The sequence below is a fragment of the Xiphophorus hellerii genome, chromosome 8 (genome assembly GCF_003331165.1).
Source record: "Xiphophorus hellerii strain 12219 chromosome 8, Xiphophorus_hellerii-4.1, whole genome shotgun sequence".
NCBI lineage: Eukaryota > Metazoa > Chordata > Actinopteri > Cyprinodontiformes > Poeciliidae > Xiphophorus > Xiphophorus hellerii.
In genome coordinates, this window is record NC_045679.1 from 29,369,270 (window position 1) to 29,513,448 (window position 144,179).

The following is a 144,179-nucleotide window of genomic DNA, read 5'->3' on the forward strand; positions in this document are numbered from 1 at the left end:
GGAATTTTATAATAAGATATGGGAAGTGGGTTTTTTACCTATGGCATGGAAAGAAGCAATCATAGTCCCGATCCTAAAGCCAGGTAAAGACCACTCTTTAAAATATTGGAATTGGTGGGGGTTAAAGGCCTATCACTTGCTGGATTCAAATCCAGCAAGTGATAGGCCTTTAACTTCAAAATAATGGAGAGAATGATAAATGAAAGATTGAGCTACTTTGTTGAGAAGAGGGAATATTTATCAAAGTTTCAAAGTGGATTTAGAAAAGGTAGAAGCACTATAAAATAGTTTCTATGTTTAGAACATGAAATCAGAAGTGTGGTGGCTGTTTTCTTTGATATAGAGAAAGCTAGCTAATTGAAAAAAATGGGAATTAGTGGATCAATTATTGGATAAAATATTTTTTACAAGATAGATCAATACAAGTAAGAATAGGACAACAATTGTCAGAATTTTTTTGTTGAAAATGGTACACCTCAGGGAAGTATAGTGAGTCCATTGTTTTTTTCTATTATGATTAATGATATGTTTGACTAGTTGGAGAGTGGAATGGGGTTTTCTTTATTTGCTGATGGTGGAGCAATCTGGAAGAGGGGTAAAAAATTTAATTTCATTGTTAAAAAGAAACAAGTAGCAATTAATAATATAGAAGACTGGTCTTTAAATGGGGATTTACAATTTCTATAGACAAAACAAAGACTTTATTTTTTATAAGGAAGAAAGTATCTAAAAATTTAAAACTGTAAATATATAATCATGAGTTAGAAAAGGTAAATCAATTTAAGTTTTTGGGTTTATGGCTGGATGAAACACTTACTTGGAAAATTCATATTCAAAAAGTAGTGGAGTAAGAGTTTTAAATGTAATGAAGTGTTTGGTGGGGAGTGAGTGGGGTGCTGAGAGAAAAGCACTGAAAGCAATATATACTGGTTTAATAAGGTCTGTTTTTGATTATGGCAGTATAGCTTTTGGATCAGCATCAGCAACACTACTCAAAAAATTAGATAATATTCAGTATCAAGCCTACTATGGCTATATCCAACTTTATACAGATCCTTCAAAAAACTCAAATAGCAATAATGGGGTGTCATTCATTGATCCAGAATTCAGTATTTAAAAATGTAAAAGAATTACTGATGGAGTATCAGTTTACACAGGAGAGATGATGGGACTCATTTTGGCTTTAGGATGTATTGAGGAAGTTCGTCCACTGAGAAGTAAAATGTGTTCTGATTCAAGTTCATCATTATATTCATTAAAAAAATATTCATTCTATTAGTAGACCAAACCTTTTATTAGAGATTCAGTTGTCAATTTATAGAATTCAGGCAATGGGTTTATTAGTTATTTTACATGGATACCATCACATGTAGGAATAAAAGGAAATGAGTTGGCAGATAAATATGCAAAACAAGCTACAAAAAATAGTTATATTTATATATTGGTACCATTCAGTAAAGAAGAAATCAACTCTATTATTAAACAAAAGGTTAAGGAAAGATGTCAGAAGCAGTGGGAAGAAGATAGAACTGGTAGGTGGCTTTACAGTATTTAAAGAAAAGTTGTTGTAATGAGGAGAACAAGACAAAATAGAAAAGAGGAAACCATAATATCCAGATTACGTTTTGGTCATACAGGGTTAAATAGCACATTAATTGAAATGGGAAAACATCCAACAGGAAATTGTGATTTTTGTCTTCAAGAAGAGACAGTAAAACATGTTTTGCTGTTCTGTTCTAAATATTCTGTTGAGAGAAGGGAATTAATATGTTGATTACAAGAAAATAAATTGCAGTTAAATATACAAGATATTTTGGAAAAAATTTCTACTTTTGCATATTTTTGTTATTTAATAAATTACCTTAAGTAAACAAAATTGATAGAAAGGATATACGTTTTATTTATTTATTTTATTATTCTTATTATATTTAATTTTTTTGAGGGAGAATATATATGTTGCATCCCGATCAACATTCCATTCCAGTAGATGGCGGTAATGCACATCAGTAAGTTGCTTGCAAACCGCCATAAAAAAGAGGAAGAAGAATACTGCCGCTGTAAGTCCCGCCCTTCTTCCCTGTGTCTGCAGCAATGTTCGTGTGTGCGGGAGAGATCCGACATGAGTGTGCTGGTGGTCTCCAGCTAACGGTCCGGGCGAGAGGCGGGGTCACGTTGGACAGGTCGCCACTCTGTCGCAGACATTTTGCAATAATAAGAATAAATGTGAAAAAGTACAAATCTTTCCTTTCAGAAGAAAGGAATCATAATTCCTTTACATAAAGAATACTGATAAATAGAAGGACTCTATTCTATCACAGATCCATCTGATAGAAATAAATGATCTCAGACATATTGATAATAATAATAAAAGCAACAATAATCATAATAATATATACTCCAGGGATATTTAATAAAGGTCATCTCGTGCAGGAGCCAAAGACAGGACTTGAGAGCTGGTCTTGGTTCTGAGTCTCTTTGCCTTTACTCACAATCCACCTCCTTGGTCTCTGACAAAAAACTTTCTGTGGGTGGCAGGGTGTCACAATCACAGGAGATCTGGTTGCTTTTTGCCTGGTCAATTGGCTCCTTTCCAAACTGCAGATGGGTGTCGCTAACTCCAGTGGGTTGGATGGTTTTGATACTCATCTCTGAAATCAAAAATAAATCTGCTTGCATCTTGTAATTCATAAACATAAAATGTTTAATTACTTTTGACTTATCTGATAACCTCAATTTGGCTCTTAATGCTGAACTCTATCGATGCAACCAAACCAAATAGACCCTATTTCAGGTTTCACACTCAAACAATGGCGCACATATAAGATCTAGAAGGACATAACCTATTGAAATTGCATAAGATAATCAATATATGCTGCCTAAATTTGACACAGAATTTAAACAGTAGACAAACAAGGGAATTGCAGCATGGTGTGCATTGATGAAGGATGGACAGCTTCCAAAATATGAAAAAAACTTGTAATATAGATAAGAGTTACTTCAAATGATACCTACAACTTAGAGCTTATTATATGAAAGAAATTAAAACAGCCCAATCCAGTCATCAGTTTGTCAAATATTTAACACAAAAAAAATAATCACTAATTATCGGCATCGACTGATGTGAAACCCTGACAATATACCTGAAAATACATAAAAGGATAGTTATGTAGTCTTTATATATATTTCCCCTTGGATGTTTTGCCCTTTTATAAATCAATCTTGATCAACAAAATTTTGCTTTTTTGACAAATAATTTTTTTTTAATGTTAGGTCCAGCCAAATGGTGCTAGTAGTCTCACAATGAGTAGAATGAAGATCACATTAGTGCAGTAAGTGTGTCTCAAGAGATTGTGATATAAAGCCACTGATCGGTATTCCTGGATAGCATTACAGTATGAAAAAAAAAACAATCCAAGCAACTCAGAAAAATATTTTTGAGAAGGGATGGATACAAAAAATCTTTAATGCACTGAACATCCCATGGATTTTTTCCTCTGGAAGGAATATGGCACGTGTAAATCTGTCTACTAATCAGACCACTCTTGACAAACTGAGTGAACTCTGTTGGTCTGAGAGAGACAGACTATGACTACACTGAAGAAGTTACAAGTTCCAGCTGACATACACTATATTGCCGAAAGTGTTCGCTCACCTGCTTTGACTCACATATGAGCTTGGGAACAGCCCAAGCTCACAGCCACTGTCCCATTCCATCCTATTCTTAACTCACAGGGTTCAATTTAATGTCGCTCCTCCCTTTGCAGCTAAAACAGCTTTAAAATCTTCTGGGAAGGCTGTCCACAAGGTTTAGGGTTTAGGAGTGTTTATAGGGATTTTTGACCATTCTTCCAGAAGCGCATTTGTCAGGTCACATACTGATGTTGGACAAGAAGGCCTGGTTCTCAGTCTCTGCTCTAATTCATCCTAAAGGTTTTTTATCGGATTGAAGTCAGGACTCTGTGCAGGCCAGTCAAGTTCATCCAATCCAGACTCTGCCACCCATGTCTTTAAGGACCTTGCTTTGTGCACTGGTGCACAGTCATGTTGGAAGAGAAGAGGGCCAGCTGCAAACTGTCCCCACAAAGTGTGGACCATGGAATTGTCCAAAATGTCTTGATATACTGAAGCATTCAGAGTTCCCTTCACTGGAACTAAGGCAGGGGTGGACAATCCCAGTCTTTGAGGGCCAGTGTTCTGCAGCTCTTAAATGTCTCTCAGGTCCAACACACTTTAATGAAATAACTGAATCACCTCCTAAGTGCAGTCAAGTTTTCCAGAGTCCTGCTAATGACTTCATTATTTGACTAAGGTGTGTTGAAGTGGAGACACAAAGTTGCAGGACACTGGACCTCGAGGCCTGGAGTCGTAGACCCCTGAGCTAAGGGGCCAACCCCAGGTTCTGAAAAACAACCCCACATCGTAACCCCCCATCCACCAAATTTTAGGTTGAATATTTTATTTGTCTTCTTTTTGTTGTAGAAATCAGTTATCACTTTTTCCACGGTTGTTTTTTACGTATTTATTTTTGTCAAAAGCCCATTTTTCTTTATCATGATTGATTTTAAAAGCAAAAGATGATCACTTCTTTTATAGGGAATTTATTTATATTTCTATTGGAACCCAACATAAAAAATCTGAATAATTTTGTGTTTTCACATGCTTATAATTACTCATTACACTGCAAAAAAAAAAAAAAAAAAATCAAATCTATTATTAAAATCCTTACCCGCTTTATCAACCTTCTGGTTATTAGTCAGACTGGTGTCACTAATTTCTGCATATGCTGAATCTCTCCTGGTGGGTGATTTCATTTCCATATAGCTACTTTCAGTGTTTTTGGATGTTGGCGAGGGGGGGTCCTTTATTGTGGCATATGGGTTTTCAGAGCTGACAAGAGAAGAGGAACTTGCAAGATAGTCAGCACCCTTTACCATGTCTGAGTAACAAAAATAGGATAGATAAGGTTTAGATAAATATCAATTATAAGATTTACAGTTTAAATCACACCTTGACTTAAACAAGTAGGACATACCTTGCAGTGATTTTCCAATGCAAGTCATGTCAACTCCACAGGCTCCTAGTATAAAGAAAGGTTTAAGTTAAAGTACATTGTTAAAGAGGTCATAAGTAAGAAACATTACAAACAAGATAAGGCTGCAGTTCCTTTAGCAAGTCCTCACCATGTTGATGTATTTTTAGAAAAAACGTTCTTCAAACAGCTCATTACGTTGTAGTTGCTCACACACCTGATTTGCAACTATGCAAATCAAGTGTTCCTAGTGGGGTTTGGAGGGGTGCTGGTGCCCCAGATACATTTCAGGTTCATTATGTCATCCTGATTGAGAGATTTCTTACATAAAGGTTTATCTACAACTACCTTTAAAGAATACACATCGACAGTTCAGCTGTGTGCATCTCTGACTACATTGCTTTCTGTGTGGACAATTCTATCCCCACAAAAAAGGCCAAATGTTACCCAACAACAAACCATGAGGGTTGAAAACTCTACGTAATAACAAAAAGAGAGCCTTTAATTCCGGTGATCGGTCAGAACTCAAAAGCATACAAAAAAAGCTGAAACATAAATTGTGTGAAAACAGAGCTATGTGTAAGAGAAAGTTGGAAGAAAAACAAAAAAATAACAATGCTAGAGAGGTTTGGACTGGGATGAGAGATATCACAGGACTGAAGAGGAGAGCTAACAGCCCTGCTGGGGGGATCTCAAATGGGCAAATGAGTTGAACCAGTTTTTTAACCGGTTTGACTCCCCAGTGCAAAAGAAAAGGGTTAGTTGAGACCAAAGCACCAACCTGAAAGCTTCTATCATACAATTTTTGGTAGAAAGAGAGGAAGAAAAGGAGAAAGTATAAATCATGCCACAGGAAATTATTGAATTTGTTTTAATTTATCATGCGATTAATTGATTTATTGATTATTGTGACAGGCCTGAATGTGTGCTTATCATCTCAAGGTGGCAAATTGCCCCAAAAACATTTTCCATTTCTTTTTGATCACAATGGCTTCAGTCTTTCATCAAGCAAAATGACTTCCAGGATGAACACTCACCTTATCATTTGCCCCACAAGATAAATACTCTGCCAGTACACACAAGTGACCAGGTTCTGATATATTTTATTGGTCAAAATACATTTGATTGTAGGTCAAAAATGCATTGATAAAAGTTGACTGGCAATTGAACTGGTTCTGTCTCTTTCTAAAGTAAAAAATAGCTGGTAAAATGAGACTCATCAGTTTTAAACTCAATACAGCAGTTTGACCAACAAAAATAAAATCTAAAAAATAAGCTTTGTTCTTCTTGAACAACTCTCTACACCACTGCAACTGTTTACCCTACAAATATAATTAAAAATTATGCTTTTGGTATATGATAAGTAGATATGACTAACATTTATACAAATAAATATATATATAAGAAAATAAAAATTCAAAATATATTAAAACAAATTAACTAGAGCTGCAAACAGTTGTAATGCCACATTTGGCAGGTCCCCCCGTTGCACCACCCACCAACAAAACGAATATAACAAAGGTTAAAAGTTTCACCTTTGAAAAGCTTGCAGACAGCTAACTCCCCAAATAGTGAACAATGGAAAACATCTTCTCTGACCTCTCAACAAGAGGTCATTACAATGAATGAAATTAAACTAAAACGGTTCATTACAAACTATCCCAACAACCACGAAATGTTCAGCATGTTACTACAGACACATTTAAAACGCATGCAGCAATTTTCTTTAAATGTACCAAACATGTACAATTTGTTTTCATCCTGGGCTCACATCCTGTCAGCCTCGGGGTCACCGGCACAAATGCAGGACAGTACTGAAAAAAAAAGCAGTGTGAGCCAGTGTCCTTTACTCCTCCAGCTAAACTACGTCTTGTATCGCTTCCTTCTAGGGACATGCCAGTGTTGTATTTGAAGAGGAATTAGTGCAAAAAAATGTGAAACCAAAACAACATAAAACAGAAAAAAATTTACTGAAAAGAACTATAATTAATAGTTCATCAATAGTTAATTATAATATTGTACATGCAAGCAGCAGTGCCAAATTAAATGGCTTAAATGATTTATTTAAATGTGGAATTCCAAGTAGATATTGTCAGATAGGCTTAAATATACTGACAATAAAGCATGTCAAAAGTTGTTAAACTTGTGACATTCACATTTCTAATGTTTTCATATTGTACTCATATTGGCAGTCAAAGTGATAGAAGGAGTGGACAGGAGCAAACCACCATGCTTGCTTTCCCCATATAAGAAATGGAAAACTTTTCCCTTTTTCTAATTTCAACTAAAAAGAAACTGTAAGGCTGCGCCCTCAAGTGGCCAAGATGTGCAGAACTGCATTATTTTCATATATATTTTAAAACAAATCTCCATTGTAATGACATGGAGATTCCGTAGACTCAGAAATAGTTGTCTCCCACTGGCCATCAGATTGCTCAACAATCCCATCACTAAAGTTGTCTGAGACTGCTTGAAAATACTAAGTATATTTAGCAATACATTATTATTTGTTTATTATGTAATTATAGGCACACTTGTGTTTCTGTGTGTGCTCCGGTGGCCAAGCGATGACATTTCATTGCCAATTTTACTTATGTTTCTTTGAGAAATGACAATAAAATAAGTCTAAGTCATTGTGAAGGTGTGATGGTGAGCCAATTTCAAGTACATGTGGATAAAACCGTTTAAACTTGATGGAACTTGATGTAAACACACATTGAGGTGAAATCAAGCCCAGTTTGAGTCAGATTTACACATGTTACTGGGCCAGGGAATATGGATTATGGCTACCTTGTGTGACCAAACTACATTACGGAGGCAGAGTGATTTTCTTTTGTTCTACGCATTTTTATATGGTCAAAAATTGAAAAGGTCCCTAAAATTTGCTAGTTTGTGCTAAAAATCTGAAAATAACATCAAATAACCAATCTTGCTTCTCCTTTATGCAGGATTATTTTCATCCCGTTTTGTTGAAGTATAAATGCAGAAAACAACATTAAACATTAAGAGCATTTAGTGTTAAAGTTTGTTTTGATGTTCAAACAAATAAGCATATTCTTACCAAACTGTGAACAATGACTAAGGATGATATGTTCCACTAGTGTGGGCAATTTAGTTATGCTTATGAAAGGATTCTAGAAGATACACACATTTGTGTTAAAACACAAACTTGTAAAAAAAAAAAGAAAAAAAAAAGAGTGAGGCATATAAAGCAAATGCAAAACTTTTTCTGAGTTTGAATGCAGAGTTGTTTTTTACACTGTAGAGTTCATTAGTGATTAGATACACTTGCCTTGTTGGGACAGAATCACCTATTGTCAGTAATTTTTGCAGAGTTCGTGAAGAGTTTTATGTTAAACTCACCAACTATTTTACTGTGTATACGTGACTGAGTTCTCATAGTTCACATTTTACATAGAGTGCATGACCACAAATTCTTTAATGGTGGTCCGCTGTCTTTTTGTATTGCTGGTTTCTCCTTAGAATCTGCAGTGCAGTCTTCATGTGCAGACACTTTCTTGTCACGTTCATCTGTGACCATCTAAATGGTGATGCATTGACAACACCTTGATGATTCAAGTGGTGACATTTCCTTACAGTTCAAAGAGATGATATTTTCACTATATTTATATAAAATTACATGGTTTAATTATGTTGGAATAGTGTTATATATTATTATCAAATATTTGTTGTTTCTTGTAGCTTTATAGTTTTACTTATATAATGTCTTGTCGTATATGCCTTTATTGTTTTCTTTTACTTCAGCATAAAGAATGTTTCTGTGTTGTTGAATTACTCTGTTTCCTTTCTCAAGAAGGCCTCTCTGAGTAAAAGCAGTGACAACCGTGCTCACAGGGTTTATCACTCAGCAGAAACTTCTTCTTCCTTGACCTGTTAGATAGCTATAAAACCGTCGCCATGAAGATGTACAACTTGCTCTGTTCTACCCTGTGTCTGGAACCGAATAATCTAGTGTAAGATAACATGTGTTTTTAGGTAGTGATTGTCATTAGCACTGCAACTAAGTAATGAAGTGTTTTGCCCCCACCCTTTAGAGTTGCAGTGTACTCTGTGATAGGGACTCTGAAAGTAATAAAAAGAGAGGAACGGACAAATGTGTTTTCAGAGCGGTTGGAGATCTGTAACTGGAAACACATCTCTATCCGTTCTCACGAGATCAAAAGAATCTAACTCTCTTGTCTTTTCTGTGTTTGTTTAATTTGTCTTTAATAGGTGTCAAACCTGACAAATAGTTTCTGAATGACGCCTGGCCAATCAATTTGTAGTTCAATTTTTTTTTTCAAGATTTTTTTCTTTAAGGTGCTACATGATTTTTAAATTATGTTAGGAGAGGAAATCTCATCAAAACTATTAGAACAGTGGGGAACCTCTTTGAAGCAGAAAGCCATCAAGGAAACCTACAACTGAAGAAGAGACACTAGTCTCTCCTTCAGTCTGTAAAGAATAACCTTGAAACAACGCGCTGCGAGGCTTTGTTTGTGAGACTTGCGGTCACGTGGGTCGGTTGTGGGCGGAGCTTGGTAAGGTCCGTTGGCGCCTTACCAAGGCGCCAATGGACAGCTAAAGGCAGAACTGATACAACTTCTACACCTTGAAGCCTGTCTTACGTTAGCTAAACAGATCAATATGCAATGTGTACTGTACAGGTCAAAGCAGGTCAATCCTAGCTTTGGCATTTTTAAAAATGTGCAGTATATTGGGACATTGTACTTTTATTACACTGACAAAATGTCACAAACTAAGTTGAATGATGCTTTTTTTGCACATAACCAACAAATGTCTTTGTTATAGACTTTGTGACATAATTGTCACAAGGGTAGTTATGAATAGCCTTTGTGACACTGTTTCATTTTAATCTTTCAGTGTCTGCCTGGGACAGTGTAATGTACTGTTGCCGTTAGTGTACCTCCTGCCTCTACCACCCAGGGGGAAGAAGAGAGTTGTGAAGATGATTGTTCGAGAAGCTCTGAGCCATGTTGTCCGGTTTCACAAAGCAAAGGTGTTTTCATAAATGATAGTCCAATAGATTCGGTTCGACTCTAAACCAAAATTGCAATACTTCTTACATTTTCAGCTGCTGTGGTTCACATTCTTACTTCATTGTGTCAAACAACCCAAACTGTCAGGAAAAACCTGTTCCCCTGTTCGCTGGTGGTGGCACTACACCAAGAACTAGGAATCGACACAAAACCTCTGAAGTAGACCAGAGCAACTTCCTTCTTCACAAAATGTAAACAAAAACGGAGTAGTGTCAGATTTGACCGTTTCTAGGATTTCTCAAACTAGTATATACATTACTCGTTTGGGTAGCCACTAACGCTAAAGACGCTGATGCATGTCCCATTACTACGCACTGAATCATGTTCACAAAACCATTCTGTTCCAATGTGGGATGAGCTGAAATCTCTCACAAAAATGATTATTGTGCCCTTACTTCTTCCCGATTTCTATAAATAAGGGTGCATCAATAGGTGGAGAAATAAGGCTTAAATTAAAGCTGAAACAATTGCTGATGTTTTGATATGTAAAATATGTATTCTGCCTTGATATACATCTAAACAGTTTGGTTTCTGTAAAGATGCTAGAGGACTAAGCAAATTGCTCATTTATATTGGTCTAAAATTTGATATTGCATAATTGCCATTTTTAAAATTAGTTTGTTAAAATGTAATAATTATGTACTTTAAGAAATATGTTAACCTATTTGATGATCGTTATTATAACACTATAGGGTAAAATGAAGCCTAGGCGCCAATGGACCTTACCAAGCTCCGCCCACAACTGACCCACGTGACCGCAAGTCTCACAAACAAAGCCTCGCAGCGCGTTGTTTCAATGTAAACATGACTCGATTAGTGCATCATTTCTACCGGATTTTCACAATACATCAGCTACTACAATGGACAGAGGAACTAACAAGTTCATGTCATCATCTGGGAGGAGGTTACTGGTTTCTCAGTCACAAGCTGGTTGCAAACCTGAGGCCAGCAGGTGTCAGTCAGTTATGGTAGATCTGAAATTTGGTTTGATGACCTCAATATGAGAAGCTACAGACTCATAGGAGGAATCAAAGAGCTCTGTAAAGGTAAAGGCAAATCTTCTGAAGTTGGGATATAATTAATTTAATTTCACATAATTACCATGGTAGAAGCCATTTGTTTGTTAAAATTTTATGAAATATATTTGTTCTATTTGATGTTTGTTGTGAATGACGTATACTCACAAACGAACGAGGTAATTAGTCCAACGTTTAGAAACTACAGCGGCTGTAATGCGCCACAGCAAAGGGAAACAAAGATAAAACTAGAAAATTCCTGAAGAAATTTAACCGGGGCCTGCCAAAGTGTGCCCGTCGGTTTGGACCCAGCGTTCTGATGCTAGAAATTAGCATCGATGCTAAAGAAAGCCGCAATCATATGAGGAGAATGACAAGAATGTTGACTAACATGTACTTGCACCATTCAGTATGATAAAGTAAGTGTATCAGCTAAAATTAGCAAAAATGCTAATGTTAGCATCATTGCTGTCACTAGCATGTGGGACATCACTAGGATGTTTTCTATAATGGTATTACTCCATTCAGTAGAAAAAACATGGCTAATAAGTCAAATAAATAGCTAATGGCTTATTTAAGCTAAAATGCTAATGCTAATGAACTGCCTTGCTGCGCAAGGCAGTTCCCTGACCTGAGAGAAAAAGATAATGCAGAATAATATTATTGCACCGCCTGCGGCGGTGCACTAACCTCAGGGGCATGATGAGGCTTTTATTTTGAAATTTTTGTTAAGCTTAATCTCAAAGGTCCAAACTAATCCCATGTCTAATAGTCATTGGGTTAAATCAGTTATTTATTGCTCAAAAGAGCAATTACCTAATGTAAAATTTCTCAAGGCTTTTATTTTGAAATTTTTGTTAAGCTTCATTTCAAAGTGCCAAACTAATCCCATGTGTAACAATTGCTGGGTTAAATCAGTTATATAATGCTCAAAAGAGCAATTATCTGATGTAAAAATTGTCAAGGCTTTTATTTTGAAATTTTTGTTAAGCTTAATTTTAAATTGCCACACTAATCCCATGTGTAACAGTGCTTTGGATAAAAAAGTCACATAAAGCCAAAAAGAGCAATTATCTGATGTAAAAATATTCAAGGCTTTTATTTTGAAATTTTCAGTATGCTTCATTTCAAAGAGCTAAACTAATCCCATGTATAACAGTGCTTTGGATGAAAAAGTCAAATAAAGCCAAAAAGAGCAACTACATGATGTAAAAATATTCAAGGCTTTTATTTTGAAATTTTCAGTAAGCTTCATTTTAAATTGCCACACTAATCCCATGTGTAACAGTGCTTTGGATAAAAAAGTCACATAAAGCCAAAAAGAGCAATTATCTGATGTAAAAATATTCAAGGCTTTTATTTTGAAATTTTCAGTATGCTTCATTTCAAAGAGCTAAACTAATCCCATGTGTAACAGTGCTTTGGATGAAAAAGTCAAATAAAGCCAAAAAGAGCAACTACATGATGTAAAAATATTCAAGGCTTTTATTTTGAAATTTTCAGTAAGCTTCATTTTAAATTGCCACACTAATCCCATGTGTAACAATGGTTGGATAAAATCAGTTATAAAAAGCCCAAAACACAAGTAGTTCTAAAGGCCAGCTCAGTCCTCCTCTGTAGTAACTGACAGTTCCACCATGTTGTAGTTCTGACATTCAGCTCAGACCTCTTTTGTAGGCACTCAGTGTCAGCCATGTTGTAGTTCTAACCTTCAGTCATTGTAGTTCTAAAGAGCAGTTCAGCTGTCATGTGAGTGAGACAGAGAGGGAGAGACAGAATTGTAACTGTTTGAAGCAGTTAGTTTTTCTGATCAAAGCAGGCTGAACATATCTTTCTCTAAATGCTGTCAATAGCATGTGGGATATCATTAGAATGTTGTCTGTAATTGACTTATTGCACTCAGTATATTAAACATGGCTAATAAGTAAGAAAATAGCTAATAGCTTATTTAAGGTAAAAGGCTAATGCTAATGAACTGCCTTGCTGCGCAAGGCAGTTCCCTAACCTGAGAGAAAAATATAATGCATGCTAATATTATTGCACCGCCTACGGCGGTGCATTAACCTGAGGGGAATATTGAGACTTTTATTTTGAAAAAATACATAAGCTTCATATTAAATGATCACACTAATTAAAATGTCTAACAGTGTTTGGGTTAAATCCGTTATTTACTGGCCAAAACAGCCAATTGCTCTAAATGGCAGCTCAGCCCTCTGTTTTAACTGAGTATTGATTAGAACTACAGTGATGCGTATTTGTAGTCCTAACCAGCAGCCAATCCCCTCCTGTGTTCCGTTGCTATGGTTATCAATCCTCTGCTAACTGTCATGTGTGTGTGACACAGAGAGGTGGACAAAGATTTCTATCTTTGTGAGACACCCCATTGGTTTATATGGAAAAAGCAGCCTGAACAACTCCTTGCCGTTCAGGAACCGAGAGACGTATTGGAAAACCGTTTGAAGCATATGAAACGGCTATTTGTCGTCTCCCATAGTACCGCGATTCATATTTGTAGCTCACTCACAGTAATTGCAGTGATGAGACAAAAATGGTGCATGCAGAGCTCAGAAATTTTTCAGAAATACATGGAAGTGAATCTGGGAGAGCGTCAGTTATCCTGGCGCATGATTTCGCTCTGAAGCACCTTGACAGAAAACCGTAAGCCCTAGAGAAATTTCGAAAACATTTTACCGGAGCAGGCATTCGTATCGATGTCATGACCGAGTTTGATACCAATTGGGCGATATTTGTGGGCATGAGGGCGATCTCAAAATTAATTTGGGGTCAAAAATTCTCTTCATTTCTCACTCTAAAAAAGCGGCAGTTGGTGTCAGTTAGGCTCTGCGTTTCGGCAGTTGGAAATTTGGCTCGTTTGACGCTTTTTACGTCGCCATCGTAAGTCCGATTCCTTATAAAAATAATAGCTCCCTTCTCGGCACCGAGCCGCACGTTTTGATACCACTTTTGTGGGTGGGCTCGCAGCGGTACGAGCCGCATTAACGGTGATGGAAGAAAAATAAAGCTATAAAAAAAAGAGACATTCTATTGGGTGTAGAATAATAGGTGCCTGCCATGCAATGCATGGAGGCAGTACTGACTTGCTTCGCAAGTCAGTACTGCTCTCCTTATGCATTGCTATGGGCAGGCCCCAATAACCCAAACAGGTCATCAACTCAAAACCACTCGTACCTTTTTACTCTCTCTTTGTAGTTTAAGCACACCTGTTACCGTGGCAACCGCCTGCTCCCCGCAAGACGAGCAAAGATTACGTTAAAAACATAACATTCAGTCCGTTACCATATCAAGTTTCCAGGCTTGATATTTATTTCTCGATTATTAATCAGGGCTTCCCTGAACACAGCGATGGTTGATTGACTGTACTTGGTGCTAGAGTGGCTAACACGAGTAACAGTTTAGTCCAAAGCCTTTTCTGCTAAAATAAAATCTTTAGTGTATGTCAGATACAGTACACATTGCATATTGATCTGTTTAGCTAACGTAAGACAGGCTTCAAGGTGTAGAAGTTGTATCAGTTCTGCCTTTAGCTGTACTTAGCTAACGGGAAGCGTCTGTTTGTGAGACGGCCACGCACGTGACCACGTAGAATGGGCATCAGCCAATGAAAAGCGGCCCCTCTGGTAAGGTCCATTCAAACTGGAAGGCTTTCTCTAGCCCCACCTGCATCATCCAACCGGTGCATCCCGCTCATCACCGTCGACCAATCAACGCTGGTCCAAGATACGTCACCTCCAATCACCGTCCAAGTCCCAGCTGATAAGGACGTACATCCATCGCGTCTTCCGCTTTCCAGCAGAGCTCAAACCGCTCATCCGTATGCCTCAGCTCCTCAGCCAGCTATCTCATCAGATCCTTTTCTCTGTGATTTCTCGTCCTCCCACCTCTAACTTCCGTCATAAAAGTCACTTATCCGCGTGCTGGGCCCCTTCTTTTCCCTCAGTCGCTCCTCCAATGGAAGAAAATTTCTCCGGTCCCGGCCTTGTTCATTCCAACCAGCTTCTCCCGCCGTTCTCTCGCCTGACTGGGATCCATTGTCTCCTTCTCCACGGTCCGTCTCTGGCAAGCTGTCATATAACTTCACCATCTACATCTGCGGGCAGCCTTTCTTCGCCCCAGGCTCTGGCCGGGCCTGTCTCGCTGCACCGATCTACGTTGCCGTTCCCTCCCAGCTCATCGTTCATCATCTCTCCATTTCACCACCGCCGTTCATCCCATCGCCTTTCCTCCGGTTCCCCGCTCTGGTTCAGCCACGCCAACAGCTTCTCTCACTTCGCTTGGCCGCTGTCAGCCCACTCATCGGCTCCTCCCATTGGATTCTCACGCTACGCCCGCATCGGGCTTTCGGGGTAAGACGTAGCCTTCACATGTCTCATTCATGTTTCGCAACGCTAGGAAACGTAGGAACTTTATTAGTCTACCCTCTTCCTGAACTTGCAAGCCGTATTCGTATGCACCACTCAGGCTGCGTTTCAAATGCTTCGGTGCTTATCCAAACGATGCATAAATAAAATAATACTCGCATCTCTCCCACGGTCAGATAAGGTGGATCGCCAACCTCTCGTCTACCGCGAATCGCACTCAGTAGTAGCCTCCGTTACTTACTGTTGCCTTGCCCCATGTAGGGGAGACCGGGTATGGTTGTAACACTTTTTGCTCCAGCACCTTTAACTCACAGAATTTTTGAGCTAGAGTTTTCAAACTTTTATACAAAATACCCACATTTGTTTACTACAAATGGCACCAATTCAAACCTCTGCAAGAATATCACAGACCGCATGAGTTCATGTCAAATACATGGTGTTCCTTTGTTACAACCTACCCCACTACCGAGGTAGGTTGTAACACCTGCTGGGGTAAGTTGTAACAATTAGACAAAAGAAGCAAAAATAGAGGCCACACCATGTGATATGCTTCAAAAAGAGGTTTACTGAATTAAAAGAACAATACAAGAACAATGTCTCTTTCTCTCTCTCTCTCTCTGTGACTGACCATAACTCAAATATACTCCGTTTGTGTGTGTGTGCATGTGTGTAAATTATTCTACTAGAACAAACTTCCTTAACATGTATAATGTATGCTTAATGAACACTGAACAAACATGTAGGTCTAACAAAAACCAATGTCAATGTGTGTGTGTGTTTGTGTCTATGTCTGTGTATCCTTAATCAGAGTCACAGTGGTGACAAATGAATGATGGTAGCCCAGGAGTGCAGGCTTGGTGGGCCCAGAGACTGCATAGGGCACATTTTACCCACACTTCCTGTGGCTTTGAGTTGCCAAATGGCTCCATACAGACAACACAAAAATATTCATCATCTGAGGTCTCAGAATCCTCAGCATTGGCTTTTAACATTTTCTTGGCAGGCTTTCTCTCCTTCCTCTTTTGCTTGCCTTTATTATTTGCAAAGAAACTCTTCCTTACATTTTTGCTTCCTCTTCTCTGTTCCTCTTCCATCAGTGCTTGTTTCACTGGTGTGTCAGTGAGTATTTCAGATTTCCTTTTCTTCCTGATCCTGCCAGTTGTTTTCCTTGGCCCTGCTTTTGGAAATGGCCGCATAGCCAAAGGATTGAATGCCTGACCAGGAGACACCCCCGAGGTGCTTGGCTCATCTGGAGCACAGGACATGGTCACATCATTAACTGCAGAGGAGCCAGAAGTAGTAGTCTCCAGGTAAGTTGGAGGAGAGGAGGCCGTCCCCAGGTGAGTTGGTGGAGACTGCGGCTGGAAAGCTCCAGATGTCAGTGATGTACCTGGGTCGGGACGGTCAGTGACTTGTGAGGGTGCATAGTCACACTCCTCAAAAATGTCAGGATTGAAGGGCCAAATACCTGTGGATTGGAAACCGACTTGAATGTTTTTCGGTGTTGCAGCTGCAGGCAGAGCAGTCTTCACAATACTTGGAATATCATATATCGTCATCGTCTTGGCAGGATTCATCTTCATCCAGGCATCACTTGCGGCGTTCACCATTTTCTTAAATGGGCCGTAGACACTGCGATCCACTGGCTGAAGTTTATGGCTACAGTGGGGGGGGGGGGAAGGTAAGGTCTGCTGCCTGAGTCAAATAGTCAGCCAACACTTCCTCCTGCACCTTAGAGAAGACTTTGTTGCTGCTCCAATAACCTACACTGGGAAGATCACTGGACCCCTGTTCTATCAGCTTCTGCAGTGAATTGCAGTATCTGCTCAGTGTTACATGGCAGATCCCATGCGCCTTCGCAACTGATCTGACTGACTTGCTCTTCTTTGTGACCTCATCAGATGCCTTTTTTAAAACATCTGCAGACACACCTCTATCAGTCTTTCGTATCCACTGCCTAGGCATTCTGTAAAATTATTAAAATCAAAATGTTCTTAGTTGTATGTAAGGGGATGGTTGTAACACTTTTTAAAGATGTGTTACAAACCACCCCAACCCTGTCAGCCATGTTTAGCTAGCTGTAGTAGCATAGCGGTTTGAAATTAGCACGGGAAAATGCATCACATTTTGCCTGAGAAATTACACTTTCATCTAATGTAAGTCATATGGTTTTATCTGCAACAGTATAAGTACTAAACAAAATATAGTCATGGTCAAAAAATTTACTTTCTTACCTCAAAATCAGATTTTTCTCCTTAGTATCTGCATGTGCCTGTTTCCAGCCTTGACAATCACAATATGGGATTGGGGAGGAAGCGGGTAAACACTGAAAGGATCATGTGACTCCTATCTTATCCCTGTTTGGTGGAACTGGTGGTGTTACAACTCTCCCTATGTTATAACCATACCCGGTCTCCCCTATTCCTTCTTGAATTTTATTAAGCCCTGCACCGGACTTCCTGCTCCTTTTCCCGGTCCCTCTCAGTCAGCGGTTGTGTCGGGTCACGCTTATTCGCACAGAGGGATCATTCATCATAAAACAGCAGACGTATACTCACTCAGCTACAGTAGAGCCGTTCACGGGCTACTGCATTCATTTCCCCGCTTCTACATGGACTCTCCTCGTCAGTTAGTGCACCTGCTGTCTTCAACTGCGTGATAACACGTTACGCTTCCACTTACATTACTGAACGGGACGTTAGTTTAAAATAAATAAATAAAAAATTTTAGTATACCGCTAAGCTGTTCCCAATCGTGCACCGGCCCAAGAGAGGCGGTACAAGTCGGCTCAGTGCTTTCATTAAACACGTTTGTTAAGGGCTATCATCCAATCATTGTTTCCCATCAAATTGTGTTTAGTATCCTATTCTCTACTTATCAAGGCAACTTTAAATAGAAGGTGGTTTAGCCTCAATTTAGAAGGATGCGTGTTTTGGTGTTTGACTTGTAGGAATTTTTCCCAGTTCATAATGCATAGCGGCAGATCGCTGTTTCACGTTTCTCCCCGTTCTACAGTACGAGCAAACCAGAAGACCTAAATGGTCTGGCGGTTGCTATTTCATCAGGTCTTTAACAAAGCTTCCCCTTTTCTTAGCTTAAGCTTAAGGCTCGTCTAAGTCGTTTGAGCTCGGGTACATCATTGATCTCAGAAGCCTTTTCTGCTACTCCGCTGGCACGGGCGGGCATTGAGAGGCATCGCCCACCCACAGAGTCAACTGTGCCCTCCCTCCCCCCGGACTGGAAGCTGTTCGTCGTTTTTACCTTAGAACAGTCAACTCTCCATTATTCCTATTTGATTTCCGCCCTTCCATGTCGTGTCATCTGTCTCTCTTCTGCAGTTCAACAGTTTAATCCGTTAAAACGTCGTCACCCGTTTTTCCGAGCTGCCTCTAAATGCAACATGAGCGCCACAAGGCTCGTGCTGGGTTACGCCGTGCGGCAGCTTAGGAGACCTGCTGCTGCGAGCAGCTCAGGCATGTGTTAGAAGTTTGGACACCTGAGTGTTAGTGAAAAGTTAATATATTTCAGTAACTCAGCTCTCAGATAAACCCTTTATAGAGTAATTATTACACAGACCACTCAAAGCTTTTATTTAAGTTAATGATGATTTCTTAGTTGGTTAATGAAAACAAAGCATTGAGGATTAGAATACTACAACAGCAGTGAAAAATGTTTATTACCTGCTTTAATGTTATTTTCAAAAATTACTTTTAATCTAATAAGCCTCTTTGGAGCTCATTGTCATTTATTAAATATGACTACTATGAAACCTTTGTTGTGACATGACAGCTAAACAGTGAATGGAGTATGTACTACAAGGTAGAAATGAACAAACAATGGGAAAATAGGGAAATGGGGAAAAAAAGGCCATGCAGAAATAAATCTGGGAATAAATGTATAAATGAATAAATATAAATGGGAATAAAGATGCCAATTACTCATTTATTTATTTATTTTACCCATTTATTTATTTTACTCATTTATTTATTTTCCTTATATATTTATTTATTTCATTTTTGCTGAAATGGCTCAATTGATGATGATCAAATGTTACAAGTCATACAAATGAAACAGATACAGAGTGGGCCAAGCACTGGGCCCCACTTATCTCATCTTAGGTATGCAACCAAGTGAAGCAAAGATTGTAGCGGAAGGTCTGGTTTTATCTTCTCCTCATTCTGCACACTTTCTAAGGGATGTTGCCGGCCTTAATCAGTTTTTGTTTATGTGTTACTGTTGCTAGAAAGACACAGAGTCATTTATCCAGAACACAATTGTGGATAGACAGTTGTCCCTCTTTAAATGACCTGCTACTCACATGTAGGATCATCAGTTGCACATTCTTTGGATTATATTATGCTATTTTAGGCAACTGTACAATATTATACGTTATAATCTTGCCCATGCTGTTATTGAACTTATTAAGCTTACCAGCCAACAGAAGCAAGCAGACGGTCAATGCAAGGCCTGGCCGGTCGCCTGCTCCCAGCAGATAAGGGAATCCTATTGTTTTTAATTCCATTTTTCTATTCTTATTACATTTTTTCTTCAGAAACTCCTACTGCAGCCTCCCCGTGAAACTTTTTATAACTTTTATTTGGTTTCCAAGTTTATTTCCCACACCGCTACTCAAATACAACTATCGAGGCAGGTTTACCTATAGGTGGCACTATGGTAGAAAATATGCATTTTAGATTATAACTCCAAAACTGGAAGTCTCATTAATAAAACTGATGTGGGCACAGTTTCTTGGAAAGATTCCCCAACTGATGAGCCACTGTGCAAAAATTTTTGGCCTGAAATTTCTTTCAGCAAAGAGCCATTAAGATTGCCAAAACCAATCTCACTCCCAAGCATCAACTCAGTCTGAGCCAAATAAAACTTAGCATTTAAGAAACAACAAAAAGTTATTGCAGAGGATTTCTTTTCCAAATTAGAGCATACCTCATTAAACGTCACTAAGCATCTAGTAATTAAATTGCCCATCATTTTGTAACTGTAAAAAATTCACAATTTCCTTTTTTTTTTTAAGATACGAAAGCAAAGTGTGATCCACGGAAATAGGAGGATGGAGATACCCACGTTTGGGTGATGTGTCTGTGGTTTGAAGGCAGAGTGAATGTTCCAAAAGCAGAAAGCTAACCAACAATAGAGCTTTAGAACGTGACGTCACTGCTCTACGCGTAGGGATATGAGCGCCATCTCACACGACCGAAACGGTAAAAAGATGGAAAACGGACTTTCGTTTCACTGTTTGCCTGACTGTAAACAACGCGAGGAGGCTAGCTATCGGAGCTAAGCTATCGGACCTAACGAAAAAGAGACGAATGTCCTGGGTATCACCGGTGAGACGTCCTGATATTTACGTTCTCCAACATCCCAAGATATCTACAAGTTTGTCTATCCACATGTCCATTCTGGTGAGTGTTTAAATTCGCTTTGTTGGTGTTGTGTCATAATGTTTTGCTATGATTTTGTCCGGGTTTACTCATGTTCAGTTACGTTAATGTTAAATGTCACTTGCATTACATTTAAGTGGGTCGACCTTGTTTAGGTCGGGCTTATATTTTTTAATGTAGGATCGTCCGAGTTTTGTCAGTGGACATCGAGGTTATTCCATTATTGTGAAGTGAACTATTTTACTAGTGTTATCAAATTTACAGCATTAATACCGATATATGTTCTGATATGTCCTCTTACAGGCAAACCGACGTATGAAATTGATTAGCTCAATCCAGACTGGGTTCCAGCGCTGAATCTGGGTCACTGCGAGGTAAACGCCACAACATCGGACCGACATGCGCGTCAATTAAAGAGGCGATACAGCAAAACCATGGTGGATCAACAAGTGGGGGAGCAAGTTACGAAGATTGTGTTTTCATTATTTACCCCAGAAGAGGTAAATAATGAAAACACCGTAGCGGAGGCTGAGGAGGAAACCCCAGGAGAGGAGCTCAGCAAGGCTGCACACTCTGAAGAGGAACATGAACCATTTGTGTTGAAATATGTGTTCAGTTGGAAGTGGCTGTTTTCTCTCATTTCATAATTTAATGTGGTAAACATTGATGAAACGTTTGATTCAAGCACTTCAAGTTGCATGGAAACAGGTGATGAAATTAATCACATTTCAAGTAAAAATGTGATATCTAAAATGTTTCAAGTAATAAACATACATGTAATGAAAGATTATATTTTAAATAAACATTTTATATGATTAAAGTAAACAATTATATTCAATTTTGCAGTAAACATTTAATGTAACAAGCAAACCAGATGAAAGAGCCCATCTTTAAACACTTAATGTGTAATTAAACAGGTCAGAGTAAACAATAAAGGTAAATATTATGAAATAGATCACACTTTAAGTAAATATTTGTTGTATTTAACATATTTAAGGTAAGAAGTGAACATGTAATGAACTATATCCTGTCCTAGAATTTTATGTAATTGAACATTACAGGTAACAAATGTGATGATCATCTGAGGTAATACATTTCTCCAAGAACTGCTCCCAGAAAGCTGTATACACTCCACTGTTGTCCACAGCCATTTCATTATTAAATTCCATTTTTAATTCTGATTCCCCTCTCCATGGGCTGCCACCTTATCGTGGTGGAGGGGTTTGAGTGTCCCAATGATCCTAGGAGCTATGCTGTCTGGGGCTTCATGCCCCTGGTAGGGTCACCCAAGGCAGACAGGTCCTAGGTGAGGGACCAGACAAAGAGCAGCCTGAAGACCCCAATGATGAAGGAAAACTTTGGACTTGGTGTTCCCTCGCCCGGACGCGGGTCACCGGGGCCCCACTCTGGAGCCAGGCCTGGAGGGGGGGCACGATGGCGAGCGTCTGGTGGCCGGGCTTTTACCCATGGAGCCCGGCCGGGCTCAGCCCGAAGAGGAAACATGGGCCCCCCCTCCCATGGGCCCACCACCCGTGGGAGGGGCCAAAGGGGTCGGGTGCAGTGTGGGATGGGTGGCAGCAGAGGGAGGGGACCCTGGCGGTCCGATCCTCGGTTGCAGAAACTGGCTCTTGGGACGTGGAATGTCACCTCTCTGGTGGGGAAGGAGCCGGAGCTAGTGCGTGAGGTCGAGAGGTTCCGGCTAGAAATAGTCGGTCTCACCTCGACGCACGGCTCTGGTTCTGGAACCAGTCTCCTTGAGAGGGGCTGGACATACTTCCACTCTGGAGTTGCCCAAGGTGAGAGGCGTCGGGCAGGAGTGGGCATACTTGTTGCTCCCCATCTCGGCGCCTGTACGTTGGGGTTTACCCCGGTGAACGAGAGGGTAGCATCCCTCTGCCTACGGGTGGGGGGACGGGTTCTGACTGTCGTTTGTGCTTACGGGCCGAACGACAGTTCAGATTACCCACCCTTTTTGGAGTCCTTAGAGGGGGTACTGGAGAGTGCTCCTCCTGGGGACTCCCTTGTTCTGCTGGGGGACTTCAACGCTCACGTGGGCAATGACAGTGAGACCTGGAAGGGCGTGGTTGGGAGGAACGGCCCGCCCGACCTGAACTCGAGCGGTGTTCTGTTGCTGGACTTCTGTGCTCGCCATGGATTGTCCATAACGAACACCATGTTCAAGCATAAGGGTGTCCATATGTGCACTTGGCACCAGGACACCCTAGGCCGCAGTTCGATGATCGACTTTGTCATCGTTTCATCGGATCTGCGGCCGTATGTCTTGGACACTCGGGTGAAGAGAGGTGCGGAGCTGTCCACTGACCACTACCTGGTGGTGAGTTGGCTCCGATGGTGGGGGCGAAAGCCGGTCAGACCTGGCAGGCCCAAACGTGTTGTGAGGGTCTGCTGGGAACGTCTGGCGGAATCCCCTGTGAGACGGAGCTTTAACTCCCATCTCCGGCAAAACTTCGAACACGTCCTGGGGGAGGTGGGGGACATGGAGTCTGAGTGGACCGTGTTCCGTGCCTCCATTGTCGAGGCGGCCGATCGGAGCTGTGGCCGCAAGGTTGTCGGTGCCTGTCGCGGCGGCAACCCTCGAACCCGCTGGTGGACACCTTCGGTGAGGGATGCCGTCAGGCTGAAGAAGGAGTCCTATCGGGCCTTTTTGGCCTGTGGGACTCCGGAAGCAGCTGATGGGTACCGGCGGGCAAAGCGGCATGCGGCTCGGGCGGTTGCTGAGGCAAAAACTCGGGCGTGGGAGGAGTTTGGAGAGGCCATGGAGAAAGACTTCCGTACGGCTTCGAGGCGATTCTGGTCCACCATCCGGCGTCTCAGGGGGGGGAAGCGGTGCAGCACCAACACTGTTTATAGTGGGGATGGTGTGCTGCTGACCTCTACTCGGGACGTTGTGGGCCGGTGGGCAGAGTACTTCGAAGACCTCCTCAATCCCACCAACATGCCTTCCACTGAGGAAGCGGAGCCTGGGGACTCTGGGTTGGGCTCTCCAATCTCTGGGGGCGAGGTCGCCGAGGTGGTTAAAAAGCTCCTCGGTGGCAGGGCCCCGGGGGTGGATGAGATCCGCCCGGAGTTCCTTAAGGCTCTGGATGTTGTAGGGTTTTGTTGGTTGACGCGACTCTGCAATGTCGCATGGACATCGGGGGCAGTTCCCCTGGATTGGCAGACTGGGGTGGTGGTCCCCCTGTTCAAAAAGGGGGACCGGAGGGTGTGCTCCAATTATAGAGGGGTCACACTCTTAAGCCTCCCTGGCAAGGTCTATTCAGGGGTCCTGGAGAGGAGGGTCCGTCGGATAGTCGAACCTCGGATTCAGGAAGAGCAGTGTGGTTTTCGTCCTGGTCGTGGAACACTGGACCAGCTCTACACCCTCGGCAGGGTCCTGGAGGGTGCATGGGAGTTCGCCCAACCAGTCTACATGTGTTTTGTGGACTTGGAGAAGGCGTTCGACCGTGTCCCTCGGGGAGCCCTGTGGGGGGTTCTCCGGGAGTATGGGGTACCGGGCCCTTTGATACGGGCTGTCAGGTCCCTGTATGACCGGTGTCAGAGTCTGGTCCGCATTGCCGGCAGTAAGTCGGGCTCGTTTCCGGTGAGAGTTGGACTCCGCCAGGGCTGCCCTTTGTCACCGATTCTGTTCATCACTTTCATGGACAGAATTTCTAGGCGCAGCCAAGGTGTTGAGGGGATCCGATTTGGTGGCCTTAGGATCTCATCTTTGCTTTTCGCAGACGATGTGGTCCTTTTGGCTTCATCAGATCGTGATCTGCAGCTCTCGCTGGAGCGGTTCGCAGCCGAGTGTGAAGCGGCCGGGATGGGGATCAGTGCCTCCAAATCCGAGGCCATGGTCTTGAGCCGGAAAAGGGTAGAGTGCCTTCTCCGGGTCAGGGGGGGTGTCCTGCCCCAAGTGGAGGAGTTTAAGTATCTCGGGATCTTGTTCACGAATGGGGGAAGAAGGGAGCGGGAGATCGACAGGCGGATTGGCGCAGCGTCTGCTGTCAAGCGGACGCTGTACCGGTCCGTCGTGGTGAAGAGAGAGCTGAGCCAAAAAGCGAAGCTCTCGATTTACCGGTCGATCTACGTTCCCACCCTCATCTATGGTCATGAGCTTTGGGTAATGACCGAAAGAACGAGATCGCGGATACAAGCGGCCGAAATGGGTTTTCTCCGTAGGGTGGCTGGGCTCTCCCTTAGAGATAGGGTGAGAAGCTCAGTCATCCGGGAGGGACTCAGAGTAGAGCCGCTGCTCCTTCACATCGAGAGGAGCCAGTTGAGGTGGCTCGGGCATCTGGTCAGGATGCCTCCTGGACGCCTCCCTGGTGAGGTGTTCCGGGCACGTCCCACCGGGAGGAGGCCCCGGGGAAGACCCAGGACACGCTGGAGGGACTATGTCTCTCGGCTGGCCTGGGAACGCCTCGGGATTCCCCCGGAGGAGCTAGAAGAAGTGGCTGGGGAGAGGGAAGTCTGGGCCTCCCTTCTGAGGCTGCTGCCCCCGCGACCCGACCTCGGATAAGCGGAAGAAGATGGATGGATGGATGGATAAATGAAAAAGGGATAAATTGATAAATGAAAAAGGGATACATGAAAGATGGATAAATAAAAAACAGATCAATTAAAAATTGATAAATGAATAAGGGATAAATTGATAAATAAAAGAGATAAATGAAAAGGAAATAATGGAAAAGGATAAATGAAAAAGGAAAATAGGGAAATGAAAAAAGGGCAGGCAGAAATAAATTTGGGAATAAATAAATGTATAAATGATTAAATATAAATGGAAATAAAGATGCCAATTACTCATTTATTTATTTATTTTACACATTTATTTATTTTCCCTATTTATTTAATTTTGGCTGACATGGCTCTCCATAGTAAGTGAACTATGGAGTTTAAATCTGTTTAAACAATCTGTTCTTTCTGTGTTGCACAGAAAGAAAAATGGGTGCACTACAACAATAAGAAGGGCTAGAATTTTTATATGCTGAATTTAAAAAAGTGCTGTATACTGTAGATTAACAAAGGATTTTCTCATATTGCTAAACTTAGACATATACCCTACATAAATAATAACAAAACAGACATCTATCAGGCTGCTCAATAGTAAAATAAAAAGAACAAAACATGTTAAATACTTAGTCCCCTGAAAAGACGTGTGTTCATTTAAAGTCCTGTCAGTGAGGAGAAGACTTCTTTGCCACTTTGTGACCACGAAGTGGACAGAAACTGTTGTTGTTGTAGCTGGAATGGAAGGATATTACAATGTCCTCCTCTCGGACATTGGAGGAATGATAAAACTTTGCTATATTTAGCAACTGTTCAGAGGAGCGAGAGCTGCCGTGAGCCTCTCCCACTTCCTAAGCACGGCAGTTAGTCTGACACAGTTGTCCATTCAACACCATGGATAACTGTACAGTAGTCAGAGCAGAGGAAACCCATCCCACTGTGTATCCACACTGCAAATAAATCATATATTTGCAAAACTGCATAATGTTACCAATAAACGCTCGCTTCAATCACGCTCAGCTCGCTATTCCAACTCCTGACTCGCTACCAGATGGGCTCTGTCTGAATGAGATGGTTTTATACCCAAACACATAACTGTAACAAAGTTGTACCAACTGAGACGTTGTACCAATAGGTACAATATTACAGAACTATCCTAAATTTAAACAAAAATATCACAATTAGAGAGGGAACCCCAAGTTACTTTTTTAGACAATTTATCAGCACAAACGATTCGATTTAGGGGTTAGTTACACGTTAATGAACTGGAACTAATTTTAATCCAATAATAATTGACAATTAATTGTAAGTCAAATAATTTTTTGCAAACTGTAAGGAGATTTATAATTAAATTATGAAACACCACCAACATGTGACACTGAACAATCTGTTTAAACTGTCTGCACTCTGTAACTCACCCAGTTCATTGAAGTGGACCCCTTGTTTCCAGTTGCTAAGCCTGGTTGCAGTATGAGCACCAAGAGCCACATTCTCCATGTTAGGAAACAGATTGCTACCAGCCTATGTGTAACATAACAGTACAAAAACAGATTGTTTAGGGATTTGTTTTCATCCCTCTGTACAGAATGCATATATGTGCTCTTACCTTTGCACATTGACCACTCTTGACATGAGGCAGACTGATGCATTGGGTAAGAGTATGGTAACTGGGGTTGGAAAAGTAGTTGCTGGGGTGGGCTTCATATGAAGGAGTGTAAGTATCTAAAAGGTAAAATAGGGCATAAGTATTAGCAGAGCTTTCTGCATAATTCTTTTGAGTTGGCTTCAAAAGACATATTTTGACTGTCTGTAGAGTTATGAGGGCACAGTTTCATGGACAGAAATAGCACAGAAATGCTGGCCCAGGAGTAGTTTCTGCATTGAAAAAGCTATGGCATGTTGTGACTACTGCCACAGTTGTGACATGTCACAACATGTCACGCATCATGTATCATGTTGTGATACATGATACGGCATGTATCACATGTTGTATCAAAGCAACATGTTGTGATACATATGTAAGGGGTATGGTAACTGGAGTGATGGCATGTTGTATAGCAACATGCCATTAGATGCCTGAAGTTTGTAGGTATCAAAAAGTAACTGAGCACTTATTAGACATATGTTTGATTATGGGGGACATACAATTACATTTTAATCAATATCCAACTTTAATTCACCTGCCATAGTATAATTAGATGTGACCCTGATAGCAGGAGTGTAGATTACAGCTGGCATGGTTGCCTCTTTACTCTTCTGTTTATTTCGGTAGATGATGAATAGGGGCAGGGCAAGAAGTACCAAAAACACTAGAACTATGATTCCTGCAATGACTCCTATCTGGTAGTTGTCTACATGTAAGGATGCGCTGGTCAAATTGTTGAAGTTTCCAAACAGCACTACACCACCTGCAAAGAGAAGAAGAAACAGTTTCATTCTATTTTTCAACCAAATAAGTCAGATGGAAACTGCAGTGTGAAGTGACCCAATTCCGATTTTTTGTCAAATCAGATTTTTTTGCCGTGGCCATTCACACTTCCAAATAAATGAGACCTGTATGTGTTCTGAAGTGTGAAACGACCTGAAAGTGTCCCGTATGCACAGTAGAGGGCTCAATAGCGTCAGCGTTCTCAGTGTTCTGCCAACCACCGTAAAAAGAAGTGCTCAGTGTTTGCAGTAGTAAATATGGATGCTCATCATAGTTGTTGTTATTCGTCCTGCTTGTTCGCATCAGGACGCAGAATAGTGGCATTTGTCGAATATCAGTGACGTTTAGGTCGGATGAATGCGACCTGGATGTAGGGCTGGACGATGTATCAAGTACACTCGATGTATCGCAATATTTTCCATTTACGATTGTTAAAATGGCTATTTCGCAACCATCGAATATAAATTATCGTTCAAATAATAAACTTTCGCCGGCAAATTCACTGCGAGTATGGTTTATCCGACACCCTATGAATGCATCACTAGTCCCTCCCCAGTCCCAACCTGAAAATTTTCTTCACCCAAACGTGGGAAAACAAACAACATGGTGACAGCGAGAGTTTGAGGCGAGCTGTGAATGAGACGGTAACTGAAGACGAATCAGATGAACTAGTTTAGTTCCGAAGAGAAACAGTGCTGGATCAATAATTTGGCAGTGGTTTGTATTTTATATGGAGGATGTCGAACAAAATGAGGTAATTTGCGAAACATGTTATAAAACTGTTGCCACAATGGATGTACCACAAATTTATTTCACGACATAATCAGACTATTCAGACTATTCTTTTACTTTTCTATCGAGAGAGAGAGAGACAGAGATAGATAGATAAGTTTTCTGTTAATAGTCAGCTATCGATCTTTGTATATCTCTATATAGATATGTAAATTGATATATCTATATCAATCTATATAAATATCAATCTATAGGAACAATCTATGTAGACAGATTTTAATAGAAAACCAAACTAATAAAATCAACAGCCATTCTTTTGAAAGCATGTTGTGACCAACCTCTGAAAGCTACACCCCGCCCATGGCAAATTTGGGAATATTGCAGCAAAGGTGGCGGAGCCAAGAGACACCCCCGAGTGAAGGGATAAGCAGAGGGGGTGGGTGGGGATGTGTTCTGGACGAAAGAAGCACTGTGGTCAACTTATCTCCTTTGTCTCTAAGCTTCGAGTTATTTATTTATTTTTTGGGACTATGTTTATGGATTTTTAACTCTCTTAGTGAGTTTTTTTCTTCAAAACAACAACTAGTGATAAATCTACCAATTAATTTTTTCTGCCACTCGTCTGCAGCCTGTCTGTCCTGAGTGAGCAGCAAGATCGGTCATTAGACGCCATTAGTTTCTCTCGTTTCCTCAGCACTACAGCCAGTCTCACACAGAAATGCGTTCAACACAATACCTTCACCAACAATCAGAGTAGAGGAGACCCATTTCACTCTGTCCACATTGCAGCCTGGAGGGAGGCAAGGAGTGAAGTGTCTCATTCACATTTAAAAAGACCGCAGCAAAATGAGTTGCTCTAAAACGCCTCAGAACAGAGGTAAACCAGGGATCTGTGGAGCTACAATAACCAGGAATTCAGACCAAAGCATTGCAGGTCTACTTTATACATTGACTTAAGGAAGGATTTCAAAACATGTTTTGGTTTTTTTTAAAACAAAAAAACTGTCCAGTGTTTTATGATGATCTTGTGGTGTTAAGAGATGCTAATTATGTCCTTACTTTTCTGACAGAAGATGCCCTCGTATCCAGGTGCACACTCACAGGTTCCTTTGTCTGGAGAACAGGAGGTCCCATTCTTACAATTACATGGCAGCGAACAGTTTGGCCCCCACCATCCTTCTGCACACACACTGTCACAGTGACCTGCCCACACAGTTACATTTCTGTTACTTCAGAGGACACATTTCAGATCAGTTAAGTTTATTTACTATGTGCAGATTCATCTCAAATGAAAAGGTGCTTTACAAATCAATCCAATCATCTAAACATATTTAAAAGGAACTAGAACTGCAAGTAGTTATTATTGGGTTTGGAATTTGCAGGAAAGCACTCACTCTTGAAAAGTATTGTTTTTACAAAGCATTTTGCCTATGGGTTTTGACACATATAAAGACAAAATATTTAAAACACAATCCATCATAAAATTTCCATTCCTTGACACCAAACCTGCCCATCACTTTATCATCTCCTCTGTTTCCTTTACAAACATGTCCATTCAGATCAGATCCGAACACCACTCTTTCTTCCCTAGGAATACTCCATCATTTCATCAATGTCCTTCTAGAATTTCTCTCTCTTCTATATACATCACATCCAAGCATAACTGACAATATTAAATTAACTATTATCATTAATTTTTACCTTCAGACAAATCACTCTATCTACTCTTTTCATCTCATTTCACATTACTGGCCAAGGGGCTCCTTTAGAAATACTACTCAATTTCTCTTCCTATCAACACCACAATAAAACAGCTTAAATCCTGCCGAAGTGTTAGGAGCAGGGTTTCCCTCAGTGTATTATAAGTCTGGTGGGCCACCAGTCTTTACCTGTGCCCCCACCAGGCTAAGCATTGCTTATTTATTTCAGTCTTTTTAAAATATTTACATTTTTTAAGACTTTATAATTGGTGTTCAGGTTTTAATCTTTCAATAACACAATCATCAAGTGATATTTTCAAATTTCCTGTCAACTTTAAACATTATTTAACTCAAAAACACGAGGGGCTGCTGGATGAATGATTGCCCAGGCGCCTGAAGCACCGAAATTAGCAAATTTTCTGGAGGAAACCTTGAGGAGCTCTTGGGAATCATCTCAGCCAGCTCTCTACTTTTCCTGTCACTGTCCCTACATGTCTCCAGACAGAAGGAGAGTATGATAATGATGACTTTTGGCATCATTACCAATTAAAACAAGTGCAATAGAGAGATCCATGCACATGCAGAATTGCACTTTTCTAAATTTGTCTGTACGCCAAGTTTTAGAGTGAAAACTGCACAGTCTTTTATGCATGAGGCCCCTGATCCTCAGCTACAGAAGTTGGCTCTTGGGACATGGAATGTCACCTCTCTAGTGGGGAAGGAACCTGAGCTAGTGCATGAGGTTGAGAGGTTCCGGCTAATAGTTGGTCTCACCTCAACGTATGGCTCAGGCTGTGGAACCAGCCCCTTCAGAGGGGTTGGATACTCTTTCTCTCTGGAGTTACCCCCTGCTGAGAGGGGCCTGGCAGGAGTGGGCAAATTTGGGGTTCACCCCAGTGAATGTGAAGGTAGCCTTCCTCTGCTTATGACTGGAGGGACAGGTTCTGACTGTTTGTGCTTACGTGACCAAACAATAGTTCAGACTTTATGTAATCCTTAGAGGGGGTACTGGAGAATGCTCCTCCTGGGGACTCCTTTCTTCTGCTGGAGGACTTGAATGCTCACGTGGACAATGACAGTGAGACCTTGAGGGGGGTGGTTGGGAGCAATATCCCTCTTGATCTGAACTTAAGTGGTTCGTCTGCTGAACCTAAGCTGAAAAAGGAGCCCTGTGGGACACCAGAAGCCACTGATGGGTACCAGCAGTGCAAATAACATGCGGGTGGTTGCTGAGGCAAAAACTCAGGCATGGGAGGAGTTTGAAGAGGCCATAGAGAAAGATTTTTGCCCAGATTCACAGCGAAGCATTAGAGCACCAACATTGTTTATATTGGGGATGATGCGCTGCTGACCTCAATTCGGGATGTTGTGAGCCGGTGGGCAGAATACTTTGAAGACCTCCTCAATCCCACCAACATGCCTTCTATTTAGGAAGTGGAGCCTGGGGACTTTGAGTTGAGCTCACCAATCTCTGGTGTTGAGGTTGCCAAATGGCAAGGCCCCGGGGGTGGATGAGATTCGCCCAGAGTTTCTTAAAATTCTGGATGTTGTAGGGTTGTGTTGGTTGATGCTGCTCTGCAGTATTGCATGGACATTAGGGACAGTTCCCCTGGATTGGCAGAATGGAGTGGTGGTCTCCTTATTCAAAAAGGACCACCACCCCCTCCAACTACAGATGGGTAACTCTCTTAAGCCTCCATGGCAAGGTCTATTCAGGGGTTCTGGAAAGGAGGGTCCATCAGATAGTCAAACCTCAGCTTCAGGAAGAACAGTGTGAGGGTTTTTTTCAGTTGTGGAACACTGGACCCTCAGCAGGGACCTGGAGTTCGCCTAAGGTCTATATGTGTGTGTGAACTTGGAGAATGCACTTGACCATGTTCCTCGGGGAACCCTGTAGGAGGTGCTCCTGGAGTCTGCAGTACTGAGCTCTTTGATACAAACTGTTAGTTCCCTGTATGACATGTGTCAGAGTCTGGTCCGCATTGCCAGGAGTAAGACAGGCTTGTTTCCGCTGAGAGTTGGACTCAACCAAGATTGCCCTTTGTCACTGATTCTGTTCATTAGTTTTATGGACAGAATTTCTAGGTGGAGACAAGGTGTTCAGGGGATCCATTTTGGTGGCCTTAGGATTGCATCTCTGCTTTTTGTGAATGATGTGGTCCTATTGGCTTCATCAGGTCATGATCTACAGCTTTCGCTGGAGCGATTCGCAGCCGAGTGTGAAGCATCTGGGATGAAGATCCGTTCCTCCAAATCCAAGGCCAAGGTCTTGAGCCGGAAAAGGGTAGACTGCCTTCTCCAGGTTGGGTAGGATGTCCTGTCCCAAGAGGAGGAGTTCTTGTTCAAGCGGGATCTTGCTCATGACTGAGGAAAAATTTTGAGGGAGATTGATAGGCAAATTGACGCAGTGTCTGCAGTCAATTTGCTCTGTCGTGGTTAAGAGAGAGCTGAGTCAAAAAGCAAAGCTCTCAATTTACCAGTTGATCTATGTTCCTACCTTCATCTATGGTCATGAGTTTTGGATCAAAGAACAAGGTCGTGGAAACAAGCAGCCAAAATTAGTTTACTCCATAGGGTGTCTGGGTTCACCTTTAGAGAGTCGGTGAGAAGCTCAGTCATCCTGGAGGGCCTCAGAGTAGAGCTCTTTCATGTCAAGTAGAGCTAGTTGAGGTGGCTCATGCACCTGGTTAGGATGCCTCCCTGGTGAGGTGTTCCAGGGAGATCCCACTTGGGAGGAGATCCAGGGGAAGAACCAGGATACTCTGGAGGGACTATGTTTCTCTGCTGGCCTGGGAACACCGTGGGATTCCCCTGGAGGAGCTAGCCCAAGTGGCTGGAGAGAGGGAAGTCTGGGTCTCCTTATTTAGGCTGCTACCCCCACAACCCAACTCTAGATAAGCAAAAGAAATTGATGGATATGTGGAAGTTTGCTGGGATCCAGAAAAAAGTAAGCCATTGTGCACATCACTGAAATGGGAGGGGTGGTCCTAATCTGGGGAGAAGTGTGCTTACAATTTAAATTGGATCATTGTGTCATCTAACCACTGACTTTTAATTCCTTGCCATTCCATTTTTAAATATGCTAATTTTCTCTCCATTCAAATTGTCACAGTTACCTGAAAAATAAGCTTTCCCATGAATATAAAATGAGAATGTTTAAATATTACAAACTTCACTTGCAAAGATTGGTCCTGCAATATATTTACTAATTAAGTGATTGAGCTGCGATCCAAAACATATGGTGTGTTGAATGTGCTGTGATCCAACACACAATGGGCAAAGGCGGGGTACACATTGAACAGCTTGGCAATCCATCGCAGAGCAACACAGAAATAAACACACCATGCATGTATTCACTGGTCACTGTTCCATAAGCCTTTCTTTCTTTTTTATCTTTACCATCATCTCTTCTGTCTCTTTCTCCTCACCTGGTGTACAGGAACAGGATCCATCAACAGGGGAGCAATGCACTCCATTCTTACATTTGCAGGTTGCAGAACAGTTTACTCCATATGCCCCAGCTGGGCATGGGACTGCACACTTGGAACCCTGGAGAATCGGATGGATAAACAGAGGCTCTGAGTGCAAAAACTCTCAATACCTATTTTACTTAGTTACTTTTAAAGTAACAGATCATTTAGTCAAGGTTTGACTGTTCAATGCAGCCAGTGCTTTCTCCAACTACAACAGTTGGTTGCTGTTGCTCTTTATGAGTGCTCACACACTGCTGTGGGATGGCATCCATTATGCTTCGAGCTGGCAAATTGCATCTTTATATGTCTGGATAGATTTAGCCTCTAATGATGACAAACTTTATTTTTTAAATTCATTTAATTTCAGTTTAATTATATAGCATCAAGTCACAACAAATATCACAAATCACTTTACAAAGAAGTCACTTCCATTCAATCACACCTACTGTATATTCCTATTGATTATCAATTGCTATGGCGGCGCACAGAGGTGCAGCGGCTTCTCGAGTTCCCCAGATTATGCCCTATTTTAACATCTATGAGGCTGCTTTGGGTAAGAGTTTAGTGACAACTTTACGGCTGAAGTATAGCTCGGCCGAACTGATGGCTATTGGAGACAGTTCGGCTGTTAATATATCACCATGGCTGAAATCCACACTTGGGAGTCAGAGGCTCCTCAGATCAACGGACTGACGCAGCAGGGTGCAAGGAGCAAGAAAATATGCCCGAAAACCAAAGAGGGGGAAGGGGGCAGGTGCGTTGGTTCAGCTGGAGGCTAGGAAGCCACCTGTTCCGACTCTGTTTCTGGTCAATGTCCGCTCACTGGATAACAAAGTGTATTTGTTACATCTGAGGCTGAGAGTTTCTGCAGAGATGAAGAACAGTGCCATTCTTTGCCTAACGGAAACCTGACTTAACAGCAACATTCCAGACTCAGCCTTCCAGCTCAACGGTCTTCAGTTATTCCAAGCAGGCCGCGACCAATGGTTGGGAAAAACACAGGGGGAGGACTCTGTATGTACGCGAATGAAGGTTGGTGTATGAACTGTGGACTGATTAAAATCTGCTGCTCTGAGGAGATAGAACTTATGACAGTGAAATGCTGGCTGTACTATCTGCCTCAGGAGTTTACTGCGGTGTTCATCACCATTGTTTACATCTCACCGGGTGCTAATGGCAACGAAGCATGTAGCATGCAGCAACGAGCTACATGACACCATTAGCTCACTGCAGGTAAAACACTCAGAGGTGTTTTACGTGGTTGCGGGAGACTTTACCCACGTGAAACTGATGGACACTCTGCCCAGATTTTACTGACACGACACCTTTCCTACATGGGGAGACAACACTCTGCAATGTGTGTAATCTAACATTAATGATGTGTACAGAGCTCTTCCTCGACCCCATCTTGGCCCCTCCGACCACATCTCCATCCTACTGGTTCCAGCATATCATCTGCTGATGAGACAGATAAAGCCAACGAAGAAGACAGTCACTGTGTGGCCCAGGGATGCAGCTTATGTGTACCAGGACTGTTTTCAGTACACAGACTGGCAGGTCTTCAGAGAGGTGGCTACTTATGAAGGAGAGGTGGACCTCGAGGAATACACCTCCTCTGTTCTTGGCTTCACTTCCAAGTGTGCTGATGATGTCACCACCACCACCAGGATAGTCACCCGTAACCCAAACCAGAAACCCTGGCTGAATGCTAAGGAGGGAGCTCTGCTGAAAGCTAGGGACGCTGATCCAGGACAGGCGAGGCATCAATACTCCGAAAAGCGAGAAAAGAACTGTAAATGAATATGCTTTAGGAGTATACAGTGAACCCTCGTTTTTCGAGGGGGTTGCGTTCCGAAAAGAACTTGTGATAGGCAAACTGCCTAGTTACCTTTATTTTTTACAATTATTATACGGCATAATTAAATACTCTACATTGAAACCAAAGAACAAAACCTGTTTTCAGGCCCAAGCATTTTTTAAACAAATAGAACGCTTTCTTACAAATAACTACAGTAAAATGATCATTTTAATCATCAATACGAAGTACAGTAGGACAAACTGTGACTTGCGTATTTCACTGTGCCTCTAACTGTGACGCTGCGGCCTGACTCCGCTCTCTAGTGTCTTTTTCCAAGCTGTGTTATGCATATTTAAATACTGTAACGTTATTGGCACACAGGTAGAGAAGAAACGTGGACACTGTTTAGCCAATCAGGTCGCAGAATACAATGCACTGTGGGAAAAGAACTGCACAAAAAAATCCGCGAAGCAGCGAGGCCGTGAAAGGTGAACCGCATTATAGCGAGGGTTCACTGTATTTGAAATTTTCAACAGACTATTGCGTAATCTATTTTTTTTAATCTCTTAGTATCATATGTCTTAACTGTAAAGTTCGCTTGTATGTATCTGTGTCTACACATACATATAATTCAGGATGCACTTAAATTAATACATGTGCATGCAACAAATTAATTTACCATAAAGCCAGGAGCACAGATACATTCTCCAGTCACACTGTGGCAGTCAGCTCCATTCTGGCACTGGCACAAGTCACTGCAAGATTTGCCATAAAATCCTGGTGTGCACGTCTCATTGCAAAAGAGTCCTGACCAACCAGCCTGACATGTGCACTCCCCTGACACTGGGTGACATCTAGTGAAAAAGAAAACATGACATAATCACAAAAATTTACTTTACTATGTCAGAGTACTACATTGAACTGCTTTGCACAGTTTTATCACAGAAAAAATGGTTAATGGTACAGTTAAGTCCCATGTTTTCTATACTCCTAACAAGTTTAAAGTAATCTTTAATCTTAGTAACATGTCTTTCCTGAATAGAAGTCAATGGCCTACACACTAAGTTCTTAAAATATAGAAAAACAAATTTTATACAGTGTAATTTCATCACTTAACACAGGGTGTTATCACTTCAAAGTTCTCCCACTTCTTTTAATATAAAACCTAATTTCCAGAAAAGTTTGTTTTCTAAACTGACAAAACCAAAATTTGTAAGCTTTACAAATTGACATAGCTGACAGGCAGTCTATGTCAATTACGTAATTAATAATTATCAACGTATCCCTCCTTGCCAATGAATGATGAGGTAGGTACCATCCTCCCTGATACCCTGCGAGTATTAACTGCATATGTGAGTGGTTTGATAATGCTTCATGTTTCTTACTAACTCGGGGTGGACTTTAAAATTCTTAGCAAATTTAGAATTCAGTACCAGCAATGTTCAAAAAATGGAAGAGAGGCCTTACATAAGACTTCTATTTACTGACACTTTTAAACCTGGGGAAAAATATTGACCAGGGTAAGTTTTAAAGTAATCTGTATATCTTGTTGATGGGGATTCTCTGCTTGTTTTTTATTTAATACATAGACTTTGACTAAAAATCTAGAATGTTTGTTAAATAAATTGTTATTTTTAATTGCTTAGTGGGCAGAATATTCTAACTTTTCTCTTTTCAAAAGATATTAGTTGTTTAAATTAAATCAAATTTTCTGTGGACATTGTTGAGACGCTTATCAAGGACACGCACACACAGTTTGTTACATACAGAAAAGCGACGTATGGACAAAAACGTCTGCTCGGCGGCAGAGTCGGACACACACAGCTGACAAAGACACAGCTGACATAAAAGACACAGCTTTACATAAAACACGGAAATGGATCCACGCTCTTCAAAGCTCCTATTTTAGTCCTCGATGGCAACGCTTTTTTACTTATACTTTATACTTATACTTCATCTGAGGATCAGATCGCGATCAACCTTTACCTAATATCTACGTTGTCCTATGATGGCCAGCTCTCACCGCTTTTAGCATTTCTCGAGCTGACCCAGATTGGCTAGCGCATTATTTGTCGAGGGCAGTACTCCTCGGGGACACAACCGACAAAACCCAGCCTGTACCTTCGCCGCGTCCGACGCAAGGGGGAGACGGCCAATTCTCAATGCGTGCCAATCGACCAAAACACTTTTTTTGTTTTTTTTGTTTGTTTTTATATTGCTCCTATAAATAATAAAAGACTTCGACCAACCAACGGAAAGCAGTACGAACACGACTGGATATATGGAATTTAGACAGCCCAAAGAAAGAGTACAAGGGTGTATGTTTAAGGAAAAAGCTTCCTTACCTGGTTATTGGGGCCCCAACGCCCTTGTACTGTCCCGGCAGGCTGTTGCCTTAAACGGCCCGTCCAATCTCTGCTCGCGTCTCAACACGGAACCATCCTCTGCTACCAATTGTTGTGATTTAAACTCGACGGACCAAAAACGTATGAGCACACGAACAGGAAATCAGCCACACAGAATAATCAGAGTTTACTTTTTTTATTCTTTTTTAGCGCTAGAAAAGAGCTTACCCTCACAGGCTAATTTGTTGTGAAGTGAATACTGTATAACCGAAATTATACAGCATCTGATCAAAAACGGAAGAATCATTGCTTACATCTTGCCTGATGTCGTACGTCAGCTAAGTCATGCCCAGTGATCACCCGATGTGTTACGTCAGTTTAAGTTTCTATTTCTACAAAGGCCTTTGTGTAAAAGTGAAGAATTCCATGTGTGTAACAAACTGTGTGTGCGTGTCCTTGATAAGCTTCTCAACAACATCCAGCATATAACTGGCCAGTCAATTTAAGACTTTTATACGCCATTCCTGTCTTTGCTTTCTATTACATATTCCTAAAAAAATCTTCTTTTCTTCTTTCTTTTAAGTGATAGACAACTTAAGGACTTTAAGACAGCTGACCTGCAGTGTGCAAATACAAGTGGAGAAGGGGAAGATAGAAGAGTTTTGCCATTTTAAAACAGCATTTTTTTTAAACTACAGCATACCTTTATGTACAACAAGCTGTAACAAGCCCATATATATTTCTTACTCCACCATTTAAATATTTTGTGTATAACTGTGCATGACTTTTCTTGTTCACTGTGGTTTTCAGCAAACCACACAGCTTGAATCTTGTTCTCGACAATATATTGTTACTAGCCATGCCAGTAACAATTTTATCAAGACATTCCTCTTTTCCTTTTGATTCTTGGACTAACTGTGATACTAAGAAATAAAATCTAAGATAATTTCACTTTGTTGAAACTGCTACAATCTTCATTTAATGAAATACATTAAGGTTTGAAATCAAATCACTATGGGCCTTACCAAGCTCCGCCCACAACCGACCCACATGACCGCAAGTCTCACAAACAAAGCCTGCGGCGCGTTGTTTCTATGTAAACATGACTCAATTAGTGCATCATTTCTACCTGATTTTCACAATATATCGCTATTACAATGGACAGAGGAACTAACAAGTTCATGTCATCATCTGGGAGGGGGTTACTGGTTTCTCAGTCACAAGCTGGTTGCAAACCTGAGGCCAGCAGGTGTCAGTCAGTTATGGTAGATCTGAAATTTGGTTTGATGACCTCAATATGAGAAGCTACAGACTCATAGGAGGAACCAAAGAGCTCTGTAAAGGTAAAGGCAAATCTTCTGAAGTTGGGATATAATTAATTTAATTTCACATAATTACCATGGTAGAAGCCATTTGTTTGTTAAAATTTTATGAAATATATTTGTTCTATTTGATGTTTGTTGTGAATGATGTATACTCACAAAGGAACGAGGTAATTAGTCCAACGTTTAGAAACTACAGCGGCTGTAATGCGCCACAGCAAAGGGAAACAAAGATAAAATAACCCGAACAGGTCATCAACTCAAAACCACTCGTACCTTTTTACTCTCTCTCTTTGTAGTTTAAGCACATCCGTTACCGTGGCAATTCCTTGCGCCCCGCAAGACGAGCAAAGATTACGTTAAAAACATAACATTCAGTCCGTTACGATATCAAGTTTCCAGGCTCGATATTTATTTCTCGATTTTTTATTTATTTATTTTTTTCTCCGAAGAGTTTTTGCGGCGCTAGTGGCTCGTATTTTTTCCACAGTAGGCAGACAGGAAGGAGGGTGAGGAGAGGGGGGAAGACATGCGGCAAAGGTCGTCGGGACCGGGAGTCGAACCCGCGACGTCCGCGTCGAGGACTAAGGCCTCCAAACATGGGGCGTGCTAACCCCCTGCACCACCACAGCACACCCCTATTTCTCGATTATTAATCAGCGCTTCCCTGAACACAGCGATGGTTGATTGACTAGCTGTACTTGGTGCTAGAGTGGCTAACACGAGTAACAGTTTAGTCCAAAGCCTTTTCTGCTAAAATAAAATCTTTAGTGTATGTCAAATACAGTACACATTGCATATTGATCTGTTTAGCTAACGTAAGACTGTGTAGCAGACAGGCTTCAAGGTGTAGAAGTTGTATCAGTTCTGCCATTATGCTGTACTTGGCTAACGGGAAGCGTGTGTTTGTGAGACGGCCACGCACGTGACCACTTAGAATGGGCATCAGCCAATGAAAAGCGGCCCCTGTGGTAAGGTCCATTGTCCAGTTTATTTTAAAAAAATTTTTTAAGCTTACAGAAATGTAATTTTTCTTGGAATTAACTTGTGTGGTAAATCCAAGTGTGTGTGTTGGAGTAGAACTTTAAGCTACATAAAGGAGAAATTGTGGCAAACAAAATTAAAACAGTGATAGTCAATATTAGACTGCTGTCATAAGAATTAAAAAAGCCAGTCTGCTTAATTTTTTGAATTAAGCAGACTGAACTTAAAAAACTAATCTCCTGGTACTTTCTTGGAAGATTGTCTTCAAAGTTGGAACACATGCATTTACAGGAAGTTTTGGGGGGTTTTTTGCTTCCCAGTATAATAGATCAAGCTTTATCTTAAGTAACACTTGCAGAACCTTTGTAAGTTCAGAAGAAATCCTGACCCATTAACTAACAGCCACCTGTGCTTGTGTTACTGCCTTACATATTACAGCCACACTAGTTAAGTACTAGACCTGGAAACTTGCTTTTCCCCCTAAATATTAAAACTCTACACTGATTCATACACATATAAAGTACTAGTGAGTATTCAGGAAAGTAGAAAACCAATCATTTAAATGTGTTTCTTCTTGCACAATAAAGTTTGTTAAAGTCAGTTAAATCAATTGCAGCATACCTTAGAGTTCTTGGGGGATGACATGGACAATTCTTTTTGCATCTTAAACCATAACGGTCTTCAGGGCACAAGCGGATATCACATTTTTCTCCTGTGTAGCCCGCATCACACAGGCACGTTCCGTTGATATGAACGCATTTACTGTCGTTTATACAGTGACAGGTCTTTGCACAGCCAGCACCAAAAGTACCAACTGGACACTCATCCTGGCACCTGTTATCAGTAAGACAGAAATATGCATGGTCATAGATTTGGCAAAGCAGTGTGCTGGTATGAAAAGTGTCAATAAAACTACATTTAGAAATTCAGTACAAACGTTCTGAGTATAGGTCCCCAACCTTGTGAAGGAATCTGGTTCTTTCAGTCTTATTGAAAAAAACTAATCTCATCTCTGCTATGCAAAGGCCGCTCACCTTTACACTTCAGGAGATTTGAAGGAGGGAAACTCAGCACGCTCCAAGAAGGGTTGGGCTTCATATATCATTCGCGATAATACAGGTAAAAAAAAAAAAAAACTTGCACAGGAAAATAAATTTTATCGTGACAAGCTTATTTCATGGCATAAATACATCATCCCACCACACGTGCAGGGATATTGAAGTTGTGATAACAGATAACTGCATGTGGTTTACACTCTGTATTGAACTGAATTTGACAGAATTAGCTGACATCTGGGGTGCTGTGGTGGCACAGGGGCAAAGCACAACCCATATATTGAGGCCTTGGTGCCGGTGGTCACGGGCTCGATTCCCGGCTTCGATTCCTGGCCTGGCGACATTTGCCGCATGTCTTCCCCCTCTTTTCTGTCGAACTACTTTCAAATAAAGGCCACTAGAGCCAACAAAACCTTTAAAAAAAAAAAGAATTAGCTGATATCTGCGCCTCTCTCCTCTCCACATGGAAAGAACAAACCGATCAGCCACAGCGCAAAACTTTCTGAAACACTGACGTCTTCCCAAAAAATAAATAAGTAACTCAAATCTTTGCACAAAGTTCAGGGCCACTGAGCAGTCTGAAACAGGAGAAATGTCTCCTGGTTGTTTTGTCCACACCCGGTTGACGGAAGGTGCAAGGATACAATGCTTCACAGAAATGTAGAGAAGAAACTACCTAATTGCAGCCAGTTACACCTGCTAACTCGTAAAGAATTAAATAAATTAGTGGAAGTGAGGGTTAAATGTGCTAATTGCTCTGTGACCCGAATCAGATATTCCTTTAGAAAACCTATGAAACAAACTTCGCACATTATTGGTAATGTAATAAAAATGGCACTGAAGGGCAAGGGGAATGAAAGGATGAGAGCCAAAACCCTAACACTGAGATGTCTGCGACAGTTGGAAAATTTGAAAATGAAAAAAGTTGATTATTAAGAAATGTGCTCAAACTTTTACTGTTTGCAGTTTTTATGATGTATTTTGGTGTTCAACATTTTTAAAAGGAGTATTTCCTTTTAAAAATATTAAAAGATTCTCACTTTTGCACACAATGTTTTTCTTAAAACATGAGGGAAACACTTTTTAACACCTTGTAAAACTAGTGTTCTGCTGAACCACAACAGATTGCTAAATTTGTGTATTTTAATATTTTTATTTCCATTTGGTAGTTGATTTCAGGGAGTTTTCTGTTAGCAAAATTACCTTACATTTCTATTTGTCTATGTTACCCTCCCCTCACCCTTCGTGTGGAGAAGGGGGATAACATGACAACCACAAAAATTTGACATAGTCCAGGTGAATGTGACAAAAAATGAGATTTATTTTCAACAAAAATCTCAAAAGGCTTGTACAAACTGTGGGGGAGAAAGGGACAGTTAGGTGGTGCCAAATCAAAGAAATTAATAAAACAAAACAGGGACTAACTACAGTCTATGCTAAATAAAACAAATAGAAAAAAACCCTGCTAACCTGATCTAACAAAAGTTTCACCAAATCTTTACATGAGTGACACCAACCTACTTACCTAATGTACTGTATTTAACAGAAAAACACCTTTGTGATGGGAATGTACAGGGTACCCCAAACATACCTATTCCTCTAACTCCCACCACAAACCTTTACACATAGAGCACCAACAACAGCACTAGTCAGCTAGCCAGCCAGGTGGAACAGGCCTCAGTTCCCCAGATGGGCTGCTTATATAAGGCCTGCTTGAACGCTGATTGGCTCTTGGGTGGAAAGGATCTAATCAGGGGAAATTGACACCAGCTTCCCTGCTACCTGTGAAGAGACAAACAAAAGGAGGGAGAGGGGGAAGAAAACAAATAGCCTAGCAGACATGTAACACCCCCACCCTTATAAGTCCAAACAAAATGTTTGGAACGCTCAAAGTCAGAAAAAAAAAGAGATTAAAGTGCAAGTGACAAAGCATCTGCCAACACATTCTCAGACCTTTTTATGGCAGATATTGAGGTTGTACTCCTGAAAACCTAAAGCCCACTGCATAAGTCTCTGATTTTGATTGTACATCCACAAGTGGGTCTTCCTTTCCAAAAAGTTATGTGGAACCCATAACCGTGAAGATGGCTATGGGTTCCACAATCAAGCCAAGATAAGCTTCGAAATGCTGTAATGCCAAGAGTAACTCAAGAGTTTCCTTTTCAATAGTAGAATATCTACTTTGATGAAGATTAAACTTCCTCGAGAAATAACTCGCAGGATGCTCTATACCACAGGTGTCAAACTCCAGTCCTCAAGGGCCGCTGTCCTGCAACTTTTAGTTGTGCCTTTGCTGCACCACACCTGAATGGAATAATTAGGTCATTAGCAAGGCTCTGGAGAACTGATCTACATAAGGAGGAGGTCATTAAGCCATTTCATTCCAGTGTTTTGTACCTGTGGCACTTATAAAAACTGCAGGACACCGGCCCTTGAGGACTGGAGTTTGACACCCCTGCTCTATACCATCTTTATCGTCCTGCAGAAGGACAGCTCCCCAACAGCACTGGCATCTATGTAAAGTTTGAAAGGTAGATTGAAGTTTGGGGCAGAAAGAACAGAACAAGAGAGCAATCCATTAAGATGTTCAAAAGCATGCTGACATTCATCAGACCAAGTAAAAGGTGTAGAAGGACTGGTCAAAGCTGTTAAAGGAGCAGCTACCGTGAAAAAGTTCTTGCAAAAGCCATGGTAGAATCCACAAGGAGGGAAAATGTCAGGAGACACTGGTTCAAACTCCAGGCTTGTGTCTGGTGTGTCCAACACCTCGGGTACAGGTAATACCTTTCCACCGGCCAAGTCGTTCCCCAGAATGAGATCAATCCCTCTTATGGGCAAAGTGGGAAGAACTGCAACCCTGCAAAAACCACTCACAAGACATAAGGTAAGGTGGATATTATGCAATGGTGCAGATACAAAAGTCATTCCAATACCTTGGACAACAACACTTGACTGACAAGATGATGTGACAGGCAGACAAAATACCCTCTCGAATGATCAACTGGGAACTGCCTGTGTCCCTAAGTATTTTGACTTGTCAGACATCCTTTGGATCCCCTGTTAAGGAAACAAGACCCTGGGTAACAAAGGGTTTGAAACAAGGATCTACTTCATTCTCATCATTAGTGGACTGATTGTTAAGCAACACCTTTTGTCTGTGTTGCTAAAGCCTTGTTCTTTAATGAAAAACTTTATCTGGACAACGTACAGATACAAACACATTGTTGTGCGTCAACATAAACTCGTCAGCCACAATAGCCGCTTTAGACAAAGAGGCCAAAGATCCTTCAACCATTCTCTCAGGCAGCGTGTCCACTCAGAGAAACTATTGAAGATTATTGGATCATTAGTACTGCCTCATCTGGTATGACATGATTGAAACTTCATTCAAAACTGTCGATAACCACACATGAGATGTATCAAACCCGAAAGGAAGTCCTCGCCAATCCGTCGCCACAAAACAGAAAGCGACAATAACTCCCTCCTAGAAGGCCATGTTTCAGCCAAGCTTTTAAGACATGCTGCTGGACTCTTACTGAATTGGACATAAGGCTATCTGGAAGATTTGCAAAATTCTCCCCCCCTCGTGGATGGGTGAGGGAAAGGCACGATGGCGATAAGGTGGTGATACTGAGCAGCCCTGAGCATTGAGGGCCTTACAAGGCTGCTTGCAGCTCTAATTGGACTTGCAATGCCAGACCTAGACCTCTATTCCCAAATTGCCTGCTGAATGAAAACCTTGTCTCCTCAGAACTTACTGCTTCTGTGATGATTGAAATTTGGTTATTTCAGAGGCTGGCTAGTCTGATTTGGCTGAAGCTGGATTGAAATTTGGTTATTTCAGAGGCTGGCTAGTCTGATTTGGCTGAAGCAGTGGTCAAATTCAACCAGCAGGGGGAGTCTAGCACTTGCGCTAGCTATAGTGAAGAGCACCGGAACTTCCTCCTTAGTTAATAATAACCGTTGGAGCAGAAGCACTGTGTCCAGCTCTTTTATTAAAATACTCCCCTTCTTGTATGAGTATATATACAGTATATACAGGCCTGTATATTGTAAATGAGTTTATTAACTTTCAGAAAGCTGAGAGTTTTTTTGGCACTCCGAATGTTAAATTCTGTTGTTAGCTCCGTTGTTAGCGCTGTTGCTAACATACTGCTGTTTCAACGTTGATATCTCTGTGAATGTTTGTAAGCTAAATCGAGTTAATAATAACCGTTGGAGCAGAAGCACCAGCTCTTTTATTAAAATACTCCCCTTCTTCAGGGCATTTACACTTCCTCTCTAGCAGCTGCACTAGGAGATTGTTTTCCAATCTCTTTTAACCTTTCCTTCTGCTAAAAGGATAATTATGTGCTAAAAAAAATTATTCAGCATTCTCAAGCAGATAAAAGACTGTTCTGATTCTTCCTAGTGTCTCCAGCTATGCTTCATTTTTGAGAACACAGCATTTAAAGAAGGCACAATGGATGTTGTCTTTGAGAACTGGTTAAACAAGGGCACAGCTGTTACTAAGGCTCTATACATTACTAATCACTTTGACTCCTTCATGCAACTTCAAACAAAGTTTAGTGTCCCTTCTAGTCACTTTTTCAGATACTTGCAAGTTCATAATTTTGTCAGATAGCACTTACCCCACATTGAAACCCTACCTGAGCTGAATAGCTTCTATAAGCTTATAAAAAAGCCCCCTACCTCTAAAAAGTTATTTTCTCATTTTGTCAAGTTTTTCAAGTTTGACCCCATCTTCAGCCCTCCTCTGTAGTCTGGAGGGCTACTACAGTTCCGCCATCTCTGTAGTTCTCTACATTTCTGCCCTCCTCAGTGTTCTATTTTACTATTAATCCTCTCTGAAAACTGTCATGTGTGAGTGAGACACAGAGGAGCAGACAGAAGCCGTGTCTGAATTCAGGGTCTGCATCCTTCGAAGAACCTGATCTACATAGGACAGGTCCTTCGAAGGCCACAAATAAATGACAACCTGTGAATTCGGACAGGTCTATTCTTCAGTTAGCTGTCTAGCCTTCACCTTAGTGTAACTCATATTGCCTAGCAACTGTGACAGTGTGAAGCACAGCTGACGAGGGGAGCTGGCTGTTAATGCAGCAGGAGCAATATTGCAATTAGGTGATGTATTGGTTAACCAAGCAGACATTTGAGACTTACAGAGCTACATTCTTGCTTAAAAACATTGTAAAAAATCATGTTGTGTCACTTAAGTGTAATGTAGCAAAAATAATTAGCTGCTCTTCACTGCCATTGCTGCTTTTCTTTTTGTGTGTGTGTGTTAAACTATATTTAAACAAGGTCAGCACAAACAAGGAAGGCAATTACAACAGTGCAACTCTGTAGAGGGCATAGTAGAGGCAGATTCCGAAATAGAAATACAAAGTAATATTGATAAGGAAAAAAACAATTAATAATAATGAAACAATAACTAAAATAGCAACAAGGGGATTCATATGTTAGGATTGATATACATTGGTGGGCAATTCCATTAATATTTCAGTCAGGTATTCATGTGATTCAATACATTTCAGAGATTTCAAATATAACTGGAATTCAGATTAAAAAATTTTAAAAACTGGGGCATGATCTCAGCACTCTTTGTTTATGAATAAAAATTTTGCCAAACAAAATATTAGGTTACAACAGAGTTCTATTGTTTTGTTTTTCAATAACATTCCAAAACTTACCATATCTTAGACTTAGACTTAGACTGACTTTATTATCATTTTGCATGCACAGGGTGTGTACAGAACGAGATTTCGTTGCATACGGCTCAGAACAATGTTTTGAGGTTCCAATGTTATGAGGTTACTCCAGAATATAAATATAAATATAAAATATAAAGTGCAGGAATGACAGTAAAATAGAAGTTATTTAGTTATGTACATGTGCAAGGTATGAAGTGGAGACCAGTTTTTGAGTGCAGTCCAGTTAAGAGTTCAGCAGTCTGATGGCAAGTGGGAAAAAGCTGTTTCGGAACCTGGTGGACCTGCACCGGATGCTGCGGAACCTCTTTCCAGAGGGCAGCAGGGAGAACAGTCCATGGTGGGGGTGTGAGGGGTCACTGACGATGTTTCGGCCTCGGGACACGCAGCGCTGGGATGAAATGTCCTGAATGGAGGGAAGGGGGGTCCCGATGATCCTCTCTGCTGTCCGCACCACTCTCCTCACGTTCTTCCAGTCGGAGGCGCTGCAGCCTCCACACCACACAGAGAGGCAGCTGGTCAGAATGCTCTCTATGGTGCTTCTGTAGAACGTCTTGAGGATGGGCGGGGGCAGGTGTGCTCTTCTCATCCTCCGCAGGAAATACAAGCGTTTCTGTGCCCTCTTGACCAGAGACGTGGTGTTCATAGTCCAGGTGAGGTCGTTTGTGATGTGCACCCCCAGGAATTTGGTGCTGCTGACCACCTCCACAGCCGAGCTGTTGATGAGCAGTGGAGCGTGGTTGGGCCGGTTCTTCCTGAAGTCGACGATCATCTCCTTCGTCTTGTCAACGTTCAGGATCAGGCTGTTGTCTCTGCACCAGTCCACCAGCTGCTCCACCTCCTCTCTGTAGTCCAGGTCGTTGTCGTCTCTGATGAGGCCCACCACCGTTGTGTCGTCCGCGAACTTCATGATGTGATTTGTGGCGAACCTGGGGACGCAGTCGTGTGTCATCAGAGTGAACAGCAGAGGGCTCAGGACACAGCCCTGAGGGGAGCCTGTGCTGAGGGTGATGACATCGGAGGTGTGTTGTCCAATCCGGACTGACTGAGGTCTGTCGGTGAGGAAGTCTAGCAGCCAGTTTCGCAGGGGGGTGCTGAAGCCCAGGTGTCCCAGTTTTTCTGCCAGATGCTGTGGGATGATTGTGTTGAACGCTGAGCTGAAGTCCAGGAACAACATCCGCACATGAGTGTTCTTCTCTTCCAGGGGAGCCAGGCTCAGGTGTAGGGCGGAGGAGATGGCGTCCTCAGTGGAGCGGTTTCGGCGGTAGGCAAACTGGAACGGGTCGAATGTGGAGGGGAGTCTGGAGACGATGTGTTCTTTTACCAGCCTTTCAAAGCACTTCATCATGATGGGAGTCAGTGCCACAGGCCGGTAATCGTTGAAAGAGGTGACTTGAGGTTTCTTTGGCACCGGAATGATAGAGGCAGTTTTGAGACAGGCTGGCACTGTGGCTTGGTCCAGTGAGGTGTTAAAAATGTCTGTTAGGACACCAGCCAGCTGACCTGCGCATTCCCTGAACACCGGCCCAGGTATATTGTCTGGGCCTGGGACCTTCCGTGGGTTGACTCTTTTCAGAGTCTTCAACACATCGGCTGTGTCCAGGCAGAGTGCCTCCTCTTCCTGGTGGGGAACAGTTTTCTTTGCCGGAGTACTGTTCAGCGCCTCGAACCTCCCAAAGAAGTTATTGAGTCCATTGAGAAAGTCAGCATCAACTTCGCCCACTGGGGGGGAGGATGGATTGTAATCTGTGATCGCCCGTATGCCTTGCCACATACTCCTGGTGTTGCTGGTGTCGTGGAAGAACTCCTGTATTTTCTGACTGTGGGTTCGCTTTGCTAACCTGATAGCACGGTTCAAGTTGGCTCTCGCTGTCCTCAGTGCCTCCTTGTCGCCAGATTTGAAGGCTGAGTTCCGTGCTTTTAGCATTTCCCGTACCTCCTTAGTCATCCAGGGTTTTTGGTTGGCCTGGGTGATAATGTTCTTAGTGATGCTGACGTCCTCTGTGCACTTGTTGATGTAGGCTGACACAGTCATGGCGTACTCCTCGATGTTGATCTGGTCGTTGTAAGTGGCTGCTGCCTTGAACATCTCCCAGTCAGAGCACTCAAAACAGTCCTGGAGTGCCTCCATGGCCCCCTCAGTCCACATTCTTACCTGCTTCACTGTAGGTTTTGTTCTGATCAGCAGGGGCTTGTATGCAGGAATTAGCATGACAGATAGGTGGTCTGAAGAGCCAAGGTGGGGGTGGGGGGGCTGCTCTGAATGCTTCTTTGATGTTGGTGTAGGCCAAGTCTAGAGTATTCACTCCCCTGGTTGGAAAATTCACATACTGGTTGAAGTGAGGGAGAGCAGTCTTCATGTTGGCCTGGTTAAAATCCCCAGCAATGATGAAAACGCCCTCTGTGTGTGAGGATTGCAACTCACTGATGGTCCGGTAGAGAACACTCATAGCCTCTTTAGTGTTAGCACTGGGGGGCACATACACAGAAGTGATGCTAACAACAGTAAACTCTCTGGGCAGGTAGAATGGTCTGCAGTTAACAGTCAGAAGCTCGATGTCCGGGGAGCAGTAACTGGCGACAGTCATGGCATTTTTACACCAGTTGTTGTTGATGTAAATACACAGCCCCCCCTCCTCAGGTTTTACCGCTGAGAGCGCTGCTCCTGTCTGCGCGGAATGTAGCGAGCCCCTCCAGGCTAACAACGTTGTCCGGTATGGACGAGTTGAGCCATGTCTCCGTCAGAATGAGAGCGCAGCAGGTCCTCAACTCTCTCTTTGAAGACAGTTCCAGTTGCAGATGGTCTATTTTGTTGTCCAGAGAGCAGATGTTGGAGAGGAAGATGGACAGAAGCAGCGATCTGTGGGGGTTAGCGTTTAGCCTAGCTGTTAGTCCACTTCGACAGCCGCGCTTCCGCTGCCGGTCGCACCGCTTTCGCTTGCTCCTCCTCCGGCTAGTGCTGCTAGGCGAGTCCGCTGCGCTGTGGGCCGTAGGGTCTTGCCTCTGTAGCACTCCGAGGTCACGTAAACACTCCAGAGTACTCGTATTTATGAGTCCAAAATCACTTGATGATCGTAATTCCAGCAGATGCTGGCGATCATATTCTAACATACTGAGTGGATGCAAAGTTTGTAGCATTTTAGGCGGCGTATTTTGCTCAAATACTCACAAGTTGTCGAGAGCCCATGCAGCCGCAGCCAGACAGGGCGCCGCCATTTTAGAATCCCGCCATTTTAGAATCAGATCTCTAGAAACAGATTCAGGAAGTGCAATTTTTGATTTGATCCACCTTTCTAAGCAATTCCAAAATGTTTTGGTTTGATTGCATTCATAGAACACATGGTCTATCGTTTTACATCACTTTCACAGAGTGAGCACTTATTGTCATCTATATTAAAACGATTTCTTAGTAGTTCTTTTGAGGGGTAAATTGCATTTAAAATTTTAAAGTGTTTTTCTTTAGCTTTTGGTTTTATGGGGAGTTTTAAATAAAGAGTTCTTAACCTTTCAATTAATTTTTTTAAAACTTGCTAAGAATGTTATTTTTATTTATTTTCCCATGGATAAAGTTTCGTTTAGACAGTTTCTAATTGTGTGGTTATTGAATTTTTGGTCAGTGAATGATATTCCATTAATAGATAAATTGGATAATCGTGGCGTCATCGGATGATATGTTATTATATTTTTAAACTGATTAATAAATTGTTTTGGTAAGGCATTAAATAATCTGGTAAATTCAGCTTTGGGGGGAAAGAATTGATATTTTGCACAGAATTGTTCATAGTTTAACATGCAACCATTAACATACATTGAGTGTATAACAGACCAAATATTCTTCTCCATCTAATCTTTGTAAAATAAGGATTTATTGTGATGTAGTATGAATCTGTTATTCCATATGATAGAGGTGTGTGGCAAGTAGTTATATACATAGAGCATTTTCCAGTATAGTAACACTTGTTTATGGAACTCTGATAGTTAAATGGGCAATTTATGTATATTTAAATCAGCTAGAAGTACAAGTTTTAGACCACCTATTTTGTTAAATATATAATTAGGGACACAATACCAAAATAACTGAGAATTTTTAATCCAGGATTTCAACCAATTAATTTTAAGGGTTCCGTTAAGACATTCAATGTCAATTACTTTCAGACCGCCATCTTTGATTTCTTTAACCATATGACTTTTCCGTAGGTAGTGTGAGCTGTTTCTCCAAATAAAGTTCATGTTCATTTGGTTAATAGTTTTAGTTAAACTATTTGGGACATCAGTGCTACAAGTTGAATAAATTAATCTCGACAAACTTTCCATTTTTGATAAGTAAATTCGTCCTAAAATAGAAAGGTCTCTTGGAGCCATGAGTTAAGTTTGGATTTACATTCTTTATTTAATCTTGTTTTCAATAGTCAAGTTTTGATTCTTGGTTTTCGGTTATAACAGTTCCCAAGTATTTAATTTCAGATTTATTGGAATGCTAGATATTTCTTTTAGGGGAGTGTCATGAATGGCTATAAGCTCACGTTTTTTTAAATTTAGCATTAGTCCTGAAGCCTCTGAAAAAAGATAAATTTTATCAATTACAATTGGAAGTTGCTTGTGATTTTTTTAAGAAAACGGTGGTGTCATCTGCTAACTGGCTAATGACTAATTCTGTACCGAAAACGTCAAATTTCTCAATGTCTGCACAGTTTTTAAGATAGATTGCTAACATTTCTGCAACTAAATTAAAGAGATATGGGGAAATGGGGAATTCCAACATCAATGTTAAATCTAGCTGTGGTGCCCTTAGGTAGTATTACGCAACTATTAATGTGTTGATATAGACCTCTAATTAAGTTAATAAAGTTTGATCCAAAACTTAAATGTTCAAGAACTGAGAATAAGACTTGGTGTTCCACTGAGTCAAAATCTTTATAAAAGTCAAGGAAAAGAATAAAGCCGTCATCTTTGATCATGTCAATATATTCAATCAGGTCCTTTACCAGTCTAATATTGTTGTGGATTGACCTCCCTTTTAAGAAGCCAGACTGCGATTCAGCAATAATGTTTGAGATTCCCGATTGGAGACGCATGGTAAATATATATGTTAGTAATTTATAATCTGAATTTCTGAGTGTAATAGGTCTTTTATTCTCAATCAATCTTGGGTCCTTGTCTGGTTTGGGGATACATATAATAATTCCTTGTTTCATTGTAGTAGGCATAGAATAATTTTTTAAAATTTCTGTAAAAACTTGATGCAGTAATATTTTTATGTCTTACCAAAAGTGTTTATAAAAGTTTCCAGTCAGTCCATCTGGACCCGGTGCTTTGTTTAATGATAAGAGATTAATAGCCTTATCAAGTTCATCTATTATAATATTGTTGTCATAAGTTTTTTTTGTAATTATCCTCTATTTTAGGGATAAATGTTTCAATTTGTTTAAAAAAGGTGCAAGATTTTTGTTCTGAGAATTTGGAGGTATACAAGTTGTTATAGAATTTAAAAACCTCTGTTGATATTAATTTTTTCATTTTTGGTTTCTACATTATTTATTATTAAGGATTTGATAGAATTTTGTTGTCTTCTTCTTTCCAGAATACAAAAGTAGGCCGTGTTTTTTTTCTCCTTTCCCGATCCAGCTCTCTCTTGATCTAATAAAAGCCCCTTTCGGTTGGAGGATTGGTATTTTTTGTTTGTCTTCAATTGAGGGTTTGGGTTTATTGCAATATATATTTAGTTATTGTACAATATCTAGTATCTTTTCTTTGGAGTTCTTTTTTAATTTGTTTACTGAATGAGATAGAAAATTGTCTGATCTTGTACTTTAGGAATTCCCATTTTTGAACAGGGTTATTTAAATCTTCAAAGTTCTTTATATTTTAGATTAATTCTTTGATTTTTTGGCAGTAGGTGCCATTTTTATGAAAACTGTAGTTAAATTTCCAATATTTACTTGCGCCTGATTTCCAGTTTTGAAGTTTCATTTGTAAGGAAATAAGGCTATGGTCAGTCAACGGTGCAGCAGAAATATCTGAGTTGATTTCATTGGTCAATAATTCATTTGTCATAAGCCAGTGATCAAGTCTTGCTTTGCTATTTGAACCAAACCATGAAAATTTTATACAATTGGGATTAAGATGATGCCACACGTCAACTAGGTTTTGTTCATTGCAAAAATTGTTAAATATTTTGTTTGGGTAACATGAGTTATGTTTAGAAGGCCATTTACCATAAAATTCATCTTGAACATCCCCACCAATTACAACATTGTTTGTTGAGTAAAATGATTTTAGGTGATCTAAATTTAAGGTTATTTCTTCTAGCAATAATTTGTTCTGGTTTAGATTATTATAACCATATATATTTAACAAAATAAGTATTAAGTTATCCAAACAGACAGTGAGGAATAACCAGTGACCATTTTTATCCATTTTACTTGAACTTATTTGACCCTGGAAGTTTTTTAGAAGAATAGCGACCCCTGCTGATCTTGAAGAACCATGACAAAAATAAGCTTCATCTGCCCATTGTTTAGACCAAAACATGCTATCTTCATGTTTTGAATGAGTTTCCTGTAAGAATATTATATTTGCATTGTTCTCTTTACAAAATAAAAATAAACTTTTCCTTTCAGTCAAATCTCTTAGGCCCCTTGCATTAACACAAATTAGAGGAAGTTCACTTTTCAAGTTAAACATAAAAAATTAATGTAATGAAATATAATAAAAGGCTGAACAGTATTTGAATGGGTTTTACCTGAGAATGAAATGCTTGCTTTTGTTACGACTGCAGTGGGTCTCTGCCCTTTTTCCTTGTAGGGTTCTGGAGACAGGCCTTCTGCAGGTGTTATGTTTTTCCCTGATTGGTGCTCTGCTGCTTTAAAAGCTGCCATGCTGCAACAGACATTAGGTTTTTCCCCTCTCCCTCCTCAGAACCCCATTTGGTTTGGTTTGTATCTTATGGTTGAGTTTTGTTAGGTTTGTTTTGCATTTGCTTATTTCTGGTTGGTTATGGGTTTTGCATAAATTTATTTTGGTTTCTCATTTCAGGTAATTCCCTTTTCAGGTTTTATTTCTTTAGTATAATTTAATAAATTTAATTTTCATTTAATCAGAAAATCCTTGTGGGGTCTCCTTTAATGTTACCCCACCAAACGAGCCTGGTGGACGTAACACTTTACTTTGGGCCGCAAAGCCAGTAGGTCTTCTTTGGTGAGGTCCTCAGAGAAACGGATGTTTAGTAGCCAGAGTTCATCCCTGAAGATCCGACTTTTAAACTGTACAATAATCTGTCGTGGGAGGTTGGTGTTGTTCGGGCCAAGAACAACACCAACAAGAATGATGTCCATCTTCTCTTTCCAGTGTGGCATAATCTGCTTAATGAGATATGCGACTTTCTCTCTTGTGTCTTCCTCTTTTTACTCTTTTAATCCATTAATGCGCAGATTGCATCGTCTTTTTTATATATTACATCTTCTCTGATTCTGCCGCTTTTCTTTCAAAATCTTGGACCTTCTTTGTCAGCTCGGCGTTTGTGGTTTTAAGTTGTGCAATCTCATTTTCCATCTTTTTGTTTTTCTTTTTACAATCATTTTAGCATTTTTAGTCCCTTTGGCATCGGTGTCCATACAGTAGTCGTGACTTAGCAGAGTCTTTGCTGTTAACTTTATTGTTAGCCATTATCTTCGTTGTTTTAGTTAACCCAAAGATAACTAAGCGGACGTTTAAAGCCAAGAAAATATTGCTAGCATTTCGGCTAATGTTAACCGCTATTCATCTGGACCTCTGCTTTGAAGAAGTACGGCTGCACCTTTGGACTTAAGCTGAGCAACCAACAGTGGTAATATGGCTGAATGATAGACAGTGTTGCAGGAATTAAGAGGCTTCCGGCAGGAAAATAATGCGCATTGGGGAGAAATCAAAGAAGAAATTCAAAAGATGAGCCAGACTAGACGAGGCGGAGGGTCAGATTGAAAAAGCGGAGGAGAGGATTTTAACCACGGAGGACATAGACACTGAAACAATAAAGCTACAGATAAAGCTGGAGGATAAACTAATGGACCTAGAGAGCCGTACACGAAAAGAGAACATACGCATTTATGACTTATACGAGGCCGCAGAACGTGACTCGGCATGAATGGGTGACTTTGTGGAGAAGTTACTCCGTGATGGCTTATCGCTGTCCCAAGACGAGCTCAACATACACATTGAACGGGCGCACCGCTCTCTAGGTCCTCCACTCCCAAGCGAAGCTCCACCGCGATCTATTATTGTGAAATTCCTTCGTTTTAAAACCAAAGAATTCCTCCTTCGCAAGGCATGGCAGAAAAAAGGTTTTACCTGGAGCAGCAAGCGAGTTTGGACCATGACTATCCCCCTCTAATTTTGAAAAAACGAAAATGTTTTTGATATATCAAAACAGTGACATGTGGTCAGACTGCGTCAGGTGTGTTAACTGTTTGGCTCTATAACCCAGTTTGATGTTAGCGTAGATCTTATCCAACGTATTGATTCCTACCAGATGGAATTGATGTTGATGAAGTTTGGGGAGCACTGCATGATTAAAATATTTGGTAATAATGAAAATTGCATCTGGATATCGGCTATGTTGATTATTAACAACAGAGCTGCTTTGAGCATTCTCAAAGCCGAATTTGCATTAGCAGAGGGTGGCATGTCAACAACCGTGATCATTATTCTAGTGAACTCACTAGGTAGGTAGAAGGGTCTGCATTTCAGAGTTATATACTCCAAGTCAGGGGAGCACTGGCTGTCCACAGTCACAGTGTCTGTACACCAGGTGTTGTTGATATGCACAGACTCCGCCCCCTCTGCTCTTACCAGAGTCTGCAGTTTCCATCAAAATGCCGTGTTGTGCAGCCTATTAGGTTGCCGCTTTAAATCTGGAATCTCCGCGGAGAACCTTGCTATGTTCTCCGGGATGTTATAAGAGTGTAAAAAATCAGCTGTAACACTCCGTTCGCAGGAAAAACTGATCTTCAGAAGAACATGTTTACTGTAGTGGTGGTTCATGTTTAGGCAAGAGGTGGTTTGCCCAACATAAAGTGAAACGATCCAATTTAATACCACCAAAACACAGGAAAAGTGCCGACCCCCTGCCATGGCAAAGAAGAAACATAAGCATCAAATCTCTGGTAGTACCGATTAGAATGAACAAGGATATTAAAGACATTGGAGACAAAAATACTATGGAACACAAGATTTCACTTTTTGCTGATGATATTTTGACTTATATAAGTGATCCGGTGATATCTGTTCCCTCACTATGGGGACTATAGAGAAATATGGTAAATTTTCAGGTTACCAAATCAACAAATCCAAATCTGAAGCGATGGTAATACATGGTCATTTACCAATTTAACAGACCGATTCAAATTTAAAATATCCAACCAGGGATTCAGATAAAAAATTTTCTTGAATGAGTCCTTGTCATTCATTTTTCTCACTTCTTTTTTATAAAGGGTTTACTGGCTCTATTGGCCTTTATTTGAGAGTGGCCAGACAAGACAGTGTTTAATAAGAAAAGGGGAAGTCATCTGGCCCAGACTCGAACCTGTAACAGCTGCGTCAAGGACTACGGCCTCCATAGGTGGGCTGTGCTTTACCCCCTGTCTCACCTGTCTAGTGGGAGAGAGAGGTGGGAGAACATCTCTTTCTCCCACTAATTACATCAAATATTTGAAATACATAATACAGTGAACCCTCGTTTTTCAAGGGGGTTACATTCCAAAAAGAGCCCGTGATAGGCGAAATCCGTGAAGTAGTAACCTTTACTTTTTTTACAATTATTATACAATGAAATACTCCATAATACATTGAAACCAAAGAACAAAACCTTTTTACAGGCCCAAGTATTTGTTTAACAAATAAAAGTACTGTATAGACGTTTGGTTTTTTTTTACAAATAACTACTGAACTGTAAAATAATAATTTTAATCATCAATACGAACTGAAGGCTTCAAATTGCAGAGATCAGCACCGCCCCACCGCGACCGAGTCATTGGATTAGAACGGGAGAAAATGAAAAATGATTATGAAAAAAAATACAAAGTACAGTAGGACAAATAGTGACCTGTGTATTTCACTGCTCTTCTGACTGAGCCACTGCATCCTGACTCTGCAGCGTTTTTTCTTCTAAAGCCCGCGGTGCAGGTATGCTTTTTTGAGAGAAGAACATAGTTATCTGTAGATGTTGTCGCTCTTTTTTCTTCTGGGCAAAACGATTCTTGCAAGAGAATTTGCAAACTTAAATTTGGCAAGCTGTTTTACGTACGTATACATACTAAACCGCAACGTTATTGACACACAGGTAGAGAAGAAGCAAAGAGACTGTTTAGCCAATCAGAATGCAGAACACAATGCACGATGCAAATCCGTGTAGCAGCGAGACCGTGAAAGGTGAACAGCGATATAGCGAGGGTTCACTGTATACACAAAAAATATTCTATTAAAATATACAATAAAGATGAAATCACTCTCACTCTCGACCACTATGGTTTGCAGGTGTCACTTATGCATCAGATTTACAGGAATATCACAATACTACTCCCACTCACCAATATCATGCAAACAGATATCGTATTTTCCGCACTATAAGGCGCACCTAAAATCTTCAATTTTCTCAAAAGCCGAGAGTGCGCCTTATAATCCGGTGCGCCTTATATATGGACCAATATTGAGCCACAACATGTCTCGCAACTACGGTAAGCAGCCGCCGACTTCATTTTCCCCCGTAGAAGAAGAAGCGCGCGGTGCACGCTGGGTTTTGTGTAAAGACCCCAAAATGGCTCCTATTAAGAAACACGCTTACAACGCAGAGTTTAAGCTCAAGGCGATCAGTCACGCAGTAGAACACGGGAATAGAGCAGCAGCGAGAGAATTTAACATGAACGAATCAATGGTGCAGAAGTGTATATATAATGTGATTGCACTAACGTTTGATTTACTGTAACAGTATCAGACTGTTTTTTACGTGTTTATTGAATCGAGGAAAAGTTCCCCTCCATTATATGTTACACCTTGCTGTTGTTAAAGATAAATTGTGTCATGAAAATACCACGTCACTTACTTTACCTCGGGGAAAATAGTAAAACAGCTGTTTATTCATTTTGGGAATGAACGGAGTTTTCAGAACGCTGGTTTGTAATCTATTAATAAAGTTTGACTGACCTATCTGACTATTTTGTTGACATTCCCTTTAGCGCAGTTCCATCTAATGGATGCATAACGTAACCCCAGCCTCTACTGTAGTGTCTATTCTATGCGCCTTAGAATGCGGTGCGCCTTATATATGAAAAAAGTTTTTAAATAGGCCATTCATTGAAGGTGCGCCTTATACTGCGGTGCGCCTTATAGTGCGGAAAATACGGTACACGATGCTATTTCTGTAGCTTTCCACTCAGCACTATGTCAATGTCAATGTCAAATTTATTTATACAGCACTTTAAAAACAGGCATAAAACTGCACCAAAGTGCTGTACAAGAACGACAATAACACAAATTGATAAAAACAGAGTATCAAAACACTACTTCAAATAAATGCCAAAGGATAAAAATTAGTTTTGAGAAGCGATTTAAAATGATCCAGGCTGTGGGCAGATCTAATTTAGAAAGGTAGATTGTTCAATAGAATAGGAGCAACAACAGAAAAAGCCTGATCTTCGTTCCTCTTAAGTCGGGTCCGAGGAACTGTCAATAAAAGCTGATTATTTGAACGTAGGGTTCTGGACACAGACTGAAATTTTAAAAGGTCCCGAAGATAAGGTGGAGCTAATCCATTTAAAACTTTATATGTTAATAAAAGAATCTTAAAATCTATTCGATAAAAAACGGGCAGCCAGTGTAAAGAGGCGAGTATGGGCCTTATATAGTCATGCTTCCTGGTTCCTGTAAGAAGCCTTGTTGCTGCATTCTTTTTTTTTTTATAATTATGTTTATTAGGTATTTTTGAACATTTATACAAAAACAGAAAAAGAAAGAACAATAACAGGGCAAAACTTATACAGCACTGATACAAAAAACAAGACAAAGTCAAAATCGGAGGCATGTACATAAATTACAGCATCATATGAGAAACATAACCAATTTATACATACACGTCATTCGGATTCACATTACTGGTTTTTTAATTTTGGAATTTTGAAGTATTCAAGAATACGTTCCCATCTTTTTTTAAAAGCATTAAATTTCCCATTCATACAATATCTCAATCTTTCTAATACAATAACTTCAGAAAGTAAATTTTTCCATAGCTGGATCGAAGGGGCATCACAACCAACCCATTTAAGCATTATTGATTTTCTGGCCAACATCAATAGAAATTGCACAATTTCTTTGTGAGTATCCAGATGACTGGGTATGAACCCAAGGAGACACAGGACTGGGCTAGGGAGAAGTGTTTGTCCTATAGCGGAGCTAATTTCTCGACATACTGCTCGCCAGAATGCCTCTATAGTTTTACACTCCCATAAACAGTGAATTCTAGTCCCTGTAATTATTTTACATTTGGGACAATTCGGAGAGCTTCCTGGTGTGTACTTGCTATATATATATGGAGATATGTATACGTTATGTAAAATATTATATTGCATTTCTTTGTAACGGTTACATACTGAGATTCTAGAAGGCAAAGTCAAAATGTCTTCCCATGCTTCTGAATCAATTGTACTTTTCAGAGTTATGTTCCAGGTTGATCTCAAATTCTCCATATTATCTTTCTTTAGGGCTTGTAATTTAGCATAGAATCTTGACACAAATCTCCCACGTTTATGACAATCGAGAATACTGTTTTCAAGTAAATAATAATCCCCTTGGAACTCAAGTGAGTCCATTTTTGCCTTAACGTAATGCCTTATTTGAAGATATTTATAAAAGTCCCTGGAGACAATGTTATATTGTGTTCTTAAGTCCTCAAATGTCTTGAATTTCCCATTGTTCCATAGATCGTGTATTCTAGTGATGCCAGCCTCTTGCCAAGACCTGAGATCAGGTCCAGCGCCCTCTACTGTCAGATCCGGATTATCTACCAGTGTTGTCAGAGATGAAAAATATTTGTTCTGACCAAACATTTTCCTCAAAATGCCCCATGCCTTAATAGTATTAGTAATTAAAAAATTATCTTTGACCATAAGTGGCAGTTCTATGTTTTGTTTATTTAACATATTTATAGGGCGACAAGGTTTACAAACACTTTCCTCAATCTCAAGCCATGGATCAGCGTGTTTTTGGGTAGCCCACAGTGAAATAATTCTTGCTTGTATAGCCAGTACATAGTTCTCAACCTTGGGCAGACCTAGGCCTGTCACGATAGCAAATTTTGCTGAGCGATTAATTGTCTCAAAAATTATTGCGATAAACGATAATATTGTTTGAAGACCTTTTTACACTGATTTAATGGAAATGATGTAATAATGCATGCGATTTCTTGACAAAGATAGATACACTTTATTTTCAAAAGAACACTAAACACTGGAACTGATAAATAAAATAAACAAAACAACCAAAAACGAAAATAAAATGGTCTCCATTAACAAAAAACGCACTTGAAAAAAAAAACTAAACAACATAAAGTAAAAGTGGAAATAAATACTGCATTCAACCAAAAGAGTGCAGATTATGAAGTCTGTATATTATGTTGCCCTTCAGTAATCATTAGATTTAAATAGAGAAAATGGGCACATCGACTACCTGATGCAATAGTTCACACTACATGATTTTTTGCTCCTATTTTTCCCCTTACAACAATCTTAAAACGTTGATCTTTCTAAGATTATGTGGTGTGTTACGGTAGATCGTCGTTGCCGCTCCTATCCAAATCAGGGTTTTCCCCGACTGGGAGCTTTAACGCAGCCTGTTGAAAGTGACAAGCAGCCAATCAGAAAGCGCGGATTCTCCTCTGCACTTTCTGAGGGGAAATTACGTCGGGGAATCCCAAACAGCTGACACGGCGCAACCCGAAGTCCAGCGGACATTGGAGATGATACGTGGAAACAACATTAATGTTTATTCAACATGCAAAGAATATAGAAATGACAAGAGGAGGAGTTGGAGCGAAATTGCTACCGCAGTTGATAAACCCGGTAACTTTTCAGCTGTTCTTCGTTAACGTGACGTAAATAGGTTATAATGATTTTCATTCGGTCAGGACTTTACGCTGACACTAGCCACACGCATTGCAGGTAGATTGTAGTAAAGCATTGATTAATGGCTGGTTTTAAAATTAGTTAACTGAACTTGTAGCCATTATTTTGTGCCCATTGTTGGACACCACACGGCAGGAACGAACCTGATCGAACCGTTATACCTAGGATTTCTGTCGGCTAATGTGTGGTCCGTCAGGTTTTGAAAATGGGCCGACAATCGGCTGACAGCTCTAAGATCGTGTAGTGTGCGCTGGGCTTTACACTAAGAAAATGAGGAAGGGAGGATCAGTGGAGAGCACCGGAGTTGAGCCTTTTTTTCATTCAGTGTCATTAACAGAAAGAGAAAAAGGCCGGAAGAGACAATAATGCCGATAATTAAAATGACGTCGATAGTTTTAATTTATCGTACGATTAATCGATTTATCGTTTATCACGACAGGCCTAGGCAGACCCCATCCACCCAAAGTTCTGGGAAGTTGTAAAACCTCCATTTTAATTTTAGGTTTCCTGCCTGCCCAAATAAATTCTGATATTGCTTTATTGATTCCAGCTAAATCTTTAGAGTCAATAAACAAAAACAGCATAGACACTGGATAAATTAACTTAGGGAGAATTATCATCTTAATGAGGTTAACTCTCCCCAAAAAAGATATGGGGAGCTTCTTCCATCTCAGCAACTTATCTTTAATATGAATAATGATAGAATTGATGTTTTCAGAGTACAGCTGGTTAGTTCTAGGTGTAATGTGTATCCCTAGATATTTTAATCTTGTAGGAGCCCATCGAAATGGCTTGATGAAAGTTGGTTCTCCCTGGTCAATAGTGTTTAAAGGCATTATTTCTGATTTTCCGTAATTTACCTTGTACCCAGATATCTTACCAAATTTGTTGACACAGTCAATCAGAGCCGGGATAGATTTCACAGGGTCTGTCAAAGTTAACAGTATATCATCAGCGTATAATAATATTTTATACACTTTTTTTCCTATTAATATACCTTTAATATCATTGCTTTGTCTAATTGCAATTGCAAGTGGCTCTATAGCCAAGGAGAAAAGTAGCGGGGAGAGAGGGCTTCCCTGCGCCGTCCCCCTACTCAGTCCAAAAGGTGCAGATAAGAGGCCATTTGTCAACACCGATGCCGTGGGTTTTTTATAAAGAATTTTTACCCAATTTATAAAGTTTTCTCCCAGTCCAAATCTTCTCAACACTTCAAACATATACTCCAGTTCGACACGGTCGAAGGCCTTTTCAGCATCCATTGAAACAATGATGCCTGGTATTTGTGTCTGGTTAAGGTGTTGAATGATATTGATAAGTCGTCTAGTATTATTTGATGACAGGCGCTCCTTTATAAAGCCAGCTTGGTCTATATTGACTATGTTGGAAACTACATTTTCCAGTCTAGTGGCCAAAATTTTGGATAAAATTTTCATGTCTACACCAAGTAGGCTAATTGGTCGATATGACGAACATTGTTCTGGGTCTTTATCTTTTTTTGGGATTACAATAATATTTGCCATATACATGGTATCAGGTAATTTCGATTTTTCAAGTGATGTATTAAAGACTCGTTGTAATAATGAGCTAATTTTGCCTTTTAAGGTTTTAAAAAATTCAACAGGATATCCATCAGCACCTGGACATTTACCAGATTGTAGTGAAGAAATGGCCTTTTCAATTTCTAGAGTTGTTATAGGTCCTGCTAATATGTTTGCCTGTTCTGGTGCCAATTGTGGTATATTTAATTTATCCAGCAGTTCATGTTCTAGTGCACCTTTTTTTACTTCGGAACAATACAATTTTTCATAAAACTGTTTGAAGCATTCATTTATGCGTCTATTATCCATATAACGACGACCGTTTTCGTCCTGAATTGAGGATATAAAGTTTGTGCCAGGGGATTTGTTTACTAATCTTGACAAATATTTATTTGGTTTGTTACCGTGTTCGAAGAACTTTTGCTGCGCAAATAATATATCCTTTTCAGCTTTCTTTGTTGTTATATCAGATAGTGAGGCACGGGCTGTTTTGAGTTCCCCTAGAATTTTATCTGATTTGGATAAAATATATTCCTCTTCCAATTTTTTAATTTTGTTTTCAATTTTATTTTGTTCTGCTAATTGTTCTTTCCTCTTACGACTGGAATATGATATTATTATACCCCGCATATATGCCTTATAAGCATCCCATACTAATCTGGGGTCAGTATTACTATTGTCATTGAGTTCTAAAAAGAAGTCTGTCTGCTCTTCTAGCAATTTTGTAAAATCTTCATTTAGCAGCAGCAATCTATTTAACCTCCAGGAAGCTGTGCGATCCAGTGGTCTGGGTGGCTGCATGGCCAGCCTAACAGGAGCATGGTCAGAGAGGGAAATAATTCCTATCTCTGTTTCTTCCACGAGGTGGACCAAATGATTCGAGATAAACAAATAATCGATGCGTGTCAACGTTGAATGTGGCAACGAGTGAAAAGTAAAACTTTTTATTGAGGGGTTAAAATGCCTCCATATGTCCATTAAATCCAGTTCCTCTAGGACATTTTTTACAGCCCTAGAATTTTTAGACTGGGTGTTTTGGGGGGGGCACCTATCCATATGAGGGCATAAAGAACAATTAAAGTCACCGCCGATAAGTATGTTTGGGCAATCCATCTCAGCAATTTGACTGAGGAGGACCGCAAAGAAATCCTCATCATTTATATTTGGGCCATATACACTGCCAAGCAAAAACCTCTCTCCATATAAAATACCCTTAATCAAGATGATTCGTCCCTCTGTGTCTTTGAATGTGTCTGAAACTGTGAAAGGGAGATTTTTATGTATTAAGATTATGACCCCCCTTTTATTTGTTGAGTATGATGAGAAATAGACTTGTCCTACCCATTCTCTTAAATATTTTTTATGTTCCTCATCCGTGAGATGAGTTTCTTGTAGAAACGCTACTTGGTTCCTGTCCTTTTTTAAACTATTTAGGATAGCCTTCCTTTTTATTGCATTATTAGAACCTTTTACATTCCATGTGCAAACCTTAATGCTCATCTATATTAGTGTTACTTAATGCTGTCTTTTAAAAAGACATCAATAAAATAAAATACAAAATTACACTGCAACATGCCTGCCTCAAATTGTGTTCTGTGCTGACAAACCAACAAAAAAGTTCCAAGCAAAAACTCAAACATTACACAAAGCTTGGACCAGATTCTAAAGAAATAGTAACCATAACAAACTACATAAAAAAATAACAATAACGAACTTGTCATACCCTAACTCTAAGGTACAGCAGGTGTGGGGATCCTATGAAGAACCAAGATCAGAAGAAAAAACAAAAAAAGAATGAAGCATCCTGCCCTCTCTGGGTCTGAATATTAAGCCCCCGTGGATATACGAATGTGAAATATAATGAAGATGTTTCATCTCAACACACCGTTCTTATTTGTAAAACAGTATAAGCAGATCTGATTTAAACTTACAAATAATGTTATTAAGGTACCTATCTTACGAGTGTTCAGTGTTTACCTCTCATCATTACTCAGTCTTTTATGCCCACTCGAACGTGTGGAAAGATCCATGTGAAGTCATTTATGAAGTGTCTTGATGAATTCGTTAATTTCTTTCATATCAGATAGGGATGTGGTCGTCCCATTCTGGTTGAAGATCTTAATAACCGCAGGGAACAGGAACGCGTACCTGACACCGGCCTCTCGCAGCTGTCGCCGAGCGCCTGAGGACTCCTGTCTCTTTCTGACAATTTCCGCAGAAAAATCCTGGTAAAAGGAGACTCTGCGATCTTCTACTTGAATTATTCCTTTATTCCTTGCAGCGTTGAGAATCTTTTGTTTATCGATGTAGTTGTGGAGTCTCACCAGGACTGCCCGTGGATGGTCTCGGTCACTTCGCCCGGCCGGGGGTCCTGTGCGGTGGGCTCTTTCGATTTTTATCTGTGTCTGCTGCAGTCCCAGGACTTTAGGAATCCACTCCTCGAAAAAAGCCGCCGGTTCTCTGCCTTCGATGCCTTCTTTTAGTCCCATAATCTTAATGTTCTGGCGCCTGCTTTGGTTTTCGAGGCTGTCCAGCCTTTCCAGTGCTCTTTCAATAGTTTTCTCCATGCCGTCCATTCTAGGTGCGCTTCTTGTTGTTACGTCTTCCAGATCAGAAATGCGCTGTTCAGCAGCAGCCATTCGCAGCTAACCCTGCTGTCGAATTTTTCTGCGAGTTCAGAGACTGGTTTAAGAATTGCAGCTACTTTTCTGTCCAGTATTTCTTCAATATTCTTGGTAACTCGCTCTACTATGATGTCTTCTTTTGTGTGTTAGCTTCTTCCACGTCACTCACAATGCTCCCCTGCTCCATGTCTTCAGCCACATCGTCTTGGTCGTTTTGGCTAGCTGCGGGTATGCTAGCATTAGCCCCACCTTTCCGACCTCCTTTCTTCTTTTTGCTCGATGCAGCGGGTACAAAAAAATTATCTAGAGACATGTCGAATCTTACCACGACTATTGTTTTAGTTCACGCGGTGGGTTGTTGTCTTAAATTATATATTTACTTCGACCCAAAGAGGAGACGAAAAACACACGACTAAGCCGCAGCGTGCATCACGTGATCCCCCCTGTTGCTGCATTCTGGATCATTTGAAGTCGCTGCATCTGTGATTTATCCAGGCCTCTATATAATGAATTGCAATACAGTGAACCCTCGTTTTTCGCGGGGGTTGCGTTCCGAAAGAACCCGTGATAGGCGAAATCCGTGAAGTAGTTACCTTTATTTTTTACAATTATTATACAGCATAATTAAATACCTTGAAATTCATTGAAACCAAAGAACAAAACCTGTTTTCAGGCCCAAGCATTTTTTAAACAAATGGAACGCTTTCTTACAAATAACTACAGTAAAATAATCATTTTAATCATCAATACAAAGTACACCAGGACTAATTGTGACTCAGGTATTTCACTGTGCCTCTGACTGACGCTGCGGCCTCACTCCGCTCTCTAGTGTCCTTTTCTTCTGAAGTCTGTGGTGCAGGTGTGTTTTTTCAGAGAGAACATAGTTAACGGTAGTTGTTGTCGCTCTTTTTTTCTTCTGGGCAAAAACATTTACCAAAATTTGCCAAGCTGTATTACGTATATTTAAATACCATAACGTTGTTGGCACACAGGTAGAGAAGAAGCGTGGAGACTATTTAGCCAATCAGTACGCAGAATACAATGCACTGTGAAAAAAACTGCACAAAAAAATCCGCAAAGCAGCGAGGCCGTGAAAGGTGAACCGTGTTATAGCGAGGGTTCACTGTAATCCAAACGAGATGTAATGAAGGCATGAATAAGTCTTTCAAAGTCCTTAAAACAAAAATAAGATTTAACTTTTTCTAAAATCCGCAGGTGAAAAAAACTTGATTTAACGACAGAGCTAACTTGTTTATCTACCTTTAAACAGCTATCAAAAGTAAAACCAAGATTCTTAGCAGAGGTCTGACAAAACCCGAGCTAAAGAACCAAGAATCAGGTCTGGATTTGTAGTGTGAGGACTTTGACCAAATAATATAACTTGAGTTTTACTTTGATTGGGATGAAGAAAGTTTTGTTCCATCCAAGATTTAACTTCAGCTAAACAATCTATCAATAGCTGAAGAGATTCATTTTTACCATTTTGCAGTTTAAGGGGCATATAAATCTGGATGTCATCTGCAAAGCAATGAAATGAAACGTTAAATTTATGGAAAATCTGACCAAGAGGCAATAAATATAAACATAATGGGACCTAAAATTGAGCTTTGGGGAACACCGTACTTTAAAGGTTTGGCCCCAGAACAGCATTGGTCAAGATGAACTGAGAAAGTTCTGTTTTCTACATATGATTTAAACCATTCAAATACTGGACCTCTCAGGCCAACACAATGTTTTAATCTATATAAGAGAATCTGATGATCTACAGTGTTTGAGCTCTGTTTGTTCACCTATACAAAAGTTTTGGCACATAGCATGTCCTTTGATCGTAGAACAAAATACTTCACAAATTGGTGTCAAACGTTTGTGCAGCAAAAATTTTCGCTTGTGCCGCTATCATTTTAAAAATATAAAGAAATGTTTCTAGAAATCAAAGGTCAACCAGCCCCCCCACCTTCATCAAATCAGACGAAATGGGTGTCAATTAACTCGACTACGTTTGTGCTGGTTTGTGAAGCAAAATTGTTGTTTGTGCTGCTTTGGCTTTGAAGATATTAATTAATTAAAGGTTAAAGGTCAAAAGGTCATCCAGCCCCCCCTCCCCCTTTTATGAAATCAGACAAAATTGGTGTCAAACGTTTTGCACAAACCAGCACAAACGTAGCACAAACATTTGACACCAATTTTGTCTGATTTGAAGAAGGTGGGGGTGCCAACTTCACTCAGGTTTATTTTTGTTCTGTGTACTGTGGATAAAAGCAAAAAATATATATGTTTCTGGCATTTTTTCCATTTCATCTTACTTACAAAGTTCCTGTGTATCCTGGTGAACAATTGCATTCTCCAGTCACATGATGACAGATGGCCCCATTCTGGCACTGACATGTCCATTGACACCCATTTCCATAAGAGCCAGTTTCACATTGGACCTCACATCGCCAGCCTCTGTATCCAGGAGTGCAGATACAGGATCCAGTGATAGGGTTACATAGTGCTCCATTCTTACATTGACATCTATTGCTGCAGTGGGGGCCCCAGTGGTCACTGTCACAAGCTGCAGAGAAGATAAAAATAAGCAGGATTTAGGCCTTCCTCTAATATGTATGCTGGCTGTCCATTAACATCTCTAATTTGCTGCCAAGTGTCAAGAGGAACAAAAAGATAACTTAAGAAATTATGAATATTTCTTAAAGTAATGCCTAGCTACAGTACATTTAACGAATTGAAATGAATAACCAACTGGCCTTTTGCAGAACTTCTTCTAATTAAGTATAAAACTTAAACCCTGTAGTTGGAATTAATGTGGAAGGAAACTGTATAAACAACATTAAGTGGGGGAGTAAGTTTTAAAAGATATGACTACTGAGTGCTACTACTTGCAACAGATGATGATGGAAATAGATACTAGAGAACTAAGGTAACATTTACAAAACATCAACAGGTATTCAGCTTGATTATCAGATCAAGCTAAATACATGTAACTTTTTCTGTGCAGTGACAATATTGAAATTAGGTAACATTTCACCAACTGAAGAGATCATAGTTGGCAAGACTCTGAATGTTATCTGATCCTGGGGAAAAAAACCCTTAGTGGGAGGATAATCCCACATAAGTGGTTCATCTTTGCTAGATGATTTCAAAGTCTCTTATCCATAACTCTTCAAGGAACCGCCATCAATTCAGATAGCATCCAGATCAGAGTTTATACTCAGATGTAAAGTGTTCTATTGATAGATTTATTGACCTTTGCCATGTTCTCTGTGTAGAGTTGAAACTATCTGCACCAAATGGTTAGGTGTGTGTAATATGTCAAAATAACAGGTTGTTATCAGATTTTCTGTCACAGTTTAAAAAGAATGTCAAAGAAGAAAAATATTTGGCAGGATCCCAGATTTGGAGATAATTTAAGGTAAATACGGAGGACTCTAAACATACTTCCCTCAGAATAAGGGGAGTTGAGGAAAGACAGCAGGCGTACCATCTGTGAGTGAAGTTCAAAAACTGATAGCATTTGGCAGAATGTAGTAGAATTTGGTAAGAACAAGAATTATTGAGACAACAGAAATAACATTCAACCACAAACATAATGTAAAAACGTGAACTGATACACTATGCACAGCATGAACATAACTGAAACCAAACTCTAGTGGTTTTCATATTTGAACTATTCAGTATCAAAGTTTATTTACATTTGCATGTCAATTGTCAAGCACTAAAAGAGGGGACTCATTTGGTAGGAATTACAAATTCCAAGCTTTGTGGGAAGGCCAAAGGTACAGGTATGTGAATTTCAACTTTAGCACAAGAAAAAGAAAAAGAGTATTGATATTTCTAATTTTTAAGATTCAGTAACTGAGTGATGAACAGGCTCCAGCTTGTGAAGAACAAACTGTAGCTTGTGGGTAAGTAGTGCATAGTTTTGTGTCTTTTGCAGTCTGGCCCTGTATTACAAACAGTGGTGGAGTTGATAGCGGAGATGTGAGGTACAAAGAGAAGGCAGAAATTATAGATAATAAAATGCATGTAATATCCTGATGCATTCAAGCATATCCTCTTGGTAACTTTGCGAAACCTGACCTAGATTAGAGAAAGACCAGACTAAAAGAGCTTCAGGCGTCTCATTCATTTCCTGAAGAACAAATTGTAACAATTGTTGTCGCTAGCATAATACATAAACAGCACTGAGCTATGTGTCCATAGGTTTGCTGTTTATTCTATATACCTTGCTGTTCCCACACAGCTTAAAACCATCAGATATTTTAGATCTTCTAGACCTGAAGGAACCTCAAAATAATGTCTTCTACATCACTGTCATTCCCACAGTTGAACCCCTCCCCTATTCCACCGACTCAAAAGTCGATCCTATCCACAAAGTCTGGCCTATGCACTGAATGATGACTACAAGATAACGCCACACCTGAATCTAGTTTAGGACAGAACCAAGGTGTCGTTCTTGGTCTGGTAGAACAGGGAGAATTTCCTCCCCGATGCAGATTTGTTCATACTAATATTTTCACCTGACTTTGTCTCATTGATGAAATGACCAAATGAGGTCAAAGGTCACTTGGCACATTGAAACTGATATCTGCAGGATGTGGCACTGAATCTGTATGCATCTCAAATATTTCTGAACACTCTTGTAATCATTTTTTGTTATAATAGGTTATGCATGTCATTTTTTTTCTTATTTTTTAATATCTATAAATAGGCCAAATTTGTGTAATTCAGACTATGCTGTTTCACTAACATAACCAACATAAAATGTAGTAATTCATAAATATCATGTGTTAGGGAGATTCATGGATTGAAATTCATGCATTTATTTTGCAGGAAAAAATTTGGGATTAAAAGGGTTAAGGACCAAGATGGAACTTTACTGACAGATGCAAAAAGTGTAATATGAAGATGGAAGGAATACTTTGAAAAGTTGATGAATGAAGAAAACGAGAGAGAACAAAGAGAAGAAGCTGCTCCTGTGGATTAGGAAGTAGCAAAGATTAGTAAGGATGAAGTAAGGAAGGCATTGAAAAGGATGAAGAGTGGAAAGGCAGTTGGTCCAGATGACATACCTGTGGAGGTATGGAAGTTTCTAGGAGAGCCAGCAGTAGAGTTTTTGACAAGGTTGTTCAATGAGATCCTAGAGAGTGAGAGGATGTCTGAGGAATGGAGGAGATGGGTCCTGGTGCCAATTTTCAAGAACAAGGGAGATGTCCAAAATTGTGGAAACTACAGAGGTATAAAGTTGATGAGTCATTCAATGAAGTTATGGGAAAAAGTTGTTGAAGTCAGACTGAGGTCAGAAGTGGACATCTGTGAGCAGCAGTATGGTTTCATGCCAAGAAAATATGCTACAGATGCAATTTTTGCATAGTGGATGTTGACAGAAAAGTACAGAGAATGTCAGAGGGAGCTGCATTGTGTTTTTGTAGACCTAGAGAAAGCATATGACAGGATTCCAAGGGAGGGGCTGTGGTACTGCATGATGAAGTCTGGAGTAACAGAGAAATATGTTAGAATGGTGAAGGACATGTATTATAGCTGTAAGACTGTGGTGAGGTGTGCTGTAGGAGTGACAGAGCAGTTCAAGGTGGAAGTGGGACTTCACTAAGGATCGGCTCTGAGTCCTTTCCTATTTGCTGTGGGGATGGACAGGTTGACAGATGAGGTTGGACAGAAATCTCCATGGACTATGATGTTTCCAGATGATATTGTGATTTGTGGTGAGAGCAGAGAACAGGTGGAGGAAAATCTTGAGAAGGGGGCTTGCCCTGGAAAGGAGAGGAATGAAGGTTAGCTGCAGCCAGACAGAATACATGTGTGTGAACGAGAGAGATCCAAGTGGAGACAGAAGGTTACAGGGAACAGAAATAAAGAAAGTGAAAGATTTTAAGTACTTAGGGTCAACAGTAAAGAACAACAGCGAGTGTGGAAAAGAAGTGAAGAAACGTGTCCAAGCAGGGTGAACCGGGTGGAGAAAAGTGTCAGGTGTGATGTTTGATAAACGAGTATCAGCAAGAATGAAGGGAAAGGTGTACAAGACCGTAGTGAGACCAGCAATTCTGTTTGGTTTAGAGACAGTGGCAATGACGAAGAGGCAGGAGGCAGAGCTGGAGGTAGCAGAGATGGAGATGTTGAGGTTCTCTTTGGGAGTGACAAGGATGGATAAAATCTGAAATGAATACATCAGAGGAACAGCTCATGTCAGATGTGTAGGAGATAGAGTCTGGGTAGCCAGATTGAGATGGTTTGGACATGTACCTCTGTCCAAACCATACAGAGGTACATGTATGGTTTGGACCATCCTTCTACCGATGAATACATCGGTAGAAGGATGCTGAGGATGGACCTGCCAGGAAAGAGACCAAGAGGAAGATCAAAGAGCAGATTTATGGATGGAGTGAAAGAGGACATGAAGGTAGTTGGTGTGAGAGAAGAAGATGCGGAAAAAAGGGTTACATGGAGACCAATGACTCGCTGAGGCGACCCTTATGTGGGAAAAAGCTGAAAGGAAAAGAAGAAATGTCTTTTGCTAATATTCAGTGGAGGATTTTTTTTACCTTCATAATTTCACTTCAACAATGAATTTAAAATTATGATACTGCACTTTTAGCTGTTGCATCAAGATAGGATCGCATTTTCCATCTGCTAGCTCAGGGGTCTGCAACATGTTTCTCTGGAGACGCAAATGGCTCTTTGGCTCACTTAATACATCAAATGATGAAATATTAGTCTGTTTTTTGCTTCATTCTTTTTTAAGTGTTCCCCATGAAAGAACGCTGACTATTCTGGCCCCTGTGGTAAATTTGGTCTAGAACCAGCCTCCAAACCTAACTCCTTATTTGTATAAATATTTTGGTAACAATTTTTAAAAATACCAGAATTTGCACCTAACTTTATATTTTTGGCTGTCTGAGGCAGGGGCGCTGCCAGGAATCTTGGGCTCCATGATAAAAAATTTAATTGGGACCCCCTTTCGCAGCAGAAATGCACCGTTCTGACCAAAAACAACCAATCAGAACCAGGAGGACAGTCTTGGCTTTTCACTGTCAATCAACCTCATTCACTTACTTCTAGAGAGGCTAATGGAAGATTTTATAAATATTGTTTGAATTTCTGTGAGTAATAAATACATAGTTTTTGTTGTGTAATTGTAAAGAGAGTAGTAGAGAAATGAGAAAATTCCCTGTAATGATGCTAACTACATTGTCACTGGACACAGTGACAATGCTCACCTTTTACACTGGGACAGGGGGGAGGGATTATGCTGATATTGGGGTTAGAGCTGCTGCTGACTGACTCGTCTGTTGTTAAGTGTGGTAAGAGACACAGGGACATGTTAAATTTATGAATATGATGTTAAATTATTTCCTTCATTTAGTAAATGCTAGTGAAATGGAGGCAAACAGTAGTGTGTAGCTAAGCTAAATATGTAAATGGTTGAGAATCTCACAGTCTACTCACTTCTCTTGGAGAAAAACTGGGTTATAAATTGACACTCTTGTCTTTTTCTCTCTCTCTCTCCTTTTGAAAACCTGATTTTAGTATTTTTCTAGGCAGCACAGTAACTGCCACAGTAGCTCTTGTCTTCCACTGACTGCTGCTGGACACCGTCAAGTGCGCTAAGTAGGAATGAACCATTTCAGGTGATACAGGGGGTTCAGTGAAAATATAGATGTGTGGTTTTTGGTCTGGGAGGAGGTAACATACATTTTTTTACTGATAAAACTATTTTAAAAAACACTATATGATTAATTATGTAATTGACAGGGCCCCTATTTATTTCTATTTCAATAAGAAAAATAAAACAATTTTTTGTGGGCTGGCCCCGTCGGTCAAGGGCCCTTGGAATTGACTTGACACCGGCTCTGCCCCCATGCTGACATAGAGCAGTCCTCCCCCAATCATTCCAGGGCATTTGTCAGCAACTGAGCAATCAGTGTTCCAAGTACAGCACTCCGACAATATTGACAGTATCTATCATAGAAAACACGCTGCAGTCAGAGAGATTTTGAGGAAAATAATAGATAATCATGATCTAAGTTGTCAGCGAAGGTAACTGGTAGTAAACATCCCAGTTTTTATCATAACGATACTTACTGATAGCTCCATGCTAACGACTTAGGGCTCCTAACGACTCACAACTCAGTTAAATTAAAATAACAATCCTAAACATCTAATCATTTCCAGATCAATAAGTGAAGGTAGTTATGCTGGATTTTATGCGTGTAGATTGTAACTGTAGCTCTATGGCAGCCTGAAAACAGATTGCGCTAACTGCTATATTGGCATTTAAACTATTTTAGATACCGGCAGATTTTCACAAGCCAGTAATATTTAAGTAATTACTCACCCATTTTGTCCCGCAGCATTCACACTTACATCCAATCAGACTTTTTTGTCCCTCATTTTTCCTCTTGGGCTTTATCGTTGATTTCTTATTTCCCGCTAATAACCTTACAGACCTGACGTAGGACTAGTTACAGAATTTTCTTGCCGGCCGCCTTTGCCTCAGTGTTGGTTTATAAGGCAAAAATGACTCAAAAAAATGTCTAGGGTAACACATTGAGGTCTGTTAGTCTGCCTTAATAACTGTGGTTGTCGGAGGACTGCTCTACTTCCGCATGGGGGCCGGCATCATGTCAATTGTCCTAACTTCCCCTCCTATTGCTGGGTTTCAGATGACATAGTGCCGACGTCACCCAATGCAGATGGAGGGCCGGAACTAAAAACACCCCATTTAGTTCTGTTGCTCCAGCATCAAAATGCCTAAAGTCTGTGTCCTGCACGATTGTTCCAACCGTTCCACAGTTTACCCCAAAAAACTTGCTAAGCCTGGTGGTTGGGGCACTGAGGCGGACCACAGGTGGTCCACCGTGTTTTTGTATTAAAAGATGTTAAGTAGACAGGAAAAGTAAAAATATTACTGGGTTATTATATGTAACGGGAAAACATCACCAGTGAAATGCTATTTAAACTAACTAGTCTTAAGAACAACTAATAAAAAAATACAATTAAAATGAATATAAATTATTTGAACTTCCGTTTAATCCAAATTAAGTCAGTGGCTCCATAAGGCCCCCCATAGACCACAGATGCATAAATGTAACATTTGTTTATTTAAATTATAAATGCTGCTGAATTTGATTTAATGGTTTCAGCATAAATAAATTAAATTATTTAAATTGGTTGGCTTTAAAATGTAAGATTTTAAGGAGCTGGCAAGTTTACTTTGTAAAAGTTCAAAGAACAATCTTCAGAGTTAGATTGTTTTGTTACCATAGCAACAATCTGATGCTGTGAGTTTAATCTTTGAGTTTGAGATCTGTTTGTTCACAAATACAAATTAAAAAACTGCAATTAAAACTTATTGCTTTTTAGGTTGACCAATTAAACTACTCCCCCTGTCCTAGATTTCACTAAAACACAGAAGCTGTTAGAGGTGCTGATGTTTTTAGCAGCAAGATGGGCTTCTAAAGTCAAATTCTGCACAAGGCCTCATACAGCCTTGGACCGGTGTTATGCCGAGAAACTCATGCCTGCCGAGAATTGAAAGCCCTGTCGCGGGAGCGCGCATCGCTTTAAAATCTCGCATATTGATGAGAAAACGGACTGAAATATGACTAAAGAGGAACATTTTAAAGATATTCGTAACATTATCATGTTTCTTAACCATGTAAGCCATAAAACGGTGGGTTTTATTTCGCGGATTAATTGAAATAAATACGGTTTTTATACCTTTATTGAGACATATGAGTCGAACGTTTTTCAGTGTCGGATGAAAATGTTCTCCGCAGATGGTTTGAATTTCCCCGATTTTTCTTTTAACACCATAATGGCTTAAAGCATTACAAAACAGAAGCCCATTATGTAGAACGGCGGTTTTCAAAGTGTGAGGCGCGCCTCCCCTAGGGGGTGCCAGAGCACTTTAGGGGAGGCGCTGTGCGAGGGAAAAAATAAACCGGAAAAGAAGCTATCTGCTTGCTGTCTACTGATGTGAGAGAAAGAATGGACAAATTTTTAGTAAAGAAAAAGGCAGGGGAGGCAAGCTCTGGCGTAAGTAGAAAAAAGAGGAAGTATGACCACGACTACTTAAAGTTTGGATTTTCCTGGACTGCTCCCGATGATGCTCCAAGGCCGCAATGTGTAATCTGCAAGGAGGTTCTGGCTAATGATAGCATGAGACCCTGTAAGCTCCGGCGTCACATTGAAACAAAGCACCCAAGTTTAGTGACCAAGCCGCGGGAGTTTTTTGAGAGGAAGCTGAAGGAGCTGTGCACACAGAAAAAAACAAATGAAAAAAATGAGTTTGGGGTTGTTCTTATCATTAGAAAAATGAAAAAAGGGCGTATTTGCCATACAAAGGCCCTGATAAAATAATTAAAATGGGAGGAAATGTTTTAAAATGTTCATGTGTTAAATTTCATTCAGATAAAGTGTCATTTTAAAAGATGAGATGGTTCTAAAATAAAAGCAATTAGAAGGTGTTTTGTAGTGGCATTTGTTTGTGTGTGGGTTGATTATTGGGGGGGGGGGGGGGGGGGGGGCGCAGCAGGCATTGTGCTCCTTGGAGGGGGGCTCACACTTTCATACTTTGAAAACCCCTGATGTAGAACATTTTATATCATCCTCAACAGTCTACTCTATTAATGTAAGGGGCATGCATTTTAATTTCTGAGCCTGCCGATATTTGTATCCCCTGTCTATTTTCCTCAAATATTATCCCATTGATATAGAACTCATACCAGCAATTGATAGAACAAGTGTGATTATGTAGAAAAAGTTATTTCACTCTTAACTCTTTATTTCTCCATGTTAGCAGGGGGATGCATTTTTTGGCAATATGGATTTTGTTCCTGCCGATATCTGCATGCCCTCTCTATTTCCCTCAAATATTATCCTATTGATATAAAACTCATCCCAGCAGTTGATAGAACAAGTGTGATTACGTAGAAAAAGTTATTTCACTCTTAATCCTTTATTTCTCCATTTTAGCAGGGGATGCATTTTTTGGCAATATGGAGTTTGAGCCTGCCGATATTTGCATGCCATACCTATTTTCCCCAAATATCATCCTATTGATATAAAACTCATACCAGCCGTTATAGAACTACTCTGATTATGTAGAAAAGGTAAAATCCCTCTTAACTATTTCTTTCTCCATGTTAGCAGGGGGATACATTTTTTGGCAATATGGATTTTGTTCCTGCCAATATTTGCATGCCCTCTCTATTTTCTTCAAATGTTATCCTGTTGATATAAAACTTATACCAGCAATAACAACATAAAGAATATTTAACATAAAGAACATTTTTAGTTCCTTATCTGTTTACTGAAGGTGATATTGGGTTTTGTCAACATAAAGCTTCTTCTTAATCATCAATATATGATTGGTAGAACTTTATTTGAGGAGATGACAGCATGTTCCTGACATGTATGGAGGTAAAAAAAATTCTAGCACCATGTTTTACGACCGTACTTAAAAAAACACTTCCCACTTACCTGCCTTGGGTGTTTATTTATTTTATTATGATTTATTTTTGTATATCTAAATACTTTGCAACTATTTTAAGGATGGTATATGGTTTGCTTGAATTGATTTTTCGCTGCATTACATTGTTGTCTTACCCACATATGATCTTATGTGTCCTCACTTCCACAGTCTGTAGAGTCTCCACTGACTCTACAGAAAAACAAACCACATCTTTAAATCAATGTTATAAAATAAACTTAATGGTATTTTTTTGCGTTTTTTTTCTTTTAAATAATTCCATTTGTTAGTGTTCTTTTAAAAGTGGAACAACAATAATCCTCTGTGTAGATCTCAGTCGTCTAATCATCCCTTTTTGATAATGTCTGGTCTCATAAATAGATACAATTAATAGAAACTGCACATCATATTGGCATATTAGGCAGGCTCACATGGTGTCTGTCTATTCATGAATTGAAACACATATGTATTTAAGGATTTCTGGGATTTATGGTAAAAGAAAGTATCATTTAGTGTTTACTTTTTTTGTAATTTTCTCCAACTTGAGCCACTGAAAGTATAAAAATGGCATTCAGAAAATTTTAATATGTCTACATGTATGTCTACATGTATACTGTAGAGGTCATGACATTTATGAATAATTTAACATTTTTGCTATACTTATTTCAGATTCTTTCCATTGTCATTAAGATAAATCAACCATGTAATAAAGCAATAGAATTCATAAACTACATTATATTTTAAATGCACAGTTTAAGTTGTTAAGCCAAAGCTGTTCATCATCTTAAAAGTTCTACTCCTACAAAATAGCATTAGATTAATGGCAATGTGATTATTAGACCACCACTTTCATATTAATCTTTTTTCACAACATCAAAAACGTAAACTAGCATGTATACCAATATATTGATATATAATTCTATCTATCTTCAGACAGAGATATAGATAGATATACATATATGTATAAGAGACAGAACAGTACACATAAAGGTTATATAAATTGATTTGTAAACAGACAATGTTCTACATTACATAGGAAATATAAGTAATCATAGTCAAGTAATATATATATATATATATATATATTTTTTTTTTTTTTAACAGCAATTACTTTAAGCGCAAATACACCACATGAAACCATATCTTGCTGGATGGCATGTTATACTGTTTCACATTTCCACATTGATACTTTCATCCCTTTGCTTCTCATAAATGCCCTTGTTGAGAGGATAAAATGTTAAATTAACATTCCAGTTATCCAATTATGACATTTTTTATTATAATAAACAATAATTGTTCTTGCTTTTCTCACCTTGTTGCTTCCAAGCACCTCTTCACATCTTTTTGGGACTCTCCAAGTGAGTTAAGAAAAAATATTGTTATGAATATTCTTTTGTTGAAATTAATAAAAAAGTGATTTAATTTTTATGTTAAACCAAAATTGTTTGTGCATGCTTTACATTTAGCAAGGTTGCATTGTCAGATTTATTTCCTTCAGTATCCTTGCAATAGCGATAATAAAAAAATAAAATTTTCTACATAATCACATTTGTTCCCATAACTGCTGGTATAAGTTTTATATCAACAGATAACATTTGAAGAAAATAGAGAGGGCATGCAAATATCGGCAGGCTCAAACTCCATATTGCCAAAAAATGCATCCCCCTCCTAGCTTGAAAAAATAAAGAGTTAAGAGGGATTTCACCTTTTCTACATAATCACACTGGTACTATGAATTGCTGGTATAAGTTTTATATCAATAGGATAATATTTGAGGGAAATAGAGAGGGCATGCAGATATCGGCAGGAACAAAATCCATATTGCCAAAAAATGCATCCCCTGCTAACATGGAGAAATAAAGAGTTAAGAGTGAAATAACTTTTTCTACATAATCACACTTGTTCTATGAACTCCTGGGATGAGTTTTATATCAATAGGAGCCCCCTAGGGGACATGGGGATTTTTTTTTCTTTTGCGTTACCTTGCAATACTTTTGCGTTCCCTCGCAATACTTTTGCGTTCCCTCGCAATACTGACCAGTAGGTCAGTTATGCAGCATAATTGAATACTGTTAGCCTTTCTTACGGTGGGCGCCGTACTTTATGCTTTAATATGAGGTTATGTGAGGTTTTTCCATGAATGTTAGTATCTTTTTGTGAAATAGCTGAAGTTTTATATCTTTCTTTAGGATAGAAAGGCACCACAAACCTACGATATAAACAGAAACTTTCCGTAAGTAGGAAAGAAATAAAAATACATCCTAATTTGGACTATTTCTGACCCAGGTCTGTTTCTTCTTGGCCTCCCTTCAAAATCAGTCACTCAGTCGCACTTCAAACTTTGTGACAAATTATTGCTTTTGGCTAGAAAATGCATTTTAATTAATTGGATTAAGGATAAACCACCAACTATCACACAATGGTATAGAGAAATATTTAGGGTCCTCCCTCATGAAAGAATTAGTGCAGTCCTTAAGGGTAATGAGAAACATTTCATTGATATGTGGTCTCCTGTGCTAAACTATTTACCTAAAGAGCTGACAAGACTTGTGATGAGAGGTCAGAATCCTATAAAGTGGAAGGTCTCACCAGATCTTAACTAATGGACATCCTCCTTTTGCATTCCTATGCATCTTTCCTCTTTCTCTGATCACCAGGCTAGATATGATTGTGTTGATGTCAGGCTGTAAACATGTCTGTTAATGTTTGCCGACCACTGAAGGCATGATTTAACGTGAATGTTACATTGTACGGCAGCTTCCTTTTATTTTATGTTTTTTTTTTAAATTATTTTTTCATGTTTGTTTTTTTTGTTTTGTTTTGTTGTTGTTTTTGTTTCTGTTTCGTATCTCATACTCATGTAAGGTGACTGGCAGCACAGTGTACAATTTTCTATTTTTTCTGTTTGTGAAAACACAAAACTAATAAAAATGTTAAAAAAAATTGTTTGGTGCAAAACACTGATTGAAAATCGATTTTTTTACTGCATGTTTATGTCTGTTAAGGCTAAGATGGAGCGGCACTGAAAGCAGCTCTTTAAACCATTCAGACTACGAACACAACAGAGACACAATCAAAACTGTCATGACTTATTACCCGCGATAATAACTCAGAAATAGTCCAAATTAGGATGTATTTTTATTTCTTTCCTACTTACGGAAGGTTTCTGTTTATATCGTAGGTTTGTGGTGCCTTTCTATCCTAAAGAAAGATATAAAACTTCAGATATTTCACAAAAAGATTCTAACATTCATGGAAAAACCTCACATAACCTTATATTAAAGCAGAAAGCAAAAGGTTTTGCGAGGGAACGCAAAAGAAAAAAAATTCCCCATATCCCCTAGGGGGCTCCGTGTATTTCAGTCCGTTTTCTTATCAATATGCGAGATTTTAAAGCGATGCGCGCTCCCGCGACAGGGCATGTAATTCTCGGCAGGCATGCGTTTCTCGGCATAACACCGGCCCTGCAAGATGAGTAAAATCCGCTGCACTGCGCGCAGAGATAAGCAACAAACAGGAGATTTAATTCAATGATGCTAATGTGGTTTTAATAGCTCTTCCATTTCGTTTATTTTGAGTTTTTAATAAGAATTACAGAAACTGTTGTGGTTGCTCAAGTTTGAGGGACGAGTTTTTCAGATCTCAGTGCGGCCGCGCGCATTAACTCTGTCTGACCAAGTGTACAAAGCATTTGATAAGCTTTGGTAGCTGAGTGAAGCTGACACCCCACCCACGTCAAAAAATTCAGCAAATAGTCTGAGTGGTTAGTGCTCCGTTAGTGCAGGTTTGTGCCGTTAAAATTTTCGTTTGTGCAGCTTTGGTTTCTGAGATATTAAAAATTATATTTTAGGTCATCCAGAGTTCACCATCCCCCCATGTTGCTCCAAAACAAACCAAACTGGGCTACTTCGTTAGTGCTTCGTTAGTGCAGGTTTGTGCCGTTAAAACGGTCGTTTGTGCAGCTTTGGTTTCTGAAATATTAAAAGTTATAATATTGGCCGATGACGTCAACATCCCCCCATGTTGCACCAAAACAAAACAAACTGGGCTACTGCTCATTATGAGATATTACATAATTTTCTTTCATACGCCAACTGACTTCACCTAAATTGATGACTGTGGCCTGCTCTGGACATAACCACAAAGCAAACAGTTATTAATTTCGTATGTTATTGTGTAAGTTAAATTCTGCAGATTTTCAGCTGTTGTACAATGTGTACCTTCTTTTGTTTTGAACTTCAATAAAGATTTAGAACAAGAAGAAATTTGTCTCATTTCAAGAAATTCTTTTAGATAGTAATGTTTTCTCACCAATATAACTTTCTCCACAATAATTGAATCCTGTCAATACATAATTTCAAATCTTTTCTCTCCTGCTTGGCTTTTCATAAGGTTGCCAGGTTTGGAAGGTGACTTAGCTCGGGATCTCCAATATCCATCAACTCTGATGCCTTTGCTGACCTCCATACAGCTGGTTCCATCCTACCCTCACACAACTCTTTTGAAACCTGTGCACGAAGGGTTCCTGACATGAATCCTTTGGACTGGCCAGTGTGCAGGGAGATGTCGGCACCTTGGATGGAGCACCATTGGGCTGTTGACCGTTGGCTCTCTGTCACATGTCATTTTAACATGGCCTTGACACTCTTTACAGAAGCCTTTGATATCAATGTACTTACTAGTGACAGTTGGATAAACTTTTGCTCTTTGCAATACAAATGTACATGTGCTTTTCAACTTTTTCCAAACCAGATCATTAATTATGTGACTCCAAGTGCCAGGTTTTAAAATTGTGTATTCCCTTTTGCCAGATGATGGAAACTTGTCATTGTATTCAACTCTTTCTGGTATAAATTTAATCCATTCTTCAAATGGAACTTCAAGCTGAAAATCTGTAAATTGTTCAGAAGAAGTTGTGCCTGAGTCAAACTCTGTGTCCACGGGGCTTTCAGGATCACTTTCTTGATCATTTATTTCCAAGCTTGACCATATGTTTTGTCTGTTTAGCTTTACAAATGTGTACAGGGCTTTTGCAGACATTTTATTTCCCAACTGCTGACTTAGCTCTGTCCAGACAGCGGCAGCTGGAGTGGCTATATTGCCGTTTTCTAGGATAGCCTCTTTTGACTTGCAGAGAACTGCAAAAAGAGACTCTCTGTCCACTGCTGGCTGTCGAGGCATCTAGTTAAAAAATAAAAAGGCTTTGATTAGCATTGCTCAAAATAATAATTCTGGTCTACATAATTTCAAAGAAGCCACAAAACATTGACATTCTAGCAGAGGCTGCACAATTACAATAGTCTTGAACTAAAAAAAGTTAAGTTGGCTTTCCCAGTTTCTCATTTCTACTATTTAAGCAATTTTTTTTTTTTACAAGATAATTTTCAATAATGCATTGTTACTAGTCTTGTGAATTGGCAATTTAAGTACCTGTTAAATTTTTATTTCCCTTTGGAATAAATTATCTATGTTTCAACAGGTTTAAAAATTCTGGACTTCAAATATAAGTTGTGAATTTAAACAAATGGATATGTAAGCTATCCATGCATACATCCTCTCTGCTTTTATGGGGATGGATTGCATCGAGTCAACATTTTATATGAAACCTGAGCATTAATTTACTTACCTTGTTCAAAAATCAAAATCAGGGTTGGAAAAATTCCAAAGATGACTCTTTCAAAACGATTTCTTTCAGACTGCTAGAATAATTTCAACGAGAGGTTGAAATTACACTTGCTCTGCCGCAAAAACAACACTTGCTACAGTGTGGGTGGAGCCAATCACAGTTGACGTTGTGTGAGAACTTTGTCAAAGTTGGCAAAACATTTTACGTGCTTTTAAAAATCTTTGAAGCCCACGCATATACATTTAATGTCAGAAATTGGATGAAATGAAACTCGTTGCATTTAAAATATATTTACTAAATATTAAGTACATTACTTGGATGAACTTTGTTGAACCAATGACGCTGCCGTGCACTTCCGGTTTTACTCTGCAAAAACTTTATTTGCTCAAGCAACTAGCATGTTAGCTATGGATTTTTTGTTGTTGTCGTTTTTTACCATTTTGCTGCATAATCAACAGAAAGTAAGTCAACAATGTGAATGTAATTGTTGAAACCACCTCCGAAACCAAAGACTTAGACTTAGACTTGTACTTTATTGATCCTTTGGGAAAACTCCCTCAGGAAATTGAAATTGAATACAAATACACACATTACGTTATGGTCACGGCCGCATGTCCTGTATTGACAGGATTCAATTATTGTGGAGAAAGTTATATTGGTGAGAAAACATTACTATCTAAAAGAATTTCTTGAAATGAGACAAATTTCTTCTTGTTCTAAATCTTTATTGAAGTTCAAAACAAAAGAAGGTACACATTGTACAACAGCTGAAAATCTGCAGAATTTAACTTACACAATAACATACGAAATTAATAACTGCTTGCTATGTGGTTATGTCCAGAGCAGGCCACAGTCATCAATTTAGGTGAAGTCAGTTGGCGTATGAAAGAAAATTATGTAATATCTCATAATGAGCAGTAGCCCAGTTTGTTTTGTTTTGGAGCAACATGGGGGGATGGTAACGTCATCGGCCAAAATGATAACTTTTAATATCTCGAAAACGAAAGCTGCACAAACGAAAATTTTAACTGCACAAACCTGCACAAACGGAGCACTAACGAAGTAGCCTAGTTTGGTTTGTTTTGGAGCAACATGGGGGGATGGTGAACTCTGGATGACCTAAAAAATAATTTTTAATATCTCAGAAACCAAAGCTGCACAAACGAAAATTTTAACGGCACAAACCTGCACTAACGGAGCACTAACCACTCAGACTATTTGCTGAATTTTTTGACGTGGGTGGGGTGTCAGCTTCACTCAGCTAGTTCTCGCTGGAGTGGAGGCCCCTGGGAAGACCCAGGAGACGCGGGAGGGACTATGTCTCTCGGCTGGCCTGGGAATGCCTTGGGATTCCCCCAGAGGAGCTGGAACAAATGGCTGGGGAGAGGGAGGTCTGGGCCTCCCTTCTGAAACTGCTACCCCCGCGACCCGACCCCGGATAAAGCAAAAGAAAATGGATGGATGGATGGATGTTGCATCCTGTATTACGGGATGTGATTTTTTCTGTATTTATATAAATGTCCAACAAACACACCTATCAGTGTAACAATAATGACCAAACTAAAACACAGGAAATATTAAAGTCAGCAAAATTGTCGTGGCGGGAGCTATAAAAGACCCCCCAGAATGCTACAGTCCGGTGCTGTTGTCATGGTTGCCTAGTGACAGACACTAAACAGCTGAATTAAGCTGCTATCAACCTGCATTCTTTTAAGATGTCCTCCGCCATGTCCTTAGAAGCAAAAACTGTTGCAAAAATACAGATGTGAGTGGAAAGACGCACATCTCAGTGAACAGTCTCAGTGAGAATGAATACAAGCAATTGAGAAAAAAAAGTTAAATCAGGTGTTGTGATCAGGTGTTGAGTAGACTTTTTACCCAATTTTTTTTTTACACTTGCTTAGTTAAAGCTTGACTGATTTATTAGACAGTTCCTTTCTACTTTTACTTAATTAAAACCGTGTTGAACATTTGCTAATCTGATTGGAGTACAATTTTGGGATACTGTACCTCTATGTATGAATGACTGCTCTATGAATCACTTTTTGTTTTTAAACAAAATACACTGCCATTAATGATGTCTATCACTGCAGTGGCCATCTCACCCGACGAGAGTAGGATGACAGTGGGCGTGGGCGTCCCTTATTTTAATTTCTGAAAGGTGGCAACCCTACCTATTTTCTGGTGAATTTAACCTGTCCTGTGTTTTCCTGCCACGGTAACCACGAAGAAAGTTTGGACTAAGTTCCTGATCGCTGATCTGAGCAGTTTTACTGCCAACAAACCTTCAGCATTTTTCCGGACAAATCAGATCTGGCACCTGGGCAGAAAGTTTGGGTCTTTTTTTTTTTCCAACAATATTTTTATTGTGTTTTTTACAGATATACCTACCATATAACCAATACAATAAACAAGACCAACAAACGCCCTCTTAGATACATATCTGCATACATTCCTTTAAGTGTACAGGAGATAATAGTCCACTGCTGAGGCTCCCTTGTTTAACATTATGGTTTGACATTAATCTCGTCTTTAGCTGGCTTCTTCGTCTTGTGACAAGTCCTCTCCTTCAACAAAATTCCTGAAGGGTCTCCAAATGTTTTCAAATAATTCGCTTTTCCCTTTTTGGAGATATGTTATGCGTTCCAGAGGTAAAGTCTTCAGCATTTGCCTGATCCATTGTTTGATGCCTGGTCCTGTTGTTCTCTTCCAGAATAGTGCTATCAGTCTTTTAGCTTGAAGTAGACACATATCAATCAATAGTAGCTCACATTTGGTAAACAAGGTATTTTTTGGATACAAACCTAAAATTAGGAAAACCGGGTCTAGTGCAACATCTTTTGGCACAAGATGTTCTACAGTTCTTTTTATTGCTTTCCAAAATTTTTGAATTTCCCTGCATTCCCAAATACAATGGAACAAAGTCCCCTTTTCTTCTAAACATTTTGTGCATATATCTGGTATATTAGGATTGTACCGATTTAAATTGACTGGTGTAATATAGATTCGCATTAACCATTTGTATTGTAGTAACCTTAAGCGAGAGTTAACAGTTTGTTTCTGAGCCTTTGTACAGTCAGACTGCCAGTCCTCCAGTGACAGGTTTACTCCCAGGGCTAATTTCCAGGCTTCTAGTTTCAGTGCTGAGTCCTCTGGGGAATTTAAAACCATAAAGTTGTAGAATTTTGAAATCGCACCTTTACTTGCGCTGTCTTTGCAAACCATTTCTTCTAGCTGGGACTTTGGTGGCTTGGTTAAATCTTTGTTTTTTGTCCTAATGTAGCTTCTAAGCTGAAGGTATTTAAAGAAGTATTTTCTATTTATATTAAATTTTTGCCTGAATTCTTCAAAAGACACCATGTAAGCTGAATTTGTTTGATACAAATCATGAATTTTATCTATTCCCTTTGCGGCCCATTGTCTAAATACAGACTCTGCTCTTCCAGGACTGAAATCTTGGTTTCCCCATATAGGAGTAAACTGTGATAATGTAACTGGTTCTTTTGTGAATTTCTTTACTTCATACCATATTTTGATCATGTTTTTAACAATAGGATTAACTGTTTTTCCCAACAGTCTTGGGACTGAATCAGAAAAAATGTATACAGGTAAAGGTGGACTTACAGATTCAGATTCCATTTCTGTCCATTGCGGGGCGTCTCTGTCATTAAAGTAATATCTAATAGTCCTAAGTTGGGCTGCCCAGTAATATCACTTCATATTCGGACACCCTAGTCCTCCCTCATTGTGAGGTAAATGTAAGAGCGACATTCTAACCCTAGGCCGTTTATTTTGCCATAAAAACCCAACAATTAACTTCCTAAAATTATTGAACCAGTTTGCAGGAGGCAGCAGGGGGACATTCTGAAAAATATACAATACAGTATATTCATTTTGTAGGTGTTGATCCTGCCAATCAGTGATAAGGGAAGGGGCATACATCTATTGATATTTTCAGTGGTTTCTTTTGTTAAACATTCATAGTTCTTCTTTAAAATCATGTCTAGATTTGAAAATATTTGAATTCCTAAATAAGTGAAATCTCTAACCTTAAATTCTGAACTTATTTCTGGGGACATTTCTTTTTCATCCAATAGTAGTAATGAAGATTTAGCTTTATTTATATTATACCCTGAAATATGACCATATTCCTCTATTAAATTAAGCAAACTTGGAATGGATTCTTTTAAGTTTGAAATGAACAGGATTATGTCATCTGCATATAATGAAAGTTTGTGTTCTACTTGTCTGATTGTAATGCCTGCTATAGATTTATGGGACCTCACAGCTATAGCAAGAGGCTCCAATGCTAAAGTAAATAACAAAGGGGACAAAGGACATCCTTGGCGGCATCCTCGTTTGATAACAATTAGTTTGGACACATTTTTATTTGTTAATATTTCTGCAGTAGGATTTAAATATAATAAGTGTATCCATTTTTTAAAATTGTTTCCATAACCAAAACTATTTAAAATGTTGAAAAGATAGGCCCATTCGACTCGGTCGAACGCCTTCTCGGCATCTAGAGAAAGAAATGCAGTTCCTGATTTAACACCCAAGCCATGAATAATGTTTAGAAGCCTCCTCACATTGTGTAGACCTTGCCGACCCAAAACAAAGCCGTTTTGATCCCTGTGTATCACTGAAGGAAGTGAATCTTGTAAGCGTATTGCTAATAATTTACAGAGTATTTTTAGGTCAGCATTAAGCAAACTTATTGGCCTCATGTTTTCACATTTATTGCTGGGTTTCCCTGGTTTGGGTAGCACAAAGATTAAAGCACTTGTCATAGATTTTGGTAGGCCACCATTACAATATGCCTCCTGAAACATCTCTAAGATAGGACTTAGTAATTGTTTTTTAAATTTTTTATAAAAGTCTCTAGAGAACCCATCAGGCCCAGCTTTCTTCCCTGCCTTCATGCAGTCAATAGCCTTACCCAGCTCTTCTTCTGTAATTTCAGCTTCCAATTGTTCTCTATAACCTTCATCTATCGAGGGAATAATTAACTTATTTAGAAATGAGTCGTGTTCCTGTAAATCGGAGGTGTCTTGAGAATCATACAGCCTTTCATAGTATTTTCTAAATTCTTCATTTATCTTGATTGGGTCTACTAAAGTTTCCCCTTTACTATTAATAAGAGAAGTTGTGTTTTTTTGCACTTCCAGTTGTTTTATTTGCCATGCCAAGAGTTTCCCCTGTTTTTCTCCTTGTTCATAGAATGATTGATTTAATCTTAATAAACTGGAGGCCGCTCTGTCTGCAGATTCTTTTTCATATTGCGCCTTTAATAACAGCAACTCCTTCTCTGTTTCTGTGTTGCCATTTCTAAAAGCTTGTAGTTCTAGTAATTTAAACTAAGATTCCAATTGTGATCTGCTTTTGCGTTGTTCTTTAGATTTTGATGCGGTGTAACTGATTATATAACCCCTCAAACATGCCTTAAAAGCGTCCCATTTTATACAGGCTGAAGTTTGTGTGGTATTGAAACTGAAATATTCGTCTATCTTTTCTCCAACATAATTAAGAAATTTCTCATCTTTCAGCCATTTCTGGTGTAAGCACCATCGAGGAGGGTCTCTCAACATGTTGTTATTAGAATATAATAAATTACAGGGAGCGTAATCTGATATTAGTATGCTATCATAGCAACAATCAGTAATATTTGAGAGTAATTCTTTTGAAATCAAAAAATAGTCTATGCGCGAGTATGTTCTAAATGCTTTTGAATGGCATGAGTAGATTGTTTCAGTGGGTTTTAAATGTCTCCAGATATCTACTAAATTTAATTCTTTCATAAAATTACATATTGTTTCCCTACTTCTGGTGTGCGTTTGGTCAGCTCCTGAAGCTCTGTCCAGAGCGGGGTCCAGAACACAGTTCCAGTCGCCCCCTATAATGTATTTTCCTGTCAGCGATGAAAGGGCAAGAAAGAAGTTGGTATAGAAAACATCATCATCAGTGTTGGGACCATACACATTTACTAAGTTCAGAGTTTCTTGTAAAATGGACCCCTGAATAATCAGATATCTCCCCAATTTATCTTTAATAACATTGGTCACCTGAAAAGGAACAGATTTATGAATTAGGGTCATTACTCCCCTGGCTCTTGATGTAAATGGAGCTACATATACATCCCCCTGCCACCTCCTACGTAATTTTATATTTTCTTCCTCCAAGAGATGGGTCTCTTGTAAAAATACTATTTTAGAGTTTAAATCTTTCAGTTTGTTCATGACTTGTTTGATTTTTTTTGTTTTATGTAAGCCTCTACAGTTCCAGGATGTGCATTTAATTTCCGTCCTCTGCGTCATGTCAACTTAAAAGACATTGATGCAACTTAAAAGACATTGATGCAATAACTCCACAAATATGTCCAAGAGGGGCAACAAAAACAACTGAACAGTTAACATACACCCACAATCCCTGAACTACCTGAACAAATAAAACCTCGTTCCCAACCAAATGGTCAGGCCCTCCCAGTATGTTGCTTCCAACCACTGACATGTATAGATCCTTATGATCTATTCTACTGTACTCGACCTTCTCCTGCGTTTCCAAAAGTCTAATTATCCCTATACATTTGAGGTGATCTCTAGTGTGTATAATAGAGGTAGAACATCACAACACAACAATGAAACTAAAAGTATAAGGTGTATATATATATAAAAAAAAGTATAATAAAGAGTGCAACTTCACGTTATACCATGTTAACATAATGATGATCTAACAAAAAGGTATATTTATTAGAGACGCACCAACGCTACACTCCATCAGTACTGAATCTATTCAGTCACTCCATTGCACTTATCTGTCCCTTCTGAATCCGATCGATGAACGTTTGGACCTCTGCAGGTGTGTTGAACCTGAAGGTTTCCCCTTGGTACGTTAGCACCAGTTTAGCCGGAGGGATGATGCCGTGTCAGCCCGAGCTCGCGGAGGCGCTTGCGGACTCCATCGTACTGCTTGCGCTGCTTGTGTATCTAGCGACGTCGTTGTAGAATCTCACCCGCTGGTTCTTGTAGAGGATATCCGTCTTTGTTTTACTTGCTTTGAATATCAGATCATTTTGTTTGTAGTTAAGAAATCACATAATTACGGTTCTTGGGGGTGCTAATGCATTTCTTTTCGGGCCAACGCGGTGAGCTCTTTCGAGAAACAGCGGATTTCTCAGGGCAGGCAACTCCAACAACCAGCTTTCCAAAAATCCACAGGCATCGGAGCCCTCTGCGCCTTCGGGGAGATTCACCAATCTAAGGTTGTTGAGGCGAGACCTCATTTCCATGTCAACTATTTTTTCCCTCCATTAGCTTCTTTGTTTCCTCCAAGCTTTTAACTTTGTTAATTAGCTACATTTGCTCGTCTTCCATCGTGGACAAACGTTCCTCTGCATGCGTCAAACGCTTCGAACACTCACCCACTTCTTTCCTCACTGCTTCTATTGCTGTCATAACATCGTCAAATCTTCCAGAAAAATCAGACTGTAAGCTCGTTATTGCTCCAAGTATATCTGCTTTGTCGCCGAGTGAGCTATTCATTTTGCCGCTGTTAGCTGCTAGTTCTTCTTCAACTCCCTTGCTGCTGCTCGGCTCCTTGCTAACTTTTTTGCTAGCTTCGTTTGTGCTAAGCTCCACGTTTTGTGGTCCGTAGTCCGTCAACTTGGATTGCATAGTTATTTTTGACTTATCTTTGCTCGTTCTTCCAGGGCCTGGCATAGTTTCACCCAAATCAAACTCAGTTATCGTTGTTGTAGCGTTCAGTAATTTTTAAAAGGGAATCTGCAGGATTTTTGTCAGGAGCAGTGTCGAACGCGACCTTCTACCTTGTGGTCATACCCGGAAGTCCACGTTTGGGTCTTTTAACGTGACATTCCATTTAAATCCATCCTTAGGAAGCTGGGTCCACGCTTTATCAGTCTATATGTCAATCAGTCCAACAGCTGCCTGTCTCAGAGTCCATCCCACGTTCCACATCTCCAAGGTAAAACCTGTCCTTGCCTCGCAAACTGTTTGGTCTCCTGAGAGCTTCACTGCATGTGGGCCCAAATTATTCCAAAAACCATTACACAATAAAGGTTACCAATTTCTTGTACAAAAGCAACTGAGTGTAGACATTTCATAAATGACTTATTTTATTTCACTTATAGAGAGGGAGATGTGAGAATAATTTTAAAAAATTATGATTGTTTCAGTTTCTTTATAATCTGTTTTTGGTTGGTGCTGGTGGCCTTTTTCTATTTTTCTTCAAGCAGTTAGACAAAAAGGGGGCAGAGAGAAGGGGGAATACTACATCACACGATGCCCCAAGTTTAATGACTTTTTTGGGAGGGGAGGGGGAGCTGGGGGAGTTTAACTGGTATCATAGGCATAATGTTCCAAGTTTTTATCCTGAAAAAGCATCGAATCCCAGGACACAGAAAAAAGAACATTATTACACATGAAAGCATGGACATTACATTGTATTTTTTTATTTTTGTTGAATTGTGGATTTCAGTGTTAGTAGATAAGAGCTTAGTATACCTCATTAGCTTTTTAATATTTTCTAAAATCTGTTACCTGTCTGTAAAACCAAACATATTCAGATTTTACACTGAAAATAATTGATACCTTGAACTACTGACAGGTTAAAATATTTTGCAAACATATCACTTCTATTTAAAAATATAAGATAGAAGTCCTTGTGATTTGGTTTCAGAATATGCTGTCTCAGAAACCAGTTGGGAAATATGGAAATATTTATCATTTTCAACAAAACAACATCAAGCTGCAGGTCATTTACATGACCTGCAGCTTAATGTTGTTTTGTTGAAGACATTCACACCAAAGCAACCATCTCTCTCTGTGTGGTTTAATAGGCTGCAGTTGAAAGTCATTTTTTCAACATGAGTTCAGAGTACTTTCACAGGAAACCAGCCATACACGTGACACGATCACTCACAGACAGCAACAGCTGAGGAACTCACCACTGGAGCAGTTGGAACCCCCCCAGCCTGGTTCACATCGACAGGTGTTGGGTGCCATACAACTGCCATGAACACAGCTGTCTTCACAGTGTGCTGTGCAAGGAGGAAGCAGAAACAATGATGAATTCATTTGACTTTTTTAATTTTATGTCAATTAAATTCAGATTATCTATAGAGCTCTCTAAATCCACAATGCAATTTACAAAACATCCAATATACAATTGAAACCACAAGTTTCCATACAATGAATAAAAGACATACGCCTTTTTTCCTTACTGTCTGAAGACATTTTACCAAACTTCCTCTGTTTTAGGTTAGTTAGAATTATCAAAAACATTACCATTTACCAAATTTAAGCAGTGAGGAAAATCTCAGAAGATGATGTCATGCCTTTGGAAACCACCCTTAGCTTAATTGACACATTTAAGTTCCACAGGTGGAGGCACACCTGTGGATGTATTTTATACCACACCTGGTACATAGAGCTTTCTTGTTTGACACAATTAGAAAAACAAAAGAAATAAACCAAAAGAGCCAGAAAAGAATTGTGGAGTTGCACAAGTCTGGTTTATCCTAAGGAACAATTACCATATTCTTGAAGGTGCTGTGTTCATCTGTTCAAACTAGGAATGCAAACAATTAATTAATTAATTGTTGGAATTGTTAACCATTAATGTATACTTAGATATTGTTTACTTAGACATTATTAGTTAACAATAACCAATAAATAATTTTGGCTGGATGGCAGCCAAAATTCAAAAATGTTGAATTTGTTAGGACTTTGTCTTAATGTTAAGACAAAGTCCTAATATGGTGAAAAAGATTAATTTAACGTGTGTGTGGTTCTGCGTGTGTATACAGAGGAACGAGAGTAATAGTGGTGGTGGGAGGGGATACAGGCACTCACGAGCACACATCTCTCCAATTTCAAAGAAACCTGGGCAACACTGTGACTTTATTCTGTACATGATTTTCTCTCCTCTGCGATAAGCTGTCCGATACATCTCCCTGTAATCACACAGGGAACAGAGGTCACTTGTTGAGGACATTTACCCTTATAACTTATAAGGGTAAAAGTACCCTTATAAATTAAATTAAAAAGCTTTCACAGATTATAAAACAGCTGATTATAAAAAAGTGAGCCACTCTGTCATCATACGTATATGACTAAGAAGTGAAAATTGTACTTTGATAAAACACCAGGTACAAAATCTGCATTCTCTTAGATGTATGGTAAGATATGTTCCTGACCTGTATGTGGTGCACTTGAACCACTTGAGGATGTCTGGACAGTTGGCGTAGTAAATCTGATCAAAACGATGAGCATAAGACTCCGTCACCGTCCTTGAGTAACTGAAACCAAAGAAAGACACTTAAAACTTACAAGCAAATTCATTATGTCTGTCGTGAGAAGGTAAGATAAGTTAAAATTTCAAACTGCTCAGTGTGCCACTTCTATCTGACTACTGTTTTTCAAAGTTATGTGAGATAAGTCTGTGAGAATTGAAGTCTGTCCAAAAGAATTTGGTTGCAGGGCCTGCAACAAAACTCCCGCATGACTGTCTCATGAATAACCACACATGCTCTTTCTACAGTAATCACATTCAATCCCTAACACCAGTGAGTTTGAAGCTCACTATCTTTTTTATTTCTTGGTCTGCATCTTCTTCTGTCCCCCATTTTTCAAAAATATTCTATTCTTTTGAAAATAGAGTTTCTTGAATTAATGTGAGGGGGGGGGGGGGGAAATTGTTTCATGATAAAATCAATTTAACTCAAATTGATAAAGGAGATTCTATCAAAAGTACTTGCAAGTTTTCTCAGCCCCACACAGAAATGTCTGCAGAATTCTGACTCACCTCTCCCAGTGACTGCAGACGTTTGGATCATCCAGATTGAGGGAAGATGTATTATAAGGGAGAGACCAGAAGACCACAGTTGAAAGGACCATTATATAGTACCCCATCAGCTCAGCCATCATAACAGGAGCTGCACCTACAATTGGAGAACAAGAAAAAAAATTGTTAAATGTAGGAGCATGTAAAAGTTAAACTGTTGTTTGAATTGGTGCATAAATGTACTTAATGTTTTCTTACACCTTAAGCAAAAAAGTTAAATAACAAGTATGCTTATTCTATTGTGAAAACATTTGAAGTAACTACTTAGAGTGCTCAATCAACAGGTTAGTTTAACTGCTCCATTAAACTTAGCATTCAAATCTGCAGTTAATTTGAATCCAATTCAGTTTATTTATCCATCCCTCCATTATCTTACATGCTTATCTCTATTGAGGTTGTGAGGGGGGCTGGTGCCTATTTTCAGCTGGGCGAGAAGCAGGGCACACCCTGGACAGGTTGCCAGTCCACTGCAGGGCATCAGTTTGTTTATACAAACGCCAATTCATAACAACTATTGTCTCAGGGAACTTTACAATAAAAATACAGTAATTTCAATTCAGTCATATAAACATTTTAAGTAAGCTCAGTTGTTTATTCAAACTAGATTAAAATTTTTTTCTATGGAAACCCAGCAGATTGCATTAAATAATGCATACTAAAGGTATGAAGGTTAACAGAATATAAGGACGCCGGAAAAATACATACAGCATAAAAATGCAACATAAAAACAATCACTTGCACAATCAGTAAACACAAAAACGAGGGTAATGGCGGTGGTGGGAGGGGGTATGTACACGCAGGAGCACGCAACTGTTACCCGTGTCACCCATTTGTGAATGGGTGAATGACTGTAGTGTGAAGCGCAAGGCGTCTTGGGGACTTGATAAAGCACTATACAAGCACAAAGCCATTTTTACCATTTCATCTACCTACAGAATGTAATGCGGTTCTGGATCAGAGCTCAATGGAATTATCAACATTATCAGACGTATTTTCTATTGATGTTGATCAATATTGACATTGTGCTAGATATTACTATAGTTTTATCGCTATAGTTTTTATTAGAATATATTGTTAGATTAACAACAATATACATCACAATATACACATACATCAATACAAAAGTACATCTGGTAGAATGTACAATAATTTCACTAAATTATTATTATTATTTAGGCAGCCATCTCCCCCACCAAAACCACTACCATATACACTCTAATCATGGACCACCACTAGCCAACAATAGAATCTACAAAGTACAAAGTTGGTGGTGATATTTGAAGGAGGTGCATATATATACAGTACATATATACAGTATATACGAATCAGAATGCATATATATATATATATACTGTATATACAGGGGTATACATATATACGTATATACAGGGGTTGGACAATGAAACTGTCCAACCCCTGTATATACAGTATATACTGTACGTATATATATATATATATATACATACACTTCTTCTGGAGACTGTCATGATTTGCGGTGGAGGAGGTGGAGAGGATGACGCTGAGGACACAGAATCCATGAAAAAACAAAAAATAAACTTAGTCCACAACAAAAACACGGTCAGGGCAGGGCCTGGTGTGAACAGTTCAGTAGCCGAAGGTGCAGGAGGCAACCCGTCGGGGAAGGTCCAGCGGCCGACGATGGAGCAGCTAGGGCCAAGGACAGAGGCGGACCCCTCGGGTGAGGTCCGGCGGGCGATGACGGAGCAGCTCAGGCCTAGGACGGTGGCGGACCACTGGAGGCTGGTCCGGTGGGTGACATCGGCGCATGGGGCGTTGAGAAAGGAGTGGGGGGCTGGCAGAGGGCTCGGAAGGGACTCTGGGAGGTGACAAAGAGTCTCTGGGACCACCGGGGGGCGACGAGGGAGCCCTGGGACCACTGGGGGGGCGACGAGGGAGCTCTGGGGCCACTGGGGGGGCAACGAGGAGGCACTAAGGGGCGACGAGGAGAGGACGAGGACCACAGGGAGAGGGAGAACACCCATTTACAGGGGCAGAGAACCCACTTACAGGTGCTGACCACGCCACCAGCTGTGCCGCCTGTCGTCCAGGTGTCAGCCTGGCCACCTTGAACCCCATGACCATGGGAACTGTGGCTAGGGATGAGGAGACAGCAGCGGCTGAAGGCGGAGAGGCTGCAGTGGCTGCAACAGCAGCTAAAGGAGCAGTGCCTACAGCTGCGGTGACGAGGGGCGGAGAGTCTGCTGCAGCGACTGGAGATGTGGCGAGCGCTGGAGGCGTGGCCGGAGATCCGGCTGGAGATGGTACTGATTCCGGAGACGACAGAGAGGCTGGAACTGGGGTGGCGGAGCGGAGGAATGGGACTAATGGTAGGTCATGAACATGGCGAAAGAAGAGGGGAATCTTGGAGCGGGTGACAGGTGAGTGGCAAAGGGTGAAATCTGTTGAATGTTTTTTCTGAATAAATGAGTCATAGAGCTCAAAGACTATTTCCAATATGGTCGGTTGATTCTTGTATTGGTGAATGAGAAGGAGGTAATCGGATTCAGAGAAAGAGTCCAGGAATGAATTGTCAATGGGGAGAAAGGTGGAGGTGCTCAGTCCGACCTCGGGAAAAGCCAGAGAGGTGGTGTGGAGCTGATCTGCTGGGTCCATGTTGTAGATGTTTTTCTTTAGCGTTCCTCACCATAGTAACTTCTGGTCGGGTCCTACTGACATGATTTGCGGTGGAGGAGGTGGAGAGGATGACGCTGAGGACCCAGGATGGAGTGAAAGAATGATGATTTTAATGATGAATAAGGCAAACAATCCAGGCAGCATAGATGAGTAACAGCAAACAGCTCTGACTCTGGTAGCAACTGGTAATTAATCCAGGCAGCACAGGCGAGAGACAGCAACAGTTCTCAAAAACTCAAATCAACACAGAGAAAACCCAATTCTGACAGACAGTTTACATATATATATACAGTACATACAGTATATATATACTGTATATACAGTATATATATATATATATATATATATATATATATGTGTGTGTGTGTGTGTGTGTGTATATACAGTATATATGTATATATACTGTATATACAGAGCCTGTATATACAACTTAGTATATAATCAATCTGTCCAAGAATAACACCACTCCTGGTGCCAATACCCCTCAACACTTCTTAACCCAAGTTGGCACCAATAACTGATTTATCATTATTGAAAACCAGATCAAACCAAATTTATTCTTTGATTCTCTATAAAAACACAGCTTGGTAACAGATTTTTACAATATCTTTCTGTGTGTAAATCCATCCATCAACCCATCTATACCTGCAGAGTTGATGAATTTTTACAATATATTTAAAACAAGTTGTTAAAAGTATTCTTCTTTCTAGGTTTTTGAACTACAGGGATTGTGTGTAGATCCTTAGATACTCTCAACCAAAAGTCATATACAAGTAGGAAGTGCCATAAAGCATGTTAGATAGCCATCAGGTGAATCTTCCATGCAACTTGGACATGTGTTGTTTTGTGAAAAAAGCATTTGGAGAAATTGTTGTCATAAATACAGGTACACCTATGGAAGATTTTGTTATTTTGGAACATTTTAATTTAACTTTAAAAGTATTCCTAATAGAAGAATGTCCCATTAACACAATAGGAAGAGATTTTGTTCAAACTATTTCAATTTTGTTTATAGTACCAATTCAGAACACTTCTTCTGGAGACAGTTTACAAAGAAAGTCTACCTCTGAAGGTATTACACACACTATCACTTTATATGGTGAAATGCTTTCCATTAATTAAACCCTCTAAGTTGTTTACCCTTTTACGAAATCTGTGGAATGATTAAAGCTGAGCACTCACAACACAGCAGATAGCATAAAATAAATTGTTTACTGAAGAAGCAGTAGTAAAATGTAGTAAATTTGTTCAGTAAACATGACTTTGCTTCCAGCAGTGTGATGAGGCAGGTTGGTGACTTTGTTTCTGCAGAGGGAATGTGGAAAAGAACAGTGTGGTCTGATATCAGAAAAACTGTAGAGATCTGCCAGGGTTGAGGCAATGCAGGAGTATTCTGGGGAAATTAAGTCTATAATCTGGCAGGGAGGCAGAGACAGAGGGGACCTCAAAGTATTGAACAAATCATGATGTGGAAATGAGCTTGACCTATGACACATGGAAGGTGGGGCAGATCCTTAGTCTTCTAGGAAGGCAGAGTTTGGACAGTCACAGGACTGATCACCTTGAGATTGGGAAAGGACCAACAGGGGAGCAAGGAGCCAATCTGCACCACTAAACACAAACACTGAGATCCTTGCTGCTACTTAGCTATACCCTCCTCCCCTCATGGTATGCAGACAGCAGCTAATTAAGTTCTAAATCAATCACCTCTTGATTTAGTCTGACCGATGTCGATAGCAAACCATGTCACCTTGGAGAATCTATCAACAATGATAAGTAATATAGTGAAGTTATTGGAGAGAGGGAGACCCGTAATGAAGTCCACAGAGACGTATGACCAAGAGCAATGGAGGACAAGAAGTGGTAGCAAGAAGGGAGGATTTGGCTTGGTTGAAAACTCAACATGATGAAATAAATGTTCTATTTTGTGTAGGCTTCGCCCTTTAAGGTTATCGTTAGTGGGTTTATCCTTTGCGCGCAACACAGCATTGAAAAAAAACCTTAGTCCACGCCCACCTACTCGGTGGGCCCCACCCCGGTCTGTATAAATAACAATCAGACCAAACAAACGGCTTCCCTTTTTGTTCCTTTTTTTCATTCAGAAAAATGTGTCAATGTAACCGATATGTTAATTACAAACAAACTTTGGTGTGGACCAGATTCAGTAGCAGAGAAGGGGGGAGAATTAGTGATTGAGGGGATTCATTATGGTTGGAGGAGGATGATGAGAGAGACGTGACGAGGGACAGATTGAGGAAGAGTTAAGATTAGCTGCTGTTGCCCGGTAAGAAAAAGTGGAAATGTTCATAAAAAAGGGGTATTTCATCATTCCATGTAGGCCAGAGGTCAGGTGTATGTGCGTGTGCGTCCGCGTGGGCATGTGTGTCAGTCCGGGAGGGGGAAGACAACACTAACTAGCAAGCAGTCAGAAAAAAACTGGTGTAACTCTGACACCAGCATGGGTTCCTTTAGAGAGCATGTTTATTGAATGCTGTTAGAACTATAGAAATAAATTACAAAGCTTTAGATACAGATACATTTAGAATTAGAATAGAATAGAATTCAACTTTATTGTCATTGCACGTGTCACAAGTACAAAGCAACGAAATGCAGTTTGCATCCATCCAGAAGTGCTTAGCAAGAAAAAGAAAAAAAAAATATTACAAATGTACATTTAAGTTTTTTATAAGCAGGAGTAGATTATCTATACAGTATATACAATAGTGACTAATTGCTAAGAGCAGGTAATAAGTGGTATATCAGTCCGTGTGTTGTTGTGTATGAGAATACAGCATAGTTGTTTAGATGTCAGGAGTTCAGGAGTGTGGGGAAGAAACTGTTTCATTATCCTAATCCGTAAGCGCCTGTAGTGCCTCCCAGAGGGCAGTAGGTTGAAGAGTCCGTGTGCTGGATGGCATTCTCAGTGTTCTGCTAATCACCATAAAAAGAAGTGCTCAGTGCTTGCGAAAGTAAACATAGTGGCGCATAGCTTAGATATTTGTAAGTAAGTTGTTGTCCGACGGGAGCAGCATATTAACAACTTAATACTCATTATAGGCCGTCATGGTTGTTGTTATTCTTCCCGCTTGCGCAGGACGCAGAACAGTGACATTTGTCCAGTGTCAGTGACGATCATTTCGGATGAATGCGACTTGGAAGTTAGGTCGCATTTGAATCATATACGTATCGGGTATGGGTCGCATTCTGTGCTGTTCAGACTTTCATGAAATGATAGTATACAGGTCGCATTACGTCAAAATCGGAATTGGGACACTTCAGGCTGCAGTGTTAACGCAGCCTTTGATGATTTTCCCAGCTCTTTTCAGACACAGCTTCTTGTAGATGTTTTCTATGGCAGGAAGCGGTGCTTTGGTGAGGCGCTGGGAAGCTTTCACCACCCTCTGCAGCACCTTCTGGTCCGAGGCAGAGCAGCTCCCGTACCAGATGCCATTGGTCAGGATACTCTCAATAGTGCAGCAGTAAAAGTTCACCAGGATGTTCGAGGATGGTTGGTTCTTCCTCAGAGTTCTCAGAAAGAAGAGGCGCTGGTGAGCCTTCTTGACCAGCTTGGAACAGCTGGTTGTCCAGGTGAGATCCTCTGAGATGTGGACATCCAGGAACTTGAAGCTGCTCACACGCTCCATCACCATCCCTTTGATGTGAATGGGTCAATGAGGGTCAGCGGTCCTCCTGAAGTCCACGATGAGTTCCTTGGTCTTTTCAGCATTGAGCAGCAGGTTGTTGGTGTGGCCTCACTCAGCCAGACAATCCACCTCCTCCCTGTAGGCAGTCTCATCATTGTTTTTGATGAGGCCAATCACTGTGGTGTTGTCTGCAAACTTGATGATGGTATTAGAACCATAGACAGGTTTGCAGTCAGGGTGAGAAGGGAGTAGAGGAAAGAACTCATCACACAGCCTTGTTGGTACCCCGGTGTTTATGGTGATGGCAAATGAGCAGTTATCCAGCCGGACATGTTGGGGTCAACTGGTCAGGAAGTCCAGTAACCAGTTGTATATAAGGGGACTAATGCCTAAGTCAACAAGTTTTGTGAAGAGTTTTGATAACTGTGTTGAATGCCGAACTGAAATCTATGAACAGCATCTTAGCGATGTTGTTTTAACTGTCCAAGTGTGAGATGACATTGTGCAGCGCTATGGAAACTGGATCCTCTGTGCTCCTGTTTTGGCAGTATGCAAATTGGTAAGAGTCCAGGGTGGGGGGCAGACAAGATCTGGTGTGCCAGGACAAGCTGCTCTAAGCACCTTGTGATAATCAGAGAGAGGGCCACCGGGCAGTAGTCATTGAGACTTGATGGGTTGGAGTTTTTGGGTATAGGGACGTTGGACGTGGTTTTGAAGCAGGTTGGTACCACAGCATGGGCCAGAAACAGATTGAATATGTCTGTCAGCACTCCTGCCAATTCCCCAGAACACACTCTGAGAACATGTCCAGGGAGCACAGGGTGCCAGACCAGCCAGTGGCCTGCCGCAACCTGGCAACGGGTGCCACAACCAGCTACAGCTTAATAACGTCAACTTCTTGCTTCTTTGACGTATGCCCCCAAAAAGCACAATAATACATACATGCGTCACTGATTCAGTGACATATACCACAGCTTCTGTGTCAGACTGAATATGAATGAATTTATTTGTTTTTTTTAAATAAGAGAAAGAAAACACTGGTGGATTTAGCACACCAGTGCTCCTTAGGAGGAGTCTCCTAAGGAGGAGACATGGGGGGAAATTTATTTTATGTTTCCTCTTAATTGTTGAGTTCCCTCGCAATAAGCAAATATGTCCTGGTCTATTTTGGATACAGTCACAAATGTCAATTTAAAATTTCTAGTATATACACATTTAAAGAGCCTCAGTAAAAACGTGTGTATATATTCTTAACTCTTTGGTGCAAAAAAACTTATTGAAAATTGATTTATTTACTACGGACATTTATTGCTATCACAAAATTGAGTGCTATCACGTTATAACATAATAATTATATTGTACAAACATGATAATGTATTGTATAAATGTAATATTCATATTGTACGAACATAGTAATTATATTGCATAAACGTGATAATTTCATATTCAGAAGGTGGCGGTATTATGCTTGTAGTGAAGGCATAATGAAGGCTAGAGGCTAACGGGAGTTGGTCATGTTCATGCTTGGTCTAAAATATTGAGAGATACTGATGCTGCTTTGCATTATGATTGAAATCAGTAATAGTATGCACACTCTGAGCAGAACAGAAAGTGTTCAGCAAATCTGAGCCTTTTTTATGATTGAAGAAGCTTTCATTCTGTAATAATCGCCCTATAGCCATTTCCCGAATCAGAAGCTACAACCAGTAGCCAATTTCAGCTTCGTTCCAGATGATCAGTTAGGAACGCCGATGCATCTAGAGAGTCGGACTGACGTTTCCTTCTGTGCATTCCCATTCAATGTAGGATCCTGCTCAGAGTGCGCATACTATTACGTTCTCCTGTAGTTCAATCATTTTTATCTCTGTACATCACCCACGTCTGTAACAAGTTTCTGGGACGCGACCAAAACCCAAGTGTACACTTGGTTTTACACTTAACCAAGTGTTAGAACACTTGGTTAAGTATTTTTACAATTAATCAGTTAGATTTGGTTAAGTGTAAAAACTGGCTTTTAATGCCGAAAATCATGAAATGTTACAAGCTATACATGTCATACAAATGGAACAAACACAGATTACATTCACCATCCAGCGCATGGCCACACTTAGCAAACCTTATGGATGTAACCAAGAGAGGTCAAAAGATTGTAGCGCGAGTTTAGTTTCCCGCGGTCCCAAAGGGTAGTCTAATCAGTTTCAGTCTGTTTACAAATGACTGGCAACAGTCACACACAAGTATGGTTGTAAGCTGCAGCGTGTGTATGTACGTAAATAAAAGGGATAAAGGAAAACACAGAATCCATAAAAATTCGTACAATATCAGTATTATGTTGTAATATGATAAAATGCAATACATTATCATGTTTGTTCAATATAACTATCACTTTATAACATGATAGCATTCTAATTTTTTTCCTTTGTGATAACAATAAACTTCCGTAGTAAATAAATCGATTTTCAATCAGTTTTTTTGCACCAAAGAGTTAAGAATGTATAAACACATTTTCACTGAGGCTCTTTAAATGTGTATATATTAGAAATTTTAAACTGACATTTGAATGTATCCAAAATAGACCAAGGGGGTATTTGCTTATTGCGAAGGAACGCAACAATTAAGAGGAAATGCAGTACTTTTGTGAGGAAACACAAAAGAAAATAGTTTCTTTTTTTTCTTTCTTAATAAAGTCATTCATATTCAATCTGACACAGAAGCTGCTGTATATGTCACTGATGGATGGATGTATTTGTTTGGGGTTTTTTTGTTTTTATCAAAATAAAGTAATTAATTTAAAGCCTGACACAAAAGCCATGACATACATCAAAGAAGCAAGAAGTTGCCGATATTAAGCTGTAGCTCGTCGTGGCACCCCATACCAAGTTGCGGCAGGCCACTGTGCTGCTGGGCCCTAGCAGGTCACTGCAGCCTGTGGCACCTAAGGCAGCTGTCACCGGAAATGCCGCGATAGCTGCCGGTGCCACGATTTGAGCCTGCTGTCTCTCTTTCGGCAGCAGAGAGATCCTTTCTCTTTCCCATATTGCTTGAAACCTGCGGCCTGCTTAATAATCTGGAACATTCTTCTTAAGTAGAATTCCTTTAATTGAGCTCACCTGACAAACTAATACGCATAGGTCTCTGAAATTAATCATAGTGATTCAAAGAACCCTGAGACACAATACCATCTATTTAATAGCAAAACAAAAAATGTCATCTTTATGACATCTACAGCAGTGGTCCCCAACCTTTTGAGTCGCGCGGACCGTTCAGCAACGCAAGACGTAACCGGTAATATCCGGTTTAGGATTTTCTAAATAAAAGATCCGGAAGTAGTTCATTATTTCTTGCGCGGCCCGGTACCAATGGTTGGGGACCACTGATCTACAGTATATCCAACTTGCATAATAATTTGAGAGTCAGGGTGAGGAGGAGGTGCCGTGTCAGAAAGACAAAGTGGAAGCTGTAGGATCTTCAGAACAAACAGGTCATGATGCTAGGCCTACTGATTATCCCTCTGTCTCTGGACACAGGATCATTACTTTTAAACTTTAGTTTAAAAGTAAAGTTTAAAGCACAGTTGAGTGGGGCAGCAGGTGCGCACGCTGGCATGCGACAGCATGGCTGGAACATCTACAATCAACTCAGCTGTAATCTCTCTATGTGGGAAAATACAAACTTGTCCATTAAATCTGTTATTCCTCGATGCAGCAATTTGACCTACCACACCAGCTACTACCACCAGCTTCCTAGTGCCACACCCAGTCTGCAGGCCCAGACTCCAGCAATTCAACTTTAAAAGGTGCATATCTTTTCTATGCAGATTCAAACTTTTCTAAAGTTTGAATCTGCACTCTCGGGAGGCAAAATGAAAACCCTGCTTATTTCCAGAAATAAGCAGACTTCTTAGAGGATTACATCGACAATTGTTTCAATCGGATCTGCACCATGAAGAGAAACAAGAACACACAGAGCACTCCAACTCAAACCTCTAAAAGAAGGTTTGAGTTGGAACCTTCTCTACTAGGTGTTCCTGTGGGGTAGAGCGGATAACTCACCCACATTGTCATCCCTTACCCTATCCCAGTCCTCAAGAGGTGAGTGACATCTTATTGTCTATTGAACAAAAACTGTCTGAATTCAAAAACAGACTTCCATTGCTCTAATTATTGCATAAAGAATTTCAAGCATTGCATGATAGTCTGGAATTCAGTCAACAACTGATAGAAACTTTGGTAAAGGAAAACAAAAGCCTTCACTCTTCTGTCAAGACATTCACTTTGCAAATGAACTCTGTCATCAGTGAAAATAAAGACATAAAACAAACACTTCTGGATTTATAAACAAGGAGCACGAGAGACAACCTCATTTTTTCTGGCATTAAAGAGCAAATAAATTAAGATCCTGAACAGCTGATCAAAGGCTTTCTGATATCGAAGCTTAACATTTCCAGAGAAACTTGCAGCAGTATGGGATTCCATCGCGTATATAGACTCGGTCAGAAGAAACCACCAAACAACCTAAAATTGCAACCCCCAGCTTCAGGGGTCCAGAAAAATGGAATCTTAGAAGAGGTGAGGACTGTTAAGGGGGCAGCTGTTTGACTGTAGTTCCTAATAAAACGACGGTAGAAATTAGTGAATCCCAACAATCTTTGTAACTGTTCGCGTGTTTGTGTAACAGGTCAATCAAGAACTGCTTAGATCTTCTTGGAAGTTGGCCGTATCTGTCTGCCATCGAGTATGTAGCCCAAAAAGGTAACTGATGATTTATGGAATTCACACTTTTGTGCTTTGACATATAGTTTATTTTCTAGGAGGCGTTGAAGAACCAGATGAACATGTTTTTTGTGTTCTGACGGGGTTTTGGAGTGACATATGAGAATGTCATCAAGGTAAACAAACACAAATATGTTCAGAAAATCTCGGAGGACGTCATTAACGAGGGCTTGGAAGAATGCGGGAGCGTTGCAGAGACCGAATGGCATCACCAGATACTCAAAATGTCCTATGGGAGTTTTGAAAAGGGTTTTCCATTTATACCCCTGGCAGACAGGGAGCAGGTGGTAGGCGTTGCGGAGGTGGAGTTTGGTGAAGATGGTGGCGCTATGAACCGGTTCGAGAGCAGAGGAGATTAAAGGGAGCGGATAATTATTTTTGACAGTGATTTGGTTAAGGCCTCGGTAGTCAATGCAGGGACGCAGAGATCCGTCTTTCTTACCTACGAAGAAAAAACCCGCCTCTAACGGGGAAGACAGATGGCGAATAATGCCAGTAGCAAGTGAGTCTCTTATGCAAGTCTCCATGGCTTCTCTTTCAGGGAGTGAAATATTAAATAACCGAGTGGAAGGTAACGGAGCACCGGGCAGGAGATCAATGGCACAGTCATATGGGAAGTGAGGAGGTAAGGAAAGAGCTTTGCTTTTACAAAATACTGGAGAGAGCTCATGATATTCGGTTGGTATGAGTGAGAGGTCCGGAGGATCCACCTCATCATGGAGCGCCGGTGAGGAGCTGGGTGGAACAGCGGAAAGGAGACAGGTGGAGTTGCCAGTGGTCAATGAAGACCAGGACTCGATGTGTAATTTGGACCAGTTGACACATGGATTGTGTTGTTGTAACCAGTCAAAATCTAAGACAACAGATTTGTTAGATGTCGGGAAAAACAAAAAAAGAAATTTCTTCACTGTGACATCCAGAGATAATGAGACAGAGGGGTTTGGTCATGTGAGTGATCTGGGGTAATGGCCTGCCAGTGGAGAGTGAAGTGAGACTGTCTCAATCTGGGATTGTTGAATTAGGGCAGAATTAAGTTACGCTCACAACCGGAATCTATGAGAACGGAGAGGCTTAGGGAATCGTTATTGAATAGTAAAGTGGCAGGTAGTAACAGTCGAGGAGAGGCTTTATCTTTCAAATGATCCGCCAGCCTCCCCAAATCTACGGGCGGACCTGGGCTTTTGGGCGAATGGGACAGTGAGCAATAAAATGTCCTGCTGTCCCATAATAAAGGCACTGCTTAGCCTGCATGCACCTTTGGCGTTCCTCCGGAGTTAATCGGGTTCTGCTGATCTGCATGGGTTCAGACTCTGCAGCTTTCGGAGGAGAAAGAGGGCATGGTGTGGCAGAAGCGTTCGGTGGGTGGAGCCTGGGAGTAGTTAGTTCTCTTGGATCTCTCCCTGCCGCATTCTCTCAGTTGATTATCTAAACAAGTGGCAAGGGAAATTAATTCGTTAAGAGAGCTGGGTTCGTCAAGGATGGCTAATTCATCTTTAATGGGATCATTGAGGGCATGAAAAAATGGGGCTTTTAAGTGCGGAATCAATCCATCTAGAAGCAGCTGCACAGATTCTAAAATCAAGGGCAAATTAGGCGACTGACTTACAACCATGTCTTAATTTCCACAGGTTTCTTGACTGAAAAGTGTGATCAGGATCCTGAGTGAATGTATGCTTATACTCTTTCAAAAACTCATCACAGGTACAACTATAATCATTGACGTCTTCGAACTGGGCCTCCGCCCACTCCAACGCCTTGCCAGTGAGTAATGAGAGAATGTAAGTTATCTTGGAGAAGTCATGGGGGAAGCACTGAGGGGAGTGATTAAATGCCAGTGAGCATTGTAGCAGGAAATCCCCACAACGGCCTACATCACCTGCATATTTTTCCGGTGAAGTAGGATGGACATTGTGTAGGGCGGCTGCAACTGCGGGATGAGTGAGAGGAGCTAGAGATGGTGCTTGATCGGGGGAAGGAGTGGGAAGGAGAAGCCAGTTGAAGATTCTGTAACAGATTGGTTAATTGCTCCAGACGCTGATTGGTTCGAGCTTGTTGCTCACCGAGAGATCTGAGAGAGGAATCATGAGACTGAATGAGAGAGTTCTGTTCTGATAGAGCTTTCCCGAGAGCGTCCATTGGGTCAGTTTGGCCTGAGTGTTCTGTTATGGTTTTTGGAAGGCTTTCAGCCCACATGCAGAACACTCTTGGGAGGCAAAATGAAAAGTGAAAAAATTTTTATTGAATAAATACACAGTTATGAATGAATGGGTCTTCTGTGGTTTTTCTTTCACTGGAGAGTTGGGGAAGACATGAACACTGGAAGTAGAGTAATTAGAGAGGTGAGTGGACAGCGGTCCACTCATGGTGGTGAGGTTGGAGGGCGGACAGGTAACACTGGTGCTTGAAGAAGAGGAGCTAGTAGGACATCAGTCATGGAGGTAGGAGCCAGGAAAAGGTCAGATAATTGTGAGACTCATGAGAGAAACCCAAAGGACACTGGAAGTGGAGCTCAGGTCTTGAGAACCTTGGATTGAGATCAGAGGGCTAAGCCCAAAAAATATCTATGAAGAACTAGAGAAAACACAGATGAGGCAAACTGTGTGGCCAGAGTACCATTATAGGTGAACACTCAGGCATCGAAAGACTGACGTCTCACTCCTCTTAAAGCCAGAAAAATGACAACGTTTCTGCAGGTGTGTATGATAATTAGCAGATCTGCCCTCTGGTGACAGCAGCTCCAAGGCTCCATCTGGTGGAGAACCTGAAAAGGTGGAAGGAGATGGAAACCCCACACAAAACCCAAAACCCCGACTCACAACATGGTATAATAATTAATATATGTATGTACAATCAGACACTAATATTTATGGTCCAAATACAGATAGCCCATTATTTTTTCAAAATTTCTTTACAGTATTTTCAGAATTTTCAGACAAATAATAATAGGTGGGAACTTTAATACAGTATTAAACCCATCCCTTGATAAGAAAACAAGATCTAATTATAGATCAACCCTGAAATCAGAAACAATTAAACAATATAAGAGTGAATTTGGCCTTAGTGATAGCTGGAGATCATTACATCCAGTCTCCAAAGAATTTACTTTTTTCTCTTCTGTCCATCATTCATATTCACGGATTGATATGTTTCTAATAAGCAATTCCTTAATGGGAAACGTAACAAACACTAATATACACTCGATTGTGATCAGTGATCATGCACCCATATCTATCTCTTGGAATGTAGAAAAACAACCTCCCAAGTTTTTCAGTAGATGGCACCTTAATCTATCACTATTGGAAGACCAATAGTGTGATAAATACCTAAAAAAGTGACTCATTTATCTTCCTCGAGACTAATGAGTCGCCAAATACTGCAACATCATTGATATGGGAAACAGGGAAAGCTGTATTAAGAGGCAGAATCATAGCATAGGAAGTCCATAAGAAAAGGGAGGAAAGTGAAAAACAAACTCAGCTAGAGACAGAAATTAAGAATTTAGAGGAAATAAGCATTTCAACAGAAAAAAACTGAAGAGAAAATACGTCAGCTAAGATATGAACTAAATACGCTTGTAAACAAGAGAGCTAATATTTTATTACAGAAACTTAAACAAGACAACTTCCACTGTAGTGACAAATCTGGTAAATATTTGGCCAATCAACTGAAAAAGAACAAAGAAAAAAATATAATTTCTGTTCCTAAAGATTCAGCAGGGAAACTGATCCAGTCGCTGAACGAAATAAATGATGTTTTTCAAGATTTTTACACCAAACTGTATTCTGAGGAAAATAATCCTTCCCAAGAAGAAATGAACTCTTTCTCAAACAATATTGATCTACTGCATTTGACAGATGAATAAATTGAAGCTCCATTAACAGAAAAAGAATTAACCAGTGCAATACACTTTCTGCCAAACAATAAAGCACCAGGACCGGACGGTTTTCCAGCTGAATTTTATAAACATTTTTGGGATATGATTAATCCAATAAATCTCAAATTAATACAAGAAATAAAATAAAATGGTATTATTCCCCAAAATTTAAATACAGCTGCTATTAAGAGTTCTGCCAAAGATCCTACGGTCACCTCTAGCTATCGTCCACTCTCACTAATAAATACGGATATGAAAATTATCACAAAGGCAGTAACAATCAGAATTGAGAAAGTTTTTATACAGATATGAAAATTATCACAAAGGCAGTAACAATCAGAATTGAGAAAGTCATCTCATCCTTCATTCATCCAGATCAAACTGGTTTCATTAAAAATAGTATAATATATGGTGATTGTTGAACTTAATATAAGGAGACTGTTGAACTTAATGGCTTTAACAAATAAACAAGACTCAGCCATTGTAACTTTGGATACTGAAAAAGCGTTTGATGAAGTAAATTGGTCATTTTTGTTTTCAATATTGAGAAGGTTTAGATTTAGAGATTCTTTCATTAATTGGATTAAGTTATTCTATACATTACCAGCAGTGACTGTTACTATCAACAATATAATTTCAAAGAATTTCATTTTACAAAGAGGCACAAGGCAGGGTTGTCCACTTTCTCCATCTTTGTTTTCCATTTTCATTGAACCCCTTGCAGCAGCAATTAGTCAAAACTCTCATATTAAAGGTTTTCCAATTAACGCAACAGAATATAAAATTTGTTTATATGTTGACGATATCTTATTACTACTGCATATTCTTTAATGATTGAAACAATCAAATTAATTAATTCTCAAAAATATTTAATTACTCAATACTTTAGAATAAATCTGCTGTTCTTCCTTTAAATAATTTAAAATGGGATGAGACAATCCAAACTATACCTATTCCTTTATGCACAATTCGTACCTTGGGATTAAATGATCTCCTAAATTGTCAGATTTGTTTAATCTTAATTTCATACCACTTCAAGAATCAATACAAAACAACTTGAAACAATGGATAAATTTACCACTTTCATGTGCTGTGTAGGATCGAAAAAGGTCTTAACTCTTGATTATATTTATAGATAAGAAATAATACTCAGAGACGAGTCCTTTTGCTGCAGGCCACGGCGGGTGGAGATGTATTACACTGTTCCACAGATCATCTTACAGTACAAAGTCAAATCTCAAAAATCGCCCCAAAATCTCATCGTATTCTTAGAGTCAGTCTGTTTTATAGAATCTCATTTTCATTGGTGTAAGTTGGTAAGTTTTGACCAATAGCATTACTGCCCGTGTTTGACGTGTGTCCTTACGTAAGAATTCCATCAGCTTTTAAATGAGTGTGTATTGGAGTTTCTTTGGGAATATTCAGACCTATTGACCTCCAACATCTGCTCCGTTTCAAAAGTGCAACACAAGCCAATTATTATCCTTATCTATCCAAACAGTTTATTTCCCAGATATTCTTTCTGTCTCACTTTGGCTTCGTACATAAGGGAAGTTGGGAGGCTAAGTTAAATTGACCTTTTATGGCGCCAGATTTCCTCAGTAAAAAACAACTCCATAACGAGTATTTCTGCTCTTACAGCTGGTAGAATAGTGACTATTAAATGAAAATACTTCCCCAAATTAATCGAGTATCGAGTCGGACACCGTTGTGGGGAGGGGGGGGGGACATGTTTTGTTACTCATTCTGCTGCAAGTTGTCTCAATTTTGACGCGCAAGACGTAAAGTGTAAAATCCGGTTTAGGATTTTCAAAATAAAACATCCGGAAGTACTTCATTATTTCTTGCGCGGCCCAGTACCAATTGGTCCGCGGCCCGGTGGTTGGGGACCACTGCTCTAAAGGCATTACACATTTTGAACTTATTTTTAGATATAGTAAATTCCTTTCATTTTCAGAATTAACTAAACAATATAAACTTGATGATACTCAATTTTTAGAATATTTTCAATTAAAATAAATATGACCTGGAACAACTCATTATAGAACCTAATACACAAATTATGGAAATATTTAAAATTGCATCTAGAAAGAAAACTCAATCGATCTACAGAATGAAAAAAGCTAGCATGCAGAAGCATACGATTGCTTATAATGACTCCCTGAGAATTCAGCTTAATAAACCAGGTTCAGCAGTGCAAGTGAGATGTTTTGTAATGAACATGTCATGGAAAACTGGGATGCATTCCATGCCATGATGTTCAGAAACTCCTAGGCATATATATCTATATCTAGATAGATAGATAGATAGATAGATAGATAGATAGATAGATAGATAGATAGATAGATAGATAGATAGATAGATAGATAGATAGATAGATAGATAGATAGATAGATAGATAGATAGATAGATAGATCTATATAACTATATAGAGATATCTATATATCTATATAGAGAAAGAGAGAGAGAGATGGAAGCAGTCCGTCTGCAAGAGGAAAAGCGGCGGTATTTGTATCTCTAACCTGAATATGAGAGAGAGAGTTGAACAAAACATCTTTGAGTCTGTAGTTCCAGAAACAATTTTTAAAGTATGTACGTATTAATTTGTATTCTTAAAAGTTTTTTCTTTCGCAATGTCACAATTGTTATTTCACAATTAGTAACCATCGGTGTCTCCGCCTGTCTTGTCCTCCAGAGATTTCACATACAAGCACTTCCAAACTTTAGAGAAAAACTTTCAACTTACCGGGAAACGTTAAGCTCAAGGATAAATAAGCCCAGACTTTGTGTCAGTGATCGCGATCTACCCAGCAGCTAAATAAAGACGATACACATCAGCTCCAAGCTGCAGCCCTGGAAGTTTGCAGCGCTGTTTTCACTCAACACCGAGCGAATCACTCATGTGACGTCACGAAAGAGAAAGCTCATGCATTCTCTATCTTTCCCGTATCTTCCACAGTCTGTTGAGTTGAAATCTACGATTTTGTAATTAAAAAAATATTCAATGAATGAACAAATTACTAATTCACAAGGATGATTCATTAAAGGCCCACTTACACATGGATGAAATTAGAAACGAAAAAAATACATGCATTTTTCTGTAATCCAAAAATGACTGAACAGAAGCCCTGATTTCAATGTAGAAGCTAAATACATCTACACCTAATTCAGTCAGTGGATGAGTCAGTCATCACTGACATGCTCAATCATGCGCGAGTCAGTGATGACATCATATGATGTGATGAAATCATATAATGGATAAGATTTCATCCTACTTCCATCTATGTTTAGTCCAAGTGAAATTACCTTGTTGAAAGGTGCTTCCTGTAAGAATATATAATTTCGTAACATGCACAAAAAGTCAATTAAATAATGTAGGAACGCATACACTGAAACTTAAAGTAACTTTCATTTAATTATAATCTTATTTCATTATTTTGTTTTTGATGTTGCAATAATAACATGTGGAAAATATATACTCATTTTATTGTCGTTCCACAAAGACAGTGAAATTGGCAACAAAATGTCACCACACCTGGCCACCGGAGAACACAGAAAAATCAATGTGCCTATAAATATATAAATAAATACATATGTAACTTACCATTTTCAAACAGTCTTAGTGAGGGTATTTTGGTGTTTGGTGTCTTACCAATCTGATGGCCAATGGGAAGTAACTGTTTCTTAAGGTGTATTCAAACCAACCCAGGATTAGAGTCCTTAATTAGACTCTAATCTGTTTGTCTAGGAGTTCCGAGTTTTTGGGGAGGTCTGAATGCAAATTTGAATTCTTAAACGGACTTAAAAACCGAACTCTGATCTGTATGAAAACCTCGGTCTGGTTCCAGTTGAAGTGGATTCTAACACCGTAAAAAGCCTTTCTGAATGCAACCTGACTAGAGACCGTTAGAAAAACAGGAAATGGATTATAGCGCAGGGCATTCTGGGTAAATACAATCAAAATAAACACATGTTTTCACCATTAGCAAAAAAAATGGCCTGTGGTCAGACGTGTAGAGAAGAGAAGATAAATGCCCTGACTCATCTTCGCCTCTTCCCGAGTCCATCATTGAAAGTTGTTTCTTTGGAACATGCGCCACAGACAAAATAGAAATTCTAAAACTACACGCAGCTCCATTTTTGTTTACAGAAAAGTACTTGCCTCTGTGTCTTCTTCAGAGGTTTTTGTGTCCGATTCCTTCAGTAGTTCCTGGTGCAGCGCCACCACAGGCGACGGGGGGAACAGGTTTTTCAGTTAGTTTTAGTCGTTTACCTCAGTGCTGTGTGAACGCGAACTACAGTTCTGAAAATGTAACAAATGTTGCAATTTTAGTCCCCAACAGAACCAAGTTTACCGGACTATCTGGTCTGAATACACCCTTAGTCTGGTTGTTCTACAGCAGATTATGTGGAATCTTCTGATAGATACCAACTGGATGAACAGACCATGGAGAGGATGGGTGGAATCAGAGAGGATCTGATTTGCTCTGGCTAAGCAGTGTCTGTGTGCAATGTTCTGGATGGGGGAGTGGAGCCCTAATGATCCTCTCCGCTGTCTTCACCACTCTTCACAGAGACTTCCAGTCTGACAAGTTGCAGCTCCCAGACCAGATGGAAATACTGCTGGTCAGGAGGCTCTCAATGGTTCCTCTGTAGAAGGTGGAGAGGATGGGAGGGGGAAACAAACCTCTTCTCATTCATCTCAGAAAGTGAAAGCGCTGCTGTGCCTGTTTCACCAGGGAATTGATATGATATGTCCAGCCAAGGTTGTGTTATGTGCACCCCCAGGAACTTAGTGCTGCAGACGATCTTCATTCTCCACTGCTGTATTGTATTTGTTGTTGTGACGCTACTGTTTTATTCAGGCTGTTTACGTACAGGGGTTGGACAATGAAATGGGTTGGACTGAAACACCTCTCATTTTAGTGTGGGAGGTTTCATGGCTAAATTGGACCAGCCTGGTGGCCAATCTTCATTAATTGCACATTCAACCAATAAGAGCAGAGTGTGAAGAGTGTGAATTAGCAGGGTAAGAGCCTCAAAATATTGCAATGCACACAACATTATGGGAACCAGAGTTCAAAAGAGGACAAATTGTTGGTGCACGTCTTGCTGGAGCATTTGTGACCAAGACAGCAAAAACACTATCAGGAATTTTTCTTCAATCTGTGTGATTTGAGTTACTGGGACAAGATGTCAGAAAAGCTATGGTACATTGTGTATGTTATGTTCGTGTATCTTGGTGCGTCCTTCAGCATACCACCAAGAAGGACGAACCACATTTTTTTACTGTGGACGCAAGAGGAAGCTGTCTGAAAGGGATGTTCGGGTGCTAACCCGGATTGTATCCAAAAAACATAAAACCACGGCTGCCCAAATCATGGCAGAATTAAATGTGCACCTCAACTCTCCTGTTTCCACCAAAACTGTCCGTCGGGAGCTCCACAGGGTCAATATACACGGCCGGGCTGCTATAGCCAAACCTTTGGTCACTGGTGCCAATGCCAAACGTCGGTTTCAATGGTGCAAGGAGCGCAAATCTTGGGCTGTGGACAATGTGAAACATGTATTGTTCTCTGATGAGTCCACCTTTACTGTTTTCCCCACATCCGGGAGAGTTACGGTGTGGAGAAGCCCCAAAGAAGCGTACCACCCAGACTGTTGCATGCCCAGAGTGAAGCATGGGGGTGGATCAGTGATGGTTTGGGCTGCCATATCATGGCATTCCCTTGGCCCCATACTTGAGCCACTTTGGGGTGTTTTGGAGGAGCGAGTCAGGAAACATTTTCCTCCACCAGCATCACGTCGTGACCTAGCCACTATCCTGCAAGAAGAATGGCTTAAAATCCCTCTGACCACTGTGCAGGACTTGTATATGTCATTCCCAAGACGAATTGACGCTGTATTGGCCGCAAAAGGAGGCCCTACACCATACTAATAAGTTATTGTGGTCTAAAACCAGGTGTTTCAGTTTCATTGTCCAACCCCTGTATATTTTTGTCAGAGACTGAGGCTCCATGTGGTGGCGGTGGTGACCCCTGGTGGCGGTGTCAAGTATTGTGTGTTTATTTTGTTGGAGCATCTTTTTTCTTGTATGCTGTGTTTTTGTTGGGTCTAGGGTCATGGTTTCCATCATTCATTGCAAACTGAAAATAGATTTAACATCCTTGACTATCATGGTTTCAAAATTTTAAAGAAAACCCACTCTAGGTTGTCACATATGTACTACATGTATGTACTATACATCAGGGCTGGGCAACTCCAGGCGTCGAAGTCCAGTGTCCTGTAACTTTTAGATGTGTCTCTACTTCAACACACCTGAGTCAAATAATGATGTCATTAGCAGGACTCTAGAGAGACCCTAACCCTAAAGGAAAGTTTACATTGGTCACTGAACTGATTTTTAGAAACCCTCTCCAAAAAACCTAATGGGTCTGTTGCTTTAAAAATATTGTGATGAATTAACTATTTTAAGTTACTTGAATAACAACCTTCACATATGTCAATAAATTGACATGTTGTGACACTTATCGTTAATAAGGTCGTATGCTGGTGCCTAAATCCAGCGGTCAATGGGCAGGAGGCGAGGTCACCCTGGACAGTCGCCAGTGTGTCGCAAGGCAACACAAAGACACACAACAAACAAATTATGACCCACACCGAAGTGCATTAGAGACCCCAATTAACCTGACAGTCATGGTTTTGGACGGTGGGAGGAAGTCTGAGTACCAGGAGAGAACCCACCATGCACAGGGAGAACATGCAAACTCCATGCAGAAAGACCCCGGGCCGGGAATCGAACCCAGGGCAACAGTGTTATCAACTGTGCCACTGTGCAGCCCAGGTGATATGTTTTGTGTTCATACATTTTTATCTTTTATCATTACATTTAGCGTTAAACAGGAAACTAAAAGTGGACCATCTGTCAAATGCTATATTCAAATAGGTGTATATGAATACTAATTCATATATACCTATTTCATATAATATGAAACATTATATAAGTTGAGGAGACACATTTGCAAACACCCACACATTTCTACATTGCAAACACTGTTAATGTTATAAATATTTGCTCACAAGTATAAATATTTTTCAACCATGTTAAAACAGTATAATTATTTAATCATGGAGTAGTTTTTGAGCTCAGATAGTGATTATAATAAAAAATTTTAAAAATCGGAAAGTTTTGTTTTATGTTCAGTTTAAATGAACAGAAATCAATGCAAAGTTATTGTTATGATAGAAGATAAGATAAGATAAGATTTATTTGTCATTGTCAACAACAGATTGAGATTTGCTCGACTTGAGTTAAAATGCAGATTATGTGTATATACATAATATACAATATACATATACATACATACATACATACATAAAAAAGATAAAGAAATAAATAGTACAAAATGAGAAATAAAGATGATGGTTGCAGCGCCTGGAGGTGTCGCAACAGAATTTACATTTTTTAACAAAGTGGTGTCAAGAGCAGAAGTTCTTATGCCATACTGTGTGTGTCAGGGAGACACTAGTACCAGTTTAACTCATGGTGGAGTGTTCAGTTTGTAACCCTTTCTCTGCCACACATATTGTCAATGGGGCCCGATAAATTACTCTTTGCTTTTCATAACCATAAAATAACAATACATAGTTGCACACATTTTATTGAAACGTTCTGTGGAAACCCAATGAGAAAAACTCAAAAGCACAATTAGCATCCAACTATTCTATTATATTGTTTACGAATATAAATGATTTTGAATAACCTAAGCACAAACACTCTGGAACTCTCTGTTGCTGTCCTGAACTGCATGAATGAACTCCATTGACTCTTTGAAAAGACAGCAAAAGACATACTGACAAGCTTTTAATTAGACTGCTATATTTAATGTACATTTTTATATTTTTGTTTTGTGTCTGCCTTTGTGAAGCACTTTGTAATTTTAATGTCTGTGATACATACAAAGTATCAAAATAGTATCAAAAGTATCAAAGTATCAAAATGATCAAAATACAATAAATTGTATATATTTAATCATTAGCATCAACATAGGGAGAATAAAAAGCCTCAATTAAATACATTGTTATATGTCTGTCTCCTCTTTTCCAGCATATTGTGCAGACAGTTTTGTTAATAGCAGCTGTATGGCACCGAACACCTGTCAATGTGAGTTAGGCTGGGAGTGACTCCAAATCCATCCGTTGTGAGTTCTTCAGCTGTTGCTGTCTGTGAGTGATCATGTCATGTGTATGGCTGGTTTCCTGTGAAAGTACTCAGAAGGAAAAAGCAGACTTTCATCATGTTACTGCAGCTGGTTGGTTGTTTTCGTGTTAATAAGTAAATTGTAATGTCTGCAGCTTGTGGAGAATTATTCTGTCTCCATTTAGATTCTTGATGAGGTTGAAGAAGGGTTGAATTCATGAATTCCATTTATTACAACAAAACTGATGCAAAATGACATCTAACAGTTTCTAGTTCTCTTTGTTTGCCTGTCTAAGCTACGCCCTAAAGAGGTCATTCCCTAGTGTGCCATTTCCTTTAACCTTAGCTTTGTGCGTTTGTGCTCTATGTGTGTGCTTGTGTTTGGTGTTTGCATATACAAGCAACCAAATAGTTAAAGGAAACAGACGAAAACACAATTATTTATTCTCAACAATATATGTAGGATTGCTGCAAATTCTGAATATTTTCATACTTCCTAATTGGTTTTTGTGGCAGACTACTCATTCTTTGTATATGCAAAAATTGTAATTAACCAGAAGGCTTTTGTTTTTAATTTTTTAATAGTGAACATAAGAAATATTGGCAATAACTCTTAGCTCAATGAATTTTTTAAATGAGCAGTGTGACATTTAAATACATTTGTTTTAACATGTCCTTAAATCAGCTCAGGATTTGTCCAATACAGTTTTTACCTCCTATTTCTATTTTTTATACCCTTTTGTTTTACATATGTATACAACACAGTAACACAACAGAAGAAGACAATAATTATATTGTATTTAAATATAACTTTTGAAATCTCTAAATTTAACATAACTAGTAAGAGTTTAATTGTAAATATTTAAAACTGAGGTCAAAAACTAGCAACAGGAAAGAAACTAAAGAGGACATAATAAACCAAGAGAGGACAATACTAATAAAAGAAAATTAAATGGAAATGAATGAAGAACAAAATGCAAGAGTAAACTAAGAAACTAAAGTAAATACAGAGGAATAAACTGGTATGGCAAGAGCTTTTGAACAAGAATTAATACACATATGGCAAGAATAAACAGACATTGTTTTCAGATAAAAGGTAAAATAACACTGTTGAAGTGTCATGGGTTTGTTGGGACCACATCTAAGAAGAAATATATTTTACAGACAATAACAGTAAGAAACCTATCAATTATTTATGTTTTTAATTAGATTTTGTTTTATATATTTATTTTTTCAATATTATTTTTCATGTCAGTGTTAATGTCATGATGGTGTTAAGTGACTCCATTACACTTTCAATTTGACTCATTAGGATTTGATTAAGAACCAGCTTTGTTCTGTGTAATTTCTGTCCAGTAAAACTATTAATCTATAAATCAATAGACATGTCTAAAGATATAATCCATATTTTTGTCCCATATTTGTATGGCATTAAAAGGATCTGGAACTTTTGTTTTTCCACTGAAAGCTCTGGTTTACACAGTAAATCCAATGTGGGTGAAATTTTATGGATGATACTCTGATGTCCCATTCCCCTGAAGGCAGCACAGAACTGCAGCACAAGAAACTCACAGAAATACTGAAGAGAAGAAGAGTTATGATTGATATGGTTCCGTGTTTTAATGTTGCAGAGCACAGTTTTAGTTTAAAGTTTAAACTAGCATTGCTGTACATCTTTTATCTGGTAATTTTGTGAAAGATTTAACAACTAACATCAGAAAATGGCACAGAACAAGAATATTTTTTCCACTCTGATTGGCTGCTGATAGGCCTACCGATTTTAAACTTGAATGTCCATTCATTGCATTTTTCGCAGATGCCTGTAAAAATAATTTCTATTCTATTCTCTGGGAAATTATTTTTAATGATAAATACAGAAACAACCATAAAAATCAAAACATCAACAATAGTGATTGTAATATTAATAATAAAATAATATTCAGTGGAAAGAAGCCTACAAATATTTTGATGGGGGGCGGTGAGGATCCTGGATAATGGACAGGGGGGCGCTGGCCCAAAAAAGGTTGAGAAACACTGAGCTAGAGGAAAGGACATGTTAGGAAATGCAAATGAGAGCTAGGGGTGAAGGATATGACACACTAGGGAACGCCCTCTTTTAGGGTGCAGCTTAGATAGAGGCTAACAAAGGAGATCACAAACTCTTCTTGGTTGCCATTCTGTCTTGGACCAGCTGTATTTTGGCATTAATAAATGGAATTCATGAATTCAACTCACTGACTCTTTATCAACCTTATGCATCAAGAACTTAGCACATAATTCTCCATGTGGTTTACAAGTTTTTTTATGAATGTTCTATTTCACCTTTAGTTCATCCTTTGCTGTTATGACCAGAGAAAGGGAAGCTTGCTATGTTTTTTGCTTTATTTACATGATGAATTATTTGAATAGCTATAGATCAAGAGTTGTTTCACTTAATATAAGCGTAGTGTTCAGTCCTGTTAATCTTGTCCCAGTTAAAAAAAAAGATAAACTTCAGATAGCTTTCATCCACAGATCTCATGTTGATGAACAGACCAAATTGAATAAAATTGATTTAAAAATATATATTTCTTCTTGCACTGTTCAGGACAGCAAAAGGGAGGTGACTGTTCTGCTATCCAGAAACGTCAATTTTGAACATATTTTTGAGCATAAAGACAATGCTGGCATTGTCTTTATGCTAATAGAATAACATTTTCCCAGTTTTATGGTAACTGGGAAAATGAATGGGGTCTTAGCTAGTCTACTTAATGTTTACATACCACCTGGAAGTAAATGGTGAGTCTACAAATACCTTTTTGACATTCTCCTAAAAACTAACAAATGTTAATATGTGTGTGTGTGACTTTATCATGAGATTACATCCAAGAATAGACTCATTCAATGGGAGAGCAGGCAACTACAATATAAAAAATAGAATAAATGTCTAAATGAATGAGCTGGGAATGGTAGATACATGAAGGAAACTGAACCCTACAGGCTGAGACTACACACCTCACTCACTTGCCCATAATGTATAATCCTCCTGATTACTTTTATATTTTTAAAACAACCTTTTCAGAGCTACCAAATCTGAAATCGCTGTCAGTACACTCTTGGATCAGAATCTTGTTTACTTGTCACTTCAGATATACAACCGTGGATCTACCTTTTAGAGCCATTTAAATGATTTAAATTAAATAGGAAAAATAAATATAAAAGTAATTTACAGTATTATGATATTGAGGGAAAAGCACTGAAACTACTGTCATACAGATTTTCTGTACACCCTTGATCCAAGTAGGATCAGGAGGGCTGCTGGTGCCCATCTCCAGCAAACATTTCGGGCAAGAGGAGGGGTCCCCTGGACAGGTCGCCACTCTGTCGCAGCAACCATGCACACGCCCACACACACACACACACACAAACACCCACACACACACCCCCCCCACACACACACGCGCACACTAACTCTTCGGGAGAATTTAGAGAGACCAATTAACCTAACAGTCATGTTTTTGGACTGTGGGAGGAAGCTGGAGTACCTGGAGAGAACCCAGCATGCACAGGGAGAACATGCAAATTCCATGCAGAAAGACCTCAGGCTGGGAATTGAACCCAGGACCTTCTTGCTGCAAGGCAACAGTGCTACCAACTGCACCTCTGTGCAGCCCAAGCAAAGAATGCAATAAGCTAAATTAGAAAACTGATAACTGAAGACATAGAAAATAATCCCAAAAAAATAAAACTGTGTTTTGAAGAGTATTTCCAGAAACTTTATTTCCTGCCACAGTTGGGCAAAATAACCACACAGACACTTTTTTGTCCCCAGGGTAATTTTGAGTGTCACTGACACTCAAAATTAAAGGCTCACATCAAAAATAACAAAAGAAGAAGTTCAGGCAGCCATTAAAAGACTGAAAACAAGGAAATAAAGTGGGTGGAGCTGCACCTGGGTTGCCAGGTGAGGGGCTGGACTTGGCTTGGTGTTGCTAGGTAACAGATTGTGATGCAACAATTTAGAGGTTCTTGAAACGGGCTGTTTTGCAGTCACCAGCAGATCATTTACTTATTCCCCAAAAACGGGAGATACTTCATAATATGTATCTATGTATACTACATAGTATACTACGTAGTATACTACGGTATCTCTCCATAGTATAGATACGGAGAGATACCGTATCTCCGTATCTCTACTACGTATCCTACGGGAGATACGGCAGTATCTTCCGTAGGATACGGGATGGAAACATGCAAAAAGGGAATTTTGCATAATAGTGGACCTTTAATATATTCCCTACCTTTCTGTCTATTTCTAAATGTGTTCTTTATTTGTATCCTTTGCCATCTGCTAGTGCCTCTAGTGGCACAATAACAAACATATAATCAAATCAAGATACCACAAATTCATTAGTTATTAATTCTGGCATTACTCCCACAGTAAAAGATATATTCTCTAACAAAATACTATACTTTCTTCATTTTACTAACCATGTACAGCTAATTATTTGACCTTAACAAGACCTTACAGTGGGGACAACCACTGGCCAACCTGTTGAAACTGTGGCAAATTTGAAATACCTTGGATCAATCCTGGGCAGTCAGCTCAACTTTGCTAAAAACACTGACTATATTTTAAGAAATGTTCACAGAGACTATCTGTTAAGAAGACTTAGTGGTCTTGGAGTTGGCCAAATATAAATAGTGTACAAGACAATTGTTGAGTGTTTGACTTTTCAAATCCCTGGGTAAAAGAAAGGCCTTTCTTTTTGTGCCATCCCTTACATCCATTACATTGAGAGAACATAAATTTAGTTAAAACTAGAACTTGCCGATTTGTTTTCAGTAGCAGCAGGTGTTTTTGTTTATTATTCACATTGTTGTAGTGCACATACAACAAATATTACAGACTGACAACAGCAAAGAGGGGAAATGATCTACAAAATAATTAACTGGATAATAGAACAAATAACAGTAATAAAAATAAAATAACCAGGTCAACAAAAAAACAAACAAGGAGGTATACATAAAATGTATGCATTCAAAACAAAGACAAAACACAGAACATAATCTACTGGTGTCACAATAAAAACAATTAAATTGTGGATTAGGGCATGATTTTTTTATTTTAACCATGGCAGTGTATTTTCTAATTTGAATTATTATTTTTCTGTTTTCAAATGTTGCTGGATTAACCCTAGCATCATAGATGTTTTGGGTAGAAGTGAAAAAGAGAGGGAGAAAAAAGCAAACAAATAGATAAATAAATAGATAAAAGTATATTAAAGAACAAAGAGTTAAAAAATAAATAAAGGATAACTTCAAAAAAGAGAGAAAAAACACTTTTTTTTTATTGTTCTAAGACATTTTTTATTGTTTCCAATAGTGGGGCAAAATTAAGGTGGAACACAGCTTGTGAGAGAATTCTATGTGATCTGGCCAGAAGATATTTGAGGGATCTGTGAAAACTGGCGTCTCCATTTAACACAAATGTGGTAGATTTTTCCAGTTTATTGTGCAGTCTGAAATTTTGGAGTATTATTAATAACTTTGATTAATTCTTTAATAGGATTAAAGAATAAATTACTATTGTTTGGGTTTTGTAGGAATAATACATCATCTGCATATAAGCTGATTTTATGTATTATGTTATCGGTATGAATTCCTTCACTATTAGTGTTTTGACAGATTGCTACTGCTAATGGTTCAATGAAAAGTGTAAGTAATGATAGTGGGTGCCGTTGTCTGAGTGTGAGTGTGAAATTTGTTGAGATTAAATTGTTTGTTACAACAGCTGCTTTTGGTTTATTGTAAAATGTTTTTATCCATTGAATAAATGACTGTCCAAAACCAAATTTTGTGTTTTTATGAGAAATGTCCAATTTACTTTGTCAAATGCTTTTTCTGCATCTAGTGAGAATGATAGTTTTATGTTTACTTGCCAAATGTGTTAGAAATTGCTGGTGTCTTATAACACAAATACTAGAGAAGAAAGAAAAAAAGTAGCTGTTATTAACCTTTATCCTTAACTATAAGTACCATTTCTCTTTAAGTGCATTTTAAAACCTTTTTCAAATATTATCTGAAACACTATCACTTGTCATCCACTGTTGCATAACGCTAACCATTTATTTAATTAGTCAATTTCTTTCCTCCTTCCACAATTGGTCATAACCGACTTCTTTCTGCTCTTTAAGTATTTTGTTGTCTCGGGAGATCTTTCGGATCTTGTTTCTGAAAGTTTGCACAGTGAACTGACTGATAACGGGCCAAGTGGAATTGTCCCAGGGCACACCAACCCTGTGCACGGTGTCAACGAGGAAGTCTACCTTTTCTTTATCCTCGGGTGCAAGCGCAGTGAAGATATTCATTACCTCTGCTCTGATGTTTCCCACAGGAATCCCACAGGTTCCATCATCTAGTGCCTGGCATCATCAATTCCTTGCTGGATTTTAACCATCTGGTCCGATATGTCCTTTATCACATTTTCATTCTTTTGCACATGGATTTCCACTACTTTCGACTGATCACAGACATTGGTGATAACTTATGTGTTTTTGTACATTTTTTTGCTCTAAAGCTGTGAAGCAACCAGATAGTTCCAGTACAGCTTTCAAACTGTCCTAATTAGAAGTTACATCAGATGAGATATTAGCTGACCTTAGTGTAGCAGGATGAAGCCTGCCCCAAGATTGAGGACGCCTGGCACCTAATTAGCTCAGTGGGTGTGAGCATAAAGGCAGACCCACTCACCTGCTTTCTTCATGCCTGCATTTGGTCGCATTTCAGTGGGAAGGTCTCTTGGTTACCTTGCAGTGGTCAAAACTCTGAAATCAGTAAGTAATTGCTTAAATTTAGAAGCTGCCTGAAGTCTCCTGTTGATACTGGGGTGTGGTTGCAATTTACCCTCCCCAGTAGTGATGGGTAAATGAGGCGTCATGTATTGTTTCGACCCATAGCAAAACTGTATTGACACTGTGTCGATGCTGCGTCACTGAATACTGACACCTGCTGGACATTAACAATCTCTACAGGCAACGTAACTACGTTGACCTAGTCTATACAATAAGATTTAAGTCATTGTATTTTATTGAACATGTTTGGAATGAGGATGCTTGTGGACTGTTTGTTTTTTGTTTTTTCCACAAATTTCCATTCAAAAAAATACGTTTTTCCAACATTTTGAAATTTAGTCTGTTCCGTTTTTTGACAACTTCTGTGGCAGAGAAAAATTAAGTAAACAATACATTTATATGAAATAATTTATAAAAAGCAACTGAGTAATTTGTAGAATGGCTGTATACCTGAATTTATCCTAGTTGTATCTGGGACTGCATTCTCATGCTTTGCCCAGGAGGTGAATTTATTTAAATAAGACATTTCTGTCAAACATATGCGACACTTAACCTGCAGAACATAATATGAAAGTAAAGTAAGAGTTTGGATTCAGATAGATCAAGTACAAACTGAAAAAACCGGATGAAACAACGAAATGAAAACAAATACCTTGTTTTCCGATGTAAGATCAAAATGGTCCCACACTGCGGAAAACTTTCGTTTGCCTTGAGGCTCCATAGTTGACGCCATACAGTAAAAGATAAAGAATATTTTTGGCAAATGCATCCTGTTGACAGATTCGCTTCCTTATAAACACAGTTTGGCGCGTCAGCGTCATTTCAAAACAGTTTCTGTATCGGTCACGTGACTTGCTGAAATCAATACGCCCACCGACATGGGTTTTGGTCTATGGGCTTGATGCATGCGCCGACGCATCGGTGTTACCGGACCCATCTGTTAGAATATGTTCTCATCTTAACTTATCTTTGAGTTATTTTGTGTTATGTGTTCATGTTTTCTAATTTACTTTGAAAGGTAAAGTGGCAAGTTCTGTATCCTGTCACTTTCTGTTTATGTGTATGTTGTACTGCTGTTGTCCACTGGGGGCAGTGAGAGCGAGTTCTTGTGTATAGGCAGCACTGTTCTAACCAATGGAAGTGAAGAAGTTTATAACCTGAACGTTAGCAATAAAGCGAGCACAGCTATCTAACGAAAAGAAGTGTGTTTCATTGCAAATATGAGTACTGAACAAGAAAACGCAACACCATGACTACTCCCCAGTTCATCTTGGCAACTTAAAACTAATTTACTAATTCTTTTATTGCACTGCACATATACAGTTCAATAGCACAAAATGACAATAATTTATATATAAATTATTACTACTGGACAGCGGATCCTCCTGCTGTTGGGCTGGAAGTGGCTCTCTGGTTGAGTTGGAGTCATCCAGCTCTGGTAGGTGACAATGGCTTCCTCTGCCATTATTCTAAAAATCACCTATTAATCTATGCCTTCATTTCAGACATAGCGGCTGCAGCTCGCTGGAGACCCTGCTGCTTTGTTTTTGCATTATCCTATTGTTCTGTGTGGCCTCCGGCTTTGCTGCATTTAACGGCTGTGGTTTTTTTAGATTACTTAATTAAAACATTGATTTTAATGACACATCGGAGGTTAGGGTTACCCTCATTTTAGCACCCCATGTCTAAATTGTAGTGCCTTTCTTTCTTTTTGTATTTGCTTTGTTTAACCTTTGTTTAACCCTTTTGTCTCCAGACTGAGAGCTGAAGGCGGTAGGGGGGCATCCAGAGGAACTGGACCTGTGTGCTGTGCGAGTGACCGGAGTTGGGATTTCTTCACTATCGAGTGTCTGTTCACAAGTGCTTGGGGTGATTTATTTTTGATTTATTAATTTGTTTTAGGAACCAGTTCCCACATTTGGACTGCCCTCCCCCTGCTGGTAGGCCTCAGTACTGTGCACTTCCCTTCCTATTGTGGTTCTTTGAATTTTACTGGTTTTTAAAACGTGGAACAATAAAATGAACTATTTTGTGGTGGAATGAAGTCTTGTTCTCAATTCCTTGGGCACAATTCCCAAGGTGGTGCTGTGACACCCTCTGGTTACCCTGCTTTGAAGGGCAGAGTAGCAGCTTCATACCCTTGTGCTGCCACATTAGTTTTTTTGATTCAAAACTCTTTATGGGTGTAATAAGCCGACTTCAACGAGTTCTAGAAAAACCTTGTTGCAACAAAGAAGCTCCATCTCTGACATTTTTCACTCTTTTTGCTATTGAGGCACAGAGTTGAGACCATACTAAGCAAGCTAGCTAGTTAGAAGCTAGAGGCTAGATAGTATTCCAGTAACAATTTATTTTCACACCGACTGCTTTTTATTCAATCTTCCTCTTCTAATCTTATGCATCAAAGATACCTTGATTAACAGTGATATTTGGTTCAGTTGTCTCTGTTGACGTGGTACAACTTACAGTCTTGGAGCTCCTCATAAAACCTCCGCTCTGGTCGCCATCTTGAGACTGACCTCATCAACAATTAAACATCAAACATAGTTGGTTCCGGTAATGACGTCTCACTGATGGGATTGAGGCCAAGGACAACTCTCCCCTAATTATATAATTAACTTTAATTTTCAGAACCAATCTTGCTGTTTTGGGAGGGAAACAGGTACTGGACCAAACCACAATAACAGTGATGGAAAGAACTGATAAACCAAGACCCCACAGAAATACCCGAAGGGCAAGCCAACAACAAGCAGCTGATGATTAAAACATAAAGGAAGCTAATGCGAGTATAGCGGTGGATGTCATCTTGCTGGCCACTGAGATTACTGCAAAGGATGCTGCTATTATGAAATATAAATTTTTGGCATTCTCAGCTAAGTTGGACACTATTGCTGCAAAACTACAGAGTGATGCACAGAAACTGGAAGAAGCAGACAGTGGTTTCTTGCTGAGGACAATATAGCTGGGCTGCAGAACAGATTGCCGGCTATAGAGAACAACTTAGCCACCACATTGGCCCAGGTGGATGACCAAGAGGCACGCTTACACTAGGACAACATACTGATCTTCAGTGCTAAGGAAGGTACTGAAAGAATGTACTGGATGTTTTTGAAACATGGCTACCTGAGCTCCTGAATCACGAAACTACAAAGGACAGGATTCGGCTGGACGGATGTCACAGACACCTTAGTCACCCCAGACACACGGGTTGTCATTTTGAGACTACACTACCCAACTTACAAAATGAAGATACTGACATATAATGAGAAACAAAGATTAAAATAGAAAGGTAACAACATTGTTATTTACCATGACATTCTGCAAAATATCATCCAACAAAGCAGAAGTTTCAACTCTGTACGCCAGGAGTTGATTGCAAAAATTGTCGGGTTCCGGATGGAATATCCAGCAATACTGTGCTTTTCTCTCAACAATAAAGAGTTCTCTTTCAACACAGTCGAAGCAGCAGCTACGGTCCTCCAGGCAATGGATAAAGCCCCGTGAGTATGTGGATCACATAGAATGTGTGGATCTGTGCACCGTTGCTCACAATGACAGTTCTGTTCTGCAACATTAAAGACATTTGTTCTGCTGCTCCCCAAACTGGGCACTCTACTCGTAGTTAAAACTATTTCTTGTTTCAATTTAAACAGTGGAAGTTTTTTTTTGCTGTTTCCTCCCAGTAACACTGGTTCCTAGATTTAAAAGTCGAAGAAAAGGAGGATTACGTCCAATCTGAATGCAACAATCAAAGCTGTCAAGTTCATTATTGGGTGTTACTTTGTTTAACGACTTTCCTCTCCTGAACCCTGAGTGGCCTTATTTATTTCAGGTCTAAAGTAAATTTGGACCGAGAGAGGCTTTTATAAAGTTTGTTAAACTTATTTACCTTTCTCCTAAGGCCTGTGTGTTGATTAATGACTCTAGCTCTTTGCCAATGGTTTGATGGCCAGTGCAAATACTAAATCGGTGTCCTTCTCAGGTATATCTTTATAATGAAAATTCCAGAGTCCATAAGTAGCAATGATAGTATAATAGGACTTTCAACTGATTTGATATTCCATAAGATAGTTTTGTATGTTGATGATGTGCTTCTCTTCATCTCAAAACCAGAAAAATCCTTACTAGCTTTAATGTCTATTTTTAAGGATTTTTGGCTCACTGCAGGCTACAAATTTAACTTGGATAAATCACGAGCAATTCCAATTGGTTTTAATGATGAAATCCCTTATCCATCTACCTCCCCATTTCCTTGGTCTGATTCAGCATCTGAATATCTGGGATTGATTGATTGATTTAAAGCCTAGTTTGGGGTATTGCTGAGAAATTATTTGACCAAAGTACAAAAAGAAATTCAAAGACACCTTACAAGATGGATGAGTCTGCTAATTTCATGGATGGGTAGAATAAGCCTCATAAAGATGAACATCCTGCCAAGATAACTTTACCAAGTGCAACTGATACCAATCCATATTTCTGAAAAGATAGCTAAAGAGATTGAAAGGGACTTCTCTAAATTATTATTGTAAGACCTCATACTCACCCTTGGTCAACAGACCAAGGGTGAGTATGAGGACTGTGCAGCTGCTAAACTGGGCTTGTCATGAAAGAATTGAGTAACTTCACAATTATTTGAAAGGCCAGGAAGTGCCTTTCAAAAAATGGATATGTAATCCATTTATAATTTGTTAGAGTTTACAAGCAGGAAGAAATCCCATTTGAAGAGGGAGGATAATCCAATTCTGCAAAATACAGTGAAAAGTTGGCGAGATATGAAGAATTATATTGATAGGAAGGATTCACTTACCTATATTACACTAATTATCAACAATAAAGACTTCTTGCCAAAGGTTAATTCAGCCATTTTGGGTGAAAGGTCAAATTTGGGCCATTTTTCACTTTCACTCACATCGAACTTTAACGAACTCCTCCTAGAGATTTCAACCTATCGGCTTCATTCTTGGTCAGAATGCAGTTAAGGCATGGGGCTTTTAACATTATTGAAAAAATTGACTTTTCATTTATGTTCAGGGGGTGTGGCAGAGCAGCGAACTTGGCGTACTCGCCAAAACAAACGAAACGCTATGTTGAGAAAGTATTTTAGTCATAGACTTTAAAACTCTACAGGTACATGCAACTTAAATGGCATTTGGCCATTTAAGTCAGTATTACAGATTAATACTGACTCACGTCAAACAGAAATTCAACAACAAATGTCAGAACCAAAGTAGGACAGAGTAGCTTTAAGCCTTAACATTGGTTGTATCCGCATCATGTACAATTTGATCAGTTCTCGAAATACAAGGATGATAATCATATGCTCCTGTCAAACATGAGTTAACAAACAAAACATTTGGAGGTTCATATGTGAAACTGATTAACACACCTAGACATATAAGTTAAATGACAAATTCTAACATTGCTATGAAAGTAGCAGTTGTGATGTAAATTTGGTTTAGGCTTAGTGCTTCAATGATGTTTTTGACATTTTATTCATATGTCTGAATGAATGTGGATTTACTAATGAAGAGAAACATGTTAAAACTTAACTGTGTCCCCATGGGTTGAATAAATTGACAATGAAGAAGAAAACCAATAAAACAAAAGGTTATAATAATGGAAGGAAAGTTACTGGTATCTGCAAATTGTATCGATTAGTGCTTACACTATAGGTGCTCAAGTGGACCTTAATGTTCTCAAAAGTTTAATATTAAGTGCAAGTTGTATATCTCAAGTTACATGAGACGACTAGCTAGAGAATTCAGAGTATGTGGTAATGACATAATTGGTTATAACCTAAGTCTACTGGAAAATTACAATTTCTTACTTAAAAAGTATGCAAACCAATTGGCCTAACAGAACTATTTACGGCAAAATAAATAAAATGAAGTTACATAATGGATTTATGTATTGCAAACTCAAAATTATTATTTTTTTGAGTAGTACATAAACTAAGCAACAAAAACATGGTGATATAAATTAGACGTGATTAATGTATGTGGTCTAGTTATCCATGGTAACAGTACTATTTAATCTGAAATGTTATTTTCAGCAGATTGCTTTCCGGTATCAACGATAAGAGCAATATACTGTAGTTAGATACACTAAAAACAAAACAAGTTCAATGGAATATATTTATATTTTTAACCTTAGTTTTATTATAGTTTTAACCTTCACAGACGAGTGAGTTGATGGCGCCTGGCTCAATGAGAAATAAAAGGAAGTGATTTGTATTAAAGCTTACTGCTATGCTTCATAAGTCGTCAGACCGCCGACTCAGTCTCTCATCACTTGAAATGTTGCAATCTGGAAGTATTATAGGAAATAAAATAAAATAATAAACAAGGAAAAACAACTAAATGTTAGATGGATATACGAGTTGGACATGATCATAGGGGGGTAATTTGCCAATTAATTGTGTACTAAACTTAATATAGTGCAACAGTAATTACACTACTTCAGCACTGTATGGTAGAAATAACTTGCATAATGGAATGACGAAATTACTAGACATAGCACTGAATTAGACTAAAGGTTGTCCAACGAATCTGAACAAGCAATGCATCTACATATGCAAAAATAAATTTCAATGAATCTCTTATTTGAAACAACACAAAACAAAAAGCTAGACTCTGTAACTGCAGATTAAGTCTTCCAGAGGAAACAGGGGTTTCTGGTCCTATTGCTGTTCCCTTTTGCTTCTTCCCTTGTTTCTTTCTTTTGCATGAAAACCCTGGTCGATAAACTTATACAACCTAAACAAAACTCAATCCTGTTTTGATGAATATTCCCATAAGAACTGTCTTTCAGAAGCTGGACGCAGGAAAAGCAGATTTGCCAAGCGAACGGCTGAACCTGAGTACTGGCTGAGTGAGCTAAAACAATGAGTTCCTTGAGTGAAAATTTTGATAATTCCTTATGTTTGTTAAATCCGTCATGAATGGTCTTTAAGGTTATGATTATCACTGTTGAAGTTGATTTGGAAATTATTTTTGTTGATGTGTTTGTTTTCTGATATTTTATGTTTTGGGGTGGAGTCATGGTTCCTGGACAACCATATGGACTGTTAACAAGCAAGACTGTGATAACTGGGGGAACTGACACCATTATAATGCAAAGGTGGTGTCATTATTATGCGTCTACATGGATAATTGATTCTGTAATGACCATGTTTCAAATCAGCCACGTTTGGATATTGTATAAACTGCTTTTCTTTTTAACCAATTTATTTTATTGTGTTGTCAGAGATTTTTGTACAATTTTGATTTACAGTGTCCCCTTGATGAGTGATATTGGGAAAGGTAGCGTGTCTGGTTATTAATTGTTAATTGTCTGTAAATTATTTGTCTGTGAATTTCTTGTATAAGTAAAAATAATTCTCTTAGTGTTCAATGGGGTAGTAGGTTTGCAAAATGAAGCGACTGGTGGGAGTTTTGTAGAGTGGAGGACGGTAATAATATGACATGAAATATGTTAAATGAAATGTACTGTATATCATGCCACTAAGAGCAGGTCACATGCGAGTTATTAATGGGACTTTAGAATCAAATAACGGTTGCATCAAGGATATCTCTATACAAGTAATAAAGACCTTTTAATTGGAACATATTGTACTATAAGATACTAGTCAGTATTTTCTGTCTTCTCAGGACGACCCAGAGAGACTGGTGGTTCAGGGACCCTTTGTGTGCTGACTCAGAGACTCATGGACATAAAGAATGCGTTGGGGGCCCTGAAACAGGACTGTGAGAGGCAGAATAATAAAATCAAAGGAACATCAACCCGGAAACAACAATTTGCTTCTGCGACCAAAGGACAAGAACTGTGCTACACTACGCTGCCCTGCATCGCTGCTGAGAACTTATTTGGTGTTAGAATTCAAGCCTTATCTCTACTTTGTTCAACCCTTGCCGATGTGACCAATGATGATGTTAGGTGAAAATCATTGCGGGTACCATGGCCCGCAGTTCCATTTGTGCCTGCGGGTGGTTGCCTCTGGGACCATAGGATAATTTTTTCCCTTGAACGAAAGATGCACTGACAGGGTTTTTCGAACCTATACTGGTGGAACTGTTGACCATGGGAGAGAAATGCACTGTAAATTATACATTCACCGTAGGATAAACTTCTTTATGATATACTGAATAAGTTTGTAGTTGTGTTATCTACATTAACATTTTATCTTCATTGGTTCACAAGTAGACTTCCACCCATACAATTCTCTTTAAGGAAATCATTCCTAACTAGAAAATAAGTGTACTTATTTTAGGGGGGATATGTAAAGGAATATAATTATATTAATAGTTAAAAATTATGTTGTTTGGTTGGTTCGCACTAAGATATCTTTTAACCTAAAAGAAATGTATTGTGTCAAATAGACTGGGTTAATCTGACCTAGAAGTCAGGAAGGAATTCAAATTTGGAGAGATATGGAATAACAATAATTAAAGAGAGGAAATTGTTAGTTTAAGCTGTTGTGCAAGAAAGTTCTGGCGCCAGACATTTCCGCTGCTCGTCAGTAAAGGAACTGGGCCGGAGCTCAAGACGTGGGAAGGAACCTCTGTTTGGATAGATAATGAATATACAATTTGACTAATAGAAACTTTGAAATGGAGCAGATGTGAGGTCAAGGCTCTTTAATTATTCGAGGAGGTCAACTCCTAATTCTCGGAACTTCCAATACACATCCAGTGTAAGACGGAGCCAAATGAACTACGTAAATGGAGGAGAACAACGCCATTGGTTGAGGCTTCCCAATACACACCAGTAGAGCTGGGACTCTATAAAAAACTGATATCAGAAGTAGAAGTCAAGAGATTTTGGATTTCTGTAACGATGTGTATGTGATATTTTGGTTCCGCAGATGCGCATTAAAATCTATTCCCGTTCGACTATGAGCAGAGGGAGTTCTGAGTCTTGTGTAATTCTTTATTTAAATATTCTATAAGTTTAGGCACCTTTCAAATCTCCTATAATAACTTTCACATAAAAAGGTCAATTGGCACCAAAATTGGCATGAGTGATCCTGGTTGGATCCCTGACGATCCTATGTCATCATTGTCTGACATCATCTAAGCCCCGCCCCCTCAGAACAGAAACTGACTTTTTTTTACTTGGAAAGCTCCATCTCTGGCTCTCTTGACCTAATCAAGATGATCTTGTTTTGAGTGGAGGGCGTGGCCATGGAGGGCGTGGCCGTGGCAGCACGGCGAAGTGACAGGTCACGCCGCTGCCATACATTTGGCTCTAGATTCCTCATGTTTCGACCGAGCTGCACCAAACTCACTGAGATCGACCCTTATCCACCCCCGACAGGACTGCAGTCCAATATTTGATGGGCGTGGCCTAATTCCTCCACAGCACCCCCTACAATATTTTTAAAAAATCAGCCCCAAGCCATACTTTATCCCAGAATTATGAAACTTGGTACACATATGTATCTTGTCAGGACCTACAAAAAAGTCTCCTTTAGCCATAATCCAAACCAAACAGGAAGTCAGCCATTTTGAATCAAAGCCACCATTTTGTCTTTTTTATTGAAGTCGTATCTGAGCGAACTCATCCTACAGCTTTCAAGATCCAGGCTTCAAACTCAGTCAGCACAGTCTTTAGGCATTGAAGGTCAAAAGTTATCAAAGGAATTTTCCTATGTCAAAGCATGTGGGCGTGGCCAAGCCTCAAATGTGGTCATTCGCAATGACACATCAAGGTGGAATAACTTCCCCACATAAGCTCCCAGCTTCATCAAACTTCATTTGTATCATCACAGACCAGAGCTCATCACATTCACGTGGTCAATTGGTGACATCAGTTTAGCCCTGCCCCATTCCTACAGGAAGTCACCTGTTTGAAGGAGCAGTTAGAGGAGTTAGAACAGTTTTTCTTTCTATTGGAAGAAAGACTGCCCTAAATCATACATGCATTATCCTATTTGCAGTAAACTTGTTAGGCTTGACCTTTGTTGGCCTCTAAAGAGCCCAATAGCTTGAAATTGCAATTCAGTTCGACTGCGCTTGTGCGTCGTCAGGGAGCCCTGCCTAAGATGTCTGTGTGTGTCGCCTGGCAGACAGACTAGTACCACATTGTTTTAATGTTGATTGTGAATCAGTTTGTAATTTTATGTCTGTAGAAGCTTTTCTTTAAAGTTTCACTTAGTAAACATAAGTTTAAAAGAGTTATATTTTAGAAAGATAACTGATCTTCCTAAAAGATCAGAATTAATCCCCAAATGTACAGTAGTAGTCAACAAATTTGAGTAATTTTCAAAAGTTGGTTTATTTCAGTAGTTTGATTCACTAAGTAAAATGCATTTTATAAGTTCATTTATTTTGCAAAACTGGTTAAGCTTTTATTTCTGTTAATTATAGTAATTTACAGAAATAATTTACAGCTGACAAAAGATTAGTGTATTACATCACATTAATATGGCAAACTGATAAATCTCATAAACAGACCTCATCAAAAACCATATTCTAATTTATTGATTTTGACTGTTACTTCCTGTACTGTAAACACAAGTTCATTTGAGCACAGTATTTTTAACAGGGCACTCCATTTTGTGCCAGTAATTTGAGAGCAAAGTCTTAACAAAATGTAATGACTGAAAATAAACCGGGAGGAGGCCCCGGGGAAGACCCAGGACACGCTGGAGGGACTATGTCTCTCGGCTGGCCTGGGAACGCCTCGGGATTCCCCCGGAGGAGCTAGAAGAAGTGGCTGGGGAGAGGGAAGTCTGGGCCTCCCTTCTGAAGCTGCTACCCCCGCGACCCGACCTCGGATAAGCGGAAGAAGATGGATGGATGGATGGATGGATGGAGGAGTTCTCAGAGATGCAGTTCTGGTTATTATGGTGACATGCAGTTGTTCCTGTGTGGCTTGTATTGCTTTGTGTAACCATATAGTGGCTCTGCTGTTCCAGACTGCCCACTTCTCCCAGCTCAGTGTCCCAGTCGTTCCTTCAGTTCACAGCTGTACTGAAACAGAACAGCAATGGCACAAACCCTGAACTGCTGTAGGTTTCAAAGCTGTGCACATGCATGACATGTTTCATTAAAAATAGTTCAGTGAGATGTCTGTGATGCAGTAAAGCTTAGCAAGTAATTATGGGCTATGTTCATTGTATTTTTATAGTCATTATGTATAATGACTTTAACATAACACTATTTTGTAGTTTTATTTAAAAATAAACAATTTTTATATAGAACTACTATATAAAAATATATGACTAAATTTTAAGTACAACATTAAAATTTAAGTTGACCTATGAACACATGATGAAGACTGTTATAAACATTATGTCTCTGGTTCTCTATTTCAAAGGGTGTGAAACCTGATCCACTGGAAAGATGGTGGTAGTAAAGCCTGTACAGGGTCGACTGTCTAAAGGAGGATTAAGGTAGATAATGTTCATAATACTTAATTTTCATTTCTTGCTGCCTTATATATTTTAGCCCTGAGCATGTGTGTTTTTTTCTTTTCTTTTTTTCTTACTTAAAGGAGTATCCTCTTCAGGGGAATGACTGGGCCTCTTCCTGACCTGTCTGTGCTTCGAGTGGCAGAGGCATATAGCGATTTGGATCCACTGGAGAAGCCGCATGAGCATGAGTGTGGAGAAGCTGCTTGTGGATTCTGAATTTGGACTTGTGCAAAAAGGAAGTGTACTGTCCTATCAGCAACCCAAACTCTTAACCCGATGTATACATCGGGTTAAGAGTTTGGGTGATGTAACTGTATACAGTTACATCACCATGCTCCACCTTCTCCTTCTCTTCCACTTTGTATTCATCTGTCACCAACAGAGTGTGTCTGGGTTTGCACTGTAGAGGAACAGTTTCATTTGCAGAGTTTGCAATTATCCTTTGATACAGCTCACAGAATTGAGTCATCAACACGAGACCAGAGCTATATTCACGAGTGGCACATGCTGCGACAATCTAGAATAACCTCTTCAAGATTTAGGGAAGTGTGTCATGTGAGAGGTCACAGCACTGCTGAATCTCTTGCAGAGCGAATAATCAGGGGTACCAAAGAAATGCGGAGAGGTTCTGACATGGAGTTCAGGCAGCAAAAGAATACGCCCGCCATTATAATGTGAATTATTCACCTTGTGGGCTTGTAACATAACCACTATGTTTGTTTTTTTCTGAATAAATACATTAAAAAGTAAATGTATCAACCTGTCGTGTAGAACAGTTGCGGTGATTTCATTGTTAAAAAGTATTCCAATTTCCACTGTTTATAACTGATTTGGGTAAATCCTGATGTTTTCAGGTGTGTGTGAAACAAATTAGTAATTAAAAAAGGGGCGTGTGCGTCGGCGCAGGAGGCGCAATCGGGGAGGAAGACGCTCACCGTGGGATCTGTGCAGCGGGAGTTTTGACTTGTCTGAACGTTTAAAACTAGTAAAAATCAAAGGAAAGACATAAAAAAAACAGCGATCAAAGTTCGCCCCGTGCCACAGATAGTATTTTAGGAACTGGATCGGAGTTTGCACCCAGGAAACGGCGCCCGGTGCAAGTGGACGCCGCCAGTGCGAGAGGACGCCACCGAGGGGAAAGAAAAACGCTCCCGGTGAGATCTCGACTGTACTTTTCTTTTTGGGGATTTTTGGTGGTACCACTCTTTTTTCGTATCTTTTTTGGGAGGGGTTTTGACGTTAGGATTTTTCATTTTGGATCGGGACTTTGGATCAAAACGGGGAAATACTTCCAGGACTTTGTTTATTTTTCGAGGATATGGAACTGCTTTGTGGACAATAATCTCTTTGAAAAAAGGATGGGAAAATTTTGGACATTTAATTAATTAGGTCTTTTGCTGATTCAAACCGAGTGACCATAATTATTTTTTGAGGGAATGAGGTTATCGATTTATCTATCAAGATAACTATTATTATTTCGTAGTATTGTAATTCTTTTTGAATAAATCATTGTCGCTAAGGATCAACTTATTTCTTATTGAGTGATTGGGTATTTATTTATTTATTTTTACAAATTAATGGTGTAGCATACCTTACCTGATTCCTGGGACAGATCTCCCTTGTGTGTATTGTAAGTTCTGCTTTAAGCCGAATGTAACAAAATGGTGGCCTGTATGGGGACCAGGATAATATAATTTCAGGTTTTGTGCTACATTAGATGACACAGTTAAAGAGAATCCTATAGTAGATTTGAATTTATTTGTTTTGAGTGCTTTTTCTTTGCAAGATGGATAACATAACTTCTCAATCACAACATACTGAGGAAAGAGATGCTGATGAGAATGAGGAAGAAAGTGGAGCAGGTCTTGTAGATTAGGAAGAGACATTTAGCAACAGAGAGGGAGACGCCTGGGTTACAAGGAGGAATCCTGTAGGTGAATTAACTTCTCTGATTAGCTCCCTTTATGTATCAGATAATGAAGTTGAAGAAAGAGAGGATGACGAGGAAGACTATCTCACTATGTCAGACATTAATGGTATTAGGAATGATTTAACCAACAGGGGGGTTAGGATTACCTCATTGGAAGAAGATTTTCGGGCATCTGTAGACAGTGCTTTGAATAGGGAGCAAAACATCAGGACATATATAGATAGAAATATTGACGGCCTGCAGCAATGCATGGACACCGCCTTTAAAGACTTTGAAGCTAAGGTTGTAGATTGTTTGCTGCGACAGGATGGGAAGTGGAAGGCTGAAATAGAGAGGCTGAAGCGCGCTAGACTCTCTACAGAAATTCATTCCCTTGATAGTGTCAGACCAAGTCTCCCCGTGCCTTCTGGTCATCTCTCTTCTACCATGAGGTATGTTTTCCCTGAAACATCATCTCCACCTTTAGCCCTACCTGTACAAGGAGTACCACAAGGAAGTCTTGGACTTTCACACCCCCAAAGATCGGACCAAACTACTGCCTACATCCCTCCAGGAACGGTTCCAGTCAGGCCATCAACAGACAATGGGATAGTAGACCTCCCAGCATCAACCTCTCACCTGACAGTTCCTTCATCAAGCAGAACATCTGTGGTTTACTCCAAGCCCCCTGTGCACATGGAGTTCCCGACATTCGAGGGTGCAGGAGAAGTTTCTGATGTCTTAAATTTTATTGATCAGTGTGAGACATTTCTAACAGTAAGGCCTCTGGCTGATCCTGAATTATTGGAGCTTTAACAGCTGTCTTAAAAGGCTTTGCTCGGTGTTGGTGGAGTGTGGCTAAAAATAAGATACACAACTGGCTTGAATTTAAAAATGCTTTTTGTGCTGCCTTTCTACCACCGGACTATCTTTCAGAAGTGGAAGAGAAGTTAAGAGATATGGTCCAGTTGCCAGAGCAATGTCTAAGAGATTTTGTCTTTGAGTATCAAGCACTATGTCTAAGATGGAAGCCAGACATCAGTGAGACAGAGCTGGTGAGGAGGATTTTAAACAACTGCAATCCCAAGCTAGCAGGCTGTCTTCGTGGCACAGTCACCTCTATGGATCAATTAATAAAGGTGGGATCTCAGGTTGAAAAAGACTGTGCTGGTGTTAAAATTTACTGGGGGAAAGTGGATCAGCACAAAGCCAAAGGAAAATACCCAGCAAGATCTAAGGGAAATCCCAGAAAGCCAGCCGACTCTGTATCTGTTGTTCAGCGAGGCCCGGGTTCCTCCCTCCTTCATGTTCCCATAGAGGTGCGCGACAGGATGTACAATGCTGTGCTGGATACAGCATGCACCTATTCCCTGATGAGAAATAGTCAGTGGAAAATAATTGCTAGAGAAGGGGAGGTTTTGAAGCCGGCTGACAACCAGAAGTTTGCACTTGCCAATGGTAAAACCTACAGCGCTTTAGGGAAAGCCACCATCATTTATGGTTGGCATGGGATGATGTGGCCATTGGAGACCTTTGTGGTGGAGGATAATAACCTCACCTTTCCCATTATCCTAGGTCTTGACTTCTTGTCCAAAACCTCTGCCATTATCAACCTGGGTGACCACACCTATGGGGTAAAAGGGCCAAAAGGTTATACCTTTTATCCTTTTTCATTTTCAGCTGCTGCCAGAACACCTGTGCATGATAGTCATTCTCCCCTAAATCTGATCTTGGCTCTGCCAATGGAAAAGGACAAAGTACCAAACACAGAGTCATATCCCATGAAGATAAAACATCCTCCAGAAGTCCAGAAGGTTTTGGAGGCCTGGCCAGCTGTATGCTCGGATACATTGGGCAGAACATCTGTGGAAGAACACAGAATAATGACCACAGATGAAATACCCATCCGCTGCAGAGCTTACCGGGTGTCTCCTTTCAAGCGGCAAGTAATAAAAGAACAGATTGATGCTATGCTAAAGGATGATATTATAGAGCCATCACAGTCTTCATGGGGATCCCCCGTTGTCCTTGTTCCTAAGCCAGACAAATCTTTTCGTTTTTGTGTGGACTACCGAGCTTTGAACACCAAAACACTTCAGGATGCTTATCCCATGCCCCTCGTCCATGAGCTGTTGGAGTCAATGACTGGAGCAAATATTTTCAGCACCCTGGATTTGAAGTCTGGATATTGGCAGATGGCAGTGGCAGAAGAAAGCAAAGAAAAAACTGCTGTTATTACCCCATTTGGACTTTATCAATTTAAGTGCATGCCATTTGGATTAAAAAATGCAGGATCGTCCTTTCAACGTTTAATGGAGAAAGTTTTAGGAGAGCTACGGGGAAAGATCTGCTGTGTGTACATCGATGATGTTATTGTCTTCTCAGCCTCAGCCGAGCAACACCTGAAAGACCTGGATACAGTATTTGCAAAGGTCCATAATGCCAATCTGTCCCTCAATCTTAAAAAATGCAACTTTTTCCAGCAAGAACTCAAGTTCCTGGGACACATTGTATCAGCGGAAGGCGTCCAAGTGGATCCAGAAAAAACCCACGCCATTATGGTTTATCCTACTCCAACTAACCAGAAAACACTTCAGAGATTCCTCGGAATGGTTGGTTGGTACCACAAGTTCATCTCACATTTGGCAGAAATAGCTACACCTCTTTATCAACTGCTCAAAAAAGATGCTTGGTGGGAGTGGACAGTGGACTGCCAACGTGCCTTCATGACGCTGAAGAAAGCTTTGGTGGAATCAGCCATACTGGGGCAGCCAGATTTCGAGTTACCTTTCGAAATACATACAGATGCCAGTGACGTTGGTCTGGGGGCCGTCCTTGTCCAACCTACTCCGGATGGAGAAAAGGTTATTGCGTTTGCTTCAAGATCATTGAAGGGAGCAGAGCTGAACTACTCCACCTCTGAAAAGGAATGCTTAGCAGTGGTTTGGGCAGTGGAAAAGTGGAGACACTTTGTAGAGGGTACAAAGTTTACCATTTACACTGACCATGCTGTACTAACCTGGGCATTTAATTGCCCCAGAACCAGTTCTAGGTTAACACGCTGGGTGCTGAGGCTGCAAGAGTTCAATTTTGAAGTACGATACAGAAAAGGAATGCACAATGTAGTGCCTGATGCGCTGTCCTGAGCAATGTTTACTAATCCTGCTGGAACAGCACAGGTAGCCCTGAATTCTGCTAAAACCTTGTTAGGTTTACCCCTATCATTTACGGAAATCAAGGAAGCTCAGGAAAAGGACTCAGACCTGATGGAGATGGTTCAGGATCCGAGATACCAAAGACCTGACAAGATCTCCTTCTACAAAGTTTACGATCTCTGGTACAGGAAGACCCCACTAAAAGATGGAATCAAATATCAGCTGGTGATTCCCAAGTCTTTAGTTCCTCAATTTCTACAGTACTTCCATGATCGTCCATTGAGTGGACATCTGGGCAGGCTAAAGACACTCCTCCGGCTGTTAGAAGTAGCATGGTGGCCGTCAGTCCGTAAGGATGTGTGGCAACATGTAAAGAACTGTGCAGTTTGCCAGAAGTACAAACCAGATAATCAAGCTCCAGCTGGCTTTCTGCAGCCGACACCGCTGACTGAACCCTGGGCAAAACTTGGGGTGGACTTGATGGGACCTTTTCCACGCAGTAAAAAAGGAAATGTCTTCCTTTTTGTGGTGATCGACTACTTCACAAAGTGGGTGGAAATGTTTCCTGTAAGAGACAGCAAGACAAAGAAGCTCATCACTATCCTCCAGGAGGAGATATTTACTCGTTTTGGAGTTCCACAAAGTCTTGTGTCGGATCGTGGGCCCCAGTTTACCAGTCAAGAGATGTCCAGTTTTTGCTCTATGTGGCACCATTTTACCACCAGCTATTATCCCCAATCTAACTTGACAGAACGAGCTAACAGAACTATCAAAACAATGATAGCCTCATTTGTTGGACAGCACCACAATCAGTGGGACCAACATATAAGGGAGTTCCGTTTTGCCATAAATAGTGCTCAACATGAAACCACAGGGAGAGCTAGTAATTCATGGTTAGGTGCCTCCCCTGATGGCCTCGTTTATGAGCCCAAGGAAACACCATCATTTGGCTTGGTTGAAATAAAATGTCCAAATGTAAAAAGTTACATTGACTGCAAGTACTTGCAGACGTCAGATGGAATTTTCAAATGAAAGAAAACTCATGCTTACTATTGGCAGGTACAAGGCCAGCTTCTTGTTACTGGTCTAATGTGGTGTGACTTCTTTGTTCGGGCACAGGAGGATTTCTTTGTGCAGCGACTAGATCCAGACGTGGAAGTTCAAAAAATAATCAGACAGAAATAGAGGTGACCACTTCTATTTCAACATTTACATGCAAAAGTACCTCTCAATGAGACGTGCAGCGCAGAACGTGTGACATTCTCATTCTGTGACAGTGGTATCCAAATGTTTGGCTACGCAGGCAAATTTTCCACCTGCATTCATTTATTTTTGTCTTTTGATCGTGGGCCACTCAAAATCATTCTGGGGCTACACTTTGAGCATCAATGTTCATTGAGAGACTTTAAAAGTCAATCTGTACCTTTTTATTATCTTTTTTGGTTGATGTCATTGCATTCAAAGTCCTTGGAAGTTTTTGTAATTTTCATTTAGACCTTTTTATACCTTTTTTTTTTTTTAAAGTAAAAAAAAATAAAATAAACAAATCTCAAGTTGCACTATTGTCAGTACTACCAATTTAATTTTGCTTTAGCTTTGTTACCAAGTTCATATAAAAACAAGTGTACTAAGAAATGCTTATTTACAATCACATTTATTTATGAAATTTGATAACATGTAATCAGTACATAACAATAGAAATACAAATACATTTGACTCATTCCTTTTACAAAAATTATACACATCTGAGAAAATTAAACTTTTTTAGGTAACACTTTATTTGACAAGGTGTGCATAAGATTGACATGATGCTGTCATAAACAGGACAAACCACTCATGAACATGAAAGAGTCTTTATGAATGTCTACGACTGTTGTCATGAAGTGTTACACTTTTAATGTAAAGTTACTCTAAAAGTTGCATTGAAAGTCCATTAAAAGTTCCAACTTTTTATTATTTTGTAAATAACGACACTTTAATGCAAAGTTGGCACTTCTAATGGGCTTTCTATGCAACTTTCAGAGAAACTTTGCATTAAAAGTGTCATTATTTACCGAATGACACTTCATGACAACATTCATAAACATTCAAAAAAACTCCTTCATGTTCATGACAGATGTTATGGTGTGTGTCTTATGCACACCCCATCAAATAAAGTGTTACCAAATGTTTTAGTTGTTTCTCCAATTTATTATCTGCTTGCTGATTTTGATGACTAACAGGCATTTGCTGAACTGCAATTAGGGCAATGTGCCTTTAGGACAAGGGTTGAGAAACACCTAAAGTGAACTACACATTTGTTGACTTTATTTAGCCCATGGTCTGACCAGAGGTTTGTTTTGATATTGATTAGCAGGAAGGCCACTGCAAAAAGTCCATTAATGGTGCAGACAATAGATAAAGGGATAATTGAATCAAAGAGTTTGTTTTCTTTAACTCTTCAGATTACCCACTCAATGTGAAAATTGCAGACGTGCGATTTTCTGTGTCTGGAGGACATTTTGAGCTGGCATCTGTCTTTTTTTTGCAGAGAAAAAGTGGACAGTACACCTTGCACTTCACACAGTCATAGGTGAGGAATCCTTTATCTACCATTATGGCCATATCCTCAGTAAGAAGATTAACCAACCCTGACCTCATAAACAGCTCTTTGTCACTTATTGACCCCTCGTAGAGTGATGAAACAAAGGTCACTGCACCATGAGGAGCCATTCCGATCAGACCTTTCATTGTGAAGTGAGATTTGTATTTGGAGAACATCTCACTTTGGAGGAGAGGAGAAGTAGGAGTTTGACATTTGAGCTCAGTACAATCTACTATCACTTGAATATCAGGAAAATCTTTGAAGTCATCAGGGAGCTGAGCTCGGATGTCCTCTGTGTCAATCCAGATACGTAGAGAACCCAAAAGAGTGTACAAATAATTGGTCCATGAGCAAATAATGCGGTTTACAGTAGAAAGGTGAATATTAAACCGGTTTGCTAGGTCTCTTTCCTTAAGACCTGCAGCCAGGTGCATCTGGAACAGCAACAGCTCATCAATGGGTTGCAAGGAATACCTCTGACAAAAGAAAAAGCAAAAATACATTCAAAGTAAATAAATATGGATCTTTATATATTTATTTATTTCAAACAGATCTTTATAAACAAAAGTAACCAGTAGAACAAGAGAAAATGTATATACACATAACCAAGAACAGAATAAGTAGCTTACCACTACTTTTCGGTTTGTTCATTTCTTCCTACTCATTTTCACTTATTTAACCCTTATCTCAGTTTAATAAAATATATTACATACCAACTCAATAATTATCAGAAATTTGTGATAATGATATGCAGGCAGCACTTTATGAAGATAACATATTCCTGTATAATCTGTAGTAAAAAGTTCTTATTGTATATACAATGTGTACATCAGGAAGCTGCAGATCCAAACCGTGTGTGCTGCTCTGACAGCAGTTACTGCTTCACCGCTTCCCTCAACAGCTCTGGCTCCAGATAAGCCAATCATTTTGTGGACAGAAGGTTCAATGAACCCCCAAAACATCATGAAGTGACCATAACTTGCAAATCTGTTGGTGCACAACACAGTAACATTGCAGATTGGTTTTAATAATGCAAAAGTGGATAAAGTAACCACAACTTTTACTTATTGAAGAATAGAAATATTTTAAAAGGACTACCTCCAAACCCCCAATAAATTAAATTTAAAAAGGTACAAATCTTTTGAAACTACAGAAGCAGATTGTATTAATTCTTGTATTTTGTTATAAAAATTGCAAAATACTTTCAGTAACTTTACATACTTTTTATTTTCACGTGATATCCATATAGCGTAGCAGGTTCAAAAAATTCAAATCACTTCTGAACAATGACACTTGTGACCTAACAAGTGTGACTTTAACACGAAATGTTTATTGTATTTTTGAGTTAAGACATATTTAATTAAGAAACCAGAGGTGGGGCGAGTAACCCAAATTTTAAAAAGACAAAGGTTCGTTGCGGTGTACAAGCTTACCTTGTGTAAATCGGACGTCATCATCAGACCCTGCAAACCTTTGTAATCCAAAGGTAGAATGGATTTTCAGTTCTTCGATCTGGTTTTGTTAGGGCTTTTATTTCTTCTTTTAAGTTCTCGTTTTCATTTATTGCCATGTCCAGGCCAGCTGGTTCAGGGACAGAGCAATAATCGTGATCTGCAGAAGTGCATCGCACAGGCGGATCAGTTGCTCGGCTGTCCTGCTCTGGTCTGATCACTCTTTCCCATAAACTCTTCTTTCAGGCTGAACACAGAAGTTGTTCCATTGAAATAACACAGGGACGGCTCCTTTATTTACCATTCTTCTCCCACCAGCAGTTTTAGGCTGAAGAAGCTGATCCCGAGTGTGTAGAGGAATATAATTATATTAATAGTTAAAAACACCAGTAGAGCTGGGACTCTATAAAAAACTGATATCAGAAGTAGAAGTCAAGAGATTTTACTGTAACGATGT

At 39.6% G+C, this 144,179-nt stretch overlaps 1 protein-coding gene across 3 annotated transcripts; it reads right to left on the reverse strand.

Moving 5' to 3' along the window:
• Positions 1-1,275: 1,275 nt before the first annotated feature.
• On the reverse strand, positions 1,276-111,076 carry megf10 (multiple EGF-like-domains 10). Of its 3 annotated transcripts, XM_032569006.1 has the most exons (17): positions 110,921-111,076; positions 93,191-93,326; positions 92,583-92,684; positions 92,239-92,339; positions 91,332-91,424; positions 67,563-67,809; positions 40,799-41,011; positions 36,206-36,380; positions 33,684-33,804; positions 29,615-29,758; positions 29,292-29,345; positions 27,576-27,803; positions 27,002-27,117; positions 26,814-26,916; positions 5,033-5,077; positions 4,727-4,936; positions 1,276-2,648 (listed from the first exon to the last, which is right to left on the reverse strand). In XM_032569006.1, exons 2-17 carry the CDS (start codon positions 93,310-93,312, stop codon positions 2,482-2,484), a joined length of 2,241 nt encoding a protein of 746 aa, XP_032424897.1. In that variant the 5' UTR covers positions 93,313-93,326; positions 110,921-111,076; the 3' UTR covers positions 1,276-2,481. The 3 variants fall into 3 exon arrangements, with proteins under 3 accessions (XP_032424897.1, XP_032424899.1, XP_032424898.1); XM_032569008.1 differs by lacking the exon at positions 40,799-41,011; XM_032569007.1 differs by lacking the exon at positions 29,292-29,345 and having other exon boundaries at positions 110,921-111,075.
• Between the last annotated feature and the right edge of the window lie 33,103 nt (positions 111,077-144,179).

Bases quoted from the DNA above. Each gene is read 5' to 3' on its own strand.
- megf10 (XM_032569006.1), bottom strand. From the start codon at position 93,312: ATGATGGCTGAGCTGATGGGGTACTATATAATGGTCCTTTCAACTGTG. The intron at 27,804-29,291 runs GTATTGTGTTGA...TTCTCTTTGCAG, and splicing joins TACTCTGATTGTTGGTGAAG to GTGGTGTAGTGCTGTTTGGA. The intron at 4,937-5,032 runs GTATGTCCTACT...TTTGTTACTCAG, and splicing joins CATTGGAAAATCACTGCAAG to ACATGGTAAAGGGTGCTGAC.